Source organism: Chrysemys picta, chromosome 21 (assembly GCF_011386835.1).
Source record: "Chrysemys picta bellii isolate R12L10 chromosome 21, ASM1138683v2, whole genome shotgun sequence".
NCBI classification, from domain to species: Eukaryota; Metazoa; Chordata; order Testudines; family Emydidae; genus Chrysemys; species Chrysemys picta.
The window spans coordinates 19,353,344-19,496,970 of record NC_088811.1 but is presented as its reverse complement, the minus strand read 5'-3'; the positions used below and the strand labels follow the sequence as shown (position 1 = coordinate 19,496,970).

Genomic DNA, 143,627 nt, shown 5'->3' with positions numbered 1-143,627 from the left:
GAATGTAGGAGTACTTCTAAAGAGGTATTTAGTTTAACATCATCTACACCCGAAGTCTTCAGTCCCTTTTCCCCATGAGTTTTCTTACCTCTCCGGGAAGTCGAAGGTTTCTGGGTCCCAGTCTCCCTCACTCAGTACCTTTTTTCCAAGGTGATTTTGCCTCTCCTATTCATGCCCTTTTCTTGAGCTGTTTTTCCCCAGCAGCTTGTGAAAGAATGGGATAATTAGACTCAGGTGCTTAGGTTTCTTCTTTCTCTCCTTCTCTGTGATAGTTCATTTCTATTCCACCTTGTCACCAACACAGCACCTCCTGCAATCTGGTAATACCCCTTCTGCACACTCCACTTTCAGTCCTGCTACCCAACCAATTCTGAGTTCGTGTCCATTTATGGTGACTATCAAAGTGTCACTGGAAGAATTCTGGGTAGAAATCTTGTCCAAATGCTGCTGTTTCTGTAGCCAGACTTCCCCTATTCACCAGTAGATGGATGCAGAGAGCTCCTCTGGAGTTCTGGCTCAACAGGTTCACCAACAGACAGGGTCAGAGAGCTCCTTGCCAGGGCTTAATTTGTAATGAAAGAGGTGCCGGGACTCAAGCAATTTCTTTTACTTGAATAACTGACGTGGCACAAATTAAGCCCTGCTCCTTGTCCTCAAGAGAATAGGCGCCAACTTTCCCCTGTGCCGGTGGGTGCTTGCGCCCCTCCTGCCCTGGCCCCGCCCCCATTCCAACCCCTTCCCCAAAGTCCCCGCCCCAACTCCGCCCCCTCCCTGCCTCTATTGGACCCCTTCCCCAAATCCCCACCTCTTCCCCAAACGTTCTGCATTCCCCCTCCTCCCCGTTCCCTCCCAGCGCTTGCCCCGCAAATCAGCTGTTTCGTGGCGCAAGCACTGGGAGCCAGGGGGAAAAAGCGGACACGCGGTGCACCCAGGGGAGGAGGCGGAGGTGAGCTGGGGCGGTGAGCTGGGGCGGGGGGGTGGGGAGCTAAGCACCCACCAATTTTTCCCCGTGGGTGCTCCAGCCCCGGAGCACCCACGGAGTCGGCGCCTATGCTCAAGAGCACCAGGCCACAGGTCGCACACCCGTTGGAGTCAGAGAGATCACTCACATACTCAAAGTTAGAGCAGGTGCTCATGTCCTTTGCTAACTAGGGCCTCTCTGCTGTGCACAACTGCAAGTCAGTTCTTGTGAGCACGTCCCTCGTGCTCAGTCGCCGCTCCCTGGAAAGGCGGCTCTCGAATCCAATGGCGCATTCAGATGACAGAGGGGTTGGATGGGCTGGGGAGGGCAGAAGATGGCCATACATGTCTGGATGTCACACATCAGTACACATGGAGAGCCGAGCAGCAGAGAATGGAAAAAGCACCTCCGAGTAGAGGCGTGAAAGGTTTTACAGACTGTCCTGTCTCCAGTGTCATTGACGTCCCTTCTCTTTGCCAGGAACGTGGCAGCAAATCCCCCTCCATGCCCCAGATCTCAGAGGCATTTATAACAATATCAGCCTGGGCTGCAGCTTCTCTGAAAATGAACTCACAGTGGAGTGAGCGTCATTCCTCAGACCCGGCCTGAGTAAGCGTGGGAGGGAGCTGGCAGCATCAAAATGCCAGACAGGAATGTCAGTGGCCCAAAGCTGTAGTGTAAGCGTGGATGGGAGTGTCCTGGCTCTGGCTGGGCTATGTCAGGCGAAGCAGCCCACACAAACCTGCCACTGGGTCGCACTGCGCTCCGGGCACCCTGCTGGGGGAGACTAACCCAAAGGCAGCGCTCTACATCCCTGCTTCCCCTGCAGGCTGGTACCTGCTTGGCCCTGACGTGACACACGTACATACATTCCTGGAGCGAGTAGCTAGCAAAGAGCATTAAGCCCAGACCTAGCCATAGAATCATAGAATCGTAGGATGGGAAGGGACCTCGAGAGGCCATCTAGTCCAGTCCCCTGCACTCATGGCAGGACTAAGTATTTTCTAGACCATCCGTGACAGGTGTTTGTCTAACCTGCTCTTACAAATCTCCAGGGACGGAGATTCCACAACCTCCCTAGGCAATTTATTCCAGTGCTTAACTACCCTGACAGGTAGGAAGTTTTTCCTAATGTCCAACCTAAACTGCCCTTGCTGCAATTTAAGCCCATTGCTTCTTGTCCTGTCCTCAGGGGTTAAGAAGAACAATTTTCTCCCTCCTCCTTGTAACAACCTTTTTATGTACTTGAAAACTGTTCTCGTGTCCCCTTTCAGTCCTCTCTTCTCCAGACTAAAGAAACCCAATTTTTTCAGTCTTCCCTCGTAGGCCATATTTTCTAGACCTTTAATCATTTTTGTTGCTCTTCTCTGGACCCAGTTATGCACCCACCTTATAATAGCTCCATCTAGGTTTCAGAGTAGCAGCCGTGTTAATCTACCGCAAAAAGAACAGGAGTACTTGTTACTCATCCTCTTATTATCTTCTAGATGTTGGCAAATAGATTGCTTAATTAATTATTTGCTCCATTATCTTTCCGAGTACTGAAGTTAAGCTGACTGATCTGTAATTTCCTGGGTTGTCTTTATTCCCCTTTTTATAGATGGACACTATATTTGTCCTTTTCCAGTCCTCTGGAATCTCTCCTGTCTTCCATGACTTTTCAAAGATAATCACTAATGGCTCAGATATCTCCTCTGTCAGCTCCTTAGGTATTCTAGGATGCATTTCATCAGGTCCTGGCTACTTGAAGGCATCTAACTTGTCTAAATAATTCTTAACTTGTTCTTTCCCTATTTTAGCCACTGACTCTACGTCATTTTCACAGACATTCATTGTTAGATGTCCAATAGCTACTAAACTTTTTAGTGAAAACTGAAACAAAAAAGTCATTTAGCACTTCTGCCATTTCCATATGTTTTGTTATTTATTTTCTCCCCTCATTGAGTAAGGTCTTCCTTGGTCTTCCTCTTGCTTCTAATGTATTTGTAGAATGTTTTCTTGTTACCCTTTATGTCTCCAGCTAGTTTAATCTTGTTTTATGCCTTGGCCTTTCTAATTTTGTGCCTACATGCTTGTGTTATTTGTTTATATTCATCCTTTGTAATTTGACCTAGTTTCCACTTTTTGTAGAACTCTTTTTTGAGTTTCAGATCATTGACGGTCTCCTGGTTAAGCCAGGGTGGTCTCTTGCCATACTTCCTATCTTTCCTACGCGGTGGAAGAGTTTGCTCTTGTGCCTTTAATAATGTCTCCTTGAAAAATTGCCAACTCTCTTGAACTGTTTTTCCCCTTAGACTTGGCTCCCAAGGGCTCTTACCAACCAACTCCCTGATTTTGCTGAAGTCTGCCTTCTTGAAATCCATTATCTTTATTGTGTTGTTTTCCCTCCTACCTCTTGGCTTCAGTTCCTATCCCCCATATTTTCACAGCCATTGGCTTCTCAGCAATATGGAAATACACACTGGTCTCACTCCTGTTCCTCATTACGTGGACCTTGTTTAAAAATGCGTGATGAAGATCAGCCCATCAGTCACCTGCCTGGATATCAGTTCTGGGGCTGATGAAACGCTGACACTGACCCTTCCTCATCGTCCTTCCATGTCCTCCCTGGGGGGAGGGATAGCTCAGTGGTTTGAGCATTGGCCTGCTAAACCCAGGGTTGTGAGTTCAATCCTTGAGGGGGCCACTTGCGAATCTGGGGCAAAATCAGTACTTGGTCCTGCTAGTGAAGGCAGGGGGCTGGACTCGATGACCTTTCAAGGTCCCTTCCAGTTCTAGGAGATGGGATATCTCACCTCCTCTGTCCTCTCTGCCACCTGCAAAGGCAAATGGAGCCAGGCCTTGGTTAAGTCTTGCTAACTGCTCTTTGGGCTGACCTGCCTGAGATAAGAGACCGTTCATCACCTAGCCTCACTCAGCATGGCACATTGTCAGAGGCAAAATTCCACCACTTGCTTATAGTTCTGATTTCCCCCTCTCCCCTCTTTTGGTTCCCGGCCTCTTGCCACACAGTCGCTGAGGCCCGAGGAGAGATGGGACAGTTTATAAACCAGGCCTTCTGCCAGCTCTCTCCCTGAGCCACTCCAGCTTCCAGCCGTCTCGCCACCATTTCCCCTCAGCCCCATCTGTGTGAGGGATGGTGGGTGGTCAGGCAGGGTACAGGCTAACCTCTGCCTAGCTCTCTATCGCCCGGCTGTCTGCACGTCTCAGTCAGCCTGCCTGACAGTTTATCAGTGTCTGTTGTCTGGCCTTCAGCCTCTCAGTGTCAAGTTGTGATCTTGTTTTGATTGATTTTTATGGGCTAAATATCTGATACCAGCCCCGAAAGCATCTGGAGAAAGGAGTCAGGAGGGAGGTGGTGAGAGCAAAAGAGAAGGCGAGCGGGAGATGGAGAGAACAGACACAAGTTGAGATAAACCAAGCAAGGTGCGTCCGTGTGGCCTTGGCCTACCTTGGGAACCTCTCCCTCCCATGTCCATGCCCATTCCCAGAACCAGAGCAAGGTCTGCTGCTCAACAGGGTTTGAACAACAAGCTGTCTGACCAGATCAGCCTCCAGGGAGGACAGAGCAGAGCCAAAAATCCACGAGAAAAATGTGATACAAAATTGTTCATCTGTTACTGATTGGGAGGCTGAGAGCTCACTTCAAACCGCCCAATAAAACAGGCTTGGACGAGAATTTCCTGCATCCCAGATTAAGTGAATAAAGATGTTCCAGGAGGTCAGGGCAGCAGTTGGGCGGTTTGCACACAATTTGCTGTTGCTTTCGCCCTTTGTTGCTTAATGAAGAACAGAAGGAAGGTCTCCCCATCTTATTGGTCCCACACAAAAACTCTTTCTTCTAAATTTAAATTAATTTCCTGTTGCAGGCCCCGCTCTGTTTATCTGACCTCGATGGAGGCTCCATCTTGGACGGGCAGCTCCTGCTCTCCGCCCCCTTTCTGGAACAGGGCTGGTCCCAAAGCTGGTGGTTTACGGGCAGCGTGGCGGGGTGTTTATGAGCTAAGGGCAGAGCATGACCTAAGATTAACTCAGGCTAATTACAGCGGGACACACTTTGGAGGAAGGGCTCTGGTTCCAGATCCTGCGGGCAATGCTGGGATGACATTGTCTGTTACTCCAATAGCAGGACATGGGCAAGCCGAAAAAGAAATGGAAATTGAGGATGTGAGCGTGACTCAGAGCATTCCTGGAAAGCTGGTGTGAGTGCCCAGTGCAATAGGAGAGAGGTCTCTGGGCCTGGCTATTCACGGGGCCGATCTCCAGCTGAGCCAGGATGTGGCTGAAAGAGGCAGACGGAGCCCCAGGCAAGCCGTGCACACTGACATATTTCACTCCTCTCCAGGAGCGAGACCTGGTCAGAGAAGCCTGCAGGGTAAGGCCAGACAGTCACGCAGCGTGGCAGGCACTAGGGCTGGAATCTGAGCAGAGGGACAGTGGGAATTCAGACTGGAGCCTTCTGCCCTGGTCACTAGTCTAAACCCAGCCAATGCTGGTAGTGACTGAGACTCGTCGCTGAGTGGCCCATGGCCTGGGTGGGTGAGCTGCAGGACTCAGTTCAGTTGCTAGTGGGCCAGGTTGGAGATCATTGGCCAGGTGATGAAGAAGGAGAATATGTCCCATCGCTGCAATTCAGCATCCACTTCTTCCTTCACCCCCAGCCTCAGCATTTAACCTGCCTAGTGACTCCCCATCTCCCACTTCCTACACTCCCTGTTGCTGCCTGAATCTGAGCGTCATGCCCACCTGACTCTACACTGGGACCTCACGCCTGCTTATTGTAGGTACCTGCAATGTCATACAGTGCAATGCATTGTGGGGCATTGCATGCCCCAGAGGTGACCCACAATGCATTGTACATTGAAACGGGTGACTTCAGTAAAAGGCAGTGCCCAAATCATTACTAATGTAGGGCTGGGGCAGCTGGCCACAGGGGAGGGATGGAGAGTGGGTGAGGGGTTCACAGGGAGCTGGCATCATAGAAATGTAGGGCTGGAAGGGTCCTTCCCAGGTCATCAAGTCCTGCCCCCTGCGCTGAGGTGGGACCAAGTAAACTTAGACCATCCCTGACAGGTGTTTGTCCCACCTGTTCTTACAACCCTCCCATGATGGAGATTTCACAACCTCCCTAGGAAACCCATTCTAGAGCTCCACTACCCTTCTAGTTAGAAAGTTTGTCCTAATATCTAACCTAAACCTCCCTTGCTGCAAACTAAGCCCTTTACTTCTTGTCCTACCTTCAGTGGACATGGAGAACAACTGATCCCAGCCCTCATTAAAGCAGCCCTTAACATTGGAAGAGTGTCACCAGCTCCCCCCTGAGTCTTCTTTTCTCAAGACTAAACATATCCAGTGTTTTACATTTTCCCTCATTGGTCAGGTTTTCTAAGCCTTCTATCATCTGTGTCGCTCTCTTCTGGACTCTCAAATTTGTCCACATCTTTCCTAAAGGGTGGTGCCCAGAGCTGGACACCGAGCTCCAGCTGAGACCTCACCAGTGCTGAGAAGAGTGGTGCAATGGAGAAGAGGGAAAGATGGGAGGAGGGAAAGCAGTGAGAACCACTGCACGCATGGAAGAGAGAGGTTAGAAATCCAACCGTCCAGTGCTGGCCAGGTGTGATGGGCTGGCCTGTGGCTGAAAGCTACAACCCACACTACCTGGGGTCAGAGGAACTGTAGTGGGTGGATTCCCCCATGAGCTCTGTCTGGGTCATGTTACAGTGACAGGCCCATCAGCCTGGGAGAGCGACGTTGCACATGACATGTAATGATGCCTGCACAGGCGTGGCGCTTTCCCAGTTCTGCAATCGGCTCTGTCATTGTTGGACCCCAGAACCTCAGTGTCATGGGAATGTGGCCAGTCTTCAGAGGACCACAGGTGTAGCCAGGATGGCTCAGGCCCAAGGGCCATCCAGCCCAGGATCCTGTCTCTGGCAGTCAGCAGCATCACATGCCTCAGAGGAAAGTGAAGAACCCGATGGAAGGTCTCATCTTAATCCCTAATAGTCAGAGATTGGCTTAAATTCTGAAGCAGGAGGTTTTATCTCCTTATCTGCATTAACGGTTACAACCCTGGGTATTCTTCTTGCCGCTGTCTCACCCAGCCTTTTCCTGAGCAGGACCCTCCTCTGTCCCCGGCACCATCAGCACGTATTCTACACTCTGGAACGGAGGCGACGTGTGTAAGAAATGACGATTTGCCCTCTCTGACTGTGCTGCGCATCACCTCTTCGTTCCCAAGGGGCAGTGGCTGCACAGAGAAGACATCCCAGCAGATCCTCGCCTTCATTTCTGGGTTCCAGGCCCCTGATGCTGAGCAGTTGTAGGCCGTCCAATTGCACCCTCCATTTGACAGAATCGTGGCCTGATTTGCAGAGGTGCTGAGCACCCAGGACTCCGGACGAAGTTGCGGGAGCTGCGGGTGCCAAGAAGGACCCTATCGGATGGACTCAAGGCCAAACAGTTAATCAGATCACACCCAGTGCAATCTGTAGAGGAGCAAGCTCACTGGGGGACCAAGGGGTCTACCCGCCCACATAGTATCCAGAATTAGAGCTTTATTCCACTGCTGGTTTGCACAGACCTGCTAAGCCCTCTGTTCAACTGGTCCCCTATTTATTGACCGGACAAGGGGCAGGGCTTTATCTACTCAGGCTTTGGAATGCAACTTCAACAACTTCTTCTTCTTCCTCTTCTTCTTCTTCAGCGCTTAGCTGAACGGTTGGCTGTAGCAATCGTTCACCATTTGGTCTGTTCCTGTGAGGCCGCAAGAGCTTGACGGGCCGAAAGTCCAATGTCAGAACAGATTTGATGCATCATGTAATAGGGGGTCTGCCTCTGGGCCGCCTTCACCCCTTGGTTGGTGGAATTTTATCCCAGATGTTACAAGCCACCCAGAGAACAGCATTCGCCGGAATGTCTTGTGGCATTCTTGCAACATGTCCAAAACGCATAAGGTGCCGGCTACGGACAATGACCCCAGTAGACGGGAGCGACTGTAAACACCTGCATTACAAATGAAGTCATTCCAACTTTATGCCCAATATACGACATTGGCATTTTGTGTGGAAAGCCTCCAGCTTTGCCCAGTCTGAGCAGCATAGTGTCCGAGTTTCACAACCATACAGCAGTGTGGAGAGGCTACAGCTCGACTAGCTCCTGAACTTGGTTGTCATGCCGAGATGAGGTTGATTCCGTATTCATCATTGCAGAAGCGGCGACGCTGATCTATAGCGTTGGAGGAACTGGTGCGTATAGAACCCAAATAGAAAAAGCTGGAGCCTGCTTCGACAGTTTCATTGGCCAAAGAGTTTGGAGTCGCGGGTGGACCTGATCCTGGGTCTTGCAACTTTGTCTTTGACCACAAAACATGGAGGCCGAGCTTGGCCGATTCCTCCTTCATTTGCTGGAGTGCCTCAGGCGATCTGTTGGGGCTCTGTACTAGAAGAACAACGTCATCAGCATAGTCTAGGTCTGCGAGTGAGAGATCACCGATCTTAGTGCCTATGGACCTGAGGGAATACTGCATTATGAGATCCATTGCCTGAGAAAAGAGTGCAGGGGCCAAGACACAGCCCTGCCTGACACCAGATCCGGATTTCAAAGGTGCTGACATTCGATTCCCCAGATGTACATGGGCAGCGGGTCCATTATGCAGCTCACTAATTAAGTCCAGCAGAGTGGTTGGGACACCGCCGCACTTTAAGGCCTTCTGTAGCATGACTCGGTCAACTGAATCAAACGCAGCCTTAAGATCAGCATACACTACGTACAGGGGCTTCTTGCATTTGCCGTGTATCTCCCCATGCAACCCACGCCCCGTAATTAGCGTCAGCGCCCAGCCAGGGCATCCCAGCAGCTGGGCCTTCTTGTCTTTTTAGTTGTTTGGGGGCTTGAGAGCTTGCTGCTGGGAAGTGGTTCCCGGGTCTATTTATGGAGATGAGGTGGCAGCTTCTTTCTGTCTATCAAGAGGTTAGACCACAGGCCTTGGAGTCGGGAGTTGGGCAGCTTAATATAGTATCTGATGGAAAGAACGTTCAGTCCCACAGAAGGAAGGCTGTGCGGTATAAAGGAAAGTACTGATGCATTATTAATTACTATGATTCGTGTTGATTGTGCTGGGAAGGATATTTCGAGGACGGGATGTGGTTACCCTTGAAGGATTTTTAGCTCTAGTTAGGCTTGTAAGGATTAGATTTGTATTGATAAATGTTGGTTGTCATCCATTTCACAGTAAACACAAACTGATGAAAAGATATTTTCACTGATAATGACTGAAATGTACATACAGGTAGGCAAAGTACGGGAAATGCTGCTGGGGAACTTATTAGAGGTTGATTTAAGGATATTTACTATGTATATTTTGACAGGTGATCTTGACAATTTGGGTTTTGACGGTTATAAAGCTTTAACTTTTGGAATTTCAGTATCAACTGTCATGAAATAATTATTGTCTGACCCACATTGTCTGACTCCTCCCATATTTTGCATAACTGTGAAAATTTAAATGGATAAAAATTAAAAAAGCTTAAAAATAAACAATATAGCCCATCAACACGATAAAAACATTAAAATTCTGACAATCCTACTTATGTGCCAGACAATTTTAATAGCGTTTGACCAAATATTTCTAAAATTAGTACATTTCAAAATCTTTTTTAATCTGTGAATTGTCCCAAATTACCAAATTTACAAGGCTGAAGAGGCTAAACAGAATTTGTTGTAAGCTTAAGCCCTGCTTTTCATGTGCTAGTAGAATGAGGGAGGTTTGGCTGCTCTTAGCCAGACAGACACCCCAGCACTGCAGCGAGGGGAGCAAGCTTCAGAAAATCCTCTTCTAAGTATCAATCCCTTTGTGTTAAATTTGAAGCACCAAAGTGTTATCGCACACAGCTGACCTCTGTGAGCCATAGACGAGCCAAGTTAGGCACCGAAGGTAAAAGTTTCCAAAGTCCCAAGAGACGAGAAACTTGCATCCCATTTTCAAAAATGCCTAAGTCACCTTGAAGCATAAGTCACTATGAAAGTCCATGAGATTTAGCCTCCTACGTGCCCTGTGCCCTTTTAAAAATCTTACTCCAACATCCCTAGTTACATAGCTAAGTGCCTTCAGCACCTCTGAAGCCCCTATGTGTATTGATCAGAATGGAGTTGGTCCTCTGCATTCCAATCTGCTGGCCACTCTCACTCCCAGGTTTCTTTCAGATTTGCTGCTTCCATTCTCCTTCCCACTGATGATTTTTAGATGATTTTCCCCAGATGTACTAGCTGCATTTTCCCAAATTTAATCCTACCTTTCTAATCTCTGAGGGCACATCTACACTGAAATTTGATAGCGCTGCCACCTGAACCCCGTAAGCCTCAGCCGGCGGTCACGAGCTAGCTGTGGGTGTTTTATTGCAGTGTAGACCTACCTGGTAGGGCCCTAATTCAGCTCAGTAGTTAAGCATGTGTTTAAATCCAACCCTAATCAGCAAGGCACTTAAGTACATACTTAATTTTAAGCATATGCTCAAATCCCATTAAATCATAGAATATCAGGTTGGAAGAGACCTCAGGAGGTCATCTAGTCCCACCCCCTGCTCAAAGCAGGACCAATTCCCAACTAAATCAGTGGAATTAAAGATGCTTAAATGCTTTGCTGAACAGGAGTGGACATCAGAATCGGCACCAAAGTTCCTTTGTGTGATGTTCCTGTCCTCTGCCTCAGGAGAAGCTACTGGCAAGCTTTATTCCTGGCATTGGATTCTCTCCTAACAGGAAAATTGCAGCACGTCAAAGCAGTGTAAGTGAGAGGAGACACAGTCCTGTTGTGATTTCATTAAAGGGGACCTGAAATGGAAAATAAAAATTGGGGTTTGTGCCCTTTTCTGCTTGTCTGATAGAGTAAGAGGGGCAGAAAGGGTTCCCCACAACCCCCCTTGCAGATATCAAGAATGCCAACCCTGGTCTGCCCTAGTTTTGCTGGAGGAGTCCTTGGAAGTCTCTGATGTGGGCTGGGAGCTCTCCAGCCCTTAGCTGAAGGAGGAGGGAGACGTTGAGCTTTTAAGAGAGCAAATTTTTCACCTGACTGGTCAGTCAGCAAAACAATTTGTTTTCGATAGACTGAATAAATTCCTGAGGTTTCTCCTGCTGAGTAACCCTGAAGTGATGATCCTACTAGTCTTCCACTCACCAGATTCACTATTGCCCTGCACCTTGTGCCATCATTTGCACCAATGCGAAGTGGTGCAAATCAGAACGGTCATGTTTTACACCCATTTCGCACTGGTGTAAATGACAACACAGGGCCCACTGGTGAATTAGTCCCCATGAGGTTCTGCCGAGACAGACATGCTCTGAATAGCCAATGGGAAAAAGACAAAAATTTACTTTAAAAAATTCGTGTCCAGTCTTTGGTTTTACACTTTGCAAAGAAGAAGAGGGGGAGAAAAGCACTCGCCAGGTCTCTCTGAAATCAGGTAAGTATAGTATTGTGGGAGGGATCTGAGGGGGTGGCTTAGCAGCATAAGTCTGAGTGGTGTTTGGAAGACCTGAGGCCAAAATTCAGCCCTAGTGTAAACAATTGATTTGGTGGGAGTTTACACTAGGGCTGAATTTGGTTCCTATAGGTCTGAATCCCAGATCAATCCACCATCCTCCTTGGTGGGTTCCCTGAGTTCCACACAGGAAACTCTGCAGGCGTCTTTTGGATGAGACCTTAGAAACCCTGGTCCAGCTGGCTTGGCTTAAGCACAGCAGGAATACGTCCTTCCAAAGCCTATGAGTGCGTCTGCCCACAACTGCATGTGCCGTGACCGTTCAGAGCCTCTGGGGCTACAGAGCCGCCAAGGGGACCCAACATGTGCACAGAAAGAAAGGGGCTGAAAGGTAAATGGCAAGTAATGCGGAAGTGTCAGGCTGCATCCGAAGCAGAAGAGCAGATGTCCCAGGGCTTGGGGGATCTGGCTGGATCTCAGGTGATAACACAGTGTGGTCTGGAGCAGAGAAACCCTATGTTTCTCCTTCCCCCATTACTCTGTGAAGCTGTTATTGTTGCTGAACCAAGCCCTGCACTTCTTACCCTACTCAGGCAGCAGGCCCAGTGGCTCCAATGGCACTTTCGATGATTAAGGCCCAAGGCCGCACAGGCAGAGCCCTGCACCACCCAGAGCAGCGCTGACTCCCTTAGGGCTCCAGGCAGGAAGAGGGGTCGGGACTTCGGGTTTGGGCCAGTAGAACATCACATACATAGCAGCAGAAATGGACACAGCCTGGTCAGTCTGGGTGCTTGCTCCAAAGAGTTCACCGTCGGAGACAGCCAAGGCGAGGAGATGGCAGTGATCAAATAGCCGGGGAAGGGAGACTGTGGGGGGATCCCTGAGGAGGAATCAGGAAGGACTCCTGGAGGAAGTGAGTTTTAAGGTGGGATCTGAAGGAGAATGAGAGAGTTTGGCAGAGGAGAAGGGAGAGTGTTCCAGGTGGAGAGGACAGCAGGATAGAGGGTTAATAGGTATGTCCCAAAACAAGCCCTTGGTTCTGTGACTATAAATGGCTGGGCATCTGAGGTCCTGTTTAAGCCCAGCAGGTGAGAAGCTAAGGAGTAGTCAGGCCTCTTCTAGCCAGGTCCAGAGAAGAATCCCTCAGGATAAGAAGGTGAGCGCCCTTCCCCTCGAAGGCCCCAGCATGTTAGTCGAGCAGACTTAGTCCCTGGGTCTCTCTCCACAGCAGGCGAGTCTATGGCTGGCTTTGCTCTCAGTCAGGCACAAGGAGGAAGATCTGCTCAGACCCTTGCCTGGAGCGATTCTCCATGTGAAATGTAGGGAGATAGTTTAGTGCTGCTCCGTGGAGATCACTGTCTGCTGTGTGAGTCAGTGTTACATCTGGGGGGGAGGGCCGGGGAAGGGACACTGCTCTGGAGGGCGGGCGGGGGGCACCCAGTGTCCCATCCAGGCATCTGGTTTTTCTGCTGCACTGGAAATTTCTTATTTCTCTCTCTCCACTCTCAGCCCTGTGAACTGCCTGCTGGGTCTGCATTGCTCATCCTTCCTCTCCAGGTTGCTCTGTGTCCCACAGCTGCACTCACTGCCAGGGCTGGTCGAATATTTTTGGATACTTCAAAAATTGCCCAGTCAAGGGCATTCTCTGGCTCTGGAGCAGCAAGGTCTGAGATGGCAGGAGCTGAGCAGAGGAGCTCATCTAACTTTGCCACGCTGGTTTCTCTCTGACATAGCCCGTTCCTTGTGCTGCGCTCCCTCCTGAGCTCTGTATCTCATGCTCTGAGGATCAGGAATCAGATCATTGTGACTCCTGTACACAGCACCAGCCCAGCTACAAGGATGGGACAGAACCGAGCAACGAGTCTGCAGCTTGCTGGATGGAAATCTGGTGGGAGGGAAATGCACTTGGTTTGGCTGAAGTCATGTAACACCCTGGGATTTGCCCAGAGGCATTAAATAAAGGAGTTAGAAATACTGTTGGAACAAATTCACATTCTGTTCTCCAGACCTTCATCACCCTGAGTCAGACAGGCCTGGTGCAGAGACTCTGCTTGGGTTAGATTATAATCAGAGACACTAGAGATGGAAAAGACCATTAGGTCATCTAGGCCATCTGCCCTGGTCAGCCCTGGGCTGTTCCCTTCTGCATATTATCTAGTGCTTAATTTGGAATGACTCAAGTGATGGAGCTTCCATAGCTTCCCGTGGGAGATTTTTCCACACTCTAATAAACCTAATAGTTGGGATGGAAACATTTCCTGATATTCTGCCTAAATATTCTATTGCTCACATCCATCCCATTACTTCTTCTGACACCCCCTTGGGTACCCTGAAAACACGTCTCTCTCCTTGGTGTTTATACCCTTCAAATTCTTGCTGACAGTTATCATCATATTTTCCCTTCATTGCCATCTAGCCAAGTTATACATTATGGTGTCACAGGAATGGCGCCACGGTTAAGACTGTAAACAGCTTTCCTCTATTAGCCTTTCGAGCCTATTTTGACGCCTCGTATCCAGCTTCCTCAAAACTAGTCCCTTTTGCCTGAAATTGTGCATGTGTAGCCTTTATCCAGAGGGGAGTTCTTCTGGAACGTTTCAGATAAAATAAAGCTGGTGTTGTGCAGATACAGGCCTTTGGAAAAGGAGTTTGTTCTCTCCTAGATGGTGTTTTTTGTAGAGTTAAATTTCAGAAATGGCTCAGGGTAAAAACTGCAGCCTCCCTTTCTTCGTTAGTCCTTGATAGGGTCCAGTGCACGGGGTGACCGCAGAGACGCTTTGGTGCAGAGTCCTGGCAAACTCCATAATGGATTTTGGAGCATCCCATAAACATTGGAAGTCAAATCCTTCTGAGGAAAAGAGAAAGGAGCATGAACTCTCACAAGTCAAGTGTAAAAGTATATTTAAGCAGGCCAAAGAAGAAGTCAAAGAGCAACTAGAAAAAGACACAAAAACTAACAGCTATATATATATATATACACCTCTACCCTGATATAACGTGACCCGATGTAACACGAATTCGGATATAACGTGGTAAAGCAGTGCTCCAGGGGGGCGGGGCTGCGCACTCCGGCAGATCAAAGCAAGTTCGATATAACGTGGTTTCACCTATAATGCGGTAAGATTTTTTTGGCTCCCGAGGATATCGGGGTAGAGGTGTATATATATTTTAACTATGTCAGAAGCAGGAAGTTGCCAAACAGTCAGGGGGGCCACTAGACAATTGATGTGCTAAAGGAGCACTCAAGGAAGACAAGGCCATTGCGGAGAAGCTAAATAAATTCTTTGCATTGGTCTACACTGAAGAGGCTGTGAGGGAGATTCCTGCACCTGAGCCATTCTTTTTAGAAAGGTGACAAATCTGAGGAACTGTCCCAGATTGAGATGTCACTACAGGAGGTTTTTGAACACATTGATAAATAAAACAGTAATAAGTCATCAAGGCCAGGTGGGATTCACCCAAGAGTTCCGAAGGAACTCAAATATGAAATTGCAGAATTACTAACTGTGGCATGTTAACTACTGCTTAAATCAGCTTCTGTACCAGATGACTGGAGAACAGTTCATGTCGCCAATTTTTAAAAAAGGTTCCAGAGGTGATCTTGGCAATTACAGGTCAGTAAGCCTGACTTCAGTATTGGGCAAACTGGTTGAAACTATAGTAAAGAACAGAATTACCAGACACATAAATGAACATGATTTGTTGGGGAAGAGTCAACAGCTTTTGTAAAGGGAAATCATGCCTCACCACTCTATTAGAATTCTCTGAGGGGGTGTGATAAATGAAGGGGGTGGGAGACACCCAGCCAGCCAGTTAGCTATAAAATCCCTCTTGGTGGCTGTTCTCTGCTTGTTTTACCTGTAAAAGGTTAAAAAAGTCTCCCTGCATAGATAAAAGAAAGGGAGTGGGCACCTGACCAAAAGAGCCAATGGGACGGCTAGAACTTTTTTACAATTGAAACAAGATTGTTGTTCTCCGGGGAAGAGGCGAACAGGGCAGCAGTTATGCTGTGAGAAGCTGAAGGCCAGGTATGAAAATCATCAGAATCATACCTAGAAATTGCTTATTTGGAAACCCAGATATGTAAGTAGATCAGAAAATGTGTAGAAAGATGTGACTAGGTTTATTTTGTTTATTTCTTATGGCTTGTGGATTCCTCTGTGCTAACCCCAGGTGCTTTTGTTGCTTGTAACCTTTAAGCTGAACCCCCAGAAAACTATTTTGGGTGCTTAATTTTTGGAATTGCTCTTTTAAAAATCTAGCAATAGCCTGAGTTTTCAGATGTATTTTATTTCTTTTTGTTTTTAATAAAATTTACCTTTTTTAAGAACAGGATTTGGATTTTTATGTCTGGAGAGGTTTGTGCATGTTTTTTAGTTAGCTGGTGGCAACAGCTGATTTATTTGTTTCCTTTCTCAGCTCTTCCCCGGGGCGGGGGGGGGGGATGAAAGGGCTTGAGGGTACCCCACAGAAAGGAATTCCCAAGTGCACCTTCCTGGGTTCCAAAGGGTTTTGCATCTGGGTGGTGGCAGCATCTGCCCATCCAAGGTCAGAGAGAAGCTGTAACCTTGGGAGTTTAATACAAGCCTGGAGTGGCCAGTATTAATTTTTAGAATCCTTGAGGGCCCTGACTTCCTGCACTCAAAGTGCCAGAGTGGGGATTCAGCCTTGACAGGGGGTCAAACAAACATGTGGACAAGGGTGAGCCAGTGGACATAGTGTACTTAGATTTTCAGAACGCCTTTGACAAGGTCCCTCACCAAAGGCTCTTAAGCAAAGTAAGCAGTCCTGGGTTAAGAGGGAAGGTCCTTTCATAGATCAGTAACTGGTTAAAAGAAAGGAAACAAAGGGTAGGAATAAATGGTCAGTTTTCACAATGGAGAGGGGTAAATAGTGGCAGATGAAAAAATGGCAGATGAAATTCAATGTTGATAAATGCAAAGTAATGCACATTGGAAAACATAATCCCAACTATACACACAAAATGATGGGGTCTGAATGAGCTGTTACCACTCAAGAAAGAGATCCTGAAGTCATCGTGGATAGTTCTCTGAAAACATCTGCTCAATGTGCAGCGGCAGTCAAAAAAGCGAACAGAATGTTGGGCATCATTAAGAAGGGATAGATAATAAGACAGAAGATATCATATTGCCTCTGTATAAATCCATGGTACACCCACATCTTGAATACCGTGTGCAGTTCTGGTTGCTCCATCTCAAAAAGGATGTATTGGAATTGGAAAAGGTACGAGAAGGGCAACAAAAATTCCATTTGAGGAGAAATTAAAAAGGCTGGGACTCTACAGCTTAAAAAAAGAGATGACTAAGGGGAGTCTGATGAAGGTCTATAAAATCAAGACTGGTGTGGAGAAAGTGAATAAGAAAGTGCTGTTTACCTCTTCACATAACACAAGAACCAGGGGTCACCCAATGAAATTAATACGCAGGAGCTTTAAAACAAACAAAAGGAAGTACTTCTTCACAGAATGCCCAGTGAACCTGTGGAACTTGTTGCCAGGGGATGTTGTGAAGGCCAAAAGTATAACTGGCTTTAAAAAGGAATTAGATAAGTTCATGGAGGGTAGGTTCATCAATGGCTATTAGCTGAGATGGTCAGAGACACAAGCACATACTCTGGGTGTCCTAAGCCTCTCACTCTCAGAAGCTGGGAGTGGATGGTGGGATGGATCACTCAATAATTGCCCTGTTCTGTTCATTCCCTCTGGGGCACCTGGCATTGGTCACTGGGCTCGATGCACCATTGGTCTGACTCAGCATGGCCGTTCTTATGTTCTTACTATACAACGATCCATCAGGCTCCAGCTGAGTTTAAAACTTGGCGGAAGGCTGTGTGAAGACCCCAGATGAGATACGTGGATAGATGGATAGACAAGATAGAACCATGTGTTCCTCCTCTGCCTCCCCCTGCCGTGCTTTTGGGTGTGTCTAAACTGCAATGATGGGGTGTGTTTGCAGTTCAAGCTGACAAACCCGAGCTAGCTTCAATCATGCTGACTCGGGTCCTGGAGCAGTGAAGCTGCCGCAGCTCACGTCAGCGTGGGCTAACCACACAAGGAACTACTCAGGATCCCAGAGCGGCTGGCCCTCAGAGACCGAGTACGGGCTCTTGAGACGAGAGGGACTGAACGGGAGGAGTTAAGGGAGACAGAGGGGAGACTTTCCAGGACACAGTAGACAGGTCCCACTCCCCCGTCTGTCAGCCTCTGCGCTGTTGAGAAGGATGAAAGTCTCAGGAAGAAGAATATCAATCTGGAGCAGAAGGAAATGGTTCCATAGTGGGACCCTCCCTCCATATGATGTCATGGCATCCCCTCGCACTGAGGATACCCCTCCGGGGGGGACCCCATGTATTAGGAAGAGACAGGTAATAGTAACGGGGGATTCGATCATTAAAAATACAGATAGTTGTTTGCGATGACTGGGAGAACCGCATGGTGACTTGCCTGCCAGGTGGGTGCAATAACTGCAGATCTCTCGAGATATCTAGACAGGCTTATGTGTAGGGCTGTGGAGCAACCGGTGGTCATGGTACATGTAGGTGCCAATGACATAAGGAATGGTAGGAGAGAGATCCTGGAGGCCAAGTTTAGGCTGCTAGGTAAGAGATTAAAGTCCAGAACCTCCATGGGAGCATTCTCTGAAATGCTTCCAGTTCCACACACAGTTAGACAGGCAGAACTGCAGGGTCTCAATGCATGGATGAAACAATGTTGTTGAGATGAGAAATTTAGAGGAATTTTTTGGGAAAGGAGGAGCCTATGCAGGAAGGATGCACTCCACTAAACCAAAACGGAACCAACTCCTGGCATGTAAAATCTGTAGGTTCATAGCAGAGTTTTTAAACTAAGGGCTGAGGGAAAGCCAACAGGTCTGGAGGAGCACATGGTATGGACAGAGACAGACCTTAACAGAAAATTTGGTAAAGGAGACATGCTATATCCTAGTCAAGAGGAGAGAATAGAAGTTGATAAAGTACAGGGAGGAGCTGAAGAGAAACAGTCAAATGAAAAAAGAGTCACCATTCAGTTACATCACATGAAGGCAGACAACTAAATATTGACAAATTTTACAAGAGCTTGTGTACAAATGCAAGAAATCTAACTACTGAGAGGGTGAACTAGAGTGTCTGGTGTTAAGGGAAGATATTGATATAAGAGGCATAACAGAACCGTATTGGAATGATGATAATCAATGGGACACGGTAATACCAGGATACAAAATGTATAGGAATGACCAAGTAGGTCACAGTGTTGAGGGAGTGGCACTATAAGTGAAGAAAAAGCATAGAATCAAATACAGTAAAAATCATAAATGAAGCAAACACTATGTCACTTCAAGAGAGATGCAGAGACACCATTAATGACTTGAACCCACAAGAGGAGAGGCAATTTTTGATTAAGTCCTAAGTGGAGCACAGGATGTGATCCAAGAGGTGAATATAGCTGAACTGCTCAGTAACCATGACCACAATGTAATTCAATTGAACATCCTTGCGGGGAGAAGGTAGTATTTAATTTTAAAAAGGGGAACCACACAAAAATGAGGAAGCTAGTTAATTGGAATAGTAACACGAGTGAAATGCCTGAAAGTTGCATGGAAACATTTTAAAAACACCCTAATAGAGGCTCAAACCATAACCATATCCCAAATAAAAAAACCAGAAAGAGGACCAAAAAAATTCCACCTGGATTAAACAACAGAGTAAAAGCAGTGGTTAGAGGCAAAAAGACATCTTTTAATAATTGGAAGTCAAATACTACTGAGAAAAATAGAAAGAATGATAAACTCAGGCATGTCAAATGTAATAGTATAATTAGGCAGGCCAAAAAAGAAGTTGAAGATAAACTAGCAAAAGACAAAACCTAACAGCATTTTTTTTAAGTACTTCAAAAGCTGGAAGCTGCCAAAAGATCAGTGGGGCCACTAGACAATGGAGGCGCTAAAGGAGCATTCAAGGAAGATAAGACCATTGCAGAAAAACTAAATAAATTCTTTGTACAGGTCTTCACTGCAGAGGCAGTGAGGGAGATTCCCACACCTGAGCCATTCTTCTAAAGTGACAAATCTGAGAAAGTGTCCCAAACTGAAGTGTCAATCGAGGAGGTTTTGGAACAAACTGATAAATGAAACAGTAATAAGTCACCAGGACCAGATGGTATTCACCCAAGAGTTCTGGAGGAACTCAAATATGAAGTTGCAAAAATACTAATTGTGGTATGTAACCTGTTGCTTATGTCAGCCTCTGTACCAGGTCACTGGAGGATAGCTAATGTAACGCCGATGGTTTAAACAGGCTTCAGAGGTGATCCTGGCAATTACAAGCCGGTAAACCTAACCTCAGTTCCAGGCAAATTGGTTGAAACTATAATAAAGGACAGAATTATCAGACACATAGAAGAACATGATTTGTTGGGGAAGAGTCAACATGGCTTGTGTAAAAGAAAATCATGCCTCAACAGTCTATTGGAATTCTTTGAGGGGATCAGCAAGCATATGGACAAGTGTGATCAAGTTGATATATTGTTATTGAACTTTCAAAAGTCTTTGATAAAGTCCCTCAGCAAAGGCTCTTAAGTAAAGTAAGCTGTCATGGGATAAGTAGGAAGGTCGTCTCATGTATCAATAAAAGATAGGAAACAAAGGGTAGGAATAAATGATCAGTTTTCACAGTGGAGAGAAGTAAATAGCAAGGGTCCCCCAATGCTCTGTACTGGGACCAGTGCTGTTCAACATATTCATAAATGGTCTGGAAAAAGGGGTAAACAGTGAGGTGGCAAAATTTGCAGACGATACAAAATTACTCAAGATAGGTAAGTCCAAAGCTGACTGTGAAAAGTTACAAAGGAATCTCACAAAACTGGGTGACTTGGCAACAAAATGGCATACGACATTCAATGTTGATAAGTGCAAAGCAAAGCACTTTGGAAAACATAATTCCAATATACAGTCAGAATGCTGGGGTGTAAATTAGCTGCCAGCACTCCAGAACGAGATCATGGAGTCATGGTGGATAGTTCTCTGAAAACATCCGCACAACGTGCAGCACAGACAAAAAAGCTATTAGAATGTTAGGAACCATTAGGAAGGGGATAGATAATAAGACAGAAAATATCACAAAGCCTTTAAATAAATAAATCGTACGCCCACACCTTGAATACTGAGTGCAATTTTGGTTGCCCCATCTCCAAAAAGTTATACTATAATTTGAAAAAGTACAGAGAAGGGCAAAAAGGTGATTAAGGGTATGGGACAGCTTCCATTTGAGGAGAGATCTGTTCAGCTTAGAAAAGAGAAGACTAAGGGGGGGATATGATAGAGGGCTATAAAATCATACATGGTGTGGAGAAAGTGAATAAGGAAGTGTTATTTACTCCTTCACATAACACAAGAACTAGGGGTCACTCAATTAAATTAACAGGCACCAGATTTAAAAAAAAACATTAGAAAGTACTTCCTCACACATTGCACAGGCAACTGTGGAACTCATTGCCAGGGGATGTTGTAAAGACCAAAAGTATAACTGGGTTAAAAAAAGAATGAGATAAGCTCATGGAGGATAGGTCCATTGAGATGGTCAGGGATGTAACCCTATGCTCTGGGTGTCCCTAAACTTCTAAGTGCCGGAAGCTGGGACTGAATGGCAGGGGATGAATCACTCTAAAATTGCCCTATTGTGTTCGTTCCCTCTGAGACAACTTTTTATTTCAGAAGGTTGAAAAAGCTACTAGGGGGGAAGCTGTTCTAGACTTGATTTTAACAAATAGGGAGGAACTCGTTGAGAATTTGAAAGTAGAAGGCAGCCTGGGTGAAAGTGATCATGAAATCATAGAGTTTGCAATTCTAAGGAAGGGTAGAAGGGAGAACAGCAAAATAGAGACAATGGATTTCAGGAAGGCAGATTTTGGTAAGCTCAGAGAGCTGATAGGTAAGGTCCCATGGGAATCAAGACTGAGGGGAAAAACAACTGAGGAGAGTTGGCAGTTTTTCAAAGGGACACTATTAAGAGCCCAAAAGCAAGCTATTCCGCTGGTTAGGAAAGATAGAAAATGTGGCAAAAGACCACCTTGGCTTAACCATGAGATCTTGCATGATCTAAAAAATAAAAAGGAGTCATATAAAAAATGGAAACTGGGACAGATTACAAAGGATGAATATAGGCAAACAACACAGGAATGCAGGGGCAAGATTAGAAAGGCAAAGGCACAAAATGAGTTCAAACTAGCTACGGGAATAAAGGGAAACAAGAAGACTTTTTATCAATACATTAGAAGCAAGAGGAAGACCAAAGACAGGGTAGGCCCACTGCTTAGTGAAGAGGGAGAAACAGTAACAGGAAACTTGGAAATGGCGGAGATGCTTAATGACTTCTTTGTTTCGGTCTTCACCGAGAAGTCTGAAGGAATGCCTAACATAGTGAATGCTATAAGGGGGTAGGTTTAGCAGATAAAATAAAAAAAGAACAAGTTAAAAATCACTTAGAAAAGTTAGATGCCTGCAAGTCACCAGGGCCTGATGAAATGCATCCTAGAATACTCAAGGAGCTAATAGAGGAGGTATCTGAGCCTCTAGCTATTATCTTTGGAAAATCATGGGAGACGGGAGAGATTCCAGAAGACTGGAAAAGGGCAAATATAGTGCCTATCTATAAAAAGGGAAATAAAAACAACCCAGGAAACTACAGACCAGTTAGTTTAACTTCTGTGCCAGGGAAGATAATGGAGCAAGTAATTAAGGAAATCATCTGCAAACACTTGGAAGGTGGTAAGGTGATAGGGAACAGCCAGCATGGATTTGTGAAGAACAAATCATGTCAAACCAATCTGATAGCTTTCTTTGATAGGATAACGAGCCTTGTGGATAAGGGTGAGGCTGTGGATGTGGTATACCTAGACTTTAGTAAGGCATTTGATACGGTCTCGCATGATATTCTTATCGATAAACTAGGCAAATACAATTTAGATGGGGCTACTATAAGGTGGGTGCATAACTGGCTGGATAACCGTACTCAGAGAGTTGTTATTAATGGTTCCCAATCCTGCTGGAAAGGCATAACGAGTGGGGTACCGCAGGGGTCTGTTTTGGGACCGGCGCTGTTCAATATCTTCATCAACGACTTAGATATTGGCATAGAAAGTATGCTTATTAAGTTTGCGGATGATACCAAACTGGGAGGGATTGCAACTGCTTTGGAGGACAGGGTCATAATTCAAAATGATCTGGACAAATTGGAGAAATGGGCTGAGGTAAACAGGATGAAGTTTAACAAAGACAAATGCAAAGTGCTCCACTTAGGAAGGAAAAATCAGTTTCACACATACAGAATGGGAAGAGACTGTCTAGGAAGGAGTACGGCAGAAAGGGATCTAGGGGTTATAGTGGACCACAAGCTAAATATGAGTCAACAGTGTGATGCTGTTGCAAAAAAAGCAAACATGATTCTGGGATGTATTAACAGGTGTGTTGTGAGCAAGACACGAGAAGTCATTCTTCCGCTCTACTCTGCTCTGGTTAGGCCTCAGCTGGAGTATTGTGTCCAGTTCTGGGCACCGCATTTTAAAAAAGATGTGGAGAAATTGGAAAGGGTCCAGAGAAGAGCAACAAGAATGATTAAAGGTCTTGAGAACATGACCTATGAAGGAAGGCTGAAAGAATTGGGTTTGTTTAGTTTGGAAAAGAGAAGACTGAGAGGAGACATGATAGCAGTTTTCAGGTATTTAAAAGGGTGTCATAAGGAGGAGGGAGAAAACTTGTTCACCTTAGCCTCTAAGGATAGAACCAGAAGCAATGGGTTTAAACTGCAGCAAGGGAGGTCTAGGTTGGACATTAGGAAAAAGTTCCTAACTGTCAGGGTGGTTAAACACTGGAATAAATTGCCTAGGGAGGTTGTGGAATCTCCATCTCTTGAGATATTTAAGAGTAGGTTAGATAAATGTCTATCAGGGATGGTCTAGATGGTATTTGGTCCTGCCATGCGGGCAGGGGACTGGACTCGATGACCTCTCGAGGTCCCTTCCAGTCCTAGAATCTATGAATCTATGAACCATGCATCACTAGCCATTGTTAGAAGACAGGATACTGGACTAGATGAACTATTGGTCTGACCCAGTATGGTCATATTTATGTTCTTATGTACTCACCTGGGATGTAGAAGACCTCAGTTCATGCCTCCCCCCTGCCCCCAAGGCAAGCAGGAATTTGAATAGGGATCTGTCACCTCTCCGGTGAATGCTCTAAGGAAGGATATTCTAAAGTGGGGGGGTGCCTTCATCTCTCCTGTTGATGCTGCTGCACTCTGAACAAATAGTTACAAATATGTTATTGAAGCAGGGAGCAGTGCTCTAGCCCTCCGGTTACCGAATTATTCTCCTGCCTATGCTGTGCCTCTCTCTTAAAGAGTCTTTTGGGACAGAGAGAGACAGAGAGAGTGTTTGCTTGGCCATAGTTTATGATTGGCCCCTGAGTCAAGTGAGGCCCTACCCTCACCCTTTTGTGAGCCTGAAATACCAATTGTACCTCCTCCTCTCCCCACTGTTGAATGTCAGAGCTAACTTTGATTCCGTTAGGAGTCTAGTTACAGGCTGCTGAGCTGAATTCACTTTGGGCCAAGGGTGCACCAGCACTGGGGCTCTCCTACTACCAGCTGAAATCACTAAGAGCTGAAATCACAAAAGAGCTAAAGTTACTAAGAGCTGAGATCACCGAGTGCTGTGTTAACTAGTGGGGGAGCCTGAAGCTATATTGCTAAGCGGCTGGCGGAGCAGTTTGCGGGGACGGCTGGAGGAGCAGCTAGCAGAGCGGAGCCTTGCAGGGACGGTTGGAGTGGCCCAAGGAACGGCGAGCGGAGCAGAGCCGTTTGCGGGGACAGCTGGAGTGGCTCATGGGTCCGTGAGCGGAGTGGAGCGGAGCGGAGCAGCTGGTAGAGCAGAGCAGTTCGTGGGACGGCAGGAGTGTCTCACGGGATGGCTGCTGGAAGTGGACTGGCTCGTGGTGAAGGCTGCGGCGGAACCCCACGGAGAGGCGGCCGGTCAGCCTCGGATCAGGTAAGGTGCCCCTTAACACCCTGCGTGCCCCCTTTGAACTCTGGGGCTGCACTGACCAGGGACAGAGACTTTGGGGGTTGTTGGACTTTTGGGACTTTGGGTGATTCTTGGGTTGCTGGACCCAAGAGACTTTGGAGGTTGTTGGACTTTTGGGACTTTGGGTGATTTTGGGGTTGCTGGTTTCAAGGACCAATGGGAAAGGACACGGCCCAATTTGCTGGGGTGGGTCTTTGCTCATGGTTTGGTCTATGAACTCTAGTGGTGGTGTTTTCCCAATTTAATGCTATGTCGTTTACCTCATGTTATTAAACATTTTCTGCTACACCGAGACTCTGTGCTTGCGAGAGGGGAAGTATTGCCTCTTCGAGGCGCCCAGGGGTGTGTGTAAGATTTTCCCAGGTCACTGGGTGGGGGCTCAAGCTGGTTTTGTGTTACGCTGTTGGGAGGGGACCCCTATGTACTGAACCCGGCCCTTGCTGCTATCAACGCGGCCTGGCAGAAGGGTTACATAAGAAACAGGCAGATCTCCACTCGGACTCTGCTCAGACTGCCTGTAAGGGATAAATGTACCCTTTGGCAGTAGATAGGGTGACCAGACAGCAAGTGTGAAAAATCGGGACGGGGGTGGGGGGTAATAGGAGCCTATATAAGGAAAAGACCCCAAAATCGGGACTGTCCCTATAAAATCGGGACATCTGGTCACCCTAGCAGTAGATGGGTTATATACTGCAAACTTTACTCATGTAAAGTAGCATTTCTTCATCCGAGCGCTCTCCTTGGGGTAACTCACAGGATTAAATACAACTCACTGCTACTGAGGGCTTCAGATTAGGGCCCTGTACATTCCAGCTATCCATCTTCGAAATACAATTGAAGATGCTGGGACGTGTCCAGGCTTAGAACCACAATAACAGCTTTAAACGCAAAGTGAGGAATAAAGCAGTTTCCGCGAGTGAGAAAGTGCTAGTTGAGGCTGCAAAGCTGTTTCCATTTGAATCCCCCTTTTTTTCAGGTTGCTCATAACTTCTGAATTCTTTTCCTTTGGGAACAGAACTTTCAGCCCAACGGGAACTTTTCGTTTCTTCATTTGGCAACCGTATAAAAAAAAGCCCTTTCCCCATGTAGAAATACTCTCTGCATTGGTTATTTTAGCCAGCCAAGCGGGCTGAAGTGTGATGCTTGGGGAATGAGTCCTTCACGAGCGGGGCCAGGGCCAGATCTGAGAAGGGATCAGCAGTTGAAACATTGTTTCTGAGCATGCTCAGTGCATGACACAGCCCTGCCCCCTTCTGACATCACTACCCAGTCACCCTGCCCAGCCTGACTGGAGGGGGACTCCTGGGCTTCCATTCAGTCAGAGACAGGGTTGTGCCTGCAGTTACTTGCATCCTCTCGTTGGGTTGCTGTAATGTCTCAGGCTGTGATTTGTAGGTGCAGATTTGGACCCCGGGTCCTGAGGGTCTGTTCAAACAGGACCCATTGCAGGATTAGGGCATTTGATATCTGAGTGCCCGAAATTGCAGGCTCAGATAACTGCAGCTTGAGAGCAGTGTACAGTACCCTTTGCTGTTGACAGTGCAGGAACAGCTGTGCAAATGGGTTTGTGTGCACACAGATCTGTGGGGAACAGCTGCTCTTTGCGGGGTTTCTGGTATTCACCTGCTGGCAAGAGGAGCTGGGCACAGACCAGGGGATTTGCCATCCATTAGTTACTTTTTACCTTCCATTGCCCTTCTGTTTAAAAAGTTTCAGTCATCCAGTGAATGAGCCGCTATAACAGCCTGTTATTCAGAGCCCAGACACACACCATGAGTAATGAACAGTGAATAGGGGAACAGTTCTAAAAATAGCACGAGGCTAACCGTTATTTGTCCAAACGATTTGACCAATAGCCATGAATAATGAATCCGCTGGCAGAAACTGGGCTCATCTTGGGAATGATTCAGAAAAGAGTGAAATTCACCAGATCATTTATCACAATGAACAAGTCAGACATCCAAGCTTTCCTGTTTATCCAGTCATGTATTTCAATCGGTATCATACCTACAGCTGAGTGGCGCTGTATTCCAACTAAATACAAGCCTTCGTCCAAACAGATGTCTCTAGATTTATTACTGGAGACAAGTCAGGTGGAGAGTTATCAAAGCACGTGACTGGGCGATGATGGGTCCCAGTTCCAAATACAGAAATGATACAGACTAGTAGCAGACACACCATGAGGCACAGGTGCTGTGGACACCTTGAGGAGGCTGTCAACCTTCTGCATTATAACCACCTGGGACCCCAAGAACATCACTTGGAAATGAGAAAGGGGCACATCCTCCTTGCTTTGTAAAACAAACTCGTAACCCAGGTGCCAGGCTTCTCCAATGAGCTTCCTCACTTGCAACTCTAATGGGTATCTTCCTGATAAGTGATCACTCAACTTACACCAGGCAATAGCTGGCCTGTTTTATGAAGAGCCATAGGCGCTGACTCCATGGGTGCTCTGGGGCTGGAGCACCCATGGAAAAAAATAGTGGGTGCTCAGCACCCACCAGCCACCCACCGATCAGCTGTTTGGCGACAGGCAGGAGGCACTGGGGGAACGAGGGCAGAGCAGGGGGAAGAGGTGGGGCAAGGGTTCGGGGGGCGGGGCAGGAAGAGGCGGAGCGAGGGCGGGGTCTTGGAGGAAGGGGCAGAGTGGGGGCAGGGCCGTGGGGTGGAGCAGGGGTGGAGTACCCACGCAGAAAGAAGAAAGTTGGCACCTGTGTGAAGAGCACTAGGTTCTCCACAACATGTTGCAATCCCAGACCAAACACGGTCCCTAGCTGGGATTCAGGCTGTAAATATGTGTCAGTAATTTAGGAGACAAATTTTAAAAGAACGCTTGTGGGTTTAGAAAACCAAACCCTGGCAAGGCAGAGAGCCCCAGCATGGGTGGCATGTGAACCACCAGCTGTGGGAGGCTAGCCCCCAGCCCCCACCCCTTTTGCCCAAGGCCCCGCCCCTTCTGCATCCCCCACCAGAGCCCAGAGCACCCTCCCCACCGCAGCTGCTGGACCCCGCCCCAGGCTAGTGCCCCCAGCCCCGGAGCGCCCCCAGCTTCCCCCTCCCAGCCTGAGCGTGCAGCATGGCTCCAGCGCCCCGAGCCCCAGAGCAACGGGAGGGCGAATGGCACAGCCCAAGCCGGGGCCACCCCACAGGGAGACTGGACCCACCCCGAGCGGAAGCAGGGGGGGGGAGGGGGCTGGAGGCAGAGCATGGGCGGGGCCACATCTGGGTGTTTGGGTGGCACAGCCTCCCCCAGCCTATGATACCCGCTGCCCACGAGCCCCAGCAGTTAAAACTGAACACATGGCCTAAGGCTCGAACTCTGGCAAGGCTGAGCTGAGGCCTGCAAACAACCTCCCGGGCTTTCCTTCGCCCGTAGCGGAGACCTCAACAAGGGCAGCTCCAGTAACGTGAGCCACGTGCCCTTACCAGACCGGATGCTGCACAGCAGTAATGAATGCACCCCTAACCTGCCTTCTCCCTTGGACTGCTGGATTACAGTAAGTCTGTCTACACTGGGGGGAGGGTTAATTCAGTGGTTTGAGCATTGGCCTGCTAAACCCAGGGTTGTGAGTTCAATCCTTGAGGGGGCTGTTTAGGGATCTGGGGCAAAAATCTGTCTGGGGATCGGTCCTGCTTTGAGCAGAGGGTTGGACCAGATGACCTCCTGAGGTCCCTTCCAACCCTGATATTCTATGATTCTATGAAGCTGGGGGTGTGGTGTCCAGGCTGGGGAAACATACCCACACTAAAAACACCAGCAGTGGTGGCGGGAGCAGTGAGCTGCCTCACATATTATTCCATCTGGGACCCTAGGCACAATCTTGGGGCTGCTACCCCGGCTGGGTGCACTGGTGGCTACGTTCTAGTTTTAGCACTGAGCGAACTAGCATGGGTATGGCAGCTCACGGCTGCAGCGAAGTTGGAAAACAGACCCTCTGGCCTATGCCCTCTTGCCGAGGGCTGTCTAGCAGCACTGAGAGCTCTGGTGTGTACCACGTTCACATCGTTGTCCCACTTGCTGCTTGTGCATGTGGAGCCAGTTGTCAAAGACGTTGTAAATGTAACACAGCAAGATCTGCTGAAAGCTCCTGGCCTGGCAGCCCTGGTGACCAGATGCCTTGATTTAGCCAGGGGAGAGGTGCAGCCTGGTCAGACGCAGGGCAAGCGTCCCACCCACATCCGTCCCTGATCTTGAGGCTCAGCCTTCGCCTACGGGAATCATCTCCAGGGGAGGGGGAGATCAGTCCTCATGGGCCAGTCAGTCCTTGAGCTCTCTGCTGACACTCCCAATCAGAGGCCTGTAGAATTTAATAGGGACGAAACTAGTGAGGACCTATAGAGATTACGCTACAAGCTTATAGAATTGAATAGAAAATAAATCCTTTCCATGGGTGTTTTTAAAAGAATTCTACAGTAGAGCCAGAATTCCCCATTCGGTTCTACAGGACGGTTCAAAATCCTGGTAGCTAGGATCTCATCCTCTACTCGGCCTACAGGACCTTTCCTTCAGGTGGGGAATGGGGGTGGCTGGACACTCATCCACTAGGAAGCGAGCTGACTCTCCCAGCTCAGCCTACACCACTGTACCACATGCCTCGTGTTCCTAATGGCGTCTGTTTGCCTTCTGGATGAAGAGCTTGTCCTTCGAGGTTACTATTCCCGCAGCAGCCAGTACTGGGAGTTGAAGACATGAGTGACTCACAACCAAAGGACCTTCTATGAACTGTCTCAGCTCAGTAGAGAAAGCTACCGTGGTTTTAATCCCAGCCAGGGGAACAGCAGAGGTATGAGGTGTGATGGCAGTAACCTCCCATCCAGATGTGCCAAGCTGATAGGGAATACAGATCAGTTTATACACAGCTGGAAGGAATGCAGGCTGGGATTTCTGGGTTAGAAAGCACTGTTCTATTCCAACAGCATTTTGAGGGATCCAAGGACCTCATGCCCTCACCATCCAGAGGCAGAGATGTGCTGAAGAATATTTGATCAAAATTCACTCCAAATGTTGAGACACGTTGAAGAAATGTGTTGTCTAACTGTCTGGGCTGAAGGCCTGAGCTCCATGTGGTTTTTGTGGTTACTAAAGTAACCAGGAAAATTCTCTCTTTGCCTTTATAAGCTCTTTGAGGTAACGAACACAACTTCTGGGCTTGCAAAATGCCGAGTAAATTTCCTGTGCTGCTCTGGAAAGGTTTGTTAACAAACCAATAAATACCAACCTTGCACGCTGTAGATTTGTTTTTGTCACCGTCAGCCTAGCTCATTTCATCTGCTCACATTTGATTCTCTTCAAGTTCTGCAAGAGCTCTGTGTCTGACGCACTACCACAGAGAACGGCCGACTTCCTCTTGGAGAAAGGAATTTCCATCACAGGGCTCTGTCTGAGCTGGGGAAGAAGTCTGGCTTCAGCCAGAGGTCTTCTTCTTAGGGGCATTTCTTTGCACCTTCCTCTGAAGCATCTGGCGCAGACCCGGTCAGAGACAGGACGCTGGGCGAGACGGGGACCATCCAGGGTCGTAATTCCGGCCCCAGGAACAACTCCCTGGTAAGGCTCCTGCCAGGCAAACCTAGTTCCTGAGCACGGAGTGTCCTGTCACTCCCATTGGAATAGCAAAGCAGAACTTCTTCCAGGTCAGCGTGCATCCTTACTGACCTAGACCCCGCTGTGGTGCCCCGACAGGTACCTGCTCCTTCCCTGCTGCCTGTTTAGATCCCACCTTTCTCCAGGGAAAGCAGCAGGCTGCCAGTCAGCCCCAGAAAGCAGCTCGCTGTTAGACTCTCTGTTGGCAGCCGGGCAGCCAGAGCCTCAGCCGGCTGCTGTCCTTTGCCATCACAGCAGGAGTGGGGGGACAGGGTTTTCACCCCCTCGGTGCTAGGATAAATGTACTTGTCCTGTCGCATGCCCTGCTTTCTGAATGGAGGTTAGCGAGGTGAGAATCACTACATTGTCCTTCCAAATGTCATTTACATGGTCTGAATTTTGTTCAAACCAATCATGGAAATCCTTAGGGCCGAACTAGAACTGCCATGGCAAGTCCCAGTCTTCAGCTCTGAAGGCTCCATCAGCTCCCAGATGTCTGCAGAGAACCGGCCAGGAGCTGGGCTAGACTTCAGCCCACATTTCCCACAAGGAATGGAGCGGCTGAGAGAGTTGCACGGACAGCCAAGAAAATCCTACAGCAGGAAGCTTCATTCAGCTACAGGTAAACATTGAAAACAGTTACTGCGGATGACACTAAGCAGGGGGGAGAGGTAGATACGCTGGAGGGAAGGGATAGGGTCCAGAGGGACCTAGACAAATTACAGGATCGGGCCAAAAAAAATCTGATGAAGTTCAACGAGGACAAGTGCAAAGTCCTGCACTTAGGATGGAAGAATCTCATGCACTGCTACAGGCTGGGGACTGACTGGCTAAGCGGCAGTTCTGCAGAAAAGGACCTGGGGATTACAATGGACAAGAAGCTGGATATGAGTCAGCAGTGTGCCCTTGTTGCCAAGAAGGCTAACAGGGCATATTGGGCTGCATTAGTAGGAGCATTGCTAGCAGATCGAGGGAAGTGATTATTCCCCTCTATTTGACACTGAGGAGGCCACATCTGGAGTATTGCATCCAGTTTTGGGCCCCCCACTAATAATAAATTAATGGAGATATCCCAACTCCTAGAACTGGAAGGGACTTTGAAAGGTCATTGAGTCCAGCCCCCTGCCTTCACTAGCAGGACCAAGTACTGATTTTGCCCCAGATCCCTAAATGGCCCTCTCAAGGATTGAACTCACAACCCTGGGTTCAGCAGGCCACTGCTCAAACCACTGAGCTATCCCTCCCCCCAGAAAGGATGTGGAAAAATTGGAGAGAGTCCAGTAGAGGGAAATGAAAATGATCAGGGGGCTGGGGCACATGACTTACAAGGAGAGGATGAGGAAACTGGGCTTGTTTAGTCTGCAGAAGAGAAGAGTGAGGGGGGATTTGATAGCAGCCTTCAACTACCTGAAGGGGGGTTCCAAAGAGGATGGAGTTCGGCTGTTCTCAGTGGTGGCAGATGACAGAACAAGGAGCAATGGTCTCAAGTTGCAGTGGGGGAGGTCTAGGATGGATATTAAGAAACACTATTTCACTAGGAGGGTGGTGAAGCACTGGAATGGGTTACCTAGGGAGGTGGTGGAATCTCCATCCTTAGAGGTTTTTAAGGCCCGGCTTGGCAAAGCCCTGGCTGGGATGATTTAGTTGGGGATTGGTCCTGCTTTGAGCAGGGAGTTGGACTAGATGACCTCCTGAGGTCCCTTCCGACCCCGATATTCTATGATTCTATGATATAGTCCAGCACAATGCTTGATGGGAAGACAACTCAGAACTGCTGGTCCCGTGTTGGAAAAGAACCTATCTCCAAAGTGGCCAGACATGAAGAGAACTATTGGGGCTAGAATGTGGTGACCATGTTCATGTCAAACCAGATGGAGAAAAAGGATGGAGAACTCCAGCTGCTGTAAAGAAAAAGAATTCAGCTCCAAGATCATGTGATCAAGACCCACAGTGCAGAGTTCAAGAGAAACCGTCAACATCTACGGTTTGCTGCTTAGAAAGAACGATCAACAAAGCAAACTCCACAGATGCAGAACAAAAAGAAGACTCAGGCCTGGTCTACACTACGAGTTTAGGTCGAATTTAGCAGCGTTAAATCGAATTAAGCCTGGACACGTCCACACGATGAAGCCCTTTTTTTCGACTTAAAGGGCCCTTTAAACCGGTTTCTTTACTCCACCTCCGACGAGGGGATTAGCGCTAAAATCGGCCTTTGAGGGTCGGATTTGGGGTAGTGTGGACGGAATTTGATGTTATTGGCCTCCGGGAGCTATCCCACAGTGCTTCATTGTGACCGCTCTGGACAGCACTCTCAACTCAGATGCACTGACCAGGTAGACAGGAAAAGCCCCGCGAACTTTTGAATTTCATTTCCTGTTTGCCCAGCGTGGAGAGCACAGGTGACCACGCAGAGTTCATCAGCACAGGTAACCATGATGGAGTCCCAGGATCGCAAAAGAGCTCCAGCATGGACCAAACGGGAGGTACGGGATCTGCTCGCCATATGGGGAGACGAATCAGTGCTAGCTGAACTCCATAGCAGTAAACGAAATGGCAAAATATTAGAAAAAGTCTCAAAGGCCATGAAGGACAGAGGCCATAACAGGGACGCACAGCAGTGCCGCATGAAAATTAAGGAGCTAAGGCAAGCCTATCACAAAGCCAGAGAGGCAAACGGAAGGTCTGGGGCAGAGCCGCAAACATGCCGCTTCTACGCGGAGCTGCATGCCATGCTAGGGGTTGCAGCCACCACTACCCCAACCATGTGCTTTGACTCCATCAATGGAGAATCACGCAACAGGGAAGCGGGTTTGGGGTACGAGGAAGATGATGATGAAGACAATGAAGATAACTCACAGCAAGGAGGCAGAGAAACCGGTTTCCCCAACAGCCAGGATATGTTTGTCACCCTGGACCTGGAACCAGTAACCCCCGAACTTACCCAAGGCGTGCTCCCAGACCTTGAGGGCACACAAGGGACCTCTGGTGAGTGTACCTTTGTAAATATTACACATGGTTTAAAAGCAAGCGTGTTTAATGATTAATGATTAATTTGCCCTGGCAATCGAAGCCAGTACAGCTACTGGAAAAGTCTGTTAATGTGTATGGGGATAGAGCGGAAATCCTCCAGGGACATCTCCAGAAAGCTCTCCTTCATGTACTCCCAAAGCCTTTGTAAAAGGTTTCTGGGACGGGCTGCCTTATCCCGTCTGCCATGGTAGGACACTTTACCACTCCAGGCCAGTAGCACGTAGTCTGGAATCATTGCATAACAAAGCATGGCAGCGTATGGTCCTGGTGTTTGCTGGCATGCAGACAACATCCATTCCTTATCTCTCTTTGTTATCCTCAGGAGAGTGATATCATTCACGATCACCTGGTTGAAATGGGGTGATTTTATTAAGGGGACATTCAGAGGTGCCTGTTCCTGCTCGGCTGAACAGAAATGCTCCCCGCTGTTAGCCACGCGGTAGGAGGGAGAGGTGAAGTGATCATCCCAGAGAATTGGGTGTGTGTGTGGCGGGGAGCGGTAGTTGCGTTTGTGCTGCATGTTAATCCGGAAAGCGCAGCCCCTCCTTTTACATTGAAAACCCATTTTAAATGGCCAACCCAACGGGTGCTTGATATGGGAAATGAGGGCGCTACTGTTTGAAACCATTCCCACATGTTAAGATTAAAAAAGCCAAAAGACTGTGGCTTACCATGGCTGCCTGCAAGCTGAAATCTGTTGCTTGGCACTGTGTGAGTGATCTCCCACACCAAACTGGCAGGCCCTCAATATAAGAGGAAAAATGCGACCTTGTAATGAAAGCACATGTGCTGTGTAATGTGAACAGCAAAATTTAACGTGAAAGAGTGTACCTCCCACCCCACCATAAATGTCTCCCCCTTACTTTCACAGATATTGTGGAGTGCACAGCAAGCAGCAATAACAATTGGAATATTGGCTTCGCTGAGGTCTATGCGAGTCAGTAAACTGCGCCAGCGCGCTTTTAAACGTCCAAATGCACATTCCACCACCATTCGGCACTTGCTCAGCCTACAGTTGAACAGGTCCTGACTACTGTCCAGGCTACCTGTGTACGGCTTCATGAGCCATGGCATTAAGGGGTAGGCTGGGTCCCCAAGGATAACGATAGGCATTTCAACATCCCCAACGGTTATTTTCTGGTCCGGGAAGAAAGTCCCTTCCTCCAGCTTTTGAAACAGACCAGAGTTCCTGAAGACGCGAGCATCATGTACCTTTCCCGGCCATCCCACATTGATGTTAGTGAAACGTCCCTTGTGATCCACCAGGGATTGCAGCAGCATTGAAAAGTACCCTTTGCGGTTTATGTACTCGGTGGCTTGGTGCTCCGGTGACAAGATAGGGATATGGGTTCCATCTATCACCCCACCACAGTTTGGGAATCCCATTGCAGCAAAGCCATCCACTATGACCTGCACGTTTCCCAGCGTCACTACCCTTGATATCAGCAAATCTTTGATTGCGTTGGCTACTTGGATCACAGCAGCCCCCACAGTAGATTTGCCCACTCCAAATTGATTCCCGACTGACCGGTAGCTGTCTGGCGTTGCAAGCTTCCACAGGGCTATCGCCACTCGCTTCTCAGCTGTGAGAGCTGCTCTCACCCTGGTATTCTGGCACTTCAGGGCAGGAGAAAGCAAGTCACAAAGTTCCATGAAAGTGCCCTTATGCATGCGAAAGTTTCGCAGCCACTGGGAATCATCCCACACCTGCAACATGATGCGGTCCCACCAGTCTGTGCTTGTTTCCCGTGCCCAGAATCGGCGTTCCACGGCATGAACCTGCCCCAGTAACACCATGATTTGCACATTGCTGGGGCCTGTACTTTGTGAGAGGTCCATGTCAATTTCCTCATCACTCCGTCACCACGCTGCAATCGCTGCAATCGCCTCCTCGCCCGGTTTTGCTTTGGCATGTTCTGGCTCTGCATATACTCCAGGACAATGCGCGTGGTGTTCATAGTGCTCATAATTGCCGCGGTGATATGAGCGGGCACCATGATCCCAGTGCTATGGCGTTTGGGCTGAAAAAAGACGCGAAACTATTGTCTGATGGAGAGAGGGGCGAGTGATGACATGGCTTACAGGGAATTAAAATCAACAAAGGTGGCTATGCTTCAGGGAGAAACACAAACAACTGTCACACAGAATGGCCCCCCCAAAGATTGAACTCAAAACCCTGGGTTTAGCAGGCCGTTGATTTCACGGAGGGAAAGGGAAGCAAATGAATACAGAACAAATCTGGTCTATCTATTTTTTACATCTTAAGCTGGCAGCAGACGGTGCAGCATGACTGATAGCCATCAGCATCTTCTGGGTGCTTGGCAAAAAATGCTGTATTACGACTGCTAGCCATCATCGTCAAGACGGTTCAATAGGACTGCCGGCAGGACTGAGTCTCCAGGAGACAAAACATGTCTGCCCAGGTGCCTCTGACCGAACTCACTGAGGAGTCCATCCACTGCCAAAGGGAAGGAGCTGATGCTGTATAGCCAGCTCCCAGATAGCCGATGACGGCTACCAGTCATACTGCACCGTCTACCACCGAAAGGCAGTTAGCTGCTGCTGCTGTGTAGCAATGCAGTACCACGTCTGCCGGCACCCAGATGACATATGGTGACGCTGAGCTGAGCTGAGCAGGCTCCATGCTTGCCGTGGTATGTTGTCTGCACAGGTAACCCAGGTAAAAAGGCACGAATCGATTGTCTGCCGTTGCTCTGACGGAGGGGGAGAGGCCTGACAACATGTACCCAGAACCTCCCGCGACACTGTTTTTGCATCATCAGGCATTGGGATCTCAACCCAGAATTCCAATGGGTGGCGGAGACTGAGGGAACTGTGGGATAGCTACCCATAGTGCAACGCTCCGGAAGTTGACGCTAGCCTCGGTACTGTGGATGCAGTCCACCGACTTAATGCACTTAGAGCATTTTATGTGGGGACACACACAATCGACTGTATAAAACCGATTTCTATAAAACCGGCTTCTATAAATTGGACCTAATTTCGTAGAGTAGACATACCCTCAGAGATTCCAAACTGACCACAGTCAGTCATTGCAACTAATAGACAACCAGGTGACCAAGTTGTTACATGTTCAGGTTGTGAAATTAGAAAACCAGTACAATTCAGACACTCAACAGTCGGATCCGAACTGAACTTCAAAGATAGTATAAATATTGTAAATGACAGGAATGTAGAACTTAAAGGGGGAGATGTAATAGAACGCTACACTGTTCAGCCTCTAGGTGGGGCTGCATGTGACATCACTTATTTAAGCCAACCTCAGCCCTACATGGCAGAGCATTCAAGGAGCTCGTAGTGAACACATCTGGTGTGTACTCTGTGAAGGATGCTCGGTGGCCAGTTGATAGTTGGTGCAGAAGCCTGACCTGCTAGTAGCAGCTCTGCAACCTACCACGTACAAGTTGTACATGAGCTCCCTCCTATTCAGTGCAGAGACCCCCAATGCAGAGACCCCTACCACCCACCAAAGTTCAGAAACCTTCCCAGCCGTCCCAGTGCAGAGACCCCCATCTACCCCTCCCCCCCAGTGCAGACACCCAGGTGCTGGGATAGGAGGTGTCCAGCACGGCCTGTCCCCACCAGGGTTAATAGCTCGGGGGGGGGGGGGGGTCTGGCTTTCCTCTCTTCCCCTGGGACTGGCCAGCAGCTCCCCATGGGCCAGGCTATGGAGGGGCCAGCTCTGCTCCTGAGCCCTCCTATCTCCTGCCTGGGGCTGGGGCAGGCCTGCCCCTTAGCTGTTGAGCTGTCTCCCTGCAGATCCCATGATCAGCAAGCCGGGCCCTGACCTTTCCCTGCACACACGGCTCTGCGGTCTCTGTGCTTTGGGACCCACTGAGTCATTCATCTGACTCACTCGGCGGCTGAGTTTCCATCCCCCCAAATTACTCTGATTTACTGATCCTGAAAGCCCCTTCCCCAGGGACCGTCTCCCGAAGGCAGCGAGGAGCAGCCCCCAGCTCTGTTAGCAGGCAGGGAAGCAGCTGAGAAATGGGCCGGTGGTTCGGCTGCAGCCCGCAGAGCTCTCCGTATGCAGCTGCCACACACGTGGGTCGGCAGACACAGCCTCAGGGCTGGGCAGTCCTGGGCAGTCTAAGGCTCTTCTCGGGGGAGCTCTGACAGCTGGCCGATACAGGGCCTGTCTGTGCTCGCCCTGGCAGAGCACCATGGCTACTGGTACCTGCCACTGGGCCAGAGCAGCAGCTCCCCCAACTGCTGGGATCTGCCATCGCCCCTGCAGAAGGACTAGCTCTGCCTGTTAACTTCCCACAGTGCATTGGGGGGTCACCTGACCGTGCTTAGGAGGGGTGGTGAGCTGTCTGACAATGACCATAAAGGGGCAGGGGTAGGGTGGGGGCTAGGAACCTGTGCTGTATGGGGCAGGCTCTGCGCCTTGACAATGACCAGAAGGGGGCAGGAGTGGGGCTGGAGCAGCTGGGCTGGGGGAGGGCTGGTTTCCATGACAGTGCCCAGGAGAGGGTGGAAGGGATGCCACATTTTGGAGGCAAATACTAAGACACTTACTTACAGTTGCACAAACTTCTTTAACGAGGTCATTTGCAGAGAGGCTTGACCTTGTTCAGGTGTGTGCAGCGTTGGCAAGGCTGAACAGTGCCCCCTTGACAGCCCGGGCAGCGAAACCTGTTGTTTAGCTAAGGGAATCTCCCCTGAAGCCTGCCTCAGCCTGAATCCACGGGGACGTCATTTTGGAGCCCCGAGGCGCTCGGTCTCTATGGCCCAGCCCTTCTTAGCCTCTGCGAGTTAGTGCAAAGCACAGTGGTGAGCGTGTGACGTGGGCGCTGGTACTGAGAACCACCAAACTCATCCCATGTACAGGCTACCAAACATTCATGAAATGGAAACAACCTTCAGTGCCTACTGAGCTGGGCTGCGTTCCAACTGGTGACCCCAAATGAAAGGCTCCGTAAGCCATTAGCATTGCCCTCGGGCAGCCGTTTCTTCCAGCAAGTGCTGGCTTAAAGGGGGGATCCCAGAGCTAGATGGAGAAGTTCTAAACTCCTTAGACTGAAAGAACCGTGGGGCTGGGAGGGCGGCACTCAGATACTGGGAAGCACAAGAATTAAGGTTACTTGGGCCACCTGAGTTCTGCCCCCTTGTGCATATGCTTTGGGAGACAGTTTTGAATGACACAACCATGTGCATTTGCGGGGTTTGAGCCCAGATACACAGCACAGACATCTACCCCTGGAGCTAAAGAAGTGGGCTATTATCTCTGTGCACCGACCACAGAAGGGCATGTGACATACTCTTCACCAGGGGTAACAACTGTTTGCTAGACAGCCGTGGAATGTTGGTTATTAGGACTCCTGGGTTCTACTCTTGGTTCTGGGTGGGAAGTATGGTCTAATGATTACATCCAGCATAGCCAAGCTCAGAGATATGGCACATTCATTCCACAGGGCAGCATCACTGAGGGAACAAGACTTGCATCGGCCCTAAACAGACCTGGTTACTATTCCCAGCTCTGCCTGAAATGGCTCCCAGAACTTAGTTGTAAAATGGGGGTGGGGGGAGGCGATGTTTGCCTCCCTCCTATGGTAGGGATATGAGGCCTTGCTCCGTAATAAGGGACGTGAGGGGCACAGAAATATTAACAGCAACCGGTAGAAAAAGTGAGGCCAGAATTTGCAGTCTCCTGGCTCCCAGCCCAGTGCACCTTCCCATGTGCCAACCGACATGTGGATGGAGAGAGTCTCTTTCTTGCTAACTGGCACAAAGCACAACACTGGAGGGATGGCTCTGCCGGCCTTCGAAAGCTCCAACTATGTCCCGTGCTCAGGTTAATCCGCCTGAGCTCAGCTGCCCACACAGCTCTTTAGCCATCGTCCCAGTACCAAGAGTGGCCACAGACTTCCCAGGCGGGAGCTGCAGTTGATGCTGTGGCTGGAATTCTGTCTAAATCCAAACAATTGACCTATCTATGGCACTTACCTAGCCCCCGTTACTGGGTGGGAATGAAATCTACCACCTGGTCCTTCGTGCTTTTAAAGAATCACCCACTCAAGAGAGAGGTTTCCAGGTTCTCCAGCCAGATGCGTCCCTACAGTCCATGGCAGTGGTGTACTGATCTGTGTTGAGTTTAGGGGGTCACTCTTTCCACTGGGGTCTATGGAAAAGGTCCCGCCCAGTTCTTATTCTCCCCAGTCACCTCTTTGGAGCAGGAACTGTCCCGTCGTTCGGTGCCTGGCACAGCGGGCGCCTGGTCCGGGACTGGTGCTCCTGGGTGCGATCACAAGAAGATGAATGAGAACAGGGTTGGGTCCTTTCATGGCCAGCCCCTGAGGTCTGGGAGCAGGGTCTCCTCTCGGTTTGCCTGTGCTCGGTCAATCTCTCCGTCAGCCCTACAGCAGAGACCGCCCAAGCGCCTGTGGCTGCCCTTGGATCTGGGATTTCCCTGCCAAGCGCTCCCCGGCTGATAGCAAACACATTGCGCTCTGGGAGGGGAGATGGTGCTGACTCTTATCTAGCTGGTTTGAATTAGGCAGCGAGGCTCTCTGGAAACATTGTTCTCATTAGCTCCCCGCGCCCGCCCTGGCGCCGGCTCGCTCACGGTTTAGTGTGCAGTTTTTGTTACAAAATGTTCACCAGACCCCACAAAAATGCAGCCGCTCTGCACGCTCGCCGGGCCCTGGCCAGAGCCACAGACGCTGCCGAGGGGCAGCCAATGTGCCCTCCTGTCACGGACTCACCGATCGTGCCCACTCTTGGCCCTGTGCGGTCCGTGGGGGGTGTCCCTTTCAGTGCGACAGCCCTTCTCGGGGGTTCACTCTTTCTCGGGGTCAGGCCCCTCCACCTCCTGGAGCCGCACCTCTCTGAGGCTTAGCATGTCTGTCTCTGCCGTGGGCCCCCTCAGGGAGTCCCCTCGCTCTGGACCCCCCGGGCCTCCACCCCCGAAGGGGTTGATGCAACCCTGTTCTCTAGACTGGAGTGACACTCAGCCGGCGTAAAACAGGAGGGTTTATTGAGAGTTGAACACAGCACAGGAAACTCTCAGGGCCTCAGGCCTGGCCTCCCTCAGCCCAGCCCAGCCCAGTCTCTCTGCATCCAGGTGGGCTCTGCCTGCGCCCCCTCTCCAGCCCAGAGCCCCCCTACTCCCAGCTGGGCATCCGAGATCCCCGGCCCCAAGCCCCGCCTCTGTCCATTGTCTTCTCTCCAGGTAAACAGGGTCGTAAACTGGGGCCTCCTCTCCTCGCTTCTGTCCTCTGGCTGGAACCGGCTGGTTCGGTCACTGGGTCCTCACTCTGCAGCCCATTGTTCTCCCACCGGCCAGAACCGGCTGCGACTCCTGCGCTGCGTCTCCGGGTCGGGGTCTCAGGTCACCGGTCGCTGAGGTATCCATCCTCCAGGCCATTGGCTGGGGTCCCAAATTCCCTCTCCGATCCTCTGTAACAACAAACTCCCTCTCCCCTCACCTCGTTAAACCAGTAACACCCAGGGAAACTGAGTCCCACCCCCTCCGCATGCAAACCAGTGAAACCCCACCGAAAACAAGAAAAAACAAGAAAATCCCCCACTTCGTCACACCTCCGCTCTACAGGCCGGGCAGAGCCCTGCTAACTCAGCGCCCACCCACAGCCCTGCCCTGCCCCAAGGCGCCCACCCAGAGCCCTGCTGGGCCCCAGGGCAGTTACCCACAGCCCTGCTCTCTCCAAAGGGGCTTGGCCAGAGTCCTGCTGTGTCCTACAGGCCCTGCCCCGCACTCTCCTAACCCGGGGCCTGATGGCACCACACCTTAACACTGGGACCTGCTGCAAACCACACCTCACTGCCGGTGGCTGCAGAGAATCACAGCTGGGAGGAGGCATCCTTGCGCAGATAGACACGCAGTGCCGGCTGTGCTGGAGGTAGCGTGCTAAGAATAGCAACGTGGTCATGGTGGTCTGGGCGGTGGCTTGGGCAGTCACCTTAGGGTGTGTTCCGGGGGCCGGGTAGGTTTGTACTTGGGCACCTAGGTCGAGCCGCTGCCTATGCTGCTGTGGTCACGCTGCTCTTTCTACCCACTAGCTCGAGAGGAGCCACGGCGTCTGTCTGCCCGCACTGGGATGCACCCTGACCGCTGTGCAAACTAGCTTCAAACTTTTGGGGCAGGGATTCAAATGGGCCCAGGCCAATGTGCTCACCACTCGGGCCTTACAAACGGGAAGATTGGCTCGGTCATATTTGTTGTGGCTGTGTAGGGACAGAGGCATATTTTCCCAGGGCCATAATGGGCTGAGGGGTTTAAATCCCCAGGCCCGTAATACCTGGTATAACACTGTTCTCCGGACAATGAAATCTTGCAGTGAGGTCAGTGCAAGTAAAGAAACCTACAGATCCTGGAGGGGGCTCCTAGCGACCCATTGTGAAGGGGATTCCTAAAAGGCCAGGAGGCTCTGCTCTAGCACTCTACCTGCCTCTGACAATTCATTCAGACACAAGAGACTGATGTGGTCAATGGAAAAGGAAGTAGACAGCAGCCCCCCCCAAAAAAACCCAACTGCCGTGGGCCCCAAAGGAAGAAATTCCCCATTTCCCTGGCTGGCACATTGTCCCTCAGGCAACACTCATGCTCTCAGAAGCCTTGCAGGACGTCTTCAGAGTTAACAGTTCTGGGCTATTTTGGACCAAGGAGAGTGCCCCCCGAAGGAAAGATGCCCTCATGCAGAACAGCCAGCAGCTCCCTGTCCTGTGCACTGGTGGGGTTGGCTGGAACACCTCTGTGGAGCTCGGCTGCAGCAGTAGCAAATGGGAAGAGAGGTGTCTCACAGGTAGGAAGGGCCCAGGCTATTTATGGCTTTCTATGTCATTACCACACCTTGAACTCCGCCTGTAAACCAACAGGCAGCCAAGGATGAACACAGAGCATGGTTACAACTTCCTAGTCAGCGAGAATGATAGAAAGACATCTTGGCTTTGCTGAGCAATAACCATCTCACAATAACTGGGGATCTACCCAGATTCCGCTCCTTGGAGACACCTCCAGGGGGTGGAACAGATACAATTTTTGTCATAACTTTTGGTTGCTTCCCTCAACCCAACCACATAACCTTTGTCTTCTCTGGACTGAGTCTCAGCCAGTCCATTCACTTCCATGCCCCAACCTCTCCTGGAAAGGGCACACTGTAGAGACTTGGGAGTGCATCAATTACACAAGGTAACGCCGAGCCCAGTGGCGGTTGGAGTGGTACACAAGGAAGCATGTATTTACCATAACCTGTTGCTAATGAGCATCATGATCTATTTCTGGATGTCCCAGCTCCCAGGCTGACCTGAAAGACAACGTTTGGACCAAGGTCATCCCAGATGAGCCCCATCCAACAGGGTAAGGCAGATCAGAGAAAGCAAACGTTAAGTATAGGGCAGTGAGCATGAACAGCAGGTGAGAGGCGGCAGATGGCAGGCCAGGCAGCAGAGCCTGATTGATGGCAGAAGTAGAGGCTGGAATATCTGGAGCCTAGAGGAGCAGGCCCTATATGTCTGGGGAAGTGCCGTGGTGGCTGCAATCAGAGGTGTGCGTGAAGCATGTGTCGACATACCAGCCCAGAGCTAGCTTTGATCCAGCTAGAGCGAGTACCAATAGCAGTGAGGCCACGGCAGCCCAGGCTAGCTGCCTGAGTAATTACCCGGGTTTTACACCAGCTTAGGCAGCCCGTGCTGCTGCAACTTCCCTGCTACTGGTACTTGCGCTAGCTGGACTAAAGCTAATTCAGGGGTATCTACACGTGCTACAGTCACACGTCCGACACAACCTTACAGCAGTGCTGGGAGGGGGAGTCCAGAGGGGCAGTCACCTAAAAAGCCATATGAGCTCTGGGAGTTCCTGAGGAGGACCTAGAATGATCTGATTAGACACCACCGGGAAGCATCTCGGTCACCCCAAAGGAAGGCCAGCCAGCCCTGCAGACATGAGAAGCAGCCAGCGTCCTGGGACAGGCACCCTCCTCCAGGGTCCCCAAAGGGCTCCAAGCACATGCCTCCACATTGCTGGCAGAGCCATGGGAAAGGCAGATCAGTTATTGAGAAGACAGGGATCTGATACAAGGTGCGAGTCAGCTGGGTCAGGTTCCCCATGCACACGGGACAAAGGGCTGAAACCCAGGCCCAGAGCAGAGGCCAAAGGGCAAGAGGCTGTCAAAGGAGTTTCACGTGGGAACCACAGGTGCTGAGTGACCTGGCAGGTAAGCTGGGGGCACAGTCTCACTGCCATCTATAGGAAAGACGCTGCCAAGGGGAATTATGGGTCCTTGATGTGGCCAACAAGTAGGGAGGCAACACTAATGTGACCAGAGATGGGGTCAAACCTAGGCCTGGGAGACCAAGGGCCTAAATAACCATCTTCTTCCAAGGGACTGGTAGACTTGAACAAGCTTGAAGGACTTTGCATTGTCCTAGAAGGCTGCCCGTAGGGGCCTAGTTAGGAATTACTCTACTTTTTTTGGTATTTAAGACATGAACATAAGAATATAAGAACGACCACACTGGGTCAGACCAATGGTCCATCTTGCCCAGTATCCTGTCTCCAGCAGTGGCCAGTGCTAGAGCTTCAGGGAGATGTACTGAACAGGGAAATTTAGAAGAGATCCACCCCTTTGTTCCCCTCCCAGCTTCTGGCAATCAAAGATATAAGAACATGGGGCTACATCACTGACCATCTTGGCTATTAGCCATTGATGGACCTATCCTCAATTAAGTTATCCAGTTCTTTTTTGAACCCAGTTATACTTTTGGGCATCATAACATCCCCTGGCAATGAGTTCCACAGGTTGACCATGTGTTGTGTGAAGTAATACTTCCTTACTGCTGCCTATTAATTTCATTGGGTGAGACCTGGTTCTTATGTTATGTGAAGGGGTAAATCACCTTTCCCTATTCGCTTTCTCCGCACGATTCATGATTTTATAGACCTCTATCATATCCCCCCTTAGTTGTCTCTTTTCTACGTTGAACAGTCCCAGTCTTTTTAATTCTCTTCTCGTATGGAAGCTGTTCAATACCCTCATCATTTTTTTTTTGTCCTTTTCTGCATCTTCTTCCAATTCTAATATATCTTTTTAGAGATAGGGTGACCAGAACTGCACACAGTATTCAAGGTGTGAGCACACCATGGATTTACATAATGGCATTATGATATTTCTGTCTTATTATCTATCCCTTTCCTAATGGTTCCCAAAATTCTGTTCGCTTTTTTAACTGCCGCTGCACATTGAGTGGATATTTTCAGAGAACTATCCACAATGACTCCAAGATCTCTTTCTTGAGTAATAACAGCTAAGTTAGACCCCATCATTTTCTATATATACAGTAGTTGGGATTAGGTTTTCCAGTGTCAAGTAACAGAGGGGTAGTCGTGTTAGTCTGAATCTGTAAAAAGCAACAGAAGGTCCTGTGGCACCTTTAAGACTAACAGACTTCTGTTAATCTTAAAGGTGCCACAGGACCCTCTGTTGCTTTTTCCAGTGTGCGTTATTTTGCATTTATCAACATTGAATTTCATCTGCCATTTTGTTGCCCAGTCACCCAGTTTGGTGAGATTTTCCTGTAACTCTGCACAGTCAGCTTTGGATTTAACTATCTTGAATAATTTTGTATCATCTGCCAACTTTGCCACTTCACTGTTCACTCCCTTTTCCAGATAGTTTATGAACATATTGGACTGCACAGGTCCCAGTATAGATCCTTGAGGACAGGCCCGCCGATAGCCATTCCGGGCCCCAGGGCAGAACAGTCAATTACCCGCCTAGAAAGCAGCTGTCCAGCCCCCTGCACAGGGAATATCCCCATGGAGGGGTCTCTGAGCCACCCTTCCCACACAGGATCACCTGGTGCAGGGCCAAACAAGACGACACCCCAGTTAGCTGCAGCAGAGAAGTAAGAGACTATGCAAGGTGGAAGGCAGGAGCATGGCCAGGGGCAGGGAGGAATTCACCTTGGCACTGCATCCACCACTGCCAAGTGGCTGCAAGAGGGGCCATAAAGCCCCATCCCTCCAAAATACCCCCAGCACAGGGGCCTCTGTGTCAGGTACAGAGCCAGTTATAGCAGCTCTGTGCTTCCCAGAGACAAGGGGAGCAGAACCAGGGTGTTCCGAGGTGGGGCAGGAGGGGAGGTGGTCAGGGTCAGCCTGTGTCCTGGCTATTCCCAGCTGCCTCCAGGCCCTCAGGGCCACGGCAGCCCCCAGGGCTCCACCCACCAACAGTGAGGGCTGAATTGCCGGGAGGCACAGGCATCACCCCTCTGACCCTGCACAGAGGGGGTGTGACACCCAAAGGACCCGTGTCCCCAACAATGGGTGGATCTGAGTCCCAGAGGCTGTGCTCCCCACCTGCACCATAGCAGGTGCCTGCTGGCGGACTGTGCCCCCCTCTGCTCCCAGCGAGCCATGATTCAGCGACACGGAACAATGACTGGGATAGAGACGGTGGCTGGGCAGGACCAGGGGCCATGCAAGGAACTGGAAAGGAGGATGGCAGGAAATCCTCATCCACACAATGGACAATTAGCCTGGGGAACTCATGGCCACAAGGGCTCCTGGAGGCCAAGTACTTACTAAGCTTCAGCTCAGAGGCCTGTTTCAGCGCTGGGCACACACTGTAGTCAGCAGCACTCTATCTTGTCCTGGTGCCATTACTGCTTCATTTATCAGTTTGTTCCAAAACCTCGTCTACTGACACCTCAATCTGGGCCAGAGCTTCCGATGTATTGCTCAGAAACAATAGATCTGGTGTGGGTGTGTCCCCCACATCCTCTGCAGTGGAGACTGAGGTACTTGCTCCCTCTTTAATGCCAGCCCCAGTAAACAACACTCCTTACTTCATCGAGGGGTGCATGTGAGGGTTTATTGGGAACTGCCTACACAGCAGAGGGCCAACGGTTAATTACCCTCTCTGATACTATGAAGAGGACAGATAGATGGCCAGCTAGATCTATGTTATGAACGTTGTATATAAAAGATAGCTAGATCCGTGTATATGGCGACAGTTTGAATAACGAGCACTATCTACAGGCTCGTATGACTGCAGACATTGCCAAGTCTCATGAATTGCTTGCGGGAGTCGCGATTTCTAGGTAAAATTAGGCCTGACTCATGATCTCGTGATAGAACTCTCATAATGTCAGGATTTTTTTTTCAGCCATGGCACATTCTTAAAATGTGTTTCCCGTCAAACGGGGTTACCCCACCCTAAACAAAGGAATGTGGTTCTCCACCCAGCAGTGACTTCCAGAGACAATGAGAATTCATCTACATGTCAGATAAACAAAGCTATCAGGCTAACAAGTGAGGGGGAGAGACAGCGCTAGCTACACCCCAGCAGGGAGGTAAAGAGGTGGGGGAAGGCCAGACCTCAAATAAGCAATGAAATCAACTGATTGCATACAGTAATACTGTACCATGTAAGGTCTTTGGTGATTAATATCATGGTGAAATGTCTGTATGAAACACGGTAGGAGGAATTATGAATACTCATTGATATTATGTTTTAAAGTGTGTGGCCAAACCAAGGAAGGCACAGCAAGCTATCAACCCTGGGCAGCTGCTCCCCTGCCAGTCTAGGAAGTGGGAGAGAGGGGACCCCCCCCCCTCAGACCCCCCAGGCCTGGGGAGGGTGAAGAAGGTGAAGCTGCAGGCTGCAGTGGGACTAAAGTGAGGAGGGTGAAGGCTGATGGGGTTGGGGGCTGTATTGATGGTGGGTTGTGGGCAGATGGGGCTTTGCTGAGAGGGTGAACTGGGGGTTGATGGGGTGGTGATGATGGGGGTTGGGGGACTGAACTGAGGGGGGTTGGGTGGGGAGAGAACTGATGGGAACCTGGGGAACAAGGTTAATTGCTGGGCAGAAGAGGGGCAGGTGTGGGGGTGAGAGCCCCTGAAGCAAGGCCCAAAATCACCATACCCAGTACATGTGGGGGGAGGGATAGCTCAGTGGTTTGAGCATTGGTCTGCTAAACCCAGGGTTGTGAGCTCAGTCCTTGAGGGGGCTGCTTAAGGATCTGGGGCAAAAATCAGAACCTGGTCTTGCTAGTGAAGGCAGGGGGCTAGACTCAATGATCGTTCAAGGTCCTTTCTAGCTCTATGAGATAGGTATATCTCCATATACTATTATGTGGGAGAGTGAGGAGCACCAATTGTCACATGCCCATTCCCTGAGATGGACAGGGGGAATCCAAACATCAAGCGACTGACCGAACTTTGTACATGTTAAGTATCAGAGGGGTAGCCGTGTTAGTCTGAATCTGTAAAAAGCAACAGAGGGTCCTGTGGCACCTTTGAGACTAACAGAAGTACTGGGAGCATAAGCTTTCGTGGGTAAGAACCTCACTTCTTCAGATGCAAGAAGTGAGGTTCTTACCCACGAAAGCTTATGCTCCCAGTACTTCTGTTAGTCTCAAAGGTGCCACAGGACCCTCTGTTGCTTTGTACATGTTGTGATTTTCAGGGCCAATCACATGATTTTGGGGGGTTCGATTGTTGATCTCTTGACACTGGCAATCCGGTGAATGTGGAGCATTGTTCATAGATGTGTAGGTTCAATAAACTAGCTGTGTGCTGTAAGTGCAACTCTTAGCAATCTAGGGAGGGGGTTTGAAGTGCTGTCCCGGTCAGATAAACAACCCGCTCACTGGCCCATCCAGAGGGGTCCAACGCTCTGATCCCTTTCTACCCCCTCCTTTGTCCATCTCCCTCTGCATTCCCCAGTCCCATGCGTGCACAGGGGCTGGTGGTGCCCGAAGTATCAGCCCTGGGAGTCGGTGGGAGAAGGTTGTCCCAAGCAGAGACCGTGATTACCAGGGTAACACACACCAGTCCAGGGCCCACGGTGCAGCCCAGCCCAGAGGCACTAACACAGCTGGGGGTGGGCAGTGGCGTATTCGGGGAATGCCCCTTTCACTGAGCTGTGAACTCAGCAGGCCAGGCAGAAACACTTTCCCTTCCTTTCAAAGGGGTCCTGTGACAGACGGACGCTTTCCAGGTCCCTGCTCAGAGAATAAATATCCCCGCGGCGTGGAAGCTGCTGAGCCACTCGGGGAGTTGCCAGGAGCCGGGCACTGGCTCACACAGGCCATTCACACAGATCCACACTGTTGACAGAGCCAAAAATAACTCCAGCGGCTCCATTTAAAACCCCTCCTGCTCTGAAAGGGGGAGCTTCCCCGAGGACAATATCAATATTTATAAACGCTGTGACTTCCGTGACCCGGTGATTTATACGGGAACTGGGCTGTCAGGCTCAATTCCTGCAGCCCCCGCCCGGTCGCTAGCTATTAATAGCCTCAGTCAGGCTGGCTGCCTCCAGGGGAGGTCTGCTGGGCGTTGGTGGGGATGGGGTTCTGCAGAGACTGTCGCTCGGGGGGCGGCGGGATGTCGCCAACCAACTGGGATTCTGTATTGGGAAGGCAGGCAGGCCCCTCAGCTCGCAGGCGTCTTGCCCGCTGGTCTCTGGGCAGAGGCTGGAAAGAAGGCAGGACGGGGATTGCCGGATGCTCTGCCGCACCCCAGCCTGCAAAATGGAGGTGTTGAGTGCGCTCCACTCCCATGGGACGGAGCACTGGGCTGGGCCAGGAGGGCAGCTCCTCATATCCTCAGCGCTCCCTCCCACTCCTGAACTGGCTTCGAAGACACTCACATCACAAACATGCGCACCATCCACCGACCAAACCCTCGCTCTGTGTCGCAGCATTTCCCAGAATCCTGGAGCCTTCGTGGGCAGATTCTCGGAGCGATTGAACAGCCGATGGGACCTTTCTCCGCAGGGAGCTGTCTGTTGCTCAGCCCCGGTCGCTGTGTGTGTTTACTTATTTGTCAGCTGGATCCTTGGCCCTCCCTCTGCACCAGCAGGGCAGCTGGGCCATCCCCAGCACAGAAGGCATGTCAGGGCGGGGTGGGAGGTGACTGGGCCCAGGTGTTCCTGCCTGCTCGAGCAGCCTCTAGGGCAGTGTTCCCCATACTTTTCCCACTGCACCCTCCTTACCCCGTCTATCCCCCCGACCTCCGGAGCCACGGTCAGGAGCTGCGGTCGGGAGCGTGGTCGTGGCTCGGGGGAGGGACTCAGACGTGGGTAAAGGGGTTAATGGCTATTAGCCAGGATGAGTAAGGGATGGTGTCCCTAGCCTCTGTTTGTCAGAGGGTGGAGATGGACAGCAGGAGAGAGATCACTTGATCATTACCTGTTAGGTTCACTCCCTCTGGGGTACCTGGCATTGGCCACTGTCGGCAGACAGGATGCTGGGCTGGATGGACCTTTGGTCTGACCCGGTACGGCCTTTCTTATGTTCTTATGTTCTGTTAGGGCTGGGGCCAGAGCTGTGGCTGGGCCGGGGAACCAGGGGCCGAGGCTGGGGGTGGAGCTGGGGCCGGGGCTGGGAACAAAGGTCCAGCTGGGCTGCGGTTGGGGCCATCATCCAGGCCACAGCCAGGTGTGGAGCCGCAGCCGAGCCGGGAGTCAGGGACCGAAGCCAAGGCTGCAGCCGGGAGCCAGAGCCAGGGCTGGGAGCAGGGTCAGAGCAGAGCTGGGAGCAGAGCAGGGATGGGTGTCGCTCCCTCACTGCCCCTCATGGGGGCTGGCCTGGGCCCAGCTGCACTCCACCGAATGTTCCTCCTCGCCCCCCTAGGGGGGCATGCCCCACGGTTTGGGGACCACTGCTCTAGGGGACTGTTCCTGCCAATGTAATTTAGTTACACCTGAGGCCAGAAGAGCCGTGGCCAGGACTGAGAAAGAACAGCTAAGCCAGACCCAAGGATCTGGCCCCAGGGAAGCAAATGTTGGCTGTGACTATTCACTATTTTCAGTGTGAAATTTCTCACCCAAGTCACAAGTCTCACCCAGCCGCTGGTGCGGTAGCCGTGGCCGGGAGCCCCGGACTCAGAGCACTGGGGTAGCAGCGGCAGCCTTTGCCTTTGCCCTCTTGAGAGCTGTGATCCATGTAGCAACCTGCCTGGAACTTGGAGGGAGGAGCCCAGGTTGCAGGAGGGCAGAGTTTGGTGGAGGCCCCACAAAGTCAGTCTGTGTGCAATGCTAGCTGCCGTTGCAGCATCTCTGTCAATAGTTCTCTTAATAAAGAGCCAATTTCGTTTTAAAAACATGGAATTGTCTCATGTTATTACCCATGAAACATGGAGGCAGTGGCCAGTCAAGTCAGTAGTGTAGTCAAGGGTAAACTTCTTATTTGGGGAGTTAGGACTTTAGGTTAAGTTAATTTACCCACTTCTTTGTTTTACCATTACAATTCTGAGCCTAGTGAGACCCACAGCCAGGAGGAGAGTGGGCGTAACAGGCAAAAAACGCAGCAGCTAGAAACAGAACAAACAGGCAGTAGGGATGACCCAGACCACCAGGAGCAGACAAAAAAGCCCTGCCCAAGCATGTCTGTGTCTGGCCACAGAGCTGACGTTAGGGGATAGAGATGAGAAAATGAAGATAATTTTCTTTTACTGTCCATTGAGAGAAAAGGACAAGAAGTGAGCAAGCTGCAGTTGCCAGAAAAATGCCCCAAACCCTGGAACCGCTAATAAAGGGGTGGGGGTCTGCTGAGAACTGTGACCCCAGACACAGTGAGATTGTAGAAACAGTTTGGTTTCTCCCCCGCCCAACCCAAGAAGCAGGTATTCTACCAGAATAAAAGGAGGCTAAGTTAGAAACAGATCCCCACGTGCAGCCCAGGAGACGAGTGACAGGCAGAGTTCTACATTACATTAAAGAGATGAGAGCTCTGGCATCCACATGTAACTCTGGAGACACTGAAGATTCTTCAGTAAGAGACAGGCTCATTTGTGGGACCCAAGATTCCAGCTTACAAGTGAGATTGTTGAGAGAAGCAGTTCTAACCCTAAAGAAATGCCTCCGAATAACAACAGCAGCTGAATTGTCCAAGGAAAGGAGCAAACCAATGACATCCATTGGTGCCGAACAAGTTCACAGGGTCCAACTAAAAGAACCCAGGTGGCAGGATAGAGACCGATTGACCAAGAATGCGGGCTTCATGGTCCAAGGTAGGTACTGTGGAAAGTGACAGGAAAGATAGCAAGAAAAATGCCCAGCCTATGTGCGAGGGACGTGGGAAACAGAACCACTTTACATCCCATTGCCATGACTACCTGGAAAGAAAAAAGGAGCAGAACATGCCGTGACTGAGGCTGTAGAGACTTGCACTGAAGAGGAGGGTATCTGCAGTGTAACTTCAACAGATCCAAAGGCTCTCTGTGTACACGCACTGCAGAAGAAGGCTGCCAGCCATTCAACTACTGTTTTTGCAACTCTGTTTTTGGATTGATTGCAGCTGCATTGCGGAACCAGCTCCAATGTAATCCCAGCAACACTGATAAGCAACAATATTAGACTGAAGAAATGTGACCACATGCTGGTGATGTACAATAAAACCATTCTGAGGCCGCTGGACAAATACAGAATGTCGATAAGAAACCTATGAAACAAAGAGATGTAATCACTTGGAGTTTAGAGAAGCTGACATACGGGAGAACCAACAACTGCCGAGTAGCTGCAGTGCAAGCCATAGATTTGATCACAGCTCAACACCAGAATATCCTCAACAAGAGAGAGGAGGGAGAAGAGTCACCGTGGGCCTAGCCCGGCATTCTGCCAGAATAGAAGGACATACTGCAGAGATGGACACCTGGAGGCCAAGCTGCGGTTGGAAACAGACCCCCACGTGCAGCCCAGGAGACGAGTGACACGCAGAGTTCTATTAGCCCCGACGGAGCCGCTGAAGGAACTGGCAAGCCTGACATTCTTATTGTAGGAGAAGGAGATGTCTAGGAAGAGGCAATGCAGGACTCAGAGACGTTAAGGACAGAAGGGACCATCATGATCATGCCAAGCTGCTGCAACTCTGAAACTGTTGCTGGGAGTGGAATATTAGGCTGAATGCAGATGAGCTGAAGCTGAGGAAGACCGTGGTCCCCTGCATCGGACATCTGTTGACTTCACAGGGACTCCGGCCAGATCCTGAGGCACCGGAAGGGGGTATGCTCAGGCAGGAGCTCCTGGCTGGGCTCTTTGGAACAGAACAACGTGCATTCTGAGCACAAGCCATTAGAAAACAGCATGAAGAAGTCTCTACTTTGGTGCACCCAGCAAGTACAACACATCCTTGCGGCTCCAGTGCACCGAGGTGAGGATAAGGCACTGCCCTGAAAAGTCACTGCTGGTGGCAGATACATGGAGCAAGCCAGGCCTTCCTGAGTCCAACATAGAGGGCTCTGCAGGACCAGAGACAGAGTCAATCAACATCCTGCAATACCACTGCATCTCTGCTAGGAGGCTCCAGGAACCCAGCCAAGCCCCACACAGGTTAGGGTGCCACAAGCAGTGAACGATTCACACTTCAGGGCTGGCCAGATCACAAGAAGCAAGTGCCTCAGGAGGTTCCCCCTACGGCCAGGGGAAGGATGAAGTGTGTTGCAAGATGGGGTTTTGTTTCAGGGGGACTGAGCAGTAGGGTGACTAAAGACGGATACATGCCTCACACCTGGGGACAGAGCCTGCCTGCGACCAGCCAGAGAGCGTATCTACTGGCCAGGCATGACCGCCCAATTGAGAGCATATGTGGAAGAGTGCAAGGTGTGCCGAGAGTGTAGGGATAGACAACAGAAAACTTTTCAGCCCCATGAAATTCCAACCTGAGCTGGGAAAAGAGCAGAACAGGCCTATTCACTCTTCACGTCAGAACCTATCTGGTCCCAATGCATCATTGCTCCAGCTTCCCGGTGGTGGACTATCTGGAGGACACTCAGGCAAGTTCTGTGACCAGGAAACTGAAGGCACACTTACCTGACACACTCTGCTCAGACAATGGACACCGTGTATGGCAGCAGAATTCAATGAGTCTGTGGCATATGGGGATCTGAGGAAGTTGTCCCTTGGGTACTCACCAAGCAACAGGAAGGCAGAAACAGTAGTAAAGACAGTCAAGAAAGTGATGGCAAAGGCAAAGTAGACAGGAAGGGATCCCTACCCGGCAATGTTGAACCATCACAGTGCACCAGCAACCAGACAGTAGCCCAGCACAGGGACTGATGGACTTGAGAACCAAGACTCTGCTTCCCAGGAGGGGTCTACCGCAGCCCAGGGGAGGAACAACAGACAGCACAGAGCGGGAGCTAAGAAAACACCACCTACTCCCTGCCACAACAAAGGAGCGAAGGACCTGAGGCCGCTCTGCACTGTAAGCAAGTTGGGTTCCAATCACCAAAGAGCCACACAAAGCAATGGCAAAAAGCAACAGCCCCAGCTGCAGTGGGACACAGGTCAGAAGTGGTAGTGACAGACTCAGGACAGCAATGGAGATGAAACCAAATACAACTGTGGACTAGCGGCAGACAGCCGGCACTGCCGGACAGATGGGGCGATGGCCAGGACCAGGAGGACTTAGAAAGAGCCTCAGCATCAGCTGGCTGACGTAGGACAGTCGAAAGCCACCAGGTAACTGTGTAACCCTTCTGCCAGGTGAAGCCAGCAGCAACAAGGGCCGGGGTCAGTATCTAGGGGTTCCTTTTCAACAATACAACACAAAACTGGCTTGAGCCCCTACCCAGTGACCTGGGACAATTACACACCACCCCCTGGGTGCCTCTCGCAAGCATGGAGTCTGAGTGTAGCAAAAGCCTTTTAATAAAAGGAGGGAATTAACTCAGCATTGATTTGGGAAAACACCGCAACTAGGATTCATAAACACAAATCATGAGAGAAAGACCCACCCCCAAGTAAGTTGGGCAGTGTCCTTTTCCCCTCAGGGTCTTAAGTCCAGCAACCCAAAAGTCCCTTTAACGTGCCTCTCCCTTCTCTGCACCCCACTCACAGCTGCTGTCCTTGGCCAGTGCAGCCCGACTTTCAGAGGTTCATCCACAAAGTTCACCTCCCACCCTGAGTGGAAGGCAGGGAGTGTGTGGGCCTGTTTAAGGGCTCTAGACACCATTTGACCCTTCCTCTCTCCATGCTATAATAAAAGAGCTAATTTAGACTCAACTGAGAGTCTTGTTACACTAGGTCTAAGTATTAGACCTACTTTGGGACAGTGTCTCTATTACAAGAGACTGCACCAGCAGTGAGGCTCCCCCACTAACAGCTGAAATCGCTGAGAGCTGTGTTCAGTGTGTGTGGGGGGAGCGGCCCTGAAGACGGGCAGCTGGTAGAGAGGTGTGCCAAGCAGTAGCCAGGCAGGTGTCCATTCAAACGAGATCAGCCTCTGAAGTCAGGGGAGAGCTCATCCAGACTCTGTTTACATATGAGCAACACAAAGGGCCAAGAGGACACCACCCAGTAGAATGAAGGCAGCGACTGGGGGGAAGCAAGTCCCTCTCCACACAGTGATAACACAAACAAGAAGTGGGAGACGGGTTCGAAGGCCAGGCCACTTAAAGGATTATAAAGCCTAACAGGCCGCACTGGATGGGCAGCACGGGCCATGTCCCTAGGGTGGTCCTTATACTAGTAACCTCTGGCCTGCCCTCCAGCAAATCAGCAAATGCTGGCACTGCATGGAACTTGGAGAGAGGAGCTCAGATTGCAGAAGGGAAAAGTTTTGAGGAGGCCCCAGGAAGTTGGTCTGTGTGCACATGGCTGGAATGTGAGCTGCAGTTGCAGCATCTCTGTAAATAGTTCTCTTAATAAAGAGCCAGTGGAGTTTTAGAAATGTGGCATCCTCACATGTTATGACGTAGCACACGGTACAAGGAGCAATCCAAGCCAGTTAAGGTCACAAATGACAATAAAGGTAATGGTCCCAGGTCCCTTCGTATGAATATTTGTCCATCCCACCAACTACCTCATAGCTTAGCACTGACTGAAATTTTTGCTCAGCAGAATGCCAGCGCTGGAATACCAGGCCTGCTGTGGGACAAGACTGAGGCCCATAAGCACAGCTTGAGAGAGTGGTGGCAGGCAAGAACCCGGGGTGCTGCAGGTTGGGTTTGAGGGGCATTGGACAGATTTGAGGGTGTAGGGAGGCAGAACTAGAGAAAAACAAGTGGTGATGCAGAATTATTACGCATAAGACAAGCTGGCAAAGCAGGGGTAATATGAGCTAGAGCTGAGGTCCGTGATGCAATGCACTCAGCTCTCTGTTCTTAGGAATTATGCTTTGACCCTAAATCAGATCACTGGGGCTGGAGATGAAAGTGTCACAGACCTGGAAGGGGAGTTTGCTTCTAGTCCATTAGCAGAGGTGTGAGTGAATAAATCTGGATTTTGGTACATGGAGAAGCATAGAACATGCACTTTACTTGGCAACCCAGAGTGTCTCTTTGGGTCCATTTGGAGGGCTTGTTCCTGGCGTTCCACTCCATTAGTAGCTGTGTTATGCCAGCGCATGTAAATAATTATTCTGGCACTGTTTCCCCAATGGAGTGTTGTGAGAATCCTTCTGCACTGTCGCAGAACTGACCCTAGCCGCCTGCACTGCTCCAAGCCGAGTCTGTTCTCAGAACTGCTGATGTACTAACTCCCCAAGGCTACTGGCTTTGATGCCCCGTGGGAACTGCGCTGAGACGGATTGCTGGGTGTTCTCAGAAAAAGCATATTTCCAAGAGACCAAGCCTGGGGCCTTTTCAGATCTGACCCCCAAGAAACTGATAGTGAAAAAAAAAATCTGAATCTCATGAAACTCCTCCAGCTTTTTTGGCTGAAAAATGGAGACACTTTAAAAACAAACAAACTAGCGTCCCTGAGTTGAGATTTTCTTTGCAGGGATTCGCGTAAGAATGAATGCTCATGTCTGCACCATAAAGCCTGGGAAACAGAGAGGTTTACAGTGGAAAGCTGAACTGTAAAAAGGCTGAATGTCCCCCAGAATATGGGGCTGCATAACCCGTGTGGTATAAATGAAACAGACCTCTCACAGTCATAGAAATACCCAATTTGTTCAAACTCCAACAGTGCCCTCCAGCGTTGCAAAAGGGGTATTACAACCTAGAGATGGGAATTGTGTGGGGGCTAGCCGGACCCAGCAGTCACCCAGATCCTCACTTAGCGTATGTATAGGCTTTGTGCTAGTGGCATGACACCCAGCTGGAGGAGACATACCCTCGCTAGCTGTGATCAATCTACTGCACTAAAAATAGCGGTGCATCCACTGTGGCACTAGGGGCTAACCATCCCAAGTACAGACCTAGTGTGTCCAACAGACTCGTACTCAGGTGACCAGCCCTCCCATTTCTTGCTCTGAAGCAGCAACACTATTTTCAGCACACTAGCTCGAACAGAGCTAGCTCGGGCATCTACTGAGCTGGGAATTACACGCCCAGCTCCAGTTAGACAAATCCTTAGTGTGATGATCTGACAGCATGTTGCAGTGACCAAAGCCTCTGCTGGGTGAAAGGTATACCCGTGCCAGTAGTCAAAACAGGAATGCTCTAAAGGCATGAATGTAGAAAGCTCAACACAGCGGGGCCAGCCCGTCATTCAAACATCCTGCATCTGCCCTGCTAAAATCTTGAGACTGGCTTACATGTCAGGAGAGCTCTTTTTTTTTATTTTCCTTCTGGTTTCTGAGTCTTCAAGGTGCACTTGGGTCTTACCTGAAACCATAAGGGTGCAATGAAAGCTCAAATTCCCACACCACCATATGAGTCCAGGAGCTGGGGCTTCAAGAAAAACACCCAATATTGTGAGACTTGTGTTAAAGTTGCGAGAGAGTGGGTTGTCCCTGAGTGTGAGACAGTCCCCCCAGGAGGTGATCCAGTCTGAAATGATCCTTTTTCAAACACCCAACCTCTGAGGTGGTTCTGTGTTTTAAGTCCCGCTTGGTCAGAGTCTCATTAAAAAATGGACGCAGTTTCAGCTCCCTGGCTTTACGCTTTCTGTGCTTATCAATACCTTGGAGATTATCTGACCCTCGAGGACCTGGAAAATGGGCCAGGAACGATACAAGATCAGCCATGCCCCCCATGCCTGGCCAGAATCCAACAAGACAGGGGCGGGGGGGGGGCTAGGGGGAGAGCAGGCTCAGCCCCCCAAACCTACTTTCTGAGTCGCCCTGTGGCTTGTGTACATGCCGAGCTCTGCAGGCAAAGCCTGCCAGGGCCAGGGTGTCCCTGGGGAAGGGTGCTGCCTGCACCTGGGTCTTGGGGGAGGAGGGAGATCCTGAGAGAGAGGGAGAAGGGGGTCCCAGGGGAATGGGGTAGACCATGACGTGGTGGGGGGACAGGTAGTTCCCGAGGAAGGGTGGAGATGCTGAGGTCCCATGTCCGGCTGCACCAGGCCCAGTGGGGGGTGGGGAGGTGCGTCCCAGGGGAGGGCCCGGCATTAAGCGATGCTGTGATGGACAAGAGCCAGTGGGTCAAAGCAGGGACCTGGGTCCAGCCCTGCAGGACAGGAGCCACCACCGGAGGGAGATTGTGGGGCAGGCTTAGTGCCCCTAGGAAGGTTTCGCCAACCACCTGTGCCCAGCAGCGAGTGAAAAGCGTCCGGGTTAGAGTCTGGTAAGAGCTTAGGCAAAGGGTCTAGTTTCACCACAGCCAGTTCAGACCAATCTGTAGGGCCTGATCCTGCTCCCACCGACGGCAGCAGAATCAGGCTGGGGCACGTGGTGTCCAGCGTGTCTATTTTGTATCCGAAGAAGTGGGCTGTAGTCCACGAAAGCTTATGCTCTAATAAATTTGTTAGTCTCTAAGATGCCACAAGTACTCCTGTTCTTTTTGCGGATACAGACTAACACGGCTGCTACTCTGAAATCTATTTTGTGTGACACAATAGTGACACCTAGTGGCCAATCTGCAAATACACCTCTATAAATGGCTACGCTGAAAACTGGTCCCCGTTTCTTAGCTGGGTGGCCCGAAAGCTCCCAGCATGGAGCAGCAGGTGAGTCTCTGGCACTGCCAAGCCTGCAAGTTCTAAACTCCTGTGACAGGCCCGAAGGCTCAAGAGAGTGACCTATACCGTGTTTAAAATGTCCCGGTCCTTGTGGGTCCATCTTCTGATGGTCTAACTCTCTGAACTGAGCCCCCGCCCTTGTGTGCGTGTGGATACACAGACTGAAAAGCATGCACCATGCCTCTCTTCCCTCTGGCAGTGAGTGGGGACCTCTGCCCACCTCTTCCTCCTCCCTCAGCATCCTTCTAGGCACTGCTGGCTCCCTCGAAGCAGTGTCCCCTACCTTGTCTGGATATGTTCCCATCTACTTCTTCCAACTGCTGTCCCCTGCACCCCTCCCCATGGGCCATTGCCCCTGGCGTTCACGGGCACTGCCCCCTATGCAGAGTCCAGCAGTTGTAGGGGGCAAAGTGCATCTGGGCTGGCAGAGAGCTACTCCTCTAACGTCTGGAGAAGCAGGGAGATTTAGGAATGATAGAGCTAGGAGACTGGATCTGGGAGCAGGGGGAGATTAAGACTTGCTGACCAAGGAGACTGGGACTAGTCTGAGAAATCTGAGGAGTGGAAACTGGGACTGGCTAGGTGAGAAGAATGAGACTGGAAGAGTCAGGACTGGGACAGGGACCAGTTGGAGCTAGTGCATGGGGTCCTGCTGACAAAACAGTCTGTGATCATGTAATTAAATACTGTATCATAATGCAGATACACAAGGGGGCAGAATTAGGATCGCACAGGCAACCTTAATTCTGGCATTTCCTAAGTTTTCAGTGTTTGACTTTGCAACCTTAGTAATGTTCTTTTAACATAGTTTTATGTAAGAACATAAGAATGGCCATAATGGCTTCCAGGGGTTCTCAAAATAATTTGATTGGGCCCCACTTATTTGTATCTGTAGTCATTTATGCCCCCACCCCCAAGTACCTACACTGCCGCCCAGCTCTGAAGGCAGAGCGGAGAGCAGTGACTGCTGGCCAGGCGCCCAGCTCTGAAGGCAGAGCGGAGAGCAGTGACTGCTGGCCGGGCGCCCAGCTCTGAAGACAGAGCGGAGAGCAGCGACTGCTGGCCGGGCGCCCTGCTCTGAAGACAGAGCGGAGAGCAGTGACTGCTGGCCAGGTGCCCAGCTCTGAAGACAGAGCGGAGAGCAGCGACTGCTGGCCGGGCGCCCTGCTCTGAAGGCGGAGCGGAGAGGAGCGACTGCTGGCTGGGTGCCCAGCTCTGAAGGCAGAGTGGAGAGCAGCGACTGCTGGCTGGGTGCCCAGCTCTGAAAGCAGAGCGGAGAGCAGCGACTGCTGGCCAGGTGCCCAGCTCTGAAGACAGAGCGGAGAGCAGCGACTGCTAGCCGGGCGCCCAGCTCTGAAGACAGAGCGGAGAGCAGTGACTGCTGGCCAGGTGCCCAGCTCTGAAGACAGAGCGGAGAGCAGCGACTGCTGGCCGGGCGCCCTGCTCTGAAGGCGGAGCGGAGAGGAGCGACTGCTGGCTGGGTGCCCAGCTCTGAAAGCAGAGCGGAGAGCAGCGACTGCTGGCCGGGCGCCCTGCTCTGAAGACAGAGCGGAGAGCAGTGACTGCTGGCCGGGCGCCCAGCTCTGAAGACGGAGCGGAGAGCAGCGACTGCTGGCCAGGTGCCCAGCTCTGAAGACAGAGCGGAGAGCAGCGACTGCTGGCCAGGTGCCCAGCTCTGAAGACAGAGCGGAGAGGAGCGACTGCTGGCTGGGTGCCCAGCTCTGAAGGCAGAGTGGAGAGCAGCGACTGCTGGCCGGGTGCCCAGCTCTGAAAGCAGAGCGGAGAGCAGCGACTGCTGGCCGGGCGCCCTGCTCTGAAGGCAGAGCGGAGAGCAGCGACTGCTGGCCGGGCGCCCAGCTCTGAAGGCAGAGCGGAGAGCAGCGACTGCTGGCCGGGCGCCCAGCTCTGAAGGCAGAGCGGAGAGCAGCGACTGCTGGCCGGGCGCCCAGCTCTGAAGGCAGAGCGGAGAGCAGCGACTGCTGGCCGGGCGCCCTGCTCTGAAGGCAGAGCGGAGAGCAGCAACTGCTGGCCGGGCGCCCAGCTCTGAAGGCAGAGCGGAGAGCAGCGACTGCTGGCCGGGCGCCCAGCTCTGAAGACAGAGCGGAGAGCAGCGACTGCTGGCTGGGCGCCCAGCTCTGAAGACAGAGCGGAGAGCAGCGACTGCTGGCTGGGTGCCCAGCTCTGAAAGCAGAGCGGAGAGCAGCGACTGCTGGCCGGGCGCCCTGCTCTGAAGGCAGAGTGGAGAGCAGCGACTGCTGGCTGGGCGCCCAGCTCTGAAGACAGTGCCGCGCCAGCAGCAGCGCCGAAGTAAGGGTGGCAATCTGCCACAAGAGATTTGGATTGCAGCATCGCCATCTCAAATGTCACCTTTCAAAGATTTTGGCAGGGTGTTGGAAAGGAGGGAACTAAGCTCAAAAGAAAGAAGATTAAAGAATGGGAAGTTAAGGGGAAGTTCAGTAGAGAAATTTGTGCCAGCAGCACAGGATAAGTGTTTGTAAATATGTAACCCACACGCCTTCTGGGTGTGGTGGTGTGTCCCATCTAGTGGCACTGATAGTGGTCAGAGAGAGAGATTAATGAGTCTGCTCTACAGCCTTAGCTAACAGGCAGTTGGTTTTTAGTTCATGTGGTAGAGGCTCATGCACTAAGCTCCAGGGGCCCCAGGTTCAATCCCGCCCACCAACAACTAGGGTCTGTCAGTGTTACAAGTAGGGGCTTGTCTGGGATTTCAACTGGGAAGTCTCTGAAGCTTGGGATGTGCTTCCTCAGCTAGGGGTAACCCACACACCTTCTGGGTGTGGTGTTCTGTCCCATCTAGTGGTACTGAAACCCCTTAAAGAGAGAGATAAAATAAGTCTGCTTTTAGCTGCAGGGGTCCCTGCTTTGATCCTGCCTGCTGATGACTGGGATCTGTCAGCACTACAAACAGATTTGGCAGCAGCTGATGAATCATAGAATATCAGGGATGGAAGGAACCTTAGGAGATCATCTAGTCCCACCCTCTCCTCAAAGCAGGACCAATCCCCAGACAGACTTTTTGCCCCAGATCCCTAAACGGCCCCCTCAAGGATTGAACTCACACTGCTAGGTTTAGTAGGCCAATGCACAAAGGACTGAGCTATTCTTCCCCTCCCTCAAACAGTATCTGAGAATCTGTATGGATAGAAATTCCATGCATAAATAATAAGAGTCTATCAGTAGGAACATACTACCAAGCACCTGACCAGGATGGTAACGGTGAGTGTGAAATGCTCAGGGAGATTAGGGAGACTACAAAAAAACGAAAACCCAATAATAATGGGATTTCAACTATCCCCATATTGACCAGGAACATGTCACCTCAGGACAGAATGCAGGGATAAAATTTCTAGACTCAATTAAGGACTGCTTCCTGGAGCAGCTAATCCTGGAACCCACAAGGGGAGAGTCAATTCTTGATTTATTCCTAAGTGCCACACAGGATCTGGATCAAGAGGTGAATATAGCTGACCTGCTCAGTAATAGCGACCAACATGTAGTTAAATATTACATCCTTCTGGGGGGGAAATACCAAAGAAACCCACCACAGTAGAATTTAACTTAAAAAGAGGAACTATACAAAAATGAGGAGGCTAGTTAAATGGCAATTGAAAGGAAAAGGCACGAGAGTGAAACGCCTGCAAGCTGCATGGAAACTATTTAAAATACCATAATAGAGGCTCAAACTAAATACATACCCCAAATAAAAAAAACAGTAAAAGGACCAAAAAAGCAAACAATGCCACCATGGCTAAACTGCCGAGTAACAGAGGCTGTTAGAGACAAAAAGGCAAAGTTTAAAACCTGGAAGTCAAATCCTACTGAGGAATACGGAAAGGAATATAAACTCTGGCAAGTCAAGTGTAAAAGGATAATTAGTCAGGTCAGAAAAGAAGTTGAAGACCACCAACTAAAAAAAGACACAAAAATTAACAGTATTTAAAAAAAATTACATCAGAAGCAGGAAGCTGCCAAACAATCAGTGGGGCCACTGGACGATTGAGGTGCTAAAGGAGCACTCAGGGAAAACAAGGCCATTGCAGAGAAACAAAATGAATTCTTTGCATCAGTTTTAACCGCAGAGGATGTGAGGAAAATTCCCATATCTAAGCCATTCTTTTTAGGTGACAAATCTGAGGAACTGCCCCAGATTGAGGTGTCAATAGAAGAGGTTCTGGGAAAGTGGATAAATTAAACAGTAATAAGTCACCAGCATTTATGAAATTGCAGAAATACTAATTGTGGTACATAACCTATCGCTTAAATCAGCCTCTGTATTAGATGACTACAGGATAGCTAATGTGACACCAATTTTTAAAAAAGGCTCCAGATGCGATGGGTCACTGTGTTTCAAACTCATTTTGAACCTGTTACATCCAAAAGGGGCTTCTGGGTGTGAGACAGGAGGTAACCCTGTGCAGGGCTGGCTTTAGCAAGAGCGGGGCCCAATTCCTCTCGGCGCTCCGGCCGGGGTTGCCGGGCTTGGGTCCGACCCGGACCCGAGCCGCGCCGCGCCGCGGGGGGGGGATGGGGGGAGACCCGAGCCGCGCCGCGGGGGGGGGACGGGGGGAGACCCGAGCCGCGCCGCGCCGGGGGGGGGACCTGAGCCGCGCCGCGGGGGCTGCGCCGCGGGGACCGGGCCGGGCCGGAGCTGACCCGGGCCGTGCCGCGGGGGCCGGGCCGGGCCAGACCCGGGCCGCGCCGCGGGGGCCGGGCTGGAGCCAAGCCGGGCCAGAGCCGCTGGGGCCTGCGGGAACGGGCCGCGCCTCCCCGGAGCCCTTCTCGCGCCCCCACCACCCCAGCTTACCTTGTGCTGCCGGCCCGCCCCTGCTTCTTTTCAGACTTCCCGCGAATCTCTGATTCGCGGGAAGCAGGGGAGGGGGCGGAGCGTTCAGGGGAGGGGAGGAGGGGGAAGTGAGCTGGGGGCGGGGTGGACAGCTGCAGCGCGGGGCCCTCTTGGCCCGGGGCCCAATTCAGCCGAATCGGCTGAATCGGCCTAAAGCCGGCCCTGACCCTGTGTGAGCACAACCAGAGCACGTCAGAGACAGCTCAACAAAGTCAAACCATTCCATGGAGATGTTTTGATTAGGTTTAAGGGGAAGACTGTCTCCTGCCCTACTGCTGGAGGGGAATGATCACGTCCCTCGATCTGCTGGCAATGCTCCTACTTATAGAGCCCAAAATGCCGTTAGCCTTCTTGGCAGTAAGGGCACACTGTTGACTCATATCCAGCTTCTCGTCCACTGTAACCACTAGGTACTTTTCTGCTGAACTGCTGCCTAGCCACTCGGTCCCTAGTCTGTAGCAGTGCATGGGATTCTTCCATCCGAAGTGCAGGACTCTGCACTTGTCCTTGTTGAACCTCATCGGATTTCTTTTGGCCCAATCCTCTAAGTTGTCTAGGTACCTCTGTATCCTATCCCTACCCTCCAGAGACACTACCACTCCTCCCAGTTTAGTGTCATCTGCAAACTTGCTGAGGGTGCAATCCATGCCATCCTCCAGATCATTAATGAAGATACTGAACAAAACCGGCCCCAGGACCGACCCTTGGGGCACTCCGCTTGATACCGGCTGCCAACTAGACATGGAGCCATTGATCACTACCCGTTGAGCCCGACGATCTAGCCAGCTTTCTATCCACCTTATTGTCCATTCATCCAGCCCATACTTCTTTAACTTGCTGGCAAGAATACTGTGGGAGACCATAGGGATCACCACTGCACATGAAGGGCAGTTCTTGAACCCCGGTGAGGGTATCACCCAAGAGCGCACTACTGCTAACACTATATTCTAAAACTTTCTTTGTTTACTAACATTAACTATGTACAACAAACTAGGCTAAGAAAGGATGAATGGGAGGTTGTGAGACTACAACTACACAGAGGTCCAACTCCAGCCAACAGGCAGTGAGAAGGAACTGAGGAAGGTTGGGGTAGCACCGCCTCATATTGCCAGCGGAGGAGATACATACACAAGCATGAGCACTGCCCCTCTACGGGTACTGCTAGGCAAAATTATCTGTCTCCGGTGAATGGGGTGGGCACACGCCTACTTGGAATACATGTTTGCATCTACTCGAAGAAAAACTAAGGATGATATTAAACAGCAACTATTAAAGTTAGACTTTTTAAAAATCAGCAGATCTGGATAATTTGCATCTGAGAGTTTTAAAAGAGCTGGCTGAGGACCATTAATGCTGATTTTCAATAACTACTGGAACATGGAAGGAGCTCCAGAAGAATGGAAGAAAGCTAATGTTGTGCCACAGTTTAAAAAGGGACCCAGGTAATGATAAGCCTGTCAGCCTGACATCAATCCCAGGTAAAATAATGGAATGGGTGTGTAGCGGGATGGTCACCTGCTCCTGCCCTGAGGGGTTTAAGACAGCCCTGGGATAGGGCTGTTGCAGGAGAAAGCAGCTACGAGGCTGATTGGGGAAGCAGCCGCAGTTGGGCCACGCCCCAATCAGGCCTCAGCTGGCCCTATATAAGAGGCTGGGAGCCAGGTGCTCAGCAGACTCCCTCTAGCTTCTGAGATGGACCTACCTACCTGTAGGGATCTGAGCAGAGTACCTGAGTAGAGCAGGGCTGGGGAAAGGCAGAGGAGCTGGGGAGCTCCAGCTAGGAAAGCCCAGGCTGCGGCCTAGCAGAAGGCCAACGGGTAATGGGGGTTGCAGAGGGCAGCCCGGGGGTTGCAGAGGGCAGCCCAGGGGTAGGCAAAGGCAGCAGGTCCAAACCCCCCTTGCCGGTGATGAGTTGCTGATACTGCAGTCTGCCCCAGTGCGCGGGGGCTAGATGATGACTGGCAGTAGCCTTATAGTGAGGTGAGGTGGGGATAGTGGGTGGGGGTTCCCTGGGGAGGGGAGACCCTGAGACTGAGGAGTGTATGGCCAGGAGGCAGCACCCCAGATAACGGGGCACTGGGTCCAGGAGAGACACGGGGGCCAAGTGGCAGTGGGACACTGGCCTGCAGAGGGCACTCCGGAGGCTGGATGAGCTAATTCCTGGAAGAGACCAGCAGGAGGTGCCACAGGGGTGAGTCCTGCATCGCTACAGGCTGATACAGGACTTGATTAATAAAAAATGAAAGGAGGGTAATATAATTAATGCCAATCAACATGAGTTTATGGAAAATAGATCTCGTCAAACTAAGTTGATATCATTGTTTGATGAGATTACAAGTTGTGTCGATAAAGGAAATAGTGCTGATATAATATACTTAGACTTCAGTAAAGCAATTAACTTGGCCCTACATAATATTTTGATTAAAAGACTAGAATGATATAAAGTCAACATTGCACACATTAAATGGATTAAAAACTAGTTCAATGACAGGTCTCAAAATGTAACTGTAAATGGGGAATCATCCCTGAGCAGATGTGTTTCTAGTGGGATCCTGCAGCAATCAGTTCTTGGCCCTACACTGTTTAACTGTATTTGCACTGTATTTTTATCAATGACCCGGAAATAAATATAAAATCATCACTGATAAAGTTTGCAGATGACACATAGATTGGGGGAGTGGTACATAATGAAGAGGACAGGTCACTGACACAGAGCAATATGTATCATTTGGTAAGATGGACGCAGGCAAACAATATGTGTTTTAATACAGCCAAATGTAAGGTCTAGAAACACAGAATGTAGGCCATACTCACAGGATGGGGACTTGGGGGTCATGGTGGAGCTCCCAGTGTTACACGGAGGCCAAAAGGGCTAATGTGATCCTTGGATGTATCTGTAACTGGTGCAACCGCTGCTGGAATTCTGTGACCAGTTCTGGTTGACAAATTGGAGAGGGTTCAGAGAAGAGCCACAAGAATGATTAAAGAAATGGAAAACATGCCTTATAAAGAAAGACTCAAGGAGCTTAATCTAGTTTTTTTTTTTTTTTAATGGCGATATCTCATTTCCTGGAGCTGGAAGGGACCTTGAAAGGTCATTGAGTCCAGCCCCCTGCCTTCACTAGCAGGACCAAGTACTGATTTTGCCCCAGATCCCTAAGTGGCCCCCTCAAGGATTGAACTCACAACCCTGGGTTTAGCAGGCTATCCCTCCCACCACATGAAGAGAAGGTTAAATGGTGAATTGACCACAGTCTATAAGTACCTCGTCCCTCTCAGATTTTGGAAGGCACTTCAGATTCTTAAACCTTGGGTCGAGTGCTGTAGCTATCTTTAGAAAACTCACATTGGTACCTTCTTTGCATTTTGTGAAAGCTGCAGTGAAAGTGTCCTTAAAATGAACATGTGGTGAGTCATCATCCAAGACTGCTATAACATGAAATATATGGCAGAATGCGGGTAAAACAGAGCAGGGGACATATAATTTTTCTGGAAGGAGTTCAGGCACAAATTTAATTAACACATTCTTTTTTTAACAAGCGTCATCAGCATGGAAGCATGTCCTCTGGAATGGTAGCCAATGCGTGAAGGGACATACGAATGTTTAGCATATCTGGCATGTAAATACCTTGCAATGCCGTCTACAACAGTGCCATGCAAATGCCTGTTCTCACTTCCTGGTGACACTGTAAATAAGAAGAGGGGAGCATTAGCTCCTGTAAATGTAAACAAGCTTGTTTCTCTTAGCGATTGGCTGAACAAGAAGTAGGACTGAGTGGACTTGTAGGCTCTGAAGTTTTACATTGTTTTGTTTTTGAGTGCAGTTATGTAACAACAACAAAATTCTACATTCGTGAATTGCACTTTCACAACAAAGAGATTGCACTACAATACTTGTATGAGGTGAATTGAAAAATGCTATTTGTTTTATCATTTTTACAGTGCAAATATTTGTAATAACAATTACACTATTTGATTTCAATTACAACACAGAATACAATATATGTGAAAATGTAGAAAAACATCCACAATATTTAATAAATTTCAATTGGTATTCTATGGTTTAACAGTGCAATTAAAATTGCAATTAATTTTTTGAATCACAATTAATTTTTTGAGTTAATCGTGTGAGTTAACTGCAATTGACAGCCCTACTTAAAATCTATTTTTCTCTAATTAATAAACGCGTTTTACTGCTTTGTCTAAACCAGTATGTTTGATTGAAGTGTTTGGGAATTTCACTTGAGACAAGAAGGCTGGTGCATAAACATTACTCTTTGTTTGAATGTCAGACTTCATATGAACTTGTGCTGCACAGTGAAGGAACTGGGCACTACAAGACACACATCTCTGGGGTAGAAGTCTGGGACTAGAGAACTTGCTAGTGTTGCTCTGCAGTTTAATTCTTGAGTGTCTGGCTGTAGCACTCAATACTGTATACCACATGTGTCAAACTCAAGGCCCGCGGGCCACATCCGGCCCGCCATACAATTATATCCGGCCCGCGAAATCATTTTATATATCTGTTTTTAATGGCCCTGTGATATGACGCCCCAATAACACACACTACAAATCCCATGATGCAGTGCAATTGCCGCCAACGGCAAGCCGCGGTTCAAGTTCGCGGTCTGTTGATGTATACAACGCTAATATCAAATCAAAGCTAGACCCCAACAATGGCCAAGAGAAAAATTGATTCTGAAAACCGAGGCTTTCAAAGCCGGTGGGAGAATGAGTATATGTTTACTGAAATTGCAGGTAAACCAGTGTGTCTCCTTTGCGGGAGTAATATCGCTGTAATGAAGGAGTATAACCTAAGACGGCACTACGAGACGAAACATGAGAACAAATTCAAAAACCTGAGCGCAGGACAGAAGCTACAAAAGGTAGAGGAGTTGAAGAAGAATTTGACATCCCAGCAGACGTTTTTCACCAAAGCAAAATCACAAAGTGAAGCTGCTGTGAAAGCAAGTTTCATTGTGGCCGAAGAGATCGCCAAATCAGGACGGCCGTTTACCGAGGGGGAATTCGTAAAGAATTGTATGATGAAAGTGTGCGACGTCCTTTGTCCAGATAAAACGCGAGCGTTTGCAAATGTAAGCCTCAGCAGAAACACTGTTGCTAATCGGGTTTGTGAGATGGCGACTGATTTGAAAACACAGTTGACTGAAAGAGCAAAAGATTTTGTTGCATACTCCCTTGCCGTGGATGAAACTACTGACGCGACTGACACTGCACAGCTGGCGATATTTATCCGTGGTGTGGATTCCAATTTGTGCGTAACAGAGGAAATACTGGACATTAAATCGATGCACGGGACAACGAAAGGAGAAGACATCTTTGGAAATGTATTTCAAAGTGTAACCGACATGAAACTGCCGTGGGAAAAACTCGTTGGACTTACAACAGATGGCGCACCTGCTATGTGTGGTGAAAAAAATGGACTGGTGGGAAGGATGCGCTCAAAGATGCGGGAGGAGAACTGTGCCGGTGAGTTGACAGTGTATCACTGCATCATACACCAGGAATCGCTGAGTGCTAAAGTCCTAAAAATGGATCATGTGATGAACACTGTAACACAAACCGTCAACTTTATCAGAGCCCACGGTTTAAATCACCGCCAATTCCAGTCTTTTCTGCGGGAAATAGCGAGTTTGGCAATATGCCATATCATACGGAGGTCCGGTGGCTAAGTCGGGGAAAAGTTCTCAAAAGACACTTTGAGCTGCGAGAGGAAATCTGCCAGTTCATGGACAGTAAGGGGAAAGACTGCACAGTTCTGCGGGATGAAAAGTGGAAATGTGAGTTGGCGTTCCTGGCTGACATAACGTCGCATCTTAGCGCTTTAAACCTTCAACTCCAGGGACGGGAGCACATAATAACCGATATGCATGATGCAGTGAAGGCATTTCAAGTGAAGCTGCGCTTATGGGAGACACAAATGCACCAATGCAACTTGTCTCACTTTCCCTGTTGCCAAGTAATACGGAACCAAGAAAGTGCCACAGTTTTCCCAAATGCCACCTTTGCTGAAAAACTCAGCGCGCTGCGCACTGAGTTCGCACGGCGCTTCAGTGACTTTGAGGCACAGAAAAGTAACTTCGAGCTGCTTCGCAACCCATTTGCAGTCGATGTGGAAACCGCACCTGTAGAAATGCAGATGGAGCTGATAGAACTGCAATGTAACGGGACACTGAAGGCAAAGTACGACACTGCGGGGCCAGCACAGTTCACTCGCTTCATTCCTGAAGCGATGCCGCAGCTCCGCCAACATGCGGCTCGAATCCTGTCCATGTTTGGCAGCACATATCTGTGCGAGCAGCTGTTCTCTGTGATGAAAATTAACAAAACGTCACACAGGAGTCGCCTCACTGATGAACACCTGCAATCGATCCTGAGAATCTTCACAACACAGAACCTAACCCCAAACATAAACGAACTTGTTGCAAAGAAAAGACTCCAAGTATCAGGCTCTGACTAAATAGGACAAGAAAATGGAATGTTATGATTTGTTATGATTATACTTTTGCTTTAAATTCAATTTTTTATTTATATTTTCAGATTTTTTAATATTCCAGCATGTACAGATTTTGAATGTATTGTATTGACAGGATATTTTTTTATGAAGAGCAAAATATTTTAAGTTGAAATGTATTTATTTTGGAATGATATCCTGTATTTTGGTTCATATTAATGGTTAAAAAACATAAATATTTAGCCTGTTAAATAAATGGTTATACTGTTCGGCCCGCGAGTTTTGAGTTTTGGCCCCCTGTGCAATTGAGTTTGACACCCCTGCTGTATACTTAGGGGCAAATTACACGCGAGAGGCTGGGTGTGAGTAGAACCTGGAAGGGTGGCTGTTCACCAGCAAAGCACTGTAAAAGGCATCTCAGACTGGAGAGCTGAGAGGACACAGCTGTTTCGTACCCTGGCAAATGTCACAACCCCACCTACTTTTTTTTTTATTCCATAAACATCAAGCTCTAATCTTCATCTGCAAACAAAAACTAACTTCTAGAAAGTTAAAGGGAAGTGATGAGAATATCAAGGTTTTGTCACACCTATTACTCCTAGCAGACAACAGTAAGCATAAGCTTTAGTTTTATTCTGAAAGTGTAGATTTAGAGCAGGTGAAAGATATTGACCTATTTGACTTTCCATGGGCTTCATTCAGCCCCTTCTTGAGCATATGCCTGAATATACAGTTTTTAAATCTGACTGTCTACTACTCTGTACGCGGTGTTGTAGCCGGCTTGATCCCAGGATATTAGCGAGACAAGCTCCTTTGTCCCAGATGGCCTGTCACCAGTGTTTGAATCCCCTCCCAGACCACTTCCACTTGGGCTGACTAGTAACAGCAGGAGTCTCTCAGTCCATGGGCTGATGGACCAACCCCTGGGGAATATCTGACCCACACTTTGCCAGTGGGTTACACACATGTTGCTGGACCACAGCTCCAGCCTAAGCCATAGGCCTGCGCCCCACGCCCCAGCTCTTGGAGTCAGGCGATCCCACGGGAGTCCCACCGCTCATTCACTGGACGGGAAGGGTCCAGCCCTCCTGAGTGCAGGAACCCACTGAAAACACGAACCGAACCGAGCCGGGCCCGAGCCTGCAGCCGGCCAGACCCCGCCACCCCGGGCTAACAGCCCCGCCCCGCCGCTCCCCGAGGGCAGGACCAGGACAATCCCTCCTGCCCAGGCCCGGCCCGGGGTGTGTGTTTGTCTTGTACTCCCCTCGTCACGTGACCTAAGCCGCCACCTGAACTTTTCCCGCGTCACGTGATATGGGAGCCTACTAGTGACCGGACCCCCCCCCCCCCACCTCCGCAATAGTAGCCGCCAGACCAGTCTCGCCACGTGACACAGGCGGCCGTGCGGGGAGGGGATAGCTGTGGCTTCAAGATGGCGGCGCGCAGCTCGGGGCCCGGCACAGGCGGGGGGAGCCTGTTGTTGAAGCTTTATTGTTCCTGCTGCTGCCGCGCCGCTCCCAATAAAGGTAACCATGGAAACGGCGGGGCCGCGCCGCAGCGGCCACAGGCGCCAGCCGGCGGGCTGTCCCGGGGCCCCGGGGGCCTCAGGGGAATGGGGGATTCCCGCCGCCTTTCTCCCCGGCCGCGACCCGCCCCGGGCCCCGAACCTGGCCTGGCCTGGGGGCTCCTTCCACACAGGCCGAGGGAGCCCCCCTCGCTCGGGCCGTGGGGGGTGGGTTGTCCCTTACCATCCCCCAACCCCCGAGGAGAGCCCCGGGCTGGCGCGGGTCCCGCTGCCTTGTGGGGGCCGTAGTGCCACGGGGGTGGCTGCTCCTCGGGAGCGAGGGGCGCCTCTTTCCCCGCTCCCCGCAGCGGTGTCCCCGGGCCAGGCCAGGGCCCTTTGCCGTGAAGAGGCCGGGGCCCCTCTGCCCAAAGCGGCTGCATGCTGCGCCTGCCCCAGAGCGCTCTGGGCCCTGGTGCCGGGCCTGGGGGACTCTGCTGAGCAGGGCTGGAGCTGCTTTTCCTATTGTAACTGGGTCCAAATCTGATTGACACAATTAGCGCGGCTCAGACTGTGTCATGGTTAATGTTAGCGACAGTCACGGGCAGACCAAGGGCAGTGAACCACAATTCACAGAAGCTGTGACCTGCCTGGGACTTTTGCTGCTGCGGTTCCCTGGTTTCCCCCACCGCCGTGGTGGCTTGGAGCTGTGGGGTTCCCCCTCTGCCCATGGCGGCTGGAGCTGCAGCGTGACCATATTTCCCAAAGAGAAAATGGGACACCCCAGCCGCAGCCCTCCTCCCACTGCGCCAGGCTGTCAGGGGGGCTGGAACCCTGAGGCGGTCCCCTCGGGAATCTGTCACCTGGCACTAAAAGAACAGCAGTACTTGTGGCACCTTAGAGACTAACAAATTTATTAGAGCATAAGCTTTCGTGGACTACAGCCCGCTTCTTCTGTCACCTGTCACTGCTTGTCGACTGGCGCTGGAACCCAGTGGCTGGCAGCTCCAGAGTCCTGCAGCCTCTGGGGCTGAAGCAGAGAATGTCGGGAGGTCTCTGGAAGTCAGGGATTCAGTGACTTCCAAGACCTCCCTGACATAAACATAGCCTTAATAATTAGGGACATTCCCAGATCTCTTATTCTGGGCCCTCAGCCCCGTCTGCTCTTCTAAGATGTTGAAAACTAGCTTGTCCTCTTTATTTCTCATCTGACAAAAACATGAACTGGCTTAAAAATTGCTGCACTGGTTGCTGGGCTCATAAAAATATGTTAAAACTACTTAGTGGGGCAGGAATTAAAATCCCAGTTGCTGTCCGGGTGGAGTTCTTCCCAGGATTCCACAATAGTGCTCCAGATGGAGGCATTAATTAAGTCATTCTTAGAATGGTGTTAGGGTTCAGAATTATGCTATACACTTTAGTATGATCTTGTCCTCATTCTTAAACATATATCATATAAGGCACACTTAAGAAAGCTGAAAAGCCTGTCCTGTGCAGTCAGGTGTGCCCAACTAATGAGTGTTACTCAGATTTTTCTTTCTTTCTTTCTTTGCAAAGTGGGGAGAAAGGTCACTTTATTTAGATTGTTAAATACAATGTTTATTTAAGCAAATAAATTAGAATGTAAACTTATGGAAAAAAATAAATATCTTCTTTAGTTACACTTTTCAATATAAAGTCTCTCAAATATAATTGAATTCCCAATAGAGGACCTACTTATAAAATACGTCATCCTAATGCAAGTATTTTTTAAATGTTATAGATATTTTCTCCCTTCTTTAAGCATTTCCTTCATAGATTCCCACCCTTGGGATGTACATATTCCTCACCATATAAGCTTGTGATCTGGAAGGCAGCAGCGACTGCATTTATGCCTTCATATCTCTGGTGTTACAAAAATAAGAAATGAGGGTTTATAAAGAGCCATGGTCCTTAACCATCTCCCAGTTCTTTTGGCGTACCATAAAATCAGAACCCTTGCTAATCCCAAACAACTCTGCTTTATGAGCCATCTTTAATGCTGTTTTAGCTAGTCGGAGGAAGGAATGGGCTTATGTTTAAGACAGTAGACTGGGATGCCACAGGCTTCATGTGTGACTTTTGGGGACGTCACAGGGGGCAGATTTTGTGAAGAAAAAGTTCAGTATCCAAAAGCTCCCATTTGGACACTCAAGTAAATGGCCAGATTTTCAGAAAGAGCTCATTTCCCATTTGGGCATTGTTCTCAAAGGGAGCTGATGAATTTTTAAAAATGTGGCCCTTAATTGCTCTGTGCCTCAGTTCCCTATTTGTAAAATGGAAATTGTAGTATTTCCAACTACAGAGGGGAATTGGGAGGATACATTCATTAATGACTGTGATGGTGGCCATATCAGTACCTAAGGAGAGAGATTTTAGGGTTTAAAACCTTAGGAGATGTCACCATGGCCAATGCTGAGAAGAAAACCAGCTTTAAGTGCTGTTTATCCTGTGAGGCCAAGATGTTTCTCTTGGGGATTAGTACGCCGGGGAAGTTCTGCAACAAAAAATAAAAATGCTGCTCACAGTATTTCAAAATTCTACATATTTTATTTGTCAAAATAACACAATATAATCACACCATTTTCAATTATTTTTGATCATTTATACAAGTATGTCTGCTAGTCTTAAAGGTACCACAGGACTCTCTATTGCTTTTTACAGATCCAGACTAACACGGCTACCCCTCTGATACTTGTAACAGTACAGACAACAACGAAGATTCAGGAAATGTTTTTTAACAAATAGATTCCTTACTAGACATATTAATATAGAACTCTCAATAATAATTCATTTAAACTACAATAAAGAATCATATTTCCTGCACCCCTCAGAAGCAGTGCAAAGGCTTGAGGGAGTCAGGGGTAACGGAAGAGCTGAGGGAGAGGGAAGTTAATTGCTGGGAAGGAGCCTGGGTGTGAACTTGGAGGGTTGTTGGGTGTGGGTAGGAAAAGTAGGGAACAGCTTTTTTGGGGGTGGGGAGGGATTGTTAGGGAGCTTCCCCCAGGCAGACCCTGGCTTAGCCCTAGCTTCTCCCATTCAGTCAGACACATCTGCCCCCTGGTCCCTATCTGTTTCTGCACCCCCATGTGTCCTTGTACCCCTGTCCACATATGTCCTTCCACCCCCACTCAGACATCCACTCCCCCATCCCCATGTGGCCCTGCACCCCTTCCCCTGTCCCTATGTGGCTCTGTATCCTGTTCCCATGAGTCTCTGTGCCCCCACCCAGCCACTCCCCTGTCCCTATGTAGCTCTGCCCTCCACCCAATCACCATGTGGCCCTGCACCTCCCTCCCCACTTTGGACCTGTGCCTCTACTCCCATTCAGCCCCTGTCCCAATCTGTCCTCCCCCAATAGGCCTTATGAGCCGCAGCACCCCATGCTGTTTCTCTCCCCATAGCTCCTGTCTCCTGACAGGCACTGTGAAGAAGGCAGGCTCTTTCTCTTCCCTAGCTGGCCTGGAGCTGCTGCTTTGTTCTATCGCCACAGCGCCCTCTGGTGGGCAAAAGGTGGAACTGCGGTAACATTTCGGGAGAAGCTTTTTTCTGTGCAAAAAAACATATATATATATCCATGGCTCATTAATTATGCACAGTAGCACAAAATTCCTCCAGGAGTAGATAAGGGAGTCTCACATACTGATCCATCTGGTCCCTCCCCACTTCTCCTCTATTAGCTGGACATGCTGGTTGTTTTGAAGTTGCTTATGAGAGTAGAGCAGCTGGCATTGTTTTATAGAGCAGTACTGAGGGATTTGTTTTGGAATGGGATAATTCTATAGACTTTACAAACAAATTTGAGGAAAATAGGCACCATTTTGTGCTGACCATTCTTACATGGGGTCCTTCCAAAAGGTTTTCCTTTAAAAGACTTTCAGTGAGGATCAGGACTCATTATAGACTGCTTCATGCCTTGTCTGAGATCAGTCTCACTGGAAGAGTATGTTCTCCTGTGCTTTATTGAAAGCAGACTGGCACAGGGGAGCTGGTCAAAACTGTGTAAACACCACAGTGAATTACAATGTGGAATCTGTGTGTCTGATGTAAACTCGCACAATGAACAGAAATTCAAATCTGCAACTGGCATCCTGTGTGTATTGCAGATGTCACTGAAAACCTGTACAATCTCAGTCTCTCTCTCAGCATTCTTGGGCACAATGAGGCATGTTAGGAACAGAGTTTTGAAGCAAACTTTGACTTTGTTTTTTTGTTTTTTTAGGTTTCAACAGGACTTCCATGATTGTAATTTTGTACTTTGATTAGGGCTACACTGTTCCAAGTAGGATAGGTGGCAACCCTTGCTTCAAAGGATAATGGAAAACTCACTGTGAAGAGCTGGGACATACCAATTTGTTTTTCAATCTATTTTATTTCCATTCAAAGCATCAGTGCAGACAGATAGCCTAGGAAAACAAGCAATGCTTTGGCTGTATTCTGCCGCATTTAGAGATTGAGGAAGACTGAATATAGTCAAAGTATTGCTTGTTTTCCTCTATCTGTCTGCACTGATGCTTTGAACTGAAATAAAATAGATTGAAAAACAAATTGGTATGCTCTGGCTCATCATACTGAGTTTTGCATTATCCTCTGGGAGCACTGCCTGCTCCAGCACTTTGGATCACCCAAGAGGAAGGTAATGACCCCTCAGTTTCTTTCAACTCTTCAAAAGACTGTCACTTTTGGTGGGAGAGGAAAGAAAATTGATTCATGTATGTGGTGTTCTGGCTTTCCAATAACCCTTTTTCTAAGGTCATCATCTTGATAACAAGAAGACAGGAAACTGGTAACACACACAAAAAAAGTATTTAAATTCTGAATTAAGACAGTCACTCTGTCCTTAACTCTCACATTTACAGAGCACTTGATATGGAGGCTTGCTCATTTTTCAGAGACTGCTGCAATGCCCAAGGGACAGCACAGTGAAAGAATGTGAAGGAACAAACGTCGGCTTTCTGTTCACTTGTGTTTATTGATTTAGATGAGAACCTTTAAAAACATGATTTGAGCAGGTGCAACATGGGCATTGACAGGGTAAGCTCACCTTTCACTTAGAGGGGTCATCTTAGGAGAGAGAAGGAAGTTTGCCCCAATGACCAATTCAGGGCTTAGCTACTCTAAGCAGAGTGCAAACAAGGGAGCCCAACTAGTGCCGACAGTGATAGGATATTTCATGATGTGGGCTTTAGACGGATCAGCTGTCAGACAGCAGTGACTTTTATTTATAGCTGACAGGCTGGATTATTCTCTTTGCTGATTATTCTCTTTATTCTCCTTCATTTTATATACTTCGCATGCTTTGTAATTTCCTAGAAGCTTAAATATAAAATATTTTCCCCTAACGTTCTTACAGTCAGAGTCTTAAACCGCATTCCCTTGTTTAGTTCCTTATTAGGCAATATTATCTTTTTTTGCGCATTGTTTTCACCAATGTCACATTGTCCAGGTCTAGCAATAGCATTTGTTAGCAAAGTTCTGTCAGCAGGGGGAGTCCACGACTGTGGATCTGTAGGTTGTTTAAAAAGTAGTGTTGAGTTATTGTTTATTAATTTCTTGGTCATGCAATGGTGGTTGATTTTTGTTTTTTAAAGGGTAGACAGAGACACTTGAAATCCTGAGGAAGAGCTTTTCCATCATGTTATACATTTTAAAGTTAGTCACTTTGGTAATAATAATCTTTAAACACAATGTTTAAAGCAGGTTTTAGTATTTTTATCGGTATCAGCAGAGGTGTTGGTCAGAACAATATATATCTTAGTTATGCAGTGCCAGGGATATGAGAGCTTCGTGAGTACAATGGCATTGGCACTCTGACAATCCCTGATGTTACCAGCTTTCTAATGGCATGAGAGCATCAGGTACTCCTGAGGGAATTCTGTGCCAAAAAATTAAAAATTCTGTGCACAATATTTTAAAATTGTGCAGATTGTATTTGTTAGTAAATAAACATAGAGGCTCCAGCATGGCAGTGCGGAGCATAGGCCACTTTCTGCATGAAGGTGGGAGATCACCCTGCAGTTCCCCCTACAGGGACTCGTGGCAGTGAGGCTGCACCTGACCCTGACACAGCGCAAGGGCCAGGCCTGTCCCAGAAACACCCTGGGGCCCTTCCCCTTCACGCCAGGTGCACCAGGTATGGGCAGGCAGGCTCAGCCCAGCAGGATCCAAATGTAGGGGGGATCCAGATGTAGGGTGAGAGGGTTGTGTGTGGAGAAATCTGGGTGTGGGAGCTTAGTGACAGGACCGGGGGGATCTGGGTGCACAGGGGCTTGGTGAGGGGTTCCGGATGCAGGGGCAATGGGACTCTGCAGGGGGGTCCAGGTGAAGGTGGTTGGGTCTCAGCAGTGGGGCTCTGGGTGTAGGGGGTTCAGTGGAGGGACGGGGTCCAGGTACTGGGGGAATGGGGCTTGGTGGGGTGGGGAACTTCTATGCCATGTTAAACAGGATGTCAGACTAGATGATTGCATTTGTCCCTTCTGGCCTTGGAATCTATGAAAATGGTCCTCAGTTCCCCTCCAAGGCAGGAAGCTCCCTGTGTGCAAAGGCATAAAATGGCCTGCTTTTCCTCATGTGGTTCTTCCTCTCTTGATCCATGAAGAAAGATTAATTGGGGGGCTAACTCAGCTCAACAAGTGTCTTGGCTTTCTCTCCAGGAGACTCCCTCGCACAGCCCCTTCTTTTGTTTAAATTGCAATGGAGTAGCATTGAAAATGAACAGAGGCAGCTTTCTCATCAGAAGAGGAACAGTGTTCAGATGGCTCCAGTGCCCCAGAGGAACCCACAACTGCACAGTTAAGCTGTGCTGCACAGAGGGTTTGAAATTCCTAAAGAAGTGCGCTCACAAATCCTTGAGCTTGGCTCAGAAGTGGCCTCAGCAATTCAGGCTGAAAAAGCAACAAAATTGTCTTTTCCTTTCAAGTAGGGATGGCAAGAGGCACATAGAGAACATGCTGTCAGCGCTTAGCAGATAAATAACAAGCAATAATGATGACCTGAAAGATATACCCAGTACAGTCCAGGCAGTAAGCCAGCTTTCCAAAAAGTCATCCATAAAATGTCTGGAAGCTGAAGCCAGACAAATTCAAATTAGAATTAAGACAGATATTTTAACAGTGAGTGTAATTAACCATTGGAACAAACTACCAAAGGAAGAGGTAGATTCTCCATCTTTTGATGTCCTTAAATCAAGACTAGACACCTTTCTGGAAGATATGCTTTATCCAAACACAAGTTATTGGGCTAAATCCAGAGGTAGCTGAGTGAAATTTAATGGCCTGTGATGTACAGGACGTCAGATTAGATGATCTAATGGTCCCCTTTGTCCTTAAACGTTATGAATAAAAGAAATGTAGCCTGCCTAGGGAGCGTTATGCATCTTGAACAACGGTCCTGAGGATGGACATAGCAGTCACCTTTAGTGTAAAGAAAATGCCCACTCTCTTTGGGATCACAGTGGCTCTTTAGGACCTTGCAAGTGGATGATTGCAAAAGGGCTATGACTTAGACCAGGGCTGCCAGTGCTTCTGAGCCACTATGACCCTCTGCTTCAAGGTTGTCTGTCTTGGAGAAGGGGCAGGGGCCTCTGAGGCTGGTCTTGGATTTCTTGTATAATGTCTTGACCCTGCAACCTTATCCTCACTACTCCTGACCAACAGTTTGGTGGGAAGAGGACTCTGGCTTTAGCCTTGGCACTGTGATGTTTAAGCAAACAGGTGGAGGAGACTGACTCTTTGGACAAAGTTTTAAGAATGGGACTGAGTAGAAAACTCTTTTTCCAGGTCATAGATGCTCCCTATTCTCCTTTCACAGGGAGTATCCCGTCTTTTATTCCACACCAATCATGATCAAATCCCATTTCAGATACTAGAAATCCTTCAGCTCTAGGCAAGCAGCAGGAGGACTAATGCTGCTAATACATTGTATCTGGCAAGGAAAATGGGTCTCCTTCTCTCACATACGCCAGTGTAATTCCACTGATGTGAGTTGTTGTGAGAGGATAATTGAGCACATATGTTTAGTAACCCTGAGGCCAGGTGGCTGATCTGGAGAAGAGTTACAGACAACCAGTGGTAATAGTGACACGCAGAAGCCACGTCTACCTTGGATCCAAGGAAACAGAAGGTTGAGCTGTTCAGTATTCAGATTTCTACATATTCATGGAAAGGAGCCTCTATTCTGTGCTCTAGGCGTTCCTTGACGCATTTTGAAAATGCATTTATTTCCCCCGCCCCCCTGCCTCTTGTGTAGCTCAAAAGCTCGTCTCTCTCACTAACAGAAATTGATCCAATAAAAGATATTACCTCACCCTCCCTGTCTCTCTACTATCCTGGGAGCAACACGGCTACAACAGACCTGCAAATAACTCTGTCGGTGTGTCGCTCTGAACCCTAGAATGTCTGAGTCAGTGCGAAGCGATGGAAACCTCTACAAGCATGGTCGAGAGCTCTGTTTGTTACCAGATCCAGTCATCACTAGGATTCGGAGTCTGTTCTCATATGTACTGGTACACTGAGGCACATGACATTATGAATTGCATCCGTTTGACAGAATGGGGCTTTCATCACCAGGCAACTGAAGACCTAGGCCTGGGGTCGACAATGGGAGAGAGGTGCCTAGAAAATCACAGGAACAACACTGCAATCCACAAAGCCTGAGTTTGTAGCGGGAGCCTAGGCACCTAAGAATGGTGAGAGCTGGGCGCTTAAGAATGTGATCCACAAAAACCAGCACACTAGGTGGGGAGCCACCTAAGCTAGCCAGTGGGAGATGATGAGCAGAGGAGTGTGTCCTAAGCCCTTCCCCAAGTCTGGGCTACAGAGATGTGCCTATTTCTGCTAGCAAGATACAAGTGGGAGCTCCTCTGCTGGAGTCAGGTGGCTTAGGCACCTGTGATAAATGAGCGGGGGGTTAGCTCCCTTTTATGGACACCCAGCCAGCCAGCTAGTTATGGGATCCCTCTTAGTAGTTGTTCTCTACTTTCTTTACCTGTAAAGGGTTAAAAAGTCTCCCTGCATAGGTAAAAGGAAGTGAGTGGGCACCTGACTAAAAGAGCCAATGGGAAGGCTAGAACTTTTAAAAATTGGGAAAAAACTTCCCCTTTGTCTGTCTGTGGTGTTCTCGGGGAGAGAGGGAACAGGGCAGAACTATGCTGTAAAAAGCTTGCGCCAGGTATGAAAAATTATCAGATCATACCTAGAAATAACTCATTTGAAACCCTAGATATGTAAGTAGATCAGGAAATGTCCAGGAAGACGCGATTAGGTTTATTTCTTTATGGCTTTTGTATTCCTCTGTGCTAACCTCAAATGCTTTTGGTTTGGCTTATAACCTTTAAGCTGGACCTCAAGAGAGTTATTTTAATGCTTAATCCTTATAAGTGGTTCTTTTTAAAATCTAGCAATAGTCTGAGTGTTCAGATGTATTTTCTTCCTTTTTGTTTTAATAAAATTTACCTTTTTTAAGAACAGGATTGGATTTTTGTGTCCTAAGAGGTTTGTACACATGTTTAATTAGCTGGTGGCAACAGCTGATTTCCTTTGTTTTTCTTTCTCAGCTCTTCCCCGGAGGGTGTGTGTGAAAGGGCTTGAGGGTACCCCACAAGGACGAATTCTCAAGTCTGCCTTCCTGGGTTCTCAAAGGGGTTTTTGCACTTGGGTGGTGGCAGCATCTACCCGTCCAAGGTCAGAGAAAAGCTGTAACCTTGGGAGTTTAATACAAGCCTGGAGTGGCCAGTATTAATTTTTAGAATCCTTGCAGGCCTCCACCTTCTGCACTTGAAGTGCCAGAGTGGGGAATTAGCCTTGACAACACCTAATGGGATTCTTGTGAGAATGAGTTAAATGCCTGACTTACTCCACAGAAAATGGGGGGGGGGGGAGTGAAGGTGCTGCCCACCTTATAACTTTTAGCTTAGAGGTTAGAGCACTTACCTGAGATGTGGGAGATCCATGCTCAATTGCCCCTCTGCCAGAGGAGAAGAAACTACTTGAATAGGGGGCTGCTACCTCTCAGGAGTTTGTGTTAACCTCTGAGCTATAGGATATTCTGATATGGGGTTCCCTTGATCCCTCCTGTTGAAGCTGCTCCACTGTGTATCAATAATTAGAGTCATTGGGCCAGAGAGCAAAAGAGATAATGACTTTATAGTCAAATGGTAGGGCACTCACCTTGGAGGTGGGCAGGGCCGGCTCCAGGGTTTTGGCCGCCCCAAGCAGCCAAAACAAAAACAAACAAAAAAAGCCGCGATCGCGATCTGCGGCGACAATTCGGCGGGAGGTCCTTCGCTCCCAGGCAGAGTGAGGGACCGCCTGCCGAATTGCCACTGAATACCTGGACGTGCCTCCCCTCTCCGGAGCGGCCGCCCCAAGCACCTGCTTGAGAAGCTGGTGCCTGGAGCCGGCCCTGGAGATGGGAGATCCAGGGTCTAGTCCCCCTGCTTCAATGATGTTTTAATTATTTATTCAAAGTGGAATGCTTTTCTTCCCCGGTATGTGGATCGCTCTGAGATTTAGGCAGGAGATAGCATCAGGATGAGGCAGTAGTGCACATGCTCACAGGCAGAAACATAGGCATCTAGAGAACCTTTACAGTGGAAATTTAGGTGCTGAGAGCTTAGGTGCATACTTGTACAGTGGGAGTTTTGTGGCCCACAGTGAAGCCTACAATTGAGAGTTGGGTGCTAAAGGACCGTCGTGAATCTGGCCCACAGTTTATATCTTTACAGTGTCAAAGAGGCTGCACAGCAGGCCTCTCGCTTGCGTATCATATCAAAGGGGCAGTAGCTGACACTAGACTCCTCACACCTTAATAAGTCTGCAAAAAGAACAGGAGGACTTGTGGCACCTTAGAGACTAACAAATTTATTTGAGCCCACGAAAGCTGATGCTCAAATAAATGTGTTAACCTCTAAGGTGCCACAAGTACTCCTGTTCTTTTTGCAGATACAGACTAACACGGCTGCTACTCTGAAACTTAATAAGTCTGTGACTTCTGAGCCCCTTTGCACTGTTAGTAAGTATTTCATAGGTGTGCTTTTCAGGAGTGAAATTCACCTGTGTGAAGCGGCCTAGCAAAAGTCGTAAATGCCTTCAGGCTTGCTTGAGCTCCCAAAACAAGATTTAATGGGACTCAGATGGTGCATAGGCGTTATGTTTGCTGCATGCCGAGAGCCCACACCACCCTATGAGCTTGGCAAGAAAATCCCAGCAAGATGTCGTGGGTAATGATCAGATGGTGGGCATAACCAAGTAAAATCAAACCCAGTTTTCACTAGAACTCTCTTCTCTGCACTTGTGCTATTTCTCTGCCAGATTGAAACTGAGCAGTTATGAGTTTAGAGCCGATTAAGAAGAAAGTCACAAGACTGTTTTTATGATGGAAAAATGTGATTTTGTTTGTATTGTCTGTTCATTCTTAAATATACCTTGATGATGGTGGCCATTCCTATTATAATTACTGAATTGATCCTTAGAAAATGAATGACAATTTTAAACAAAAACTGGAAGGTTTTTTTTTTTTTTTTCAGCTGTTTCTTTCCACCTTGCTCTTGGCTGAGAAGTGCTAACAAGGTGTTTGGTTTTATCGGCAGCTGGCTCGCATTAAAGCAGCGCGGCGGCTGGAGGAGGAAGAGGCCGGGAGACCACCGGAGCAATGGAGCTTCCCAATTACAGCAGGCAGTTGCTACAGCAGCTTTACACGCTCTGCAAAGAGCAGCAGTTCTGCGACTGCACCATCTTCATTGGGCCTGTGCACTTCAGAGCACACAAGCTTGTGCTGGCTGCTGCCAGCCTGCTCTTTAAGTCCTTGCTGGATAGCACAGACACCATCTCCATTGATGCGTCCGTGGTGGCTCCGGACGAGTTTGCTCTTCTGCTAGAAATGGTGTATACCGGCAAGCTGCCACTTGGCAAGCATAACTTTACCAAAGTTATCTCTGTGGCGGACAGTCTGCAGATGTTCGATGTGGCTGTTAGTTGCAAAAACTTTCTCAGTGACCTCATCAGCTGCTCCACTCAGAATCCGGTCGCGAGGGACAGCTCCATTCAGACAGTCGAGTCCTCCAGAAATAATATTGAGACTAATGAGCCCCCCCCAGACTGAAAACCCTCCTGCTGAAGATGCTCCGCGTCCTGAAAAGGCTTCAGCTTCTGTTGGCCCCGAAGAACCTGAAATGGAGACAGTCACCTCCACTACAGCGCAAGAAACCACCGTGACTCACACCTTGGGCCATGAGGAGATTCTGGAGGAGGAAACCCCGATGGATTCAAAATCCCTCAATGAGGATTCAAATGCCCATGCTGACCACCAGTCCCCTGCCAGACAGGACAGCTGTGAGGAGGGGGAGGCTGCCAGGCCTGTGAAGGAGACAGAAACAATTGGTGATCCAGGTGAGTAGTTGAGACTCCAGTCACAGCCCGTCTTCCAGCAATTTGCAGCTGAGCTGCTTAATGGTTCCTGGTGTGAGTGTGTGAGGTGGGGGTGGGGGTAGGGTTTGGGGAGGGGGTGGTTAGTTTGGCATGTGTTCCCCCGCTAATGCATAACTCTGAAGCAAGAGTCCCCTTCTAAGAATTCAGTGGATGCCCTCTTCCCCTTTGAACCCAAACAGATCCCTTCTTGCCTTGGGGGTTACAAAGTCTGCTTCCTAATGTACTGTTGTTATTTCATCTGAGCTGCTGTGAGCAAAGCCTGTTCTGCCTACATGTGGACTTCTGCATCTGACATACAGTAGAATCCATTTTCGGTGCAGAGGAAGGGAGGTGGGTAAGACAATCTGCAGAGCAATAGGTGACCACAGAAGTCTGCTAATAGTACTTTAGCCTTTAAACGTCTGTAAAAAGCAACAGAGGGTCCTGTGGCACCTTTAAGACTAACAGAAGTATTGGGAGCATAAGCTTTCGTAGGTAAGAACCTCACTTCTTCAGATGCAAGTAATGGAAATTTCCAGAGGCAGGTATAAATCAGTCTGGAGATAACGAGGTTAGTTCAATCAGGGAGGGTGAGGCGCTCTGCTAGCAGTTGAGGTGTGAACACCAAGGGAGGAGAAACTGCTTCTGTAGTTGGATAGCCATTCACAGTCTTTGTTTAATCCTGATCTGATGGTGTCAGATTTGCAAATGAACTGGAGCTCAGCAGTTTCTCTTTGGAGTCCTCAGCTCTCGTCCACTCACGCCCCTTCTCTACCTACGCTACATTGATGACATCTTCATCATCTGGACCCATGGGAAGGAGACCCTTGAAGAATTCCACCATGATTTCAACAGCTTCCACCCCACCATCAACCTCAGCCTGGACCAATCTACACAGGAGGTCCACTTCCTAGATATCACAGTACAAATAAGCGATGGCCATGTTACCACCACCCTATACCAAAAACCCACCAACCGCTATGCTTACCTTCATGCCTCCAGCTTCCACCCCGGACACACCACACGATCCATCGTCTACAGCCAAGCACTGAGGTACAACCGCATCTACTCCAACCCTCAGACAGAGACCAATACCTGCAAGATCTTCACCAAGCATTCTCAAAACTACGATACCCACACAAGGAAATAAAAATACAAATCAACAGAGCCAGACGTGTACCCAGAAACCTCCTGCTACAAGACAGGCCCAAAAAAGAAACCAACAGAACTCCACTGGCCATCACCTACAGTCCTCAGCTTAAACCTCTCCAACGCATCATCAGTGATCTACAACCCATCCTGGACAATGATCCCTCACTCTCACTGCCTTGGGAGGCAGGCCAGTCCTTGCCCACAGACAACCCGCCAACCTTAAGCATATTCTCACCAGCAACCACACACCACACCATAACAACTCTAACTCAGGAACCATGCAACAAACCTCGATGCCAACTCTGCCCACATATCTACACCAGCAACACCATCACAGGACCTAACCAGATCAGCGACAACATCACCGGCTCATTCAACTGCATGTCCACCAATGTTATATATGCCATCATGTGCCAGCAACGCCCCTCTGCTATGTACATTGGCCAAACTGGACAGTCACTACGCAAGAGGATAAATGGACATAAGTCAGATATCAGGAATGGCAATATATAAAAACCTGTAGGAGAACACTTCAACCTCCCTGGCCACACAATAGCAGATGTAAAGGTAGCCACCTTACAGCAAAAAAACTTCAGGACCAGACTCCAAAGAGAAACTGCTGAGCTCCAGTTCATTTGCAAATTTGACACCATCCGATCAGGATTAAACAAAGACTGTGAATGGCTATCCAACTACAGAAGCAGTTTCTCCTCCCTTGGTGTTCACACCTCAACTGCTAGCAGAGCACCTCACCCTCCCTGATTGAACTAACCTCGTTATCTCCAGACTGATTTATACCTGCCTCTGGAAATTTCCATTACTTGCATCTGAAGAAGTGAGGTTCTTACCCACGAAAGCTTATGCTCCCAATACTTCTGTTAGTCTTAAAGGTGCCACAGGACCCTCTGTTGCTTTTTACAGATTCAGACTAACACGGCTACCCCTCTGATACTTTAAACTTCTGTTCACCATGGGAGGAAATAAAGGTTGCATTGTGTTTTAAGTACGTGCTTCTAACTAGTGTTAAACACTTCCCCCCCTGCAGTTCTAGATGGTCTGTAAAAGGAATCTGTGAGTCAGTTTTTCCCTTTTATATCAGAGGTGATAGAAACCCTGTGTAAAGTGCTAGTTATAAACTGATGACTGTCCATCATCTTATACTTTCCATGAATCCTTTCAACAACTGAGTAACTTGTCTCACTTCTTACATGCAGAAGCAGAGAGCAAAACCTGTAAGCTGGATTTCCTGCTTCAGTATGAAGGTGTCTTCTCAGAGGCCCTTTCTGATACCAAGACCGTGCTGAAGAGACTGGATGAGTGCAGGGGAATTGAAGGGTCTCAGAGAGAGGTAGGTGTATTTGCCGGACAAGCAAGAGGCTTTTCCCCTTCCCTCACCCTTTTAATGGTCTCTGTGTAGGAAATCCCTTCCTGAAGTTTGCCAGAAATTCTAACAAGTCAGATCTGTGTCTCTGTGTTCCTGAAAATTTTTGACCACTGGTAGGCATCAGCCATAAGCCTTTGATTTCAAGATTCTTTCTCAGTAAAGTATGCTTGTTCTTCAGATGGACAACACAAAGCAAGAGATCTACAAAACCAAACAGCAGGGAGATTGGAGTGGGCTTTTTGGAAACAGACTCCTGTGTCATGTTGCTTGAAGAGCAATGCCCTTGAGAGAACAATGCCTGTGAAAGAAGCATGTGTGAAAGAAAGCAAGCTGGCTGGGGCATGTAGTCCAGAGATTTAAATTTATACAGCTCCCTGGGGGCACTTTCGGTTGTACTCTAGGCCTCACTAATACTGGCTGCTTGCCTCCGATTTGTGTTGTTCTCTTTAGAAACAGTATCAGTTTATTATTGTAAAGGACTGATATATGAGATGGCAAAATTAAACTTTGTCTGATGGGATATACAGACTCCTCACTTACCAAGAAGGAGTTAATGAGAGCCTGTGGGCCCAGCCATCCTCACCCCTTTATACCTGTGCAAGGTGTCAAGCCTGAAGGGAGGAGATAAGAGGGAAAGTCCAGCTCAGTGGTGGGTGATTGGGAGAGGGAGTAGACCACTGGACAGGACTGGCAAGTTCCTGCAAAAAAACTAGTTTAGGACAGGACATTGGTAAATACTACTTTAAACTGGGAAAAATACAATTGTTGTTCGAGTATACTAATGGAAATTACTGAAATGCCTCATCTGTCTGAAGGAGGCTTATTCATCAGTTCAGTGTTCTAAATGCTGGGCTTTCATTCCTCACATCTGCTTAGGCTTGAAACCTGTCTTATAGAGAAGGCACTTAAGGCCAAAGCGCAGCCTTTAAAGAGCACTTGGGCCACTGTTCTGTGATGGACCATGAACAGACATCCTCGGCACCTAGACCTGTCATGTCTCTGTGGACTAAATCACTGGCTCCACCTTCAGCTTCTGCACTGTACTTGAAGAGAGGCCTAATTACTTAGTCTTCTAAATCTCGGGCTCTTACTAGTGCTGAATCAGTGAAGAAGCCAAAAACATTCATGTTGGTGCCTCAGCCCAGGACTTCAGTTCTTACATGAACGTCTGGTACCTTGGTGCCAAAGCCTTCAAACTGGGCCTCCGCTTAGTGCAGAATTGCCCAAAAATATCAGGGGAAAGCATTACAAGCAAGGTACTTCTTGATCCCAAAGAAAAAAGTGGATCTGAGAAGTCAAAGCAGGTTCATTAATTCCTTCATCCTCACCTGTCCTGAGGAGACTGGAACATGGCTCTTGAGCTCAAGGATGCTTACATCCATGTAGCCATCACAAGAAGCTGACGTTCTGTGGGGAAGAGGCAGGGTCAGGGCAGAGTGCTGCCCTTTAGTCTATCCTCAGCACTGATGGTGTTCGCCTCAGTTCTCTGCTGTGTGGACATAGTGGAGAGCTGCAGCTGCAGAGAGCCAGTTGCAGCTCCCTGATCCATGGCTCCCTGGCCCTGAAGGACATTAGAGCAGCAGGGGGCCTACTCGAACTTCACACCTGTGTAAGGTCTGTAATAGAGCTTATGCCAGTGGAGGTTCAGGCATGGTGGATCTTAGCTCCACCACATTCCCCAGCACACCTAGCCCACCTCCAGCATGCCCTCTCCTTCAACTATCCCAGGACATTACACCATACCTGTGGGCTGTGTCCTGCCTTCATTTTTCTCTGACTTTGTAACTCTGCTCCTTTTATTTTTCAAACATAGTGAAGTTTGCATTCCTTTGATCCTACTATGAGCTGGTGTGCGTGGACCCCTGAGCCCATGCAGAGCCCTTTTGACTTCACTGGGGCTCCCTGCAGGCTCAGAACTCTGCCCACACAGGATCCGTTTGAAATCCAAACTCTTTTTTAGCTATCTGACTGCACAACGCCACCTGGACAATTTTTCAGCAGCTATATATAAATGCCAAATAAATGAGAAATGGATTTTCTTCAAACCTTCCAGAAAATCATTTCTGGGCTGTGAACAAGCATGAGAAATTTCGGTCCCAAAGGTAATTGGGGAGGAGGAGGAACCTCAACCCATTGTAACCGAGGCTTAGACTAAAACTCCCCACTCAGCCAGAACTATCATTTCCTGAGCTTCCTAATGGGATAAACCGTCTCTGTAGGCACCTACTCCAAATCCACACTTGATTTTCAGGGAGGGAGTCCTGGTGTCATCTTCAGGGAAACATAGTGCTGTGTTTTTGAAGTAATGCTTAAAGTGCAAGTTCACCTCAGAGAAGTCCAGCTCAGGACATATAATTAAGGCTCTAATTGTGTCAGTGGCAGGATTGAAAGGGTTTTCTTTCCTATGTGTTATTTTACCAGTCACTTGTTGGAATCTTTTGTATATGCCTTCTGGCAGCGGTGGAAAACCTGGGGAACTTGTGGATTTCTGTGAATATTGCGTGCCTCAGTTTGCCCACTTGTATTGCTATCTATGGGCATGTCTACACTACACTAATTTAATTTAATTTACAGCAGCTACAATGGCACAGCTACGGCTGTGCCATTGCAGTACTGTGGTGTAAATGCTCCCTGCATTGACAGAAGGGGTTTTTCCATCAATATAGCTAATCCACCTCTGAGAGGGGAGGGCTAGATTGATGGAAGAATTCTAGCCACGTCTACACTGGGATTAGGTCAACCTAACCATGGCACTGAGGGAACAAAGTTTTTCACAGTCCTGAACGCTGAAGCTAAGCTGGTCTAATTTTTAAGTGTAGCCCAGGCTTTGGTTTCAAGGCGTACGCCTACACTGCAAAAACAAAGCCAAAAATACACCCCACCTTGCAGCAGCCAGTCTCAAAGCCTGAGTCTATAGAGCCCTAGTCTACAGTCTGTAGCTCAGGCTGAAGCGTGGGCTCTGAAACCCTTGGGCTATTTTTAGTACTGTAGCGTGAGCCTGAGTCCTGGGCTCTGAGACTCATTTGCACTCATGTTTTATTGCCATAGTCATACCCAAGGAATTAACATCTTTCCAGAGACACTCCTTGTGCTAAAGAGACAGGGAGGAGTGCCTGAGGCTGGGTCTACCCTACCCGCCTGAATCGGCGGGTAGAAATCGACCTCTCGGGGATCGATTTATCGCGTCCCGTTGGGACGCGACAATCAATCCCCGAATCGACGCTCTTACTCCACCAGCGGAGGTGGGAGTAAGCGCTGTCGACGGGAAGCCGCAGAGGACGATTTTGCCGCCGTCCCTACAGCGGGGTAAGTCGGCTGCGATACGTCGTATCTTAAATCGACACCCCCCCCCCCCCCCCCCCCCCCCCGTAGTGTAGATGTAGCCTGAGTCTCTACTTCTGAATCAGACAGTCCTTAAGAACTATAGACAAGTGACTAGATGGGTCCTGGCAGAACAAAGGGGTACCTGCAAACTAGGTGAAACCAGCCCTCCGAATCTCTAGAGGAGAAGGAGTGGAAAACAGAGACAGCAGTGTTCCTGAAGTCCTTAAAATCACAGAGACTGAAAAGTTCAAGAAAAAGGGAGAAAGGGACATGTTTCCGGAGTAAAGAGGAAATCTTTTTGGTCTGGTCTACACTATAGAAATAAGCTGCCTTGCATCGACCTATGTCAACCTAACTGTGGAAGTGTCTACATTTAAATTTCACTCCCGCCAAAGTAACTGCCTGGCTACGCCGACTTAATAACTCCACCTCCATGAGCAGCGTAAAGTAAAGCTCGATGTAGTTAGGCCGCTGCAGTGTCAGTGTAGACCCTGCATGCTTATGTCGACTGTCACTGGCTTTCAGGAGCCATCCCACAGTGCCCCACACTGACAGTACAATCGAGACAAGCGCTTCTGGTGAGGACACGTACCGCCGACACAAGGAGCAAAGTGTAGACACACACAAACAATGTAATTACTGTGGCGGCTGTATGCTCATGTAGGTTAAGTCAACTTAATTTTGTAGTGGAGACGTGGCCTTTCATTGCCAGACGAGCAGAAGCTGAAGGACGCTGTAGTAATAATAATGGGATGAAATTTAATAATAAAAAGTGCAAGATTATGCACTTTGGGAGTAATAAAAAGAATTACTGCTGTAAGCTGGTGGTTCATCAGTTGAAAATGACAGCGGAGGAGAGAGACCTGGATGTATTGGTTAATCACAGGATGACTGAGAAGAGCCCTGTGAAATTATTTTATTTTTTAGCAAATTTTGTGTTTTATCCATGCACGGGATGGGAGACCCTGGGAGGGATGTTTTGCAGAGTGAGCCCACGCCACACACTCCCACCACCCTGGCTCCCTGCTTTAGGCATTGCGTCCTGATGCAGTGGGTCACAGCACTGTTTGGGGGAGGAAGTGGGCCAAACCTGAGCAACACTGTGACGTCGTGTGCCAGGTTGCGATGCCTGGAGCAGGGTGCCAGACCCAGCTTTGCGGGACAGGAGCTGCTGCTGTGCCAAGTTTTTCATTTAAATGTTGTTGTTTTTTCATTTTATTTTGTTGTTTCATATTTGTGAAAAACACAGGCCTAGAATTATGAGCCATGCGTGTGACTGGTTGTGAAAAAGACAAATGCAAGCCTAGGTTATATCAGGCAAGGTATTTCCAGTAGAGATAAGGGAAGTATTAAAGCCATTGTACAAGGCATTGGTAAGACCTCAGCTGGAATACTGTGTAGGATTTTGCTCACCTGTGTTCAAGAAAGAATGAATTCAAACTGGAACAGGACAGAGGAATGGAGAGCCTGTCTTGAGAGAAGTCTGAAAGAGCTTGGCTTGTTTAGACTACCAGCAGGGCTGTCTCTGGGGGGGGGGGCGGGGACAAATCAGCCTCCCACTAGTCTCCTGTCTGTCCGGCGCACACTCACCCCGCCCCCATCTTCCTGACTGCCGCTCTCCTCTTCGCCGTCTGCCTCCTCACTTCCCCTCCCACCTGCCCTTCACCTCCCCATTTGTCTCCTCACCCCGCTTGCCCGCCCGCCTCCCGCTTCACCTCCCCACCCGCCTCCTCACCTGAATAGCAGGACAAATGGTGTCCCAATCGTACATTGGTTGGGATGTGGGACAAAGGGCTAAATATTGGGACATTCCCGATTTTATCGAAGCGCGGGGCCCCCCAAAGTGCAGGGCCCAGGGCGGTTGCCCCGATTCACCCTACTCAAGGGACAGCTCTGCCTACCAGAAAGAAGGCTGAGAGGGGATCTGATTGTTGTTTATAAATACATTGGGGGGAAGACACCAGTGAGGTAAAGAGCTATTTAAGCTAAAGGAAATTGTTTGCACAAAAACAACTGGGGATAAACGGTCCATGAATAAATTTAGGCTGGGCATCATAAGAAGGCGTGGGGCTCTGAAACAGCCTCCCAATAGAATCATAGCATTGTAGGACTGGAAGGGACCTTGAGAGGTCATCTAGTCCAATCCTCTGCACTCAGGGGCTCTTCAGACTAAACAAACCCATTTTTTTAGTCTTCTCTCATAAGTCATGTTTTCTAGACCTTTAATCATTTTTGTTGCTCTTCTCTGGACTTTCTCCAATCTGTCCACATCTTTCCTGAAATGTGGCACCCAGAACTGGACACGGTACTCCAGCTGAGGCCTAATCAGCACAGAGTAGAGTGAAAGAATCACTTCTTGTGTCTTGCTTACAACGCTCCTGCTAATACAGCCGAGAATGACGTTTGCTTTTTTTGCAACACTGTTGACTCCTATTTATCTTGCGATCCACTATTGCCCCAGATCCCTTTCTGCAGTACTCCTTCGTACACAGTCATTTCCCATTTGGTATCTGTGCAATGGATTGTTCTTTCCGAAGTGGAGTACTTTGCATTTGTCCTTATTGAATTTCATCCTATTTATTTCAGACCATTTCTCCAGTTTGTCCAGATCATTTTGAATTTTAATCCTATCCTCCAAAGCCCTCGTGACCCCTCCTAGCTTGGACAAACTTTATAAATGTACTCTCTATGCCAAGTAGTGGTGGCAAAAAAACTAGTTTTAAGATAGCGTTTGATAATTTATGAGTGGGATTGTTTGACATGGTTGCCTTCTATGATGGGGGGGCGAGGCTTGATGGCCCAGGGGATCCTTTCTGGCCCAGTGTCTTATGTCCTGAATCTCATGCTTCAGGCCTTCAGCCAGTTCCCCCTAAGGGTCAGGAAGGAAACTTTTCCCTCCCTGAGATAGTCTTATTTTATTTTTCTCTCCTTCCTCTGAAGCATCAGAGATGGATATAGCTGGAGATGGGATGCTGCACGGTGCGGGCCAGTGCTCTGAATTGGTACTGAGTATTTTTTCTCGGATGCATGGTGGTGGGTCTTGCTCACATGTTCAGGGTAAAACTGATTTCCATTTTTGGGGCTGGGAAGGAATTTTCTCCCAGGTCAGATTAGCAGGGACCTTTGAGTGCAAGAAGTGGGGGTGTTTTCTCCTTTCTCTGCAGCATGTAGTGCAGGTCATTTGCTAGGTTTACCTGGGTATATCTCACCAAATCAATTCCCTGCCAGTGCTGGGGCCTCAGTCATTGGTGCACTTTGGTCCCACCTGTTCTCTGCCTGTGGCGCACAATAGTTTAGTCTCCAGAGGGCTGTAATAATTTGGTCTAATCTGCGTTGTTGGGCTTGGTGCAGGAGTGGCTAGGTGGGATTTGGTGGCATGTGCCATGCAGGAGGTCAGACTACATGGTCTTCTGCCCTTGAACTCTATGACTCTAAGTGGCTGCAGAGGTCTGAGGGGAGACTGATTCAGAGGAGAAACCATGAGCTGGAGGTCCAAGAGAGGAGACTTGGAATCCTGGAAGGACTCTGTCCCACATAACAAAGTCCACTCAACAATGTTGAGGAAACGGAGGCAGGGAATGGCATACATATTTTGAATGGCTCTGTATATCTCTTGTACTGTCGAAAGTGAAGGGTGATTGTTTTAGATATCCTTCGCAAAGACTGTCTTTTTACTTCAATTATCATGTGTCTTTGACGGGGTAAACGCTAAACCAGAGCAGTTCTGGGAAGGGGGTGAGAGACTTGATGGGTTCAAAACTGGTCTTGGGTCCTACGGCAGCTTCCCTGAAGGGGTACCAGAGAGCCTGTGCCCAGGGAGTGAGCCCAGAGGCTAAAGCAAAAGAGTGCCTGGAGCCTACTCAGACCAAAGGGGAGCTTAAAAAAGCACATTGTCCCAGCATGTGGGTCCTAAAACAGCCGGGTGAGCGTCCAGCAAGGGAGCATGACCAGGGCGGGGATAGCAGGCAATAGCCATTTTGGAGCCACTGGAGTGGCTCTAATTAAGCCATACCATGAGAAGAGCAGTAACCAGCTGTGCATGGGGCGCCTCTTTCTGCTCCACACTGCTTCAGGCCAGCTACTGGTGTTATGTCCCCCTGTCCAGGGGAGCGTTCCCACTTTTCAGAGCCTTCTTTCCCTGCTAGTGCCGCTTTTGTGAGTAATTCTTCTCTGCGGGCAAGTGAACTATATGTATTTTTAACCACGTGTCTAGAGAGGGCAAGCAGACTCTGTACCATAGCTGGTAATCTTACGGAGATTTTTGCAAGGATGCCCATTAAATCATAGGCAGCTCTGGCTTTTCGGCTCCTTAGGTTTCAGCAGTAGTTTGCCTTGGACATGGCCTACAATTTCTCTGTTCCTTTAGCATTGCCTATTCTTGAGCTGTTTGGACCTTTTCCTCATCCATGAATGGGTACCTGGTTCTTTACAGTGGGCACACGGCACTTCTAGGCAGGTGGCTACACTATGCTCACATTTTCCCCCTATGGTGCCACTTCATTAGTTCCAGTTAAGGTGTGTAAAGTCACAGGGTTTCTTCCTAAGTAATCTTTGGCTCATGGCTCAGTGGACCCATTCTCTTAAGTCCATGAGAAATCTTAGGTCAGGTCTACATTCCCACTTATTTTGGTATATCTTACATTGCTCAGGGGTGTGACTAAGCCACCCCCAAGCGACATAAGTTACACTGACCTGAGCGTCGGCATAGAGCGTCTACACTAGACATAGTGCATTGGTGCAACTGTGCCGATGTAGCACTTCTAGTGTAGACTAGCCCTTAGATTCTCCATTTTTGACTCTACATTCTCTCTGCTTCTGGGAATGGAAAATATAGACATGCCCCTGATGAGTTCCTTTTCTATTTAGGGCAGGGGTGGGCAAAGCTTTTGGACCTAGGGCCACATTTGGGTATAAAAATTGTATGGCGGGCGACGAATGCTCACGAAATTGGGGGTTGGGGTGTGGGAGGGGGCACGGACTCTGGGGTGGGGCCAGAAATGATGAGTTCAGGATGTGTGAGGGGGCTGTGGGCTGGGACAAGGGGCTGGGGTGTGGAGGTGTGTGTGAAAGCTCCGGCTGGGGGGTGTGGGCTCTGGGGGAGTGCTGGGGATGAGGGGTTTGGGGTGCAGGAGGGTGCTCCGGGCTGGGACTGAGGGGTTCAGAGGGCAGGAGGGGGCTCTGGGCTGAGGCAGGGGGTTGGGGGTGAGGGCTCTGGGGTGGGGCTGGGGTTTGGGAGGTTCAAGGCGCAGGAGGGTGCTCCGGGCTGGGACTGAGGGGTTCAGAGGGCAGGAGGGGGCTCTGGGCTGAGGCAGGGGTTGGGAGTGAGGGCTCTGGGGTGGGGCTGGGGTTTGGGGGGTTCAAGGCGCAGGAGGGTGCGCCGGGCTGAGACTGAGGGGTTCAGAGGGCGGGAGGGGGATTGGGGCTGGGGCACAGGGGGGTTGAGGTCTCTGGCAGGGAATGCAGGCTCTGGGGTGGGGCTGGGGATGAGAGGTTTGGGGTGCAGGAGGGTGATTCGGGCTGGGACTGAGGGGTTCAGAGGGCGGGAGGGGGATCAGGGCTGGGGCAGGAGTTGGGACGTAGGGGGAAGAGGGGGCTCGGGGTGCAGGCTCCAGGCAGTGCTTATCTCAAGCAGTTCCCGGAAGCAGTAGCATGTCCCTCCTCTGGTTCCTACGCCAATGGTTCCCGGCCAATGGGAGCTGCGGGGGGCGGTGCTGAGACAGGGGGAGCGTGCGGAGAGCCCTCTGGCTGCCCAAAAGTGTAGGAGCTGGAGGGGGGACATGCTGCTGCTTCTGGGAGCTGCGGAGCAAGCTCCCGCTCCCCAGCTGGAGTGCCGGAGCGGGGCAAGCCCCTGACCCCGCTACCCGGCAGGAGCTCGAGGGCCAGATTAAAAGGCCTGACAGGTAGTTTGCCCACCCCTGATTTAGGGAGATCTGAGGTTTTTTGGTTAGAATCTCTGTGTCTTTCTCATATAAACTATTCCTATCTAATTTGGTTCTGGGCTGGCTGAAACCTGCTTGGAAATGAGAATAAGACTAAAATTGCAGTAATTTGGGGAAGCATGGAAGAGCTTTGCTGGTGTCAAATCTTACCTTCCCGTGCTGTCTGAGAGAAACTCAATTCAAATTATTGCACAGCTCATTTGTTCCCTTTACTGCTAGGCTCAGATGAAATGGGGGAATGTTGATTTTTCCATGTAGAATAAATGTCATTGTTCTTGTGGATCATTTCCATTATGTATGAGCCTGCCCAATTATTGCTACCCTTTTTGCAAAAGCAGGAATTTTTGGACAAAGTTATGAGGGAGTAAACGCCTTTATCCTCAGCATGCTGAATATTGGGCAATTGACTGAAACTTTGCTTTCTTTAGTAAAGGCAGTTCTAGAGAAATGCTCTCTGTTGCTGGAAAAGGGATCCTGAAGTTCTGGTCTATGACAAGGCCTTAGTTCCTGGTTTTAGAGTTTGTCAGTTGATTGACATTTTGTGGGCTGAGGTTGAGATAGGGCTTCTCTAAGCGACCTCACTGTTTTTTAAGGACCCTCTTGTCAGTTATCCATGAGAATGCATGTTAGAAAAACAAAAAGACCTCTGGTCTCTGAATTGGCAGTGTTGGAATTGGAGTGCAGATTTTTTCTGTGACTTCTGTGTGCATCATGACATTTGATAAACTTTATAGTTTGGTAATAGCCTGCTTGTTTTTTCTATGGTTCAGATATGTAAAACTAGTCCCTGTGCTATCCATGCTCATAACAACTCTGTCTGCATTGAGAGGGGAAGGTTCTGATAACCCTTTTACTTTTGCTTCAATGGGTGCACTTCAAAAATTGCTCACTAAAAAAAACAACTTCCTTTCACAGAGGATTGATCATTATGTCTCTGAAATTTTCCCAGCGGAAACCTTCCTTTTATAAATGGTAAGCCTTCTGTGGCAGGAGACTTTACAGCAATGCTTAGCTAGAACTGTGTGTGCAGCCTGTCTCCGAGAGAATGTAAATAGGATTGAATTATGGAAACAGCAACTACCTTGTTTAGGGATGACTTTGTTAACCAAATGTACTTTGGATTGTGGGTGTGGTAGAGTGGGATGGGGGAAGTCCTACACCTAGCATGACCCCCGTATCTTGTAGTTTTCCTGAGTTCCAAGGATCCATTCTGCTGTCCCTCATGTAATCACTTTCTCTATGAAAGTGCTGTTCAGGGGCAAATCACACAATAGTGGAGTCACATGAGTTGCTCTGTAGCTAAGGTGTGCTAGGTATCCTGTTCTAAACTCTGGCGTATGGTTTTGGGGGGTTTTGTTGTTTTTATCACATCTCATCATAACTTTTGAGAAAATGCCGTTTTGACTTTCATTAGATTAACTAATCCAGCCATTTTTGGATAGTGCAGCTGATTTTAGAGAGCACTGCTTATTGCCCCTGCTAACTCTCATAAATGGGTCAGGATTTGTCTTTCAGGAGAAGTACACGTGACCTGACTAATAACAAGACTTGGTTTAAAACCGAGGAAGTTATTAATGTTGATGCATGTTGTTGCTGTAGTACTAGTTACTAGCTGACCAAATTTAGATTTAAATAGGAATTCCAACAGCACTTATAAGTTCCCTAGGAATAAGGTTACCATATTTTAATTTTAAAAAAAGGAGGACACTCCACGGGGCCCCGGCCCTGCCCCAACTCCGCCCCCTGCCCCGCCCCTTCCCCAAAGTCCCCGCCCCAACTCTGCCCCCTCCCCTGAACGCTCCGCCCCCTGCTCCTCCCCCTCCCCTGCTTCCCTCGAATCAAATGTTCGCGGGAAGCCTGAAACAGGGAGGCAGCAGGTAAGCTGGGGCTGGGCGCGGCGCAGCCCAGTCTGGCCCCCCCGACCAAGCGGCTCCCTCTGGTGGCTGGCTGGCCCAGGCCAAGAGGCTCTGGCCCCGGCGTCTCCCGCCCGGCTCAGCTTGGGCCCTGGGGCGCCGGCCCTGATTCCGGCCGAGTGGCTCCTGCCGGCCCCAGCGGCCCCGGCCTGGACCTAAGCCCCACGACACCTCCCTCCCTATTTTCCCGGACATGTCCGGCTTTTTGGGATTTCCTCCCAGACGGGGATTTGAGGCCCAAAAAGCCGGACATGTCCGGGAAAATCCGGACGTATGGTAACCCTACATAGGAATTCCTTACAAGTTCTGCAGTGTCTCGTGCATGAGTTTCTGTTAAAACTCGCTGGGCCAACTGTTGTATGCGGTATTGTTCGTCCTATTGGTCCCAGGACCAGGAGAAGGGTTTTATGAGCATTCTAAACAATGCTGGAGAAGCACCAACTCTCTGATGCAGATGTGGTGTTTGGAAACTTAGCGTTTTATTCACAAAAATTGGTTTCAAGGCTCTTTACAATGAAAAGGGTTTAAAACGTTAATTTATAATAAATGAAAGCTTAGATTCCATCTAAATGTGATATTTCTTAAGCTTTTCCAGGACCTGAAAGGATTTTTAAAGTTTTATAGCCATTAACTCTAAAATGCACTATTGAGTCTCCCCCCAGAATGCTGGAAGGTTTTAGTTCTCAGGGAGGGCTGTGTCTGAGAGAGGCTGTTCTAGAAACACTGAGAACAGTGGGAAGTATCGGGGGGTAGCCATGTTAGTCTGTATCTACAAAAACAACAAGGAGTCTGGTGGCACCTTAAAGACTAACAGATTTATTTGGGCATAAGCTTTCGTGGGTAAAAACCTCACTTCTTCGGATGCAACAGTGGGGTTCTTCGTCTTCAGAAAACTCATCCCAACAAGTCCCCTTTCCTTCTCCCCAGCAAGTTGGAAAAACATTCACCAATATAGAGACCAGGTGGGTGAGATAATATCTTCTATTGGACCAATTTCTGTTGGTGAGAGAGAGAAGCTTTCGAACCACACCTTGACTGGTCCCTTAGCATATGTGCTAACCGCTTATGCTAAACAATCTGTTGCATCTTGCATTTTTCTGTGATTTTTGGAGTACCTTTCCCAGACCTGTGACTCAAAAGCTTGTCTCTCTCACCAACAGAAACTGGTCCAATAAAAGATATTACCTCACCCACCTTGTCTGTCTAATATCCTGGGGCCAACAAGCTACAAGTGCACTGCATTCGCCAAAACAGTCCATTGAGAAAGCCTTGCAGTCGGGAGCTTGAGTTAGCTGTTCTGTTTACCTTTAATAAAAAATTACCAATAATGCTACTTACTTTCTCATATAAGCAGTGAAAGTCTGATCCTGGGACGTGCTGAGCATGCTCAGCTCCCATTCACATAAGTGGAAGTTGAATGAGTTCTGCATCTCACAGCATCAGGCCCTTAAAGAAAGGGGCCACGTGTGCAAAACCAGAGAATTTACGACGGCTGGTTATCAACTGTTTATTCCAAAATGCTCTTCACATTAAAGATGTTTAAGTCAATGCTCCAAACATGTTCGCATCACCATTCTTCCCCCAGGTCCTCAGTGACGGAACCCTTGATGTCTGTGTTCCTCTGTTTGGCAGTAAAAATGCTATTAGCAGGGTAAGAGCTTGGGCTCATTCAGCTCTCTCTCTGTGGATACTCTTTGCAATAGCTCATTGCACTGTCACGCAATCCTAATGTCTGAGCATTTACACCTGCCTCAAAAAGCAAGTGCACCATCCCCGCCGGGGCCTAAAGCAGCTAGCTTCAGTCTTTTTACCATAGAAATGAAAGTGACGATGATAGCCGAAAATGGCCATTCTCCCTGGAGCTGGGCTATGCGCTCTACTTCAAAGGTACTTTTGTAACATCCCTGGAGTCTTTAATAAAGGATGCCTGCTCTGAAGGGCCACCTTCTCTCCTTGAGAGCGAGACAGCTTGTGTCTTAAGGGGCAGTATTGACAACATTAATGGGCTCTAAGGAATGGCCATGAGAGATCCAGCTTATTTTTTCCCCCTGTTATAGCCCTGATAAATAATTTCCCTAGCAGTGCAAGCACATCCGCCCTATTGTGCTGGTGTGGGACATAGAGATAGACTTTAGAACCCCACATTCTGATCTTACCACTGCCAGCTGAAGCTGTGGGTGCTTGGCATTGCTGAAGATCAGGCACCAAAACTTTTATGGTGTGGTGTGTCTGGTTTTCTGATAGCCTTGCTTAAAAAAACCTTCCCTCTCTCCATGCACACAAGTGATCTCCTTGTTTTGCAGTGAAATCTAGTATTCCCCACTCTGGCCTTGGGTTGCCAAAACTGCTCTGAATGCGTTTTATTAGGTCCCTCAGCATTGCTGGAATCTGGCTCACGTACAGGCTCCTGAAGAGATGTATTCAGACCTGAAACAGGGCCACTTGCCAGCTGCAATTTGTCACACTGACAATAAATATAAAAGCTGGTCGAGTAGGCTTGTCGTTCTCCTTCCTGAAGACTTATGGGTGAATTAAAAAAAAGTGTTCCTGTAGCTGACGACGGAATTTGGTGTGGTTGGAGAGAAGAATGTGCCCCTCCACTGGGCACCTCACCAGTCTGTGGGCTGAAGCTCTCTGCTAAGCTGGGGGCTGTGGGTGGCTGACCTTTGTGTACGTCCGCACAGAGCAGTTAACTGTGTTACTAACCCCGGCTAGCGTTTTCCTGTTGTCTTACAGATGCTAGTGGCATGCTTGGAAGATGCGGAAGAACAGTCAGCGTTCAAGAGACTGCTCAGCAAAGTGAGGGACGAGCAGAGTCTGGATGCTGAGACTGTTGTGTCTGTGCTGGAGCTGTTTCGAAACACGCATCCCAAGATAAAAACAGCGCTACTAGAGAGAGAGCAGGCCAGTGGAGAGACCCTGCAGCAAACAGGTAGGAGGGCAGGCAACCCCATGGGCATGAGAGCTTTAGAGAGCTGGAGCAGCTCCTCACCAGTTCCTCCAAAACCCTTCTGTAGTTCTCCCAGCAGGCTGTTATTCAAGCCTGCGGATTTCATTTTCCTTAAGCCCTAGCTCTGTGTGTGTGCTATATCCACAAACACTAACCGAGATCTCTAAGCTTTTCAGAGCAGGATTTTGCATTTCCACTCTGACTGCCTGCAGTGGAGCAATCCCAGAAATGTCTTTGCCCTTCACTCACTGTAGGTCTAAATCAATGGCTAGGTGGCTAGCGTGGGCCAGTTCTCTGACTCTGCCTCAGGACTGAAAGCTCCTTTCTTCTTTGAGTTTGACATAAAGCAGTGGCCTTGCAAACCTGTCGTTAACCTCCAGCTTGCTTTGCGGCTTTGTGCTCTGTTAGAGAAATGAGCCATTTTCCTTTCATAGAGTTTAAAGAGAATAGTAAAGTGTGTTTCTCTGCTGCTTATGCTCCTGATAAGCGTCGCTATTCACTTAGATCTTTCACAGAGGCTCACTCTCTCACTTCAGTGGAAAATACCTTGCTGTCACTTTTTTCAAACCTGACTTGTTTTTTCTCTTGCATTTCCAAATCTTTCTTCCCCAGGGAGCACAGAAGAGGGAAAGACCCTGTCTGCTCTATTACTGGACTACAGGGAAGAGCTGATTCAGAGCATAACACAGCTGAGCCCCATCATAGAGTTCCTCGAAACAGGAGAGGAGGGATTCCTGACCGGCTTGGAGAAGCGGGTAACAAATCTGAAATAAGGAAAGCTCTGTATGTGTGAGGTGTGTGTGTGTGTGGCTGTACTGCATTTTCTTATCACATGATTTACCAGGTCACAATTGCTTCCCTGACCTGGTAACTACCTTATTTACCCTGCAGAGCATGGAATAGAAATAGTTAATAGTTCAGGTCCTCCCATTCACTTTCTAATTGAACCATGTGAATCTGAGAGCTGAACTGCAAAGGTTCAGCACTGAGATGAGCACTCCCAGATCTATGCGCCGAATGTCCCACTGGCCAAGCCGGGGGAGGGGAGGCAGCTAGTGTTCTTTATAAGTTCTGTGAAAGTCCACTGTAGTGAACCCAGAGAGCAATGCACTACCACAGGGTTGTGAAGAGCAGGTCAGGACATTAAAACACCAGTGTTGAATACCCCCCAGCCTCATTAGTGGGCATGTAATTCTGTATGTGTTTGTCTAAGTTGTCAAATTACCTTTCAGGTAATTCTCCAAAGGTTTTGGCTTACTTAAACAGGGCAAACAGTTGTTCATACGTGTAGAACATCCCCATATATGCAGAACATCCTCTTCTCAGTTTTTGATGTTCAGCGTAGTTGAAATTTACAAAGTGCAACGCTTAGTGTTTCCTGGTGGATTATCAGCGCTCACCCGTAAGTGACCACAGTGCATACAGACTGGCCTGGCCTAAAGGACCTCCTGTTTTATACAGTCTAGCACTTTCTGCATTGTCTGGGGAGGGCTGTTTACAATCCATCTATGCACACCAAAACTCTGAATGCGCTTGCGTGTGTCCTGTGATATTTTTGGTAAAGGTGCCTGCAGCCTCATTTCTGTTGCAGTTAGTTGGACCTGTTTGTTCCCCTATGACACGGTATTGCAATGAATAGAGAGTACCATTGGGGCCATTGGTGTGAATGAAGCCTGCTTTCTGTCTGAGTGGGTTTGACTTGAGGCCACAGCACCTGAGCTGAGAATCTCTGTTCTTCCCTATGATAGTCTCCTACATAACTGTTTGTTACAGGCTCCTTTCATTAACTGCTCCCAGCAAAATATCTCTGAGCATGAACTCTGCTGCCAGCCATTCTAGAAGGCCAGAGAAGGTGCTGTTATCAGAATCCCAGGTTTACCCCTCCTGGATTTAGAGATTAGCCCAATGTTTGATAAACGTCCTCCATTGAAGGAGACGTGGTTAACTGGGAGTGGGTACATGAGAAGGAAGGGTCACGTGAATGTAGTAAAGCAGTGAGCAGCCACCACAGGTATTACAAGGCCTGAGGCACCGATGCTCCAGGAGGTTACATGGATCTGAGCTCTTGGTCCTTGATGCTGCATCAGGAGTGTAGATCTGTCTGCATTAAAAGCAAGTGGAGCTAGCTGAAATTTTTCAATTTTTTTTGTTATAAAACAATTTTTGTTGTTGTTGAAGTCTTAAGCACTTTCCCAAAACGTCTGTTGTGTTTTTTGTTCTTTGTAGTGGTGTGTTTTTGTTTTATTTATGAAACTGTAAAATGTAATGCAGACTTCTTCGAGTGATGTCCCTATGGGCGCCCCGAGCTCATACTCGGAGATTGATGGTAGCAGTGCCCAGTTGGGTTGCACATGTGCAGTCTCCGTCTTGTGCTGCTTCAGGCAGTTAACTGGAGTTGTGCGACCACTATCCTCCCTCCTCCCCTCTACTTTGGAGTTTCGCACTAGTGCTCTGCAGTAGAGAAGGAACAGAGAGGGGGTTGGTCGCACAGCGCCAATTAGTCTCCTGAAGTGGCGTGAGATGGGGACCGAGCATGACCCAACCAAGCACTGCTACCATATATCTCTGATTATGAGCACATGAACACCTAAAGTGGAGCACCCACAGGGACACACATCTTGAAGAACTTATGTTTCTGCACAAGGAGAGTAACTTTCTCTTCTTCTTCTTTTTTTTTTTTTCCCCCCACAACCCTGATTCACCCCAAGAGCAGTTCCATCCTATGCATTGAATGAGACCGGGGTCCCATGGAAACAATAGTATGTGATCATGTAATTAAAAGCTATCATAATGCATATAGACAAGGGAGCTGAATTAGGTTTGCATGTGCAACCCTAACTCTGGCATTTCCTAACTTGTGAGAGCTTGACTTTTCAATCATAATATTCTTTTAATATAACTTTTTGATGCAGTTTCCTAATTTAAAAAACAGTTGGAAAAAACAAAAATTCCATCAAGTAGAACCATACCGACCCCCAGGCTGGGTCATCAGCAGGGTCTGGACGTTTTAACAGCCACAGCACAGATCTACAACTTGAGCTAACAGAGTAATTGGTAGCAGTAGCAGGAGGAGATGAGACACGCTTTGCCAGTGGGTTTCACAGCTATTTGCTGACAGCCGAGGAACGTAGAGTCTACTGTTTATAAAGGGTTTTCTTGCATAGTACCCATGCTTGCCCGTGTTTGGAATGTGGTATCTGTTATTCCTTGTGAAAAGACCGTCTCTTCGGCTACCGCCTGTATTCGGGAAGTGCAATCTTGTATTCAGAGAGTGTTTCTAATCTTGTGCTAGGTATTTGCTATACTATGCATAAGGGATGGTCCATGGCTGGGTCATATAAATAAATCACTGTTAACAAATAAGGTATTTATTAAAATAATAAGGTTTCTCTCCCTTCCACCCATTTTCCAGGAGCAATGAAAGAAAAATACCTGAAAAAACAAACCAAAAAAAAACTAAAATCAAATTTTTTTTAAAAAGGAAATTTATTTTGAATAAATGAACAATCTTTTTGGAACCTGCAGAATGAAAATAACATTGAAATTCTTTGTCAGAAATGTTTTCCATTTTTTGACCAACTCTAAGTGCCAGGTTCAGTGGAAAACGTAATCTGACCTTGTGCATAGAGGGAGGTCAATAAACTACATATACCTATGTGACGGGTTCCCCAAAGTGCCACCTGGACCTGGGTGCCACTGAGCCCTCTGTGCCACCAACTAGGGCTCCCTCTCACACTGTGATGCTGTGACAAGCTGAAAACCTCTCCAGGTATTGCACTTACACAGACATCCACAGGTAGGGGCCCACCCAACTGCGTTACATGAATGCTTCCGCCAGCCACTCATGAACCAGCAATAGAGAGACTCCAGCCAGTTCCCCCCAACTTCCCAGCCTCACACTCCAGAGCTGTACCATCTTGCCCTGGTCAGAAGCCTGACCACTGTAAGTTTATTACTCACTCCACCACGTCTACAAAGGAAAGTGGATGTCCACAAGCCCTTACAACCTGAGCAGATTTCCCAAGGACTTCAACCAAAAAGCACTGTTTTAGGTAATATATATGTAACCCTTCTGCCCATCTAAGTTGGCAGCAACAAGGGCCGGGTTCTGTATCTAGGGGTTCCGTTTCAATAACGCAATGCAAAACCGGCTCGAGCCCCCACCCAGTGACCTGGGACAATTACATACCACCCCCTGGGCACCTCTAAGAGGCAATACTTCCCCTCTCGCAAGCACGGAGTCTGAGTGTAACAGAAAATGTTTAATAACATGAGGTAAACAACATCAGCATTAAATGGGAAAAACACCACAACTAGAGTTTTTAGACCAAACCATGAGCGAAGACCCACCCCAGCAAATTGGGCCGTGTCCTCTCCCGTTGGTTCTTGAAACCAGCGACCCAAGAATCACAAAAGTCCCAAAAGTCCGACAACCCCCCAAAGTCTCTGTCCATGATCAGTGCAGCCCCAGAGTTCAAAGGGGGGGGGGGTGAGCAGGGTGTTAAGGGGCACCTTACGTGATCCGAGGCCACCTGGCTGCTTCTCCGTGGGGTTCCACCGCAGCCTTCACCACGAACTGCTCCACTCCACCCGCAGTCCCACGAACTGCTCTGGCAGCTGCTCCGCTCCGCTCCGCTCCGCTCACCGACCTGTGAGCCGTGCTGCACCGCTCCGCTCCGCTCCGCTCACCGACCTGTGAGCCGCTCCGCTCCGCTCCGCGACCTGTGAGCTGCGCCGCTCCGCTCACCGACCTGTGAGCTGCGCCGCTCCGCTCCAGCCGTCCTTTGGGCCGCTCCCACAAGGCTCTGCTCTGCTAGCTGCTCCTCCAGCCGCTCCGCTCCACTCCGCTCACCCCCGCTAAGCTAAGTTAGCTTAGCAATATAGCTTCAGGCTCCCCCACTAGTTAACACAGCCTCAGTGATCTCAGCTCTTAAATAGCTTTAGCTCTTTTGTGATTTCAGCTCTTAGTGATTTCAGCTAGTAGTAGGGGAGCCCCAGTGCTGGTGCACTATTGACCCAAAGTGAACTCAGCTCAGCAGTCTGTAACTAGACTCCTAAGGGAATCAAAGTTAGCTCTGACATTCAACAGTGGATAGAGGAGGTAGTGCAATTGGTGTTTCAACCCCCCCGGGGAGGGGGTCACACCATCAGGTACAAATACCTGTCCCCATCCTCTCTCAATTCACTGGGTTTTGTAACCCATGCCCCTTGACAAGCAAATGCTACTTAGGTAATGGTGAATGACTCACTCAGTCCTTCTGTCATACAACAGTTCCACTGGCCTTGATTCACAGAATCAGGGTAACAAAACTTTATTCTTCCTGCCCCAATAACAGAGAAACTGGGGATCCCACACCAGCCAAAGTAACCACTTTGAGTTGCTGTGGTTTCATGCCAGGCGAGTGGGTGTGCCTATGCAAACAAGATCAGCCCCTGGAGTTCTTTTCCACCCTCGCCATAATTCACCACCAGATGTCAGGGTAGAGCTCATCCTGACTCTGCTTACATATAAAACAGGTTTATTAACTACAGAAAGACAGATTGTAAGTGATAAGCGCACAGATCAAAGTTGGTTACCTACGAAATAAAAGTAAAATACAATCTGAGTTCTATAAACTAGATGGGATTTGAATCAAGCAGTGTCTCACCCTGATAGATAATACAAGCAGGTTACAGATCTTCCATATACAGGCTGGAAGTCTCCTTCAGCCTGGGACGACCCTCCCCAGTTCAGTCTTTGTCCTCCAGACGTGTTTCCTCACAACCTATTCTTCAGTCACATATAGTGTGCTTAGATACCAAAGTTACAGGCACCTTATAAAGACTTCAGAGTGTGATGTCAAATACAGCTGAAGCAATGGATACAGTAAATGCAATACTAGAAAAAGTATAAAAAGATTATACAAAACTAATAGAGCATTGTGTAATCTTATACCATTTTAGGCCATCTTGAGTCATTCAGACATAAGAGTCATTGGGAATTTCTCATAACTGGTTGTTTGCTTGTTCCTGCAGGTGATTCTGGATTGCTGTGAAGGCAGCTCCCACAGGGAGGCAATGGAGAATCTGCTCAGGAAGGTGGTGGAAGAGAAGACCCTGAAAGCTGAGAGCTTGGTAAAACTCCTTGGGGCTGTAAAAGCATCATTCCCTGATCTGCACCTTCTGCTAGACAATTTGGTGGCAGCAGCAGTTGTGTCTGATGGCACAGGTATTAATGGATTTAGCTCAACAAAGAATCATAGAATCATAGAATAGCAGGGTTGGAAGGGACCTCAGGAGTTCATCTAGTCCAACCCCCTGCTCAAAGCAGGACCAACCCCAACTAAATCATCCCAGCCAGGGCTTTGTCAAGCCGGACCTTAAAAACCTCTAAGGAAGGAGATTCCATCACCTCCCTAGGTAACCCATTCCAGTGCTTCACCACCCTTCTAGTGAAAAAGTTTTTCCTAATATTCAACGTAAACCTCCCCCACTGCAACTTGAGACCATTGCTCCTTGTTCTGTCATCTGCTACCACTGAGAACAGTCTAGACCCATCCTCTTTGGAACCCCCCTTCAGGTAGTTGAAAGCAGCTATCAAATCCTTCCTCATTCTTCTCTTCTGCAGACTAAACAATCTCAGTTCCCTCAGCCTCTCCTCATAAGTCATGTGCTCCAGACCCCTAATCATTTTTGTTGCCCTCCGCTGGACTCTTTCCAATTTTTCCACATCCTTCTCGTAGTGTGGGGCCCGAAACTGGACACAGTACTCCAGATGAGGCCTCACCAATGTCGAATAGAGGGGAATGATCACGTCCCTTGATCTGCTGGCAATGCCCCTACTTATACAGCCCAAAATGCCGTTAGCCTTCTTGGCAACAAGGGCACACTAGCGACTCATATCCAGCTTCTCGTCCACTGTAACCCCTAGGTCCTTTTCTGCAGAACTGCTGCCTAGCCATTCGGTCCCTAGTCTGTAGCAGTGCATGGGATTCTTCCGTCCTAAGTGCAGGACCCTGCAGATGTCCTTGTCCTTGTTGAACCTCATCAGATTTCTTTTGGCCCAATCCTTTAATTTGTCTAGGTCTCTCTGTATCCTATCCCTACCCTCCAGATCACTACCACTCCTCCCAGTTTAGTGTCAGCTGAAAATCTGACCCACTAAATTCCACAGGAGTCTCTTTGGTTCTGCAGAGCATATGAGCACTACAGTCTCCCCAGGGCTGATGGGTGTCCCTGAGATCTCTCTCAGGATCTTACAGGATTTTATAAGAGAGCTCGATATAATATACACAACTAAACAAAGAACCAGAGCTGGAGAGTGGGCAAAGCTATAACCTCTGCAGCAGATGGGCCACTTAAACAGTTACACCACATCATTAATGACCATATGAAATGTCGGTTCCCACACTGAACCCAGGCCACGCTTGGAGCTCTTTCCATTAGTGGCTGCAGTATTTAGTCGTCATTTATACAGTTTGTTTTATAAGTTTATAATGTAGCCCTATGAAAATCCAGCTCCAATAATCTAATCTAGAATTGGTGTTTGGCCTTGCCCAGGAGGGTCGCACAGATGTGTCGTGGAGTAAGTTAAAAGGGAGGGGTTTTCCTGCGTCACAGGTCAGTGTTGATATAGTAACATGGGAGAGTCAGTAGTTCCTTCCCAGGGACAGGGACAGGTGACTGGTTGGCTGTCACGTAGACTGGAGCTGTTACTGCGTTTAAGAATCGGTGTGTGGTATTAATGAGACCTTTGAAGCAGTCCCTATGTGATGGCTGCTGCTGGAGTCCTTGAGCCTGCATTAGTATCTGTTGGGTGCAAAGCCTTTGAGTAGTTGTGCTGCTGTGTTTTGCCACAGCTGCGGTTTGGAGTAGGTGGCTGGCCTGTCTCAAAGTGTAATTGCAGCTGGAGACCACGAAAGTATGGAGCACCACAGCATTGGGGAGAAAAGAGTATAGCTCCCAAATAACCACTGGGAATGTGGTCACTTCTGTGAAAGATTTCAGGCTCCAAGGCAGTCGATCCCACATAGGAGACCCTGGCGGATGCCTACCTCCGCCCCATTCAGCCCCTAGTCTGGCTCCTCTGTAACCTCCTGCTGAGGTTCTGGCTGCACTTCTCCCTGTACGTTTTCTATTTAGACACTCCCTGTCCATGCCTGCACAGAGTCCCAGCACCTCCTCCTCGGCAGTGTTCCCTCTCATTTCTTACGTCCATGTACGGAATGAATTTTGTTATGTGCACCAATATGGAGGCAGACGTGTGGCCGAGGGGTTCAGAGTGTGGGTGTGGGCTCAGGGTGGGGCAGAGGGGATGATGGGTTTGGGGTGCAGACTGCGGCAGGGAGAGAGGACTTCCCCCAGTCCTCTCGCTGCAGCAGCTCGGGGCCGGGTGCTTCTCCCGAGCCGTGGCAGCTCTGGCGGGGCTGGGGCACCTCTCCCTGCCTGCACGGCCCTTGATAGCCTGCTGCATGGCCGCGCAGCTTAGAGGGAACTTACCTCCTCAGCTGCCTCCTGATGCTGGTCACCGTGGCCACACATGAATCCAGGAAGCGGAGGTTGGGTGAGGGGTTCTTTGCAACCATGGGGCCAGCTTCCTTTATCTCATTTGTTTACATCTCTAGGCAGAGTTCCCTTTCGCAATATCCAGATTCCCTTGCAGGGCAGTGGACATTATCTGGAATATTCTGCTCACTGTCTCTATCCAGTACCTTTAAATTAATGGAAATATCCTAGAACTGGAAGGGACCTTGAAAGGTCAGTGAGTCCAGCCCCCTGCCTTCACTAGCAGGACCAAGTACTGATTTTGCCCCAGATCCCCAAGTGGCCCCCTCAAGGATTGAACTCACAACCCTGGGTTTAGCAGGCCAATGCTCAAACCACTGAGCTATCCCTCCCCTCATTGTTCTGAACCTTTGACTCTGACACGTGTCCCTGGTTTTTTTTGTTACTTGTCCCATGGAATGTTGTTTTTTTGAGCTCTGGGGACCATCCCTCATTTGAGTGGGATTGGACCTTCTGTCCTACGTGGGCCTCGGTCCTCCCTCTTGGACTTCAAATAGACCAGCATTTTTCATCAGTGCTGAACCCACTTAAAAATTACAAACTAAATTGAAATGCAGTGAAATGTAAATGAATGTTTAATAGAAAGCAAATTTGTGCTCATAATATCGATAAATCCCTGTGACAAACATTCCAGGCAGACAGTTTGCCTCATCATTTGTTGAGCATCATTGCTTCCCTTGAAACATCAGACTCCGAATGTGGTTAATTATCTAGTGGTAATACCCATTCCAGGGAGGAGCATTCCTTCATTACATGAGTTGCATATCCTGAAATTGAAATTGGAATAAATAGAAGCACAATGTTCTTTACCATGGAAATAAAGAGCGAGGGAGAGTCCACTGATACCGCACTGCACTGTGTGTCAAATTGAACAGCTCTGGATTTGGTACAGTATTACTGTGATGTGAAATGTACCTTATTGCTGTGGACAGAGTTTAAGTGACTTGTACTAAGCGTGCGTGCATTTTCAGAGCTTGACATGATTACAAGGTTTGGAATAAATTCTAAGAATTAATGTTTGTTTAATGAAATCTTAAACATTAAATATGAGAAAAAACTACTAGCTCTGAGCCCAGCTCCCTGCTCAGTGCAGGATTGTTCCATACAGCTCCAGGGTGCTACATTTAAAGCTAGACTGGGCAATGAGGCTTTCACCGCTTCCCTTGGGAGACCAGGCCACTGTCTCATTGAATTCACTGGCATGAAATTTTTCCTGATGCTCACTCTGAATCTTCCTTTTCTTAATTTCATCCATTAACTCCCATTGCCCCTTTCGCCACCCTAAAGAGTTGTGCTCTCTCTTATAGTGCAGACATTTCCAATTCTTTGAGACTCTCTCTCTATTCCCCAAGAGCCCAAGAGCTCTGTAATTGTAACTCATTCCTTCCTTCAGCATCTGAATCACATTGGTGCTCTTTCCTGATTCACTCAAGTGTTCACCTATGTCCTGGTATTAATGTGCATACAATGGAATGTGGCATTCTAGGTTCATCATTTCTCAAGTCTTCAGAAGAGGCTATTTATTTATTTATTTATGTTTGGCTGCTGGTTTGCAATCCACAATTTGTTTTACTTTCCCCTAAATATTTTCATCAAAGATAACCTAGCCCACCCAGACCCAGATTATCTTGGCCATGTGGTTGTTTGGGAAATGGTGTAGTGTATTTAATATATTACTTGTACACATCTGAAAAGGGTTAACTGAAAAGATGAGTTACTCAAAGGCTGTGACTAATAGATCATAGGCCCCCTCAATGCAATGACAACTAAAAGCCAGCAATGGAACCGTCTAACTACAGGGGAATCAAAAGGAGACACTGTGAAGGATCATCTCACAGTATTGTCTTCATATGCTAGACTACAAGGTCTATTGGCCTTGGCCAGAAGCTGAGCCTTTGATCTTCTGAACTAGGAGGACTGTGACCGATGCTTTGAATAGACTAGGAATAGCTATCTGCAGCCAAGAGACTTATGTGTATACGCACACTGTACAGTTTATAATGTCTCCTTTTATATGGATAAGTGTAGAGCTCAGACAACTGAATGGCTAATAGCACTTGGCTAGACCTAACTAGAGGGCAGGTGGACACTGCAAACTTCTGTTACACAGCTCAGCCAGTGCACCTCACACCTGCTACCGTCCATTCCTTCTGATCCCTGGAGCTCTGCTAGTGACCGTCCATCCTGACCTGGAGTATCTACCCTCTGTTATTCGTACCACAGTACTACCAAGACACCTCAGACCTGTCCTGCAACTCCCTGGCCCCCAAGGCTCTTGTGAGGAGAATCTGTGCTTCCCTCAATTTTCAGATTACAGATCATTAGTGACTAGAACTGAAACCTATTTTTCCCTTGTGCTTGGATTTGGACCCAGGTGTCCCAAGTGAAAGGCTACTGCAGTAGCTTAGTGTGCCAGTGTGGCCCCTTATCTGCTTTATCCCCTTAGCTCCGAGCATCAGAAAGGTACAACATATTGAACTGTTGTTTTCATTTGCATTCAGCCAGATGGACCCCAGAGGATTATGGGACCCAACTGCTGAAACGATACCAAGAAAACTTTGCAGAGCTCTTCATGGACACGCAGATGCTGCTGCGAGGGATCTCAGCTGCACAAAACTTAGCTCCTGGAGAAAGGGAGGTGAGAGGATTGTCTGTCTTTGTATTTGACTAGAGCATGGTATCCTAAACCCTATTTGTATGAGGAAGGCTAGAGAGGACCCGATTATTACATTCATCATTGCAACATGGTGGGGTTTTTTTTTTTACTGCAGAAGTTGGGTTAATGTCTCTTTAGCTTCCACCAGGTGCAGCAGAACACAACAAAAGATGGATTCATGAAGCTAAAAGTTCTCAAACAGCAACTACTCGCTCCACAGCCGAGGGAATGGCTTCAGTTTCTCTTGTTATTGGCATGTCTCATCGCACATTGGTGCTCCTGTAAGCACCCAGTCTGGCTGCACATTAGCTGCTGCAGGGCTCAAGCATTTTGGTCACGTGACACATGTTCCTGGTATAGGTCTCAGCAGGACAATAGAAAAATGAGAGTCCAGATCTCCAGCAGGCAGATGGGTAGTTGGCTAGTCTGTGGCAGATGCATAGAAGTTCCTCTTAGTGTCTTGGTGCCTGTCTCTTGAAGGTAATGGAACAGATTGTGAAGAGAGAGACTGGCTCGAGGGGTTTCAGCTCACTGGTATCTGCAGCACTGGAAGAACAAACTGTGTCGGTGACTGCCGTTTGGCAGCTGCTACTGGCAGCGCGAGAGGCAGAGCTTCCGCTGAACCTGCTCATTGAGGAAATCCGGAAGGAACCCGATGCAGAGTTTTTCTTCCAAACAGGTAGTGATATTGTACTCTGGACAAAGATACTTTCCTTCTAGATCCCATCAGATCCTCCCTGAGGTGCCTTTCTCACTGTTCCCACCAGATCCTTCTCCCCCCATCCCTGCAGACATCAGATGTGGATTATCTACAGGTCCAACCTCCCCCAGTCAACAACAAATCCTCACAGATCTCACTCAGTCTACTTTCCTCCTATGCTTTCCTCTCAGATCCCACCAGATCTTTTCACTTCCTGCGCTCCCCCCCGCTTCAGATGTAGTGATGTACATCAACTCTCACCCCAGTCCTGTGAAGTGGTTACTAAACACTTTAGAGGTCAGATAAGCATCTGCTGCTTGTCTGAATCCCCTGGGACACCCTCTAACTTGGCTGGGAAAAATGGCAAAAGCCATCTTGTGTGACTTCCAGCACACCCTCTTTATAGTTGGGGCCGGAAACACCAGAACAACAGCTTTCCATGTGGTGTGATGCGTTGCTAGAATTGTGCAGCGTATTGTTCATTGAAATGAGAGATAAGGGGCCACAGCAGGATTGGAGAACTGATATTTACTGAACTCTTTCAGACACCGCATCATTTGTCTCTAGAAATTAGCAAAGCTTTTGAGGCCTGGGGAGGGTGTTTGTCTTTCCCTGACTCAGTTCTCCTCCCTCCCCCACTCCCTTGCCAGGTAACAGCAATGCAAGTGTCTCACCTCCCTGCACCTGGTTAGCACTTTCAGGGAAAAAATGATTTGAAAGAATTCAGCAGGTACCATCAAACTGAAACCCTATCAGTTTGAAAACATAAGCTAATGGTAAATCCAAGAGCACAGCTGGCACAAGTCCACTGCCTGTCTCTCTAGAACTTACTTCTTCCCCTGAGTTTCCCTGCCAACTATAATCACATTTTCCTACTTTAAAATGATTTTCTTTCCCCAATTACTGAATAATAATCTCACACAAACAAGAGTGGAGTTCAGCCGGCTGATTCACAATGCTGGGAAAGAGTGAAGCTGACTGTACACAAACTGCTGTTAAATGTACCACATAAACACACTGGAAAAACTAGAGAAAATATATTTATCCTCTAATCTCTTCCACTGCAGCACTGCTGGTTACAGAAGCAGGCAGGATGCACTCGGAGAGAAGTGTGATGATTGCTTAAATTGACAGTGTTCTTTAACGAAATTCCTTCCAAAAAATCAGGAAACCTGTTCTCACCCCACCCTCCAAAGTGGACAAGTGTTGAAAACTGTCACTCCTTTATCTCTAGTTGGATTTGTTCTTGGATGGTGTTTTCACAGCCATAACTAATGCCACCAAAGTCTGCACCTTAGTCATTCACCCTCCCCCCGCTCCCAAAGGGAGGCATTCCCACTGAGGGAGGGACCCCTGTCTGAAATGGGGTGAATAGAGATGAGAGAGCCTGCAGGAACCCCCTCCATTCTTAATATCTTCTCTTCCTTCAGTGGCCACCAGTGAAAGCACAGCCATCGAGATAATACTGAGACATAGCAAGCTGATCTCGGAGGCCATCAAGCAGAGAGCTGGACTGGAGGGCTTGGCTCCGGGAGAAGTGGGCCTCACCGAGGCGGTGAAAGAGGTACTGGTGGGGTGGTAAGGTGGCCCACAGCTGTCCTCTGCTTTAGTGCAATGTACATCCCATGATCTTCCTAGCTTGAAATGTTCCATCCTGATCCAAGTTGAAACCACTTAGATCAGAGTAGAGCATGGCATGCTGGCATCTGTGTTCTCAGAGCGACCCTTCTCTTAGAATGAGGGGATGCCAAACATTTTATGCATCTCTGGCTCCTGGGAAGTTACCAATAGGCCCTCATTTGAGCAAAATGTGGGTGCCCTGACATACAGTTCCAGCTCAGCTCTGCAAAGCGGCCTAGATGCCTTATGGAAAGCACAGCTGGCAACTAGCACGGTGTGGACTGTCCTGTGGGTCAGCAGCTTCCAGACTGCCTGTCATCCAAGTGAAGTATTCATAGGGGACGTGCTGAGAATGATATGGCTGTTGCTGTGACTTGGTGGATTTTAGCTGTCCTGTAATGTTGGCAAGCCCACCTTGGCATTCACCTCTAGGAAAGGGAGACTAGGCCACATCGAGCCTGTAGAACTAAAGAGGCAGAAGCAAGTGCTGGGCTCCTCAGCGGCTGGCTAGCTGGCGGGCGAAATTTATTCACGGAGCAGCCTGCAGCTGATTAGCTCTGCTCTTGATAATTGATGTTGCAGCCTCTCCGGGGATTTGGTGTTCTTTAGACTGACTATAAATATTTGTCAGAATGGACAGTTCTTCTTCGAGTGCTTGCTCATATCCATTCCATTAGGTGTGTGCGCGCCGCGTGCACGATCGTCGGAAGATTTTCTACCCTAGCAACACCGGCGGGTCGGCTGTGGAGCCCCCTAGAGTGGCGCCTTCATGGCGCTGAATATATACCCCAGCCGACCCGGCGCCCCCTCAGTTCCTTCTTACCGCCCCTGACGGTCGTTGGAACTGTGGAGCGCGGCATAGCTGTCCTCCACTCTCCCTAGCTTATTTTGTTGTATCACAGTTATAGTTATAGTTATAGTTCTAGTGTTTGTAGTAAATTAGTTAAGTAGTTTTAAAGTTGTTCTAAGTAGTCCAGGGGATTAAGGGGGTCGTCTCCCCCTTTCTCCCCCGGCCGCGGGGCCGGGCTCATGCCCAACGCCCCGGCTTCAAGCAGTGCGCCTCCTGCGCTAAGCCTATGCCCACGAGCGACCCGCACGACTCCTGTCTGAAGTGCCTCGGAGAGTCCCACCAAACAGATAAGTGCAAGATCTGTAAGGCCTTCAAACCAAGGACTAAGAAGGAGCGGGACTTTCGGCTTAGGCAACTCCTGATGGAGGCGGCACTTAGCCCGGACACTCCTTCTACGGGCCAGGCCCCGGCGCCTAGCACCTCGGTGCGCAGTGCCCCGGCGGCACCGGCTATGACGACCACGCGAGTGGCGTCAGACAAGCCTCCCCGGCACCGGACCTCGTCGGCACCGCAAGCACAGCAAGTGCCTCGGCGCCGGTCATTATCCCCGGGGCATAAAAAAGCCCATAAGACGGGGACATCCGTGCCGAAGACGCCGGCTCCCCCAGTGCCGGGGGTAGAGCCGCGTCCGCCGGTGGAGCAACGAAAACAGGTGCCTCCAGCACCGTCGACTCCGGCGCCGAGGCCGTTGAGTCCGGTGCAAATAGCGTCTCCACCGAGGCCGGCGGTGATACAGTGTCTCCCGTCGACTCCAGAGACCTTCGCGGCGGCGAGAGACTTAATAGCTCTCACGGAGCCCGCACCGCCTCAACCACCGGCACCGACTGCACCGTTGACTCGCCCGGTCCAGTCGAGGGGGAAACCTGCCTTGATGCGCCCTCCATCACAAGGGCTGGAACCTCGGCACCGATCCAGGTCCCGAAGCAGGTCCCCACGCCGCTCGCAGTCCCGGCACCGAATATCGTGTCGGCACCGGTCGTACTCGCGGCCAAGATCTTCTTCGCGGCACCGCTCTACGTCTCGGCACCGATATGATCGTCGGCACCGATCAACGTCGAGACGTAGTTCTCGGCACCGCTACGGTCGACGCTCGACGTCGAGGGGCCGCTCCCGGCACCGGGCATACTCCAGGTCCTCGTCGAGGTCCAGATCCGACTCCCGGCACCGACGAGGTCATCGGCACCGGTCGCGGTCCCGGCACCGATCGCCGGCACCGCGCAGAGATAGATCATCTCCGGACCGGCACCGTGCGGCACCGCAGCCCACGGGGATCGTTTCATCTCTCTCGGCACCGCCATGGCCGTCAAGATCGGTGTCTCGCTCCTCGGAGGACCTGTCGAGATCGGCATACCCCCCTCAAGGGCAAGCCGAGGAACGAAACTTGGGCCATTGGCAGGACATGGCAGAGGACCACTCTCATGGACCATCTCACTGGTCGTTTTGGACCCCGTGGGCGTACCACCAGGAGCAAGGGGCTCCAATACCATCGACCTCTCGCTCGGGTCACTCGGTCAGAAGGGCCCCAGAATCCACCATCTCTCGGCCTCCGCCAGGAGGCATGGAGGCTTCCGTGTCCATGCCACACGACACCATGGACCCAAGTGCAGGTGATGCTCCGGCCCAAGAGCAGGGGGATCAGGACCCCCCCTTGGATCCAGTACCACCGGAGGCATCCTCCTCCTCCTCTCCGGATGAGGCAGTGGCGGGCACTTCATGTACGGGTCCCCCTCCGATAGATCTTCGGGCTCACCAGGATCTCCTGCGTAGGATGGCCCGTAATATGGACCTGCAGGCGGAGGAGATAATGGAGGTGCACGACCCGATCGTGAATATCCTTGGAGCGGATGCCCCATCGAGGGTGGTGTTACCCCTGATCCGCACGATCCAAACGAATGCGGATACGATATGGCAAACTCCTGCCTCTATTCCACCCACAGCGAGAGGGGTGGAAAGGAAATACTTTGTCCCGTCTAAGGACTATGGGTACTTGTATACCCACCCCCAACCGTGTTCACTGGTGGTGGAATCAGTGAATGCACGAGAGCGCCACGGCCAGCAGGCTGCAGCGCCTAAATCAAAAGAGGCTAAGCGGCTCGATCTGTTTGGCCGTAAGGTTTACTCAGCCGGAGGGCTACAACTTAGAGCGGCGAACCAACAGGCGCTACTGAGCCGCTACAATTTCAACTCCTGGAACTCTATGGGGAAGTTTAAGGAGTTGATTCCCCAAGAGTCCAGGGAAGAGTTTGGAGCCATGGTAGAGGAGGGCAAGAAGGTGGCTCGGACCTCCTTGCAGGCCTCCTTGGACATTGCAGACTCAGCTGCGAGGACCCTGGCTTCGGGTATCGCTATGCGCAGGATCTCCTGGCTTCAGGTTTCGGGTTTGCCTCCGGAGCTGCAGCAAACCCTACAAGATCTGCCCTTTGAGGGTCATGGATTGTTCTCAGATAAGACGGACTCTCGCCTGCAGAGCCTCAAGGACTCGAGAACAATCATGCGCTCCCTGGGGATGCATGTTGTGGGCCCTCAGCGCAGGCCATTTAGGCCGCAGCCTCAGCGCTTCTACCCCCCCCCCCCCCCGCCTCGTCAGAGACAGGACTCGGCCCGGAGGAGAGGGCGAGGTGGTAGAAGAAGGTGGACCGGCCCTCAACCCGGCCAGAACCAGGGGCCACCTAGACCACCTTCAGGCCCCAGGCAGAACTTTTGAAGGTGCGGTCGAGGACGGCGCCCCAGTCATCCCCCAGGATCCAGCCCCCTCCTTTCGGGATCGCCTCTCCCACTTCCACCGTGCTTGGTCCCTTATAACTTCGGACCGTTGGGTCCTCCGCACGGTGGAGAGGGGATACGCTATCCAGTTTTCTTCTATTCCCCCCTCCCACCCCCCTTCCCCGTCCCTCTTCAGGGACCCTTCTCACGAGCAACTTCTTATTCAGGAGGTTTCTACGCTCCTGGCCATGGGGGCCATAGAGGAGGTTCCGATAGAGTTAAGGGGCAGGGGATTTTATTCCCGTTACTTCCTCATTCCCAAGTCCAAAGGAGGTCTGCGACCCATCTTGGACTTGCGCGGACTCAACAAATTCGTAGTAAAGTTGAAGTTCCGCATGGTCTCTCTGGGGGCCATTATCCCTTCCCTCGATCCTGGAGACTGGTTCGCCGCCCTCGACATGAAGGACGCATACTTTCACATCTCAATTTACCCACCTCACAGACGCTTCCTGCGATTCGTGGTAAACGCGGTGCACTACCAATTTGCAGTCCTTCCCTTCGGCCTATCCTCGGCCCCAAGAGTGTTCACGAAATGTATGGCTGTCGTGGCAGCGTACCTTCGTCGACAAGGGATACAGGTGTTCCCGTACCTAGACGACTGGCTGGTACGCGGTCGCACCAAAGAGCAAGTTCAAGCTCACGTCCACATAATAGTGCACACATTCAACGAGTTGGGCATCCTGCTCAACAAGGACAAATCCACTCTGGAACCTACCCAGAGAATAGAATTCATCGGCGCAGTTCTAGACTCCAGACGTGCACAAGCCATCCTGCCAGACAACCGCTTTGGCACCATCACGAGCCTCATTCAAGGGCTCCAGGCCTTCCCAACTACCACGGTGAGGTCGTGCCTTACCCTGCTGGGTCACGTGGCTTCCTGCACATACGTAACCAGGCATGCCAGACTTCGGCTTCGCCCACTCCAGACCTGGGTGTCGTCAATATACCGCCCACATCGGGACACTCTAAACATGGTGGTCACGGTCCCGATCTCGGTCCTGACCTCCCTCACCTGGTGGCTAGATCACAATGTGGTATGCGAGGGGATACCATTTCACGCCCCTCAACCCTCTCTGCACCTGGTCACAGACGCTTCATCTCTGGGTTGGGGCGCCCATCTCAACGAACACCATACCCAGGGCCTGTGGACTGCATCCCAGCTAGCCCTGCACATCAATGTTCGGGAACTGATGGCGGTACGACTGGCGTGCCAGGCATTTCTCAACCTCCTACGTGGCCGATGTGTGTTAGTTCTCATCGACAACACCACGGCCATGTTTTACATCAACAAGCAAGGAGGAGCACGTTCGTCAATTCTATGCCAAGAGGCCATTCGCCTGTGGGACTTCTGCATCACCCACTCAATCCACCTCACGGCATCGTTCCTCCCTGGAGTCCAGAACACTCTAGCGGATCGACTCAGCAGGTCCTTCCAGACGCACGAGTGGTCTATCCGTCCGGACATCATACATTCCATCTTCCAGAGGTGGGGGTTTCCCCAGATAGACCTGTTTGCATCCCGAGACAACAGGAAGTGCCACGTGTTCTGCTCCCTACAAGGTCGAGCTCCGGGCTCCCTCTCGGATGCGTTTCTCCTTCCCTGGAAAGACCACCTGTTTTACGCCTTCCCTCCGTTTCCTCTGGTCCACAAGGTACTGCTCAAATTGCGCAGAGACCAGGCACAGGTAATTCTGGTCGCTCCAGCGTGGCCGAGACAGCACTGGTACACCACACTGTTAGAACTCTCGGTTCAGACACCGATCCCGCTTCCGTTGTATCCGGATCTCATCACGCAGGACCACGGCCGGCTGCGTCACCCCGACCTGCAATCACTCCACCTCACGGCGTGGCTGCTCCATGGTTCACCCACGCAGAGCAGCAATGCTCGCACTCTGTCCAACAGATTCTGCTGAGCAGTAGGAAGCCCTCAACACGCACCACGTACCTGGCCAAGTGGAAGCGGTTCTCCTGTTGGTGCGAACAACGAGCCACGTCCCCGTTGCGGGCACCCATTCCTCTCATTTTGGAGTATCTCCTCTCCCTAAAACAGCAGGGGTTGGCGATATCTTCAATTAGAGTTCACCTGGCCGCTATATCGGCCTTTCACCCAGGGGAACTCGCGTCCTCGGTATTCTCTAACCCGATGGTCGTTAGATTCCTCAAGGGCTTAGACCGGACGTACCCACAACAACGTCAGCCCGTTCCGACGTGGGACCTCAACCTGGTTCTCTCCAAGCTCACAGGTCCTCCATTCGAGCCACTGGCCACCTGTTCTCTTTTGTACCTATCCTGGAAGACAGCCTTCCTCGTAGCCATCACCTCAGCAAGGCGCGTTTCTGAACTCAGGGCGCTTACATCCGAGCCCCCTTATACAGTTTTCCATAAGGATAAAGTGCAGCTTCGTCCACATCCTGCCTTTCTCCCTAAGGTGGTTTCTCCATTTCATATCAACCAGGATATATTTCTCCCGGTCTTTCACCCTAAACCACATGCTACTCGCCAGGATCAACGTTTGCATTCTCTGGACGTACGCAGGGCCCTGGCCTTCTATATTGACCGCACAAGGCACTTTAGAAAGACGACGCAACTCTTCGTTGCAGTGGCCGACCGAATGAAAGGCTCACCGGTCTCATCACAACGCCTATCCTCCTGGATTACGTCTTGCATCCGGACTTGCTACGACCTGGCAGGTGTCTCAGTACCGCACCTCACCGCTCACTCCACGAGGGCCCAAGCTTCCTCGACGGCTTTCTTGGCGCAAGTTCCGATCCAGGACATTTGTAGAGCTGCGGTTTGGTCCTCAGTCCACACGTTTACAGAACACTATGCACTAGTGCAGCAGTCCAGGGACGATGCTGCCTTCGGATCAGCGGTTTTGCACACAGCAATGTCTCACTCCGACCCCACCACCTAAGTTGGGCTTGGGAGTCACCTAATGGAATGGATATGAGCAAGCACTCGAAGAAGAAAAGACGGTTACTCACCGTTGTAACTGTTGTTCTTCGAGATGTGTTGCTCATATCCATTCCAAACCCGCCCCCCGTCCCCACTGTCGGAGTAGCCGGCAAGAAGGAACTGAGGGGGCGCCGGGTCGGCTGGGGTATATATTCAGCGCCATGAAGGCGCCACTCTAGGGGGCTCCACAGCCGACCCGCCGGTGTTGCTAGGGTAGAAAATCTTCCGACGATCGTGCACGCGGCGCGCACACACCTAATGGAATGGATATGAGCAACACATCTCGAAGAACAACAGTTACAACGGTGAGTAACCGTCTTTTCTCTCAAGCCTTGGCCTCATGCAGACTCCCTAGTAACAGCCTCAACTCTTTCCATGCCGTTGCTTATCCCGTACACAGTTTGTGTTTCTATGGCCAAGAAGAGCTACAGTGGGTATGGTACCATGGGATCAGGGTAGAAGGGGAAGGAAATGCCCAGAGGTCACTGGAATGATTTGACTTTAATGGCCTATAAATCACAGCACATCCAGGCTATCTCCCAATGAAAGGCTGGAGTTACCAGTTAGCTAACAATGCCATTACCCTCAAGGAAAATAAGCTATTGGGGATCGAAATGGTCCCCACTTCCTTAGAGCAGCAGTGCTAGTTTGGCTCAGTCCAAAAGCAGCCAGTTGAACACTTGAAGTACTGTAACCTCTTCTTTTTTTTAAATCCCCAGAAGCCCTTTCGCTGGTGCAGAGTTATCAACTAAGTAAAACACAATATCTGCCAAACAAAAGTCAGCAGTAGAGGAGGTTTTGGAACAAATTGATAAATTAAACAGTAATAAGTCACCAGGCCCAGATGGTATTCACCCAAAAGTTCTGAAGGAACTCAGATATGAAATTGAAAAACTACTAACTGTGGTATGTAACCTATCATTGAAATCGGCCTCTGTTCCAGATGACTGGAGGATGGCTAATGTAACACCTATTTTTTAAAAAGGCTTCAGAGGCAATCATGGCAATTACAGGCCAGGGAGCCTATTGGTGGCAGCAGCAGTTGTGTCTGATGGCACAGGTATTAATGGATTTAGCTCAACAAAGAAAAAGCTAAGGGGTGACTTGATCACAGTCTGTAAGTACCTACATGGGGAGCAAATATTTGCTGCAATCTCAGATTCTGTACCAGACAAATTAGTAGAAACTATAGTAAAGAACAGAATTATTGGACACATAGATCAACACAATATGTGGGGAAGAGGCAACATGGCTTTTGTAAAGGGAAATCATGCCTCACCAATCTATTAGAATTCTTTGAGGGAGTCAACAAGCATGTGGATAAGACTGATACAGTGGGTGTAGTGTATTTTGATTTCCAGAAAGCCTTTGGCAAGGACTCTTAAGCAAAGTAAACAGTCATGGGATAAGAAGGAAGGTACTCCCATGATCAGTAACTGGTTAAAAAATAGGAAACCAAGAGTAGAAATAAATGGTCAATTTTCACAATGAAGAGAGGTAAATAGCGGGGTACCCCAAGGATCTGTACTGACACGTGCTATTCCGCATATTCATAAATGATGTGGAAAAAGGGCTGAACAAAATTTGCAGACAATGCTAAACTACTGAAGATAGTTAAGTCCAAAGCTGACTGCAAAGAGTTACAAAGGGATCTCACTTGACCGGGTGACAAAATGGCAGATGAAATTCAGTTTTGGTAAGTGCAAAGTAATTGGAAAAAAATGGAAAAAAATAATCCAAACTATACATACGAAATGATGGGGTCTAACTTAGCTGTTACCACTCAAGAAAGCGATTTTGGAGTCATCGTGGATAGTTCTCTGAAAACGTCTGCTCAATATGCAGCGGCAGTCAAAAAAGCGAACATTGTTCAGACCCATGAGGAAAAGGATAGATAATAAGACAGAAAACATCATAATGCCACTGTATAAATTGATGGTACACACACACCTTGAATATTGTGTGCAGTTCTTGTTGTCTCACCTCAAAAAAGATATATTAGAATTGGAAAAGCAGAGAAGGGCAAAAAAATGATGGGGTATGGAACAGCTTCCATATGAGGAAAGATTAAAAAGTCTGGGACTGCTCATTTTAGAAAAGAGATGACTAAGGGATATGATAGAGATCTATAAAATCACAAATGGTATGGAGAAAGCGTTATCATTTCACGTGTTATTTACCCCTTCACATAACACAACTTAGGGTCACCAAATGAAATTAATAGGCAGCAGGTTTAAAACAAACAAGAGAAGGTACTTCTTCACACAACTCACAGTCAATCTGTAGAACTTTGTTGCCAGGGGATGTTGTGAAGGCCAAAAGTATAACTGGGTTCAAAAAAGAATTAGAGAAGTTCATGGAGGACAGGTCCATCAACATCTATTAACCAAGATGGTCAGGGATGCAACCCCATGCTCTGGGCATCCCTAAACTTCCAGTTGCCCGAAACTGGGACTGGATGACTGGATGGATCACTCAAAATTGGCATGGTTTGTTCATTCCCTCTGAAGTATCTGGTGCTTGCCACTGTCAGAAATGAGTTACTGGGCTAGATGGACCATTGGTCTGACCCAGTATGGCTATTCTTATGTTCTGAGCTCTGTGGCGAAAGGCATGTTCTTCTGTTTCTCATAGAGGGGTCTAAACCAAGCTAAAGCAAGTACAGGAATGAAAAAAATATCATTGTTTGTTTGCCATGTAACTACTTCTTCTCTCTTGTGTTTCTTTAGCTACTGAGTATTTCTTCTCAGAAGGAGAGTTCAGAGGCCTCCTTGAAAGCAGCTCTGAGCACTGCACAGGAGAAGTCTGTACCTGCCATCAAGATCTGTCAGCTGTTATGCACTGTTCATGAGTCTTTCCCCGGCCTACAGCCAGTGATGCAGGAGCTGGGGCATGTGGGTAAGAAACCTGCAGGTGCCACTCCAGTTCGCTTACACCAGTCTCTGGTAATTGGAGCTGTGTGTGGTTTAATGTGGAATCACAGCATGGAATAGCTGCCTGCCCAACCCCTGTATTGTACTGTTAGAATGGAGCATTCACTAAAGGTGTGCTTGGGATCCTAGTGGATTCATGCATGGCCCCATGTACTAGGAAATGTACTGTAAGGTCATTCCTACATTAGCAGGGAGATAGATTGGTTGGTCAACACCTATTAGACCATCTCTAACTTCAGTGATTCACGCACTACCTTTGCATGTGATTTCATGGGCTAGGCTTTTGCTCAGGAAACACTCAGGCTGTTTGTTAGCTGCTTTGCATGTGCACTGGTTTATTTTCACGTGGCGCTATCTCAGCTCTGGCTGTTCACATGATACTGGATCTATGTAGGTTTCTGTGTTCGTATTGTAAATATATTAGTCATCTCGTAGCTTGACCTAAGATAACAGTATTGTCCAGCACAAGTCTGTAGTGACATGACAACCCTATAGCACAAGGACTATGCAGTTTAGTGGTTGTTTGAACATTCAGGCTGTTTTTCCCACTGTACTCTTAATTTGGCCCTATTGTATGTATGCTTACCCTCTAATTCCATTGATCCATGGTGCTCAGGCAGGATACAGCCAGAATGATCATGGTAGTGTCAGCATGGCTGAGGCTGGTCTGATTCTCAGACCCATCCAAACTCCAATACAGATATCATATCTCAAACAGATGGACAGCTCCTCCATCCAGATCCACATTCCCTATCCGTCATAGCATGGATGCTGGCTGGTATACATCAGTACAGAGAATCTGTTCAAATGAGATACAAAACATTCTCCTCCACAGTAGAAAGGACTCTACGAGACTTACTCTGCCAAGTGTAAAAGATTCATTATCTCGGCACAACAATGTCAGTTATTGCCATCTCTGCTTCTGGTACCAGGCACCCTGCAGTACCTACCGTCATTGATAAGCTCTCTGAGGGTCCACCTAGCAACCATCTCAGCTTTCCTCTCTACAGTTCAGGGGTATTCCACATTTTTCACACCCTACGGTGACTAAATGTTCCTAGAAGGCCATATGAGGATAGAGCCTCCAGATAGAAAACTTTCCCTTGCTAGGGATCTAATTATTGTACTGGCAGGGTTAATGGGCCCACTTTTTGAGCCACCAGTTACATGTTTCCTGTTTCACCTTTCTACCAGAACAGACTTTTTAATAGCAATAACATCGACCAGAAGGTAGGGATGATAAAAGCACTAATGGCAGGGCTCCCGTATATGTTTTTTAATAATGACAGGGTGTCCTCGAGACCTCATCCAAAATTTATACCGAACGTCGTTTCTGACTTCCACCTAAACCAGGTTATACATCTACCTGTGTTTTCCCCCAAACTGCAGTCGAACAAAGGCAAGCCTGAGCATCACACCCTAGCTATTCATAGGATGCTCTTTTTACACTGCTAGAACTAAGGCATTTAGGGCATCCCCCAGTCTGTTCATAGCTTATGCAGATGAAAGGTCAGGCCATTTCAACACAGACACTTCCTAACTGGATTTCTACTTATTCTATGAATTAGCCCACATAGACCCACCAGCGAGAGTGACAGCTCGCTCTGCTAGAGCACAAACAGCATCTGATGCTTCTTTGAGCAACGTTTTGATACTAGAAATATGTCAAGCAGCAACCAGCTTTACTCAGTAGTGGAAGCATCAAGATCTGATGCTCATTGTGGTCGGGCTATCCTGTAATCATTGTCGAGGGATATGGGTGTGGGGTTGCTCGGAGTACCTCAGAAAACAGTCGCTTAGCTTACAGTAGTGGTGATTCTTTGAGACGTGTTGTCCACATGTATTCCAGTGTTTGGTGCATATGTACCCAGTGCACTTGAGTTCAGCACCTGTTGGCCAATGGTGGCTGCTGGGGGGCTGTGCCTGTGCACTATGTGTCCTGGTGTTCCCAACCAAGGGCATAAAGGGCCGGGTGACCCCAACTGGTGCTCCGTTCCTTCGCCAGTACAGAATCCAGGCTTAATCAGACCCCATAGTAGCCGGAAGAAGGACAGGTTATGGAATATATTTGAACAACCCGTCTTGAGGAACTATAGTTCCTGTAATTTGAGTAACCATTTCTTCTTCGTTGAGTGCTTGTCTATATACACTCCACTGCTGGGGTCTCACAAGCAGTGACCTAGATTACAGGAGGTGGGCGCTAAGCGTCTTCCTTACGCACATGGGTCATATACACCTCCGGTGCGTTCTTCGGGTAGTTTATGCACTATAATAAGTATTGCAGCTCATTGGCAAGTTCAGTTCAGGGGGTGAAATCCTGATCACAATGAAGTCAATGGCAAAACTCCCACTGGCTTCAGTAGGGTCAGGATTTTCACCCAGGGCCTGGGAACATCTGAAGTCCCAAATTCCTTGCTGCTCATATCTTAGAGGATGTTCACTGTAGCATATCCGAAAGAGTGTCTATGGGCTAATCACAAAAGCCTATTTAAGATGATTTAAGGTGCTGAAGGCTACAGGGAGCCTCAGTGCTGTGAGTGGGGGACGCTTCCTGTGCTGGTGTCAGGGGAGTCGATTTGGTCGGTGGGATGGGAGTCGGGTGGGAGTATGAAATGGAAGAGGTGAGATGTGGATGGTGCTGTCTTGGCAAAGGAGGGTGAACTGAAGGGTCGTCTTAGAGTTTATTTTACACTCACTACATTGTCAGTATGCCACAGATTGACCTCTTTAGGTTTCAGAGTTAATGGTGCATTAAAATACACGGGTAATTAATATCTCTCCGCTGTTTTTCAGGCTGCCTGCAAACTCAGGGTGACATCACTGCATTGGTTACACTCAGTTTGTATTTGCAAGGTTCGCTCCATAACGACCCAAGTTAGAAACAAATGTCCAAAAATGCAGCCTGGAGTTGCTGAGAACAGTGCTGTGGCGAGGGGTGAATTCTGCGCTAGTTTCCATGGCCACAGATTTGCAGAATTATACCTATAATGAACGGTTTCAGAGTAGCAGCCGTGTTAGTCTGTATCCGCAAAAAGAAGAACAGGAGGACTTGTGGCACCTTAGAGACTAACAAATTTATTAGAGCATAAGCTTTCGTGGACTATGCTTCTTTGGATATGCATCCGAAGAAGTGGGCTGTAGTCCACGAAAGCTTATGCTCTAATAAATTTGTAAATAAAGTCTCTAAGGTGCCACAAGTACTCCTGTTCTTCTTTTTACCTATAATGAAGAAGCCAAATAACTGTTTGTATTTGTATTGCCTCCACCACACCCATTACCCGAGGGTGTTTTCCTGTAGGCTGGAGTCTGGTGTACATTTTCCAGTTTGTGCCTTTTGGGATTGTGCCTGGGCTTGAAAAATTGTTAGAATCTCTGGAAAGGGGGCATTAAAGAATGATTTTAAATCCAGTAGAGGTCTATTCAGAAGAGTATGAAGCACCCCAGGCTATGATGGAGAGGGATTCCTGGGACTTACCCTGTTCAATTAAGGGATCTGCATTCACTTTAAATGGAAAATTCAATGCTGCCTTATCTCTGGTGCCACTAGGGTGCCATCATAACAAAGGCCTCAAACCTGCAAATCTTTACCCACACAATAATTTCCCTCATGTGAGTAGGAGGCCATTTCAGAAGTGCTGAGTTCCCTGCAGCTCCGGTTATTCTCATTGGTGCTGAAATGAGAGCTGGATTCTTTTGAAATTCTGCCCAGGTGCTCTGTCGCTTTATCCAACACTCTGTAGATATTGGCATTTTTGACAGAGAAATTGAGGCCAGGTGCTCCACTTCCTTGCGCCTAATATTGTCATTGCAACCTTCACAAAGTGGGTGTGAAGTGCTGCCATTCGGATGTGACAGTGTTCTGCACGCATGCAGGCATCTGTTCACACCTGTGCAGAATAGTGCAGGATAAGGAGCTCGTAATAGGCATGGGGTGAGGAAGGCCAGCACCTGGAGTTGTCAGTAAGCACTGAAATGGGAGTTGTTGTCCACACAGGGCTCCTGACCGAGGGAAGTGGGGAGAAGGCTGGAATCAGGAAGTGGAAGGTGAACAGTGAATCCCAGATTGAAGCTATGGACAAGGAGGAGGAGAAGGCTGGGGGCGCAAGCGCCAAGGAGCAGAAGGAGCCCCAAGAGAAAGCTCCCGCCAAGAAGAACTTTGTCTGCAAGGCCTGTGATAAGAGCTTCCATTTCTACTGCCGTCTGAAGGTGCACATGAAGCGGTGTCGCGTGGCCAAGGGGAAGCAAGTGCAGTGTAAAGAATGCAGTGAGATCAAGACCTCCAAGAAGGAGCTGGAAAAGCATCAGCTGGAGGCCCACGGAGGGCCTGGAGCTGCAGGGACAGCCAAAAAGAAGAAGAAGCGGCTCCCAGTGACATGTGACATCTGTGGAAGAGAATTTGCACATGCCTCAGGTAGGGTTAAACCTGGGAGAGATTCCACAAGCGGCAGGGGAAGAGGTGCTTAGATACCAGGGTAATGGTCATGTTAACAACACATTAGATCACCTGAAATCAGAGCCCCCCTCCCTCACTTATGCATTAGGGACTCTAGGGGAGATTGAAGCCCTGAACTGCACTGTGGAGAGGGGAATGCAGTTCAATTCATTTCACCTCCCCTGCTAATTGCCCCAGCTTCTTGCATGGTCGTTTATTCCACCATTGCATGAGGCTCACGTAGGAAAAGTGGGGCTGCTGGCAATTTAAAAGGCCTCCAGAAATAATTGCACTGCAAGATGGCCTGTTCAGTTCTTCAGCTGGTGGTAAGGAAAGGGCCAAAGCTTCTTGTGCACTGGGTTCCTTTTCCTCCCACCCCCAAGCCTCCCTGCTCTCAGCGTGGCGGATGGGGTAGCATCGCTCTATGGGCAGAAGGAGTTCACTACCATGTCATTCTTTCCTCTCTCAGCAAGTGGCAGCTAGGGAAGCAGTTTGGGACTGCTGGCTGCTAAGAAAATCAGCTCCTTTGAACTCCTTTGAAGTGAAGTTAGGCAGTCATCCGGTGATCTAGTGTCAGGGCTGGGATGGGGTATTGCTTTTGCACAAAATAACATAAGAACATAAGAATGGCCATACTGGGTCAGACCAAAGGTCCATCCAGCCCAGTATCCTGTCTACTGACAGTGGCCATGCCAGGTGCCCCAGAGGGAGTGAACCTAACAGGGAATGATCAAGTGATCTCTCTCCTGCCGTCCATCTCCACCCTCTGACAAACAGAGGCTAGGGACACCATTCCTTACCCATCCTAGCTAATGGCCATTAATGGATTTAACCTCCATGAATTTATCTAGTTCTCTTTTAAACCCTGTTATAGTCCTAGCCTTCACAACCTCCTCAGGCAAGGAGTTCCACAGGTTGACTGTGTGCTGTGTGAAGAAGAACTTCCTTTTATTTGTTTTAAACCTGCTGTCCATAAATTTCATTTGGTGGCCCCTAGTTCTTATATTATGGGAACAAGTAAATAACTTTTTCTTATTCACTTTCTCCACACCACTCATGATTTTATATATCTCTATCATATCCCCCCTTAGTCTCCTCCTTTCCAAGCTGAAAAGTCCTAGTCTCTTTAATCTCTCCTCATATGGGACCCGTTCCAAACCCCTAATCATTTTAGTTGCCCTTCTCTGAACCTTTTCTAATGCCAGTATATCTTTTTTGAGATGAGGAGACCACATCTGTACGCAGTATTCAAGATGTGGGCATACCTTGGATTTATATAAGGGCAATAAGATATTCTCCATCTTATTCTCTATCCCTTTTTTTAATGATTCCTAACATCATATTTGCTTTTTTGACTGCCACTGCACACTGCATGGACGTCTTCAGAGAACTATCCGCCATGACTCCAAGATCTCTTTCCTGATTAGTTGTAGTTAAATTAGCCCCCCATCATATTGTATGTATAGTTGGGGTTATTTTTTCCAATGTGTATTACTTTACATTTATCCACATTAAATTTCATTTGCCATTTTGTTGCCCAATCACTTAGTTTTGTGAGATCTTTTTGAAGTTCTTCACAGTCTGCTTTGGTTGTAACTATCTTGAGCAGCTTAGTATCGTCTGCAAACTTTGCCACCTCCCTGTTTACCCCTTTCTCCAGATACCTTTGTGCCGGGTGTTAACTGCTGCCCTTGGTCTCCTGCCCCCAGGAATGCAGTACCATAAGCTGACGGAGCACTTTGACGAGAAGCCCTTCTCCTGCGAAGAGTGTGGTGCCAAGTTTGCGGCCAACTCCACCCTGAAGAACCATCTGCGGCTGCACACCGGAGACCGCCCCTTCATGTGCAAGCACTGCCTCATGACCTTCACACAGGCCTCCGCCCTGGCCTATCACACGAAGAAGAAGCACTCTGAGGGTGAGCCTGCTGGAGCCTCCTGCATCCCCATTGTGCCCAGGGCCTGCGTGCCTTTGTGTGTGCTTGGAGGAGGAGCATGGCCTGGCAGTTAAAGCACAGGTGCCCTGGCTACAGAATGGGATATTAATATTTACATACGTGAGGAGTCATCACTTCATCCATCCACGCCTGGCTACCTCTGCTGCTCCTGCCTCACTGATGGGTTGTTCCTTCAGCCTCCCTTTTAACGGCTCCTCTGCTTTTGTCCTTGGCTGGCGCCTGTCTCCCTGACTGCCCGCCTTTCTCTACCCTTATCTACTGATCATGGTTTCAGCTACCCACACTAGCAGTTGATGCAGATCATTCCCCAGCTGCCTCTGGCATCACCCTGTCACTGCCCAGCTGCCATCTCACTGTCTCAAACAGACCTTCTCGTGTTCCCTCTCTCTGCCTTTGTTCTCTGTGTCCACTCTCCTTCCTGTCTTCTGGGCCCACAGCTCCAGTGTCTGTTGACTCCGCCTCTCAGCCCTTCATTGAGTCCTTTGCTGAATCACTGCTTCTCCCTGTCTGTTAAACCTGCCCTTTCCTCTCCATCCCCACTGCTGAAACCCCAATCCCACACCTGGGTCCTCTTTTGCCTTGATTACTGCTGGCTTTCCTGCTTCTCTAGTCTGTCCCAAGCACAGCTGTGAAACTCCTCTGACCTCAGTGCCCACTCCTGGAATCCCTGGGTTGGCATCCTGACTTCTACTGTCTCCCATACAAGCTCCAAGACCTTGCCTGGAAGGCAGCACATACTGTTGTCCCCATCTAGTCCCTGTCTCTTCTCCCCCCCCCCCATTCTCGTCCCAGGCCTCTGCCCCACTCTTCCCCCTTTGTCTCTTCAATCCTGTTTGAAACCATGGAGGTTCTACGGCCTGTGCTGTGCAGGAGGTCAGACTAGCACAGTTGTCTCTTCTGATCTCATCTATGAAAGCAACCTGCCTTCCCCTCTTCTCTGCAGTAGATTTTCCCATAAGACATTTTGATTACAAATTCAAAACACAACACATTTCCATTTTGGTTTTCAAAAACTGAAAAAGTTCCTGCTTTAAAAAAAAATTAAAAAAAGATTGTATTCCTGTTCTCTTCCTTTCTCTTTTTCCCTTCTGGAAAAAAGGTACAAAAAGTAGGAAATGGGGAGAAGGTGGGGGGAACCCCCCAAATCAAAACCCATTTTTGAAAGGTTTTGAAAAATTAAATGAAATGAGAATTTTCGCTTCATTTTAATTTTTTTCACTGAAAAATATAAAAATCAAACTGTTTTTGCAAAACATATACATTTCAAGGGAATTGCACTTTAGACTGAAAAATGTTTCAGAAGAAACATTCCACCTCACTCTACTCATCAGTGCTTCCTACATCCTCCCTCACAGAATCATAGAATCATAGGACTGGAAGGGACCTCATCTAGTCCAGTCCCCTGCACTCATGGCAGGACTAAGTATTTTCTAGACCATCCCTGACAGGTGGTTCTGTTAGACAGACTGCTGCCTTGGGTGTGTCTCCTTGTCTCATGGAAGCTTGTAAGCTCCTCTGAGCAGAGAATGTCTTGCTATGTTTGTAAAGCACATTGCAAACTTGTGTGCAAACAGTATAGATGTTTTACAATAATAATTCTGTGTCTATAGAACAGATGGTGGTTAAATGGTCTGCATTGTAGCTGCACGTGTGGTATTGTCTGTGATTGTAGTCAGAGAGAGCTCATCTTTTGCACACGAGGTTTTGTGGTTCGGATGCCCGCGTCTTTGGGAAGGACTGCTTTTGTCTGGAAGTTTGTATTGTGAGCAAGGTGTCTGTTCCATGAGAGCTTTTGTGTTCCGTATCCTCCTGCCTCCTTTCCTGAGAAGTGAGCTTACGTTGTCCAGAAATCCTGTCCCCCTTGTCAGGGCCAGCTGGAGAAGTTCCAGCCTCTGATCTTGGCTCTCACTGCAGGGAAGATGTACGCCTGCCAGTACTGTGATGCGGTATTCGCCCAGTCCATTGAGCTGTCTCGTCATGTGAGGACTCACACCGGAGATAAGCCATATGTCTGCAGGGAGTGTGGGAAAGGATTCAGGCAGGCCAATGGGCTCTCCATCCATCTGCGCACCTTCCACAGTGAGTATCTGAGCCCTGCCATGCCTCAAACAGAGCCCTTCCCATGGGGCAGAACAGCCGCTGGAGCTCCTTAAACAAATGGCCATCAGAATGTGACTGAGAGGCAGAGATGAAGGGGCAATGCCATATTCAAGTGCTTGATGTTCCAGACCACAGCAGTCCTTGCTCTGCCAGGGGATGCAAGGGGGTGTCCTGGAGCTTCATGGGCACTATGAATGACAGCAGTCTGGCCTTTCACTGGTGCTTCCATGGTGGGAATTTTTCCTCCTGGAAAGGGAAAGGCTGTTGTTAAGAAGCTTTACATTCTGGACCTAGGGGTGGGATCTTCTCAAGGAAACAGCAAAGTCTTAACAACACAGGCCAAGGGAAAGGGGGGCTCCAAAGAACCAACTGGGAATCTTCATCACTGTAAGTGACAGGGGAAGAAAGAGGGGAATGGTACCTACCTGCAAAGATCCTAAAACTCAAAAGTTTGCTATTGCCTGGAAATAATTAGCATCTCTTTTCCTCTCTTGCTCCCCTCTTTCTGCTGCCTCTTCTCATTTCTTTTCTTCTTGATCTGTCTGTCTTCCTCTCTCCTTCCCACCCCTGCTTTTCACCACCTCTTTGTGGGAGCAGATATTGAGGATCCGTATGATTGCAAGAAATGTCGGATGAGCTTCCCCACCCTGCAGGAGCATCGTAAGCACATTCACGAGGTCCACTCCAGGGAGTACCATCCCTGCACTACCTGTGGGAAAGTCTTCAGTGCTCCGTCCCTCCTGGAGCGCCACATGGTGACCCATGTTGGAGGGAAGCCGTTCAGCTGTGAGATTTGTGACAAAGCCTATCAGGTGGGCTGGGCTCAGTGCACATGTTACCCCAACGTGTTATCCCATCCCTCCAGCATACCCCATTGCATGTTGCTTTTCAGAGAAACCACTCACTGACCGTGTGCAATTACACACTCACACAGGGCAATGCCTCCATTGCAAAAGGAACAAGACTCCTTGTTGCTCAGAGCAGGGGTTATCCTGTGACCAGTAGAAAGAAGACAGGCGTACAAACAAGGACAATAGAAATCTGTAGGCTCTGAAAATGTACCAGTTGCAAAGATTTAGATAAATGCCTGCCCTGGACTCCCCAGAATCTGAGCTTTGACTTCAATATAAAGTTTCTAGCCTTCTTGGCTGCTAAGAGCCGTTAGAATGGAATTCCCCATATTGCATATGGCTCCGAAGCAGCAGGTATGAAAATGTATCCCCAAATGGGGCCCATAGTGAGGAAGATGGGAAAGAACTAATAGTGCTGGGCTTTTCAGACGCGGTGGGGTGAATTTTTTAGTAGCGCTCCCATGCTCTCTGAGCCCCACTCAGGATGCTATACTGCTGTTGTAAATGAGTTACAGTAACACAAGCGAAGTATTAACTGTGCTGAGTGGCACGGCGTGGGTTGGGATCAGATCGATGAGCAGCACAGTTTGCTGTGTCTCTTCCCACTGAGCACAGCCCTTGTATCCATGTGGCCTTCTGACCACCGCCTCTTGCTGTCACGTTACCCTGTGGAACAGCTTTGCCATTGTAACATGGTTGGATTTATCTCTTTACAGCAATTGTCAGGGTTATGGTATCACAACCGCACCCATCACCCTGATGTCTTTGCAGCTCAGAATCACCGCTCTTCCAAGTTCTCCTCCCTGCAGTGCAGTTCCTGTGACAAAACCTTCTCCAGCACTACTGCTCACAAGAGGCACGTCAAGGCAGAACATGCGGGTAAGAATCCAGCGCTGTGTGCTCTGGGGAGCCAGTGCTGTGGAGATTGAAGTGAGCTGCATGAATAACCCTAACTTGGCAGGATTGTGCACAGCAGTCTTCTGAGACTATATCCCGTCAAACCAGTCTTCGCCAGGGAGTCCCCTCTCTAGGTATGTCTACACTACAAGTAAATACCCGCAGCTGGCCTGTGTCAGCTGTCTCAGGTTTGCAGGGCTCAGGTTACGGGGCTGTTTAATTGCAGTGTAGACATGTGGGCTTGGGCTGGAGCTAGGCTCTGGGACCTCGTGGGGGGGGAGGGTCCCAGAGCCTGGGCTCCAGAACAAGTCTGACCATCTACACGGCCCGAGCCCAAGTCAGCTGACACAGGCCAGCCGTGGGTGTTTAACTGCAGTGTAGACGTACCCTCTGTGTGATTAACTAGTTCCGGAACAACCTCCCTTTGCTAAGTCATCTCTCCCAAGATGCTTCTTGTTACTGTAGTGAGATGGGCTCTTGCTGACATGGCCCCCTTGAGAACTGGTGTGTGTCTAGGTCGGGAGCCCTGGCCCAGAGTGACTGTCTGATCTGGAAGGAACTTTGAGCCCACATCTCTCCCATGCTCTTGTTTTCAGATGTGAAGTTTCACGAGTGTGAGAAGTGTAAGGAGCTCTTCCCCACGCTGGCTCTGCTGCAGGTCCATGCCAAGTGCAGGCACTCAGGTCTTTTTAATTATTATTTGTATTCCCATAGCACTTAGGGACCTATATCATGGACCAGGCCCCCATTGTGCTAGGTACTGTACAAACCCAGAACAAATAGCCCTTTCTCCAAAGCGCTTGCAATCTAAATATAAGACAACAGACAACTGATGGATATAGAACAGAACGGGGAGAACAAGGAAACAATCAGACACGACTGGTCAGCACCAGTGGACTCAGCTCACCAGCAGCCTAACTGTTGTCGAGTACTTTGTAGGCATCGTGGGAAAGGAGAGTTTTAAGGAGGGATGTGAAGAAGGCTAATGATGTGGCTTTGTTGGTGTTTACGGGGAGCTCCTCCAAGACATGAGGGGCAGTGTAGGAGAAAGCAAAAAGGGTCTTGCTTGAAAATGTAACAAGTGGGCGATGGAGGCTGGCAGCATGAGCCAATCAGAGGTGGGAGACAACATCTCAGTAGTGAATGAGATATGATCGGTAGAGTGGGGATAGGCTGTGAAGGGTCTCGAAAGTGAATACAAATAGCTTATGTTTGATATGGTAGAGAAGAGGTAGCCAGTGGAGGGACGCAAAAGGAGGGGGGCGCGTGTTGTGGTCAATGCAATGAGCTAAGAGAATGATCCTTGCAGCAGCATTCTGAATGGATATGAGTGGGGCAAGGTTGCCTTTGTCGAGGCCCAGGAGAGAAGAATGTTGCAGTAACCAAGACACGAGATGATGAGAGCCTGACGGAGAGTTGTTGCTGTGTGGATGGATAGGAGAGACCATATCTTAGGGATGTGATGGAAGAAGAATGTGCAAGATTTAGACATAGCTTGGATGTGAGGCCCTAGAGAGCATTCCAAGTCACAGATGATGCCCAAGTTATGGGCCTGAGTGACAAGCCTGATGGGGTGTTGTCCACAGTGATCAAGAAAGGAGGTGGGGGAAAGGTTTGGAGGGCTGGAGAAATTAAGAGCTCTGTTTTTGCCATGTTGAGCTTCAGTTGATTGCTAGACATCCATAAGGAGATATCAGAGGGGCAGGCCGAGATTTTAGTTAGGACAGAACGAGACAGGTCTGGAGTAGTGAGGTAGATCTGTGAGCCGTCAGCATAAAGATGGTAGTTGAATTTGTGTTTGCAGATGAGATTATCCACAGATGAGGTGTAGAGGGAGAGGAGAAGGGGATAAAGACAGAGCCTTGTGATACCACCACAGACAGCTGGGGTGGGGTATGAGAAGGATCCTCCAAGGACATGCTGAAGGAGCGATTAGAGAAGTAGGAGGAGAACCAGGAGAGGACAGTCAGGGAAGCCAAGGGAGAACATGATTTCAAGAAGATTAGCATGGTCAGCGGTGTCAAAGGTGACTAGCGGGTCAGGGAGGCTGAGAGTAGAGGACTGGTTCTGAGATTTGGCAAATAGGGGGACACTGAAGACTTTGATGAGAGCAGTTTCAGTAGAGCTAAAGGGGAGGAAACTAGTGTGGAGAGGTTCTGGAATGGAGTTCCACTTTTCCAGTTCCATACAGTGATCGTAGACAGCATGTTCCATGAGTTTAGAGCAGGGGTGGGCAAACTACGGCCCACGGGCTGGATCTGGCCCCTTAGGGCTTTGGATCTGGCCTGCGACACCGCAGCCCCCGGGCGGGGGCAGAGGGCTGCATGCGTTATCTTTGCCTCCAGCACCGGCCCCCACAGCTCCCATTGGCCGCTAACGGGGAACCGCGGCCAATGGGAGCTTCCGGGGACGTACCTGGAGGTGCAACAAGGGCAGTGCATGCAGAGCCCTCCGCCCCTCCCCTCCTCCCAGGGGCTGCAGCGCTTCCGGGAGCAGCGCAGGGCCGGGGACAGGGCAGGCATTCAAGGAGCCTGCCCTAGCCCCGGTGCGCGCCGCTGCCACCCTGGAGCTGCTTGAGGTAAGCAGCGCTGGGCCGGAGCACGAACCCCTCCTGTACCCCACTCCCCAACTCCCTGGCCTAAGCCCCCTGCCTGCACCTTGCACCCCTGTGCATCCCTGCCCTGAGCCCCCTGCCGCACCCCGCACCCCTCCTGCACCCTAACCCCTTGCCCTGAGCTTCCTGCTGCACCCTGCACCCCTGTGCACTCCAACCCCCTGCCCTGAGCCCCCTGCCATACCCTGCACCCCTGTGCACTCCAACCCCCTGCCCTGAGCCCCCTGCCATACCCCGCACCCCTCATGCACCGCTGCCCTGAGCCCCGCCTGCACTCTGTACCCCACCTGCACCCCTAGCCCCTTCTCTGAGCCCCCTCATACACCTGGAACCCCTCCTCTGTCCCAATCCCTTGCCCTGAGCCCCTTCCTGCACACCGCACCCCCTCCCACATCCCGCACTCCCTCCCTGCCCCGGCCCTGCATACAATTTCCCCACCCAGATGTGGCCCTCAGCCCAAAAAGTTTGCCCACCCCAGGTTTAGAGAGAAGGGGAGGAGGGAGATGGGGCACTAGTTTGTGAGGTAGGTGGGGTCAAGGGTGTGTTTTTTAAGATGGGAGAAACTAAAGTATGTTTGTCTTGTGAGGGGAACGAGAGGAGGGTGAGAGATTAAGGAGAAGAATAAGGGAGGGTATGAGGGAGATCAGGAAATGGGTGGAGTCACTGGGGCAAGTGGAGGGGTTGGAGGAAGAGAGCAGATGAGAAACTTCTGTGTCTGTGAGCAGAGAGGAGGAGAATGTTGTAGGAGGGGAGGCAGAACGGGAAGGCAAGCTGAGGGGAGGGAGAAGGTCACCCTTATTTTGTCAATTTTTTCATGGAAAAAATCAGCAAGTTTCTGTGCAGAAAGAGAAGTGGGGGCAGGAGGAAGGTGGAGGAATGAGTCAAAGGTGGCAAAAAGGGCGGCTGGAATAGAGGACATGGTGTTCAGTTCGGTTGGAGAAGGAATGTGTTTAGCTAGGAAGATGGCAGAAGTGATGGAGGAGAGAACAAATGTGTAGTGAAGGAAGTCACCTTGGTTGCAGGAATTTGGCCAAAGAAACACTGGAGCAGGAGTGGAGGAAGCAGATGTTGGGGGTGAGCCCGGACTACGGGTTGGGAAGACGGATCTTGCAATGGTCTTTTTAAATCGAAATTGGATATTTTTTTTTAAGCCATCTGCTCTAGTTCAAACAGGAATTAATTCAGGGCAGTCCTATGGCCTGTGTTGTGCAGGAGGTCAGACTAGCTGATCACAATGGTCCCTTCTGGCCCTATAGTCTATGAATGTATGAGCTGAGATCAGAGAGGAAGGCGGGTGGATGGTAGATGACAGAAGCATGGCTGGGGAGAGGAGAGAAGGGTTGGTTGCTGTAGTGCTGAAAAGAAGAGAAGGAGTGGGAAGGGGGATGGTGGCAGTAGTAATGGGAGAGGAGAAGCCCAACAGCCCTACCAGAGTCTGATGCAGGGCAGGGAGTATGAGAGAAGGAGAGGGCTGCTGCAGAGGCAGTGTCAGGTGAAGGGATCGAGGTCTCTGTAAGAGCCAGGAGCTGGAGAGAGCGAGGTAAGAAGAGGTTGTGGATGGCTGAGATCTCGGTGGAGATGGAGGGGGTGTTCCAAAGACAGCAAGAGAAGGGGGAGGGAGGGAGGGAGGAGGGAGATGGATATGAGGGGTGGAGGTAGTGTCAGGGATGGGTTTGGCAGGTAGCGAGGTTGGGGGATGGAGGGAGGGCCAAGTTTGGGGCAATTATCTCCCGAGGTGGGATCTGGATTTGAACTGGTCGGAGGAGATGGGAAGAGAAGCAGGTGGAGCTGGTGGGAACTGTAGAGGGGTGAGGGTAACAGGAAGAGGCGATCGAGTCAATGCAGGCAAGAGAGGGGGATGGAGGCTGTGATGCAAAAGAGGGGGTGGGGAGAATTATGCGTGAGAGGCAGATGGTCAAGATAAAACCAGAACCCCAAAACAATCCACACCATAGTGCAGTCACAGAGCGCAGGCAGGTGTCACCAGACACCATCGCTCTCAGTGTCCCATCCCTGCACACACCCCTGTGTGGCTCATTGCAGAGCCTCTCGCACACTGCTCCCCATTGTCTCCAGCAGCGCACTCCTTCCTCCCATGGCTCTCTGCTCCTCCAGTATGTTCCACTCAAGTGATGCTTTCTCCATGTCTCTTACACAGGGACCCAACCATTTCGCTGCTTGTACTGCGCGGCCTCCTTCCGCTTCCCGGGGGCCCTGCAGCACCATGTCACCACCGAGCACTTTAAGCAGATCGAGAGCACCTTCACCTGTGGGCTGTGTGGGGAGCTTTTCACTACTCGGGAGCAGCTGCAGAGTCACTACAGCGCTGAGCACCCAAAGGTGACGTTCACGGAATGCCAGGCCACCGCTGCCCAGCTTGTGCAGGTAACTGAGTCCTCCAGTCGCTGGCAGTCACCATGCGCACCAGGCAAACCTCATGGAGGGGAGCCTGGAATCAGTGCCCAAAGTTGGAATGTCTCTGTTGGGGGGTCTATCCCTCTCCTTCCTCCCCTGCATCCTCCCAGCCCCATTATTCTCTGCATTGGTGGGCCTCCCCAGCTCCCCTACTTCCACTCCTGCTCTGCAGCTCCCTGCCCCCCCCATCCCCCCCAAAAAAAGCTTCTGTTCTGAAGAATCCAGTAAGGCCATGTCTGATAGGTCCTTCGGCTGCTTGGAGCTCCCTGGGCTCTGGTATGCAAAGCACAGGGGTGGGACTGGTTTGCGGGGGGGAGGAAGGAGGGAGCCCTGTCAGTGTGTTAATACTTGAACACCAGTCAGGACTTGGGTAGCAGGAAGTGCTGAGGCTCTGTTCAAACTGAATTGGTTCCCCGTCATGAACAGCCCTTTACCTCCACACTTTTCGTTCCACAGACTCTGTCTCCCGTTCTCACCCATGCTCTCGGGGAACTGAGGCGGAAGTGTTGGCGGGATGTGTGGAGCAGACTAGTTACTCAAAGGAAGAGTCTATTGGAATCCAGATAACATTCCCCACTAGATAATACCTATTTTGTAGAAGGCCAAATTTTAGGCCTGGAACCCCATCCTGCCCCTTTAATATTGAAGCGATCAGCAGAGAATAGCTCTTTGGATGTGGGAGCCCAGTGTGTGAGATTCCCTGGGATGGTGTTCCACTAGTGTGTAATCATAGAATCTTTATGATCCAAGACTGCATATGGTGCTAAATTATAGCAATTTTGTGAAGAGAAATATTTAAATTGCTTGCCTGACTTCTCTTTTGCATCACTGGTGCGTGCGGCTTGGAGTTTCCCATTAGGCTCATGCCTATTGTAATTGCACTTCTCTGGCGTGAAAGTAAATGTTATCATTAGAGCTTGGGCCGAGACTCATGCAGACATTGGAGCAGTTTAGAGGCAAGCTGCTGTAAGTGTCTCCTTGACTCTCCCATTCAGGTGATTCAGACATCGGAGCAAGGAGAAGCAGCCGAGCAGATGATCACCTTGGACGAAGCCCAGCTTGCTGGCTCCCAAGTCTTTGTGACGTTGCCAGATCCCCAAGCTAACCAAGCTGGCTCGGAGCTGGTGGCGGTGACTATGGAGGACTTGTTTGATGACAAAGTAACTCTGATTTGTGAAGAGGCTAAGTGAGGCGTGGCTGAGAGCACTTGGAAGGGAAGCCACCGGGCTGGCTCGTCGGCTGTACGTGCCGAGGTGTGCTGCTCTGGCAGTGAGATTGGTTTTTTTTTTCCAGCAAAAAACTGCCAGTGTGAGACTGTCAAAAGAAGTGACATACTGCAGGCACAGCACATCTGAACGTGAGAGATTGGCAGTACTCTCTCTGCTTGGAAGTCATGGATCCAAGATGGCGTCCTTCCCTAGCAGGGGCGGTGGGCAGCAGCTTTTGGTTCTGAGGGAGCGAGCCACATGTCCCTTCCAGCCCAAGGAAAATGGTTTGAGTCATAGGAAAAGAGAGAGATGGAGCACAGCTAAGCAAGGGGTCGGGCGGGAAGCAGAAGAGTGAGACGGAGGGAATTTCAGTCAGTCATAGAAAGAGTTGGGGGCTGCCAGTTCAACAACCAAGAGCCAGCCTAAACGCTGCTCTCAGCTATGTTGGGGTGCTGGTGACAGATGCTCATGGAGAAATCAGAGAGTATACACGGACACACAGGATATTTGCGAGAGCATAGATCTGTGTGGATAAGGCAGCTTCTTGCCCCCTCACATGGCTACACTGCTCTTGAGACCCTCTGATGTGTCTACATTGCGTTTTAAACCCACGGCAGCAAGTCTCAGAGCCTGGGTCTACAGACTCAAGATCACAGGGTTCACTCTACAGCATTAAACAGCTTTGTACATGACTGGGCTTGAGCTGTGACGCCCAGACATTCCCATAGAAAATTTTGCCGCAGTGGGGCCATCCCTTTGGATCTCTGCTCAAGCTGAGGTTTCAGGGGCATTGCCCGAAGTGTCTGTCTTAACCTGCCAAAGGGAAATCCAAAGCTTAGTCATGGGAATGAAAAGAAGGTGTCTGGGGCTGGCAGCTGTAGGGTCTCGGGATCAAGCAGGTGTGAAAACTGTTGTGCACAGTTACAGGATGTTGGGTCATCTCTCAGCAGATTGAAATATCTAATTCGCTGTCTGTTATTCAGAAAGTGGGACTGGCCCAGCCTCGTCTCTCCTTTAGCCAGGACACCAAACTTGCTAACTTGGGGGCTACTTGGAGCCCTGTAGGATTTCAGCAAGTGGCCCTTTGCCTTTCTCATGTAGTGCCCTCCTGGGAAAGCTGGCTGTCCATCCATCCCACATCTTGCAATCCCTCCCCCCTCCCCCCGCACTGCACAACCTGGAGCTTCTTAACCTGTAAAAATGGTATCTAGGAAGCTCTAACCCGAAGTAAAAAACCACTAGCCGCCGATAGCCCCTACTGTCTGCAGCTGGCTCCGTTAACCTGTCTCCAGCAAGGGTTAGCAATGCCTTGTGTAGGCAGAGCCTAATCCTGGCCAGATCACTGCCAAGGCTATCAGCACAGCGCAGCTACACCAGTTCATGCCCTACACTAAGTAATAGGGTCAGACCCACAGCTGGACAGCTACAGCTTGTAGCCTCTTTGTAAGATGACAAAAGCCGCAAGATCTCCCTGCCTCCTCTAGTTCAGCTGAAGCTGCAGTGTTTGAAGAGAGAAGCAGCTAATCGGAGTGCGGTGGCCCATCATTTCTCAGGCGTTTAATACTATTACCGATGAATTGGCGCTAATGCAAATATTTCTCTCTGAGCACATAATGGCTGCCACAATTGCACACAGTCATTCCCCTGCGGCACACAATCCATGGCTTTGTAAAACGCTTTCAGATACCTTGCATAAAGCTCGCTGTCTGTGCCAGCACAATGCAAAACCTTCATCGCTGTGTAATGGCCCCTTTAAGAATAAATTTCCCAAAGCTTTCTTATCTGCAGTTTCCTAAAATATAATCTGATAATTAATGGTTTGCTGAATCCATTATGAAGTGCAATTAGATGGATGCAGGGTTCCTGCAGCTCAGAGGGAACCAGCAGCATTTATCTTCCTTTCCCTCATGCCAAAAGGTTGAACTCTGCCACAGCACTATTTACATACTGAGCAATGATCCTCACTGTGCCTCCTGGCCCGAGCCCCCGCCGTGAGCTATGCCCATTTAATCATACTGCCCAGAGCCACACAAGGGCAGAAGATGAACAGATCCTGGCTTTCCAGGAGCATCCTGTGCTGGTTCCTCGCAGTCACTAGCCTGAGGCTGTTGTTAAATAGTCCAAACTTTCCTTGCCAGTCATCTTGCTGGATGCCCCTATTACAACGTGAAGGATGTGAGCAAATGGCCAAGGTGCCATTTTCCTTGCTGGGAGCAAAGGCCCAGTGAAGCAGACATTCTGCAGCATGAGTTTGTGGGTGACAGCAAGTGGATGATCCTGCTGAAATGCTGCACGGAGTGTAGTGATGTGCTCCCACCTCTGAATCTCTCCCTCAACCGCGCACACGCTCAGGCTGTCTGTCCCTGGGGATTTTAAGTCAGAAGCAAACAGAAGACACTTTTGAAGTGAAATTAACCCTGAATCCAAGAATGGCCAGGAGATGGTGCTCAAGGTCTTGGGAAGTCATTGCAGTGGAAAGGCCTCTGCTAACTTTTGCTGAAGCTCTTCTTGGACATTTCCAAACCTCCTCTCACTGCTGGGCTCTTGGGAATTTGACCCCAGCATCCCAAGAGTTAAAGCATCACTCTGTTAAAAGAACACAGCATGAAACTGGTTTGATGAGGCTTAGGGCCAACCGCCTCTCCCTAGGGAGGGTAAAAATGCTGCTGTTTACTGCTAGCAGCAATGAAATGGTCCAGGAACAATTCCTCCTTAGAAACAGAAGAGTGAAGAAAATAGCATTGATACTTATCATATCTAAACATAATGGTCTTTCCTTTGCAGGTTACCTTTAACAGAAGGGAGGTAGAGGGGAGTCAGGCTCAGTGTCCAACACCTGTTAGTGAGCTAGGGGTATGTGGATAGCCTCTCAAAGTGTGCATGTTTAGAGGCAAGTCCACATGCAGTTTGCCACAAAAAGCAGCCCAGAAGGCGCTCACGGCTGAAGCAGCACAGAGGCTGAATTCATTCTTGCTGCACGGGTAGGACGCGTTTCCTGCCTGGCACGGAGACACTTCATCAAAGCAGTTTGCAGGAAAGCTGAAACAGGCCGAGGTGGAGAAGTGATAGTAAGACTCCAGAATGGATATAGGCCTCATCCTGGAGAGCAAGTTCTAGCCATCAAATTGAACGTCGGGCAGCGTCCATTACAGCCAGCAAAGTTCGGAGAGAAGCCTGGTCAAGGAGTTGTCTCCTTCTTCGAGGAAATGCAGCTGTGTATTCCACTGCGGCGTGTGCGTGCCCAGCACACCACAGCGAGAGAAATGTGCCTAGCAGTACCGGTGGAGGGACAGCTCTCTTGCCTTGTGGCTATAGCTCCTGCCCTGGCCCTCCCTCACTTCCTTCTTCCCACCCGTGGCTGGACTTAGAGCTCTGGGTGGTCTTAACTCACAATTTCTCAACTAGTTTAGTTTTTTCCTTTGCCTACCCCTGAACTAGATACAACAAACTTTTTGGCCTGAGGGCCACATCGGGATATGGAAATTGTTGGGTGGGCCATGAATGCTCACAAAATTGGGGGTAGGAGTGCAGGAGGGGGTGAGGGCCCTGCGGTGGGGTCAGAAACGAGTTCAGGGTGTGGGAGGGGGCTCCGGGTTGACGTGAGGGCTCTGGGGTGGGGCTGGGGATGAGGGGTTTAGGGTGGAGGACTGGGCTTCAGGATGGGACCAAGGGGTTCAGAGGGTGGGAGGGGGATCAGGGATGGGCAGGCTGTTGGGGCACAGGGGAGGGCTCTGGCTGCAGGTGCGGACTCTGGGGCGGGGCTGAGGAGGAGGGGCTTGGGGTACAAGAGGGGCTCTGGGCTGGGATCAAGGGGTTCGGAGGACAGAAGGGGGATCAGGGCTGTGGCGGGGGTTGGGGCACGGTGGGGGCTTGGGTGCAGGCTCTGGGCAGCACTTACCGCAAGCAACTCCCGGAAGCATGTCCCCACTCCGGCTCCGAGGCGTGGCCAGGCAGCTCTGCACACGGCCCCGTCTGCAGGCGCCACCCCTGCAATTCCCGGCCAATGGGCGCTGCAGGGGCGATGCCTGCCGACAGGGCAGCGCGCAGAGCCGCCTGGCCACGCCTCCGTGTACTACGTAGGAGCTGGAGGGCGGGTCATGTCAGCTGCTTACTGGGAGCCGTGTGGAGCAGGGCAAGCCCCGAACCCCACTCCCTGGCTGGAGCGCCGGAGCAGGGCAAACCCGCCACCCTGCTCCCCGGCGGGAGCTGAGGCCGAATTAAA

At 49.4% G+C, this 143,627-nt stretch overlaps 1 protein-coding gene and 1 long non-coding RNA gene across 2 annotated transcripts; one reads left to right on the top strand and one right to left on the bottom strand.

Moving 5' to 3' along the window:
• Positions 1 to 42,296: 42,296 nt before the first annotated feature.
• On the bottom strand, positions 42,297 to 69,816 carry LOC122172649 (uncharacterized). Its single transcript, XR_010594283.1, has 4 exons — positions 69,701 to 69,816; positions 66,481 to 66,538; positions 65,667 to 65,787; positions 42,297 to 42,436 (listed from the first exon to the last, which is right to left on the bottom strand). It is a non-coding gene; the product is annotated as an uncharacterized LOC122172649 (long non-coding RNA).
• Positions 69,817 to 70,713: 897 nt separating this feature from the next.
• ZBTB40 (zinc finger and BTB domain containing 40) lies at positions 70,714 to 141,186 on the top strand. The gene is given in 19 exon segments (XM_065575312.1): positions 70,714 to 70,853; positions 82,434 to 82,930; positions 82,932 to 83,232; positions 85,617 to 85,750; positions 99,699 to 99,894; positions 100,525 to 100,667; positions 105,928 to 106,120; positions 110,958 to 111,094; positions 111,593 to 111,791; positions 113,243 to 113,376; positions 122,730 to 122,898; positions 126,928 to 127,344; positions 129,075 to 129,281; positions 131,235 to 131,399; positions 132,018 to 132,232; positions 132,988 to 133,150; positions 133,765 to 133,851; positions 137,941 to 138,167; positions 139,193 to 141,186. Coding segments are annotated over 18 exon segments (3,717 nt in total). The 5' UTR covers positions 70,714 to 70,853; positions 82,434 to 82,495; the 3' UTR covers positions 139,388 to 141,186.
• The last annotated feature ends 2,441 nt before the right edge of the window (positions 141,187 to 143,627 follow it).